The sequence below is a fragment of the Corvus hawaiiensis genome, chromosome 35, assembly GCF_020740725.1.
Source record: "Corvus hawaiiensis isolate bCorHaw1 chromosome 35, bCorHaw1.pri.cur, whole genome shotgun sequence".
NCBI lineage: Eukaryota > Metazoa > Chordata > Aves > Passeriformes > Corvidae > Corvus > Corvus hawaiiensis.
This window is the reverse complement of record NC_063247.1, coordinates 481,670-615,081: the sequence shown is the minus strand read 5'-3', so window position 1 is coordinate 615,081 and position 133,412 is coordinate 481,670. Positions and strand designations below refer to the sequence as shown.

General features: G+C 54.2%; 4 protein-coding genes, 4 long non-coding RNA genes and 1 pseudogene across 10 annotated transcripts; 5 read left to right on the top strand and 4 right to left on the bottom strand.

The window, feature by feature from the left end:
* The first annotated feature begins 1,120 nt into the window (after positions 1-1,120).
* Positions 1,121-7,106, top strand: LOC125319015 (zinc finger protein 239-like). Of its 3 annotated transcripts, none has more exons than XM_048289981.1 (3): positions 1,121-1,227; positions 5,357-5,440; positions 5,627-7,106. In XM_048289981.1, exons 2-3 carry the CDS (start codon positions 5,389-5,391, stop codon positions 6,463-6,465), a joined length of 891 nt encoding a protein of 296 aa, XP_048145938.1. In that variant the 5' UTR covers positions 1,121-1,227; positions 5,357-5,388; the 3' UTR covers positions 6,466-7,106. The 3 variants fall into 3 exon arrangements, with proteins under 3 accessions (XP_048145938.1, XP_048145937.1, XP_048145939.1); XM_048289980.1 differs by having other exon boundaries at positions 5,362-5,440; positions 5,627-7,105; XM_048289982.1 differs by lacking the exon at positions 1,121-1,227 and adding an exon at positions 4,471-4,504 and having other exon boundaries at positions 5,362-5,440.
* Positions 7,107-23,065: 15,959 nt separating this feature from the next.
* Positions 23,066-25,029, bottom strand: LOC125319014 (zinc finger protein 436-like). Its single transcript, XM_048289979.1, has one exon. It carries the CDS (start codon positions 24,982-24,984, stop codon positions 24,058-24,060), a length of 927 nt encoding a protein of 308 aa, XP_048145936.1. The 5' UTR covers positions 24,985-25,029; the 3' UTR covers positions 23,066-24,057.
* A 1,359-nt stretch (positions 25,030-26,388) lies between these two features.
* LOC125319033 lies at positions 26,389-44,437 on the top strand. Its single transcript, XR_007200571.1, has 3 exons — positions 26,389-26,429; positions 30,747-30,879; positions 44,419-44,437. It is a non-coding gene; the product is annotated as an uncharacterized LOC125319033 (long non-coding RNA).
* Positions 44,432-133,174, top strand: LOC125318999 (annotated as a pseudogene).
* LOC125319013 (olfactory receptor 14J1-like) lies at positions 49,764-50,696 on the bottom strand. The gene has a single exon (XM_048289978.1). The coding sequence runs from the start codon at positions 50,694-50,696 to the stop codon at positions 49,764-49,766; it is 933 nt and encodes a 310-aa protein (XP_048145935.1).
* On the bottom strand, positions 58,372-60,201 carry LOC125319077 (zinc finger protein 239-like). Its single transcript, XM_048290022.1, has 3 exons — positions 59,826-60,201; positions 59,397-59,475; positions 58,372-59,210 (listed from the first exon to the last, which is right to left on the bottom strand). The coding sequence occupies exons 2-3, from the start codon at positions 59,446-59,448 to the stop codon at positions 58,372-58,374; spliced, it is 891 nt and encodes a 296-aa protein (XP_048145979.1). The 5' UTR covers positions 59,449-59,475; positions 59,826-60,201.
* On the top strand, positions 84,218-85,347 carry LOC125319032. Its single transcript, XR_007200570.1, has 3 exons — positions 84,218-84,706; positions 85,056-85,134; positions 85,321-85,347. It is a non-coding gene; the product is annotated as an uncharacterized LOC125319032 (long non-coding RNA).
* Positions 91,554-92,475, bottom strand: LOC125319029. The gene is made up of 3 exons (XR_007200566.1): positions 92,258-92,475; positions 91,830-91,908; positions 91,554-91,643 (listed from the first exon to the last, which is right to left on the bottom strand). It is a non-coding gene; the product is annotated as an uncharacterized LOC125319029 (long non-coding RNA).
* Positions 104,601-105,454, top strand: LOC125319028. The gene is made up of 3 exons (XR_007200565.1): positions 104,601-104,676; positions 105,026-105,104; positions 105,291-105,454. It is a non-coding gene; the product is annotated as an uncharacterized LOC125319028 (long non-coding RNA).
* Positions 133,175-133,412: the final 238 nt, after the last annotated feature.

Sequence of the window (133,412 nt, the reverse complement as noted above, 5' to 3'; positions counted from 1 at the left end):
ACTCCCAGTATGGTCCCAGTTTAATCCCAGTTATTTCCAATCACTCCCAGTATGGGCCCAGTTGCCTCCACCATGGTTCCAGTTGCTTCCTAGATCAACCCAGTCAGTCCCAGTATGATGCCATTTGCTCCCAGCATGCTCCCAGTTGCTGCCAGTCACCCCCAGTATGGGGGATGATATGCATGCTGCGTTTCCCAGTCACTCTCAGATACTCCCAGTATTAGTCCAGTCACTCCCAATAGGATCCAAATATGACCCCAGTGTGCTCCCAGTCACTGCCAGTATGAACCAGTTTCCCCCCACAGATTCCAGTGGCTCTCTTTCACCCTCACTTTTGCTCCAGTCACTCCCAGTCTCTCCCAGTTCCCTCCAGCATATTCCCAGTCACTCCCAGTTCCTCCCAGTTGCTTCCAGCATGATCCCATTTGCTCACAACCACTCCCAGTCAGCCTCTGTGTAGTTGCACTCACTGCCAGTCTGATCCCAGTCACCTCCAGCATCATCCCAGTTCATCACAGCAGAAGCCCAGTTGCTTCCAATCACCCCCAGCATGCACCCAGTCACTCCCAGTTGCTCCTGGCATGATCCCAGTTGCTCCCAGTGTATCCCATTTCCCCCAACAAGGTCTCAATTGCCCCCCAAAGGCTCCTACTCACTCCCAGTATGATCCCAGTCTCCCTCAGTGTGATCACAGTCTCCCCCGGCATGGGCCCACCTGCTCCCATTATGATGTCAGTACGATCCCAGTACAAAGCAGTGACTGCCAGTGATGCCACTCCTGGGATCCCCCAGCCCTCTCTGCGTTCCCCCTCCCGGCTCTCCAGGCTCCGAGAGGAGCCCCAAGGGCTGCAAGTCCCCACCCAGGGTCCCCAGCAAGGCCCAGTTTGGATGTGCAGCCCCCAATGTTCCCAGTTTCCCTCTCCTTTCCCCGGGCCGGGTTGCCCCGCCCCCAGCGGGTGGGAGCAGCCGAGAGCCCCGCGCTGCCCATCCCGACCTGTCCCGGCTCCATCCCCGCTGCTCCCGCGGGCTGCGAGGGGCTCGGGAACGGGGGAGGGGGACGGGGAGGAGGAGGAGGCGGAGGTGGGATTGGGTAGAGGCGGGAGGAGGAGGAGGAGGAGGGAGGAAGAGGCGGAGCGGCAGCGGGAAGCTGGAGGAGAGGAGGAAGCGCTCGGCTCCAGCGCTCCCTGAACTCGCAGCCCCCCGGGACCATCGCCCCCCGTCCCGCAGGTGCCCGGGGAGGGGGAGCTCGCCCCAAATGTCCCGGGGGGTCCCTGGGTTTGGGGTTTTTTGGGGGGATGTTTGGAGCTTGCGGGACTCCAAAGCCGAGCCGCAGATGCCCTCGGGGGGACATCGTGGGGTCCCGGGAGGTGTTTTTGGGGGTGCCGGTGGCGGTGGCGGCAGAGCCCCGGCGGGGGCGGGGGGATGCGGGTCCCCCCGCGGTGGGGGTTGGGCTTCCCGGGCCGGGCCCTCCGAGCTCTGCCGGGGCCCCGTGGGGAGCGCGCGGGGGCGGGGGGACACCGGTTTTGGGGACCCCCGGGAGCCCCGGCTTCCGTAAGCGGGACCCCAGAGAGAGGAGACCCCCAGAAGCCCAAAGCGGGGAGCCCGAGAGGGGGGACCCCTGGGATTGGCGGGACCCCGGCGGGGGGGTCTGGGGGCTGCAGGGGCGGCACGGCCGGGAAAGGGGCTCAGGGGTCCCGGGGCCGGGAAATGCCTGCTCCCAGTATGAGCCCAGTCACTCCCAGTCATTCCCCATTATGATGCAATTTTTCCCCAGCATGGTCCCAGTTGCTCCCAGTTCTTCCCACTTTTGTCCAGTGTGTTCCCAGTTCTCCCAGCTGCCACTAGCGTAGTCCCAGTCACTGCCAGTATGATGCCAGTCTCTCCCAGCAGTGCCCCAGTCACTCACACTTGGCCCCAGTGTGGCCCCAGTGTGGTCCCAGTTCCCCCCAGCACATTCCCAGTTGCTCCCAGTGTGGTCCCAGTCACCACCCGCATGGTCTCAGACACTCCCAGTATATCCCAGTTGCCCTGAACATTCTTGTGGTCATTCCCAGGCACTCCCAGTTACCTCAGCATGGTTCAGCTGCTCCCAGTTTTATCCCAGTCACTGCCAGTACATCCCAGTTGTCACCAGCATGCATCCTATCATTCCCAGTTGCTCTCAGTCTGGTCTCAGTGTATCCCCAGTAGGCTCTCAGCATGGGCCTGGTAGCTCCCAGTAACCCCCACTGACACCCACTATAATCCCAGTATGATCCCAGTCACTTCCAGTATGATGCCAGTGACCCCCAGTGTGCTCCCAGTTGTTGCCTGTCAGTGCCAGGATGAGCCCAGTAGCCTCCAGTAGGATCCCTGTGACTCCCTGTCTCTCCCAGTATATCCCATTCACCCCCAGCATGCTCCCAGTCCTTCCCACTTCTTCCCAGTTGCTTTCAGCATGATTCCAGTTGCTCACAGCCATTCCCAGTCAATCCCAGGATGATTCCAGTCACGCTCAGTATGATCCCAGTCTCACCCAGCTGCTCCCACCATAATTCCAGTATGATCCCACTTGCCCCCACCATAGTTCCACTTGTTCCTGGTTCCTCCCAGTATGATCCCAGTTGCCCCTAGAATTGTCCCAGTCATGCCCAGCATAGATCCAATTGCTCCCAGGTGCCTCCAGCATGGTCCCAGTTGTCCCCAGCATGGTCCCAGCTGTTCCCAGTGTGGTTCCAGTAAGCCCCAGTGTGGTTACAGACACTCCCAGTATATCCTAGTTGGCCTCGGCATGCTTGTAGTCATTCCCAGTTACTCCCAGTTGCCCCAGTAAGGTTCTAGTTTCCTCAGAATGATCCCAGTCTTTCCCAGTTACTCCCAGTTGCGTCCAGCATGATCCCAGTTTCTGGCAGTTGCCCAAAGTGTTGTCCCAGTTGCTTCCAGTATGATTCCAGTTGCCCCAGTTGTGGTCTCAGTCCCCTCAGCATGGTTCCAGTACCTTCCAGTTGATCCCAGCTGCTCCCAATGTGTCCACATTTTCCTCCCAACATGGGCCCAGTAGCTCCCAGTAAGCCCCAGTCAGGATCTGTTCACACCAGCTGTAATCTCAGTGGCTCTCAGTGTGATCCCAGTAGGACCCATCATCACTGCCAGTCTTGTTCCAGTCACTCCCAGTATGATCCCAGTTACACCAAATGTGGTCCCAGCTGCTCCTTCTCAATGCCAGTAAGATGCCAGTCACTTCCCGCCACTTCCAGTATGATCCCAGTTGCACCAAGTCATCCCCAGCATGGTTACAGTCACCCCCAGTATGACACCAATCACTCCCAGATACTCCCAGTATTATTCCAGTCATGCCCAGTGACTCCCTGTCATTCCCAGTGTGGGCTCAGTCACTCCCAGTATGAGTCCAGTCACTCCCAGTCACTCCAAATATGATCCCATTTGCTCCCAGCATGGTCTCTGTTGCTCCCAGTCACCTCCAGTATGGTTCCAGTCACGGTCAGCACCTTTCCAGTTACTCCCAGTCTTATTCCAGTATGATCGCAATCACTCTCAGATACCCCCAGTACTATTCCAGTCACTGCCAGTATGATCCCAGCCAGTTCCAGTAGGATCCCAGTATGACTGCGGCATGGGCACAGGTGCTCCCATGATCCTCCAGTGTGGTTCCAGTTGAACCCAGTTGCCCCTAGTATAGTCCCAGTCACTCCCCATATGATCCCAGTGTCTCCCAGCATGGTCCCAGTCGTGCTCAATTGCCCCCAGTTCAGACCAAGTCACTCCCACTTGCTCCCAGTAGCCCCCAGCATGGTCCCATTTCTCCCCAGCATGGTCCTGGTTGTTCCCCGTGTGGTTCCAGTCAATCCCAGGATGGTTACAGACACTCCCAGTACATACCAGATGGCCTCAGCATGCTTGTAGTCATTCCCAGTCCCACCCAGTTGCCCCAGTAAGGTTCCAGTTACCCCAGTACAAAGCAGTGACTGCCAGCGATGCCACTCCTGGGATCCCCCAGCCCTCTCTGTGTTCCCCCCTCCCGGCTCTCCAGGCTCCGAGAGGAGCCCCAAGGGCTGCAAGTCCCCACCCAGGGTCCCCAGCAAGGCCCAGTTTGGATGTGCAGCCCCCAATGTTCCCAGTTTCCCTCTCCTTTCCCCGGGCCGGGTTGCCCCGCCCCCAGCGGGTGGGAGCAGCCGAGAGCCCCGCGCTGCCCATCCCGACCTGTCCCGGCTCCATCCCCGCTGCTCCCGCGGGCTGCGAGGGGCTCGGGAATGGGGGAAGGGGAGGAGGAGGAGGAGGAGGAAGAGGGAGAGGAGGGATGAAGAAGGAGCGAGAGAAGGGATGGAAGTAGGAGAAGGAGGTGGGATTAGGGAGGAGGAGGAGGAAGGATGGAAGAGGAGGAGCGGGAGGAGGAGGAAGATGAGGGACAAGGGAGGATGAAGAAAAGGAGAAGGAAGAACGAGGTCGAGCACTCCCTGAATTCACAGCCCCCCACCCGCAGGAGCCTCTCCCCCCCATCCCGCAGGTGCCCGGGGAGGGGGAGCTCGGCCCAGATATCCTGGGGGTTCCCTGGGTTGGGTTTTTTTGGGGGGGATGTTTGGAGAATGAAGAACTCCAAAGCTGAGTGGAAAACGCCCCTTGCAGGGACATTGGGGGGTCCTGGTGGTGGTGCCAGCAGAGCCCTGGCAGCGGGCAGGGGGATGTGGAGTCTCCCTCGCAGTGGGGGTTGGGTCTGCCCGGGTCAGGCACGGCCAACTCCAGCCCAGAGCCAGGGGGCTGCGGGACCCCCCAGGAGAGCCGAAGGGGGAACCTGGGGACCCCCAGAGTGGGGAGAGCAGAGAGAGGCAGTACCGGGACCAGGGGAGCCCCGGCAGTCTGGAGGAGCGAACCCCTGTGACCCCCAGGACCCCCAAAGTGGGGAGCCCGGGGGGGGGGGGGGGGGGGGGGGCGCCGCCATTCGCGGGACCCTCAACAGCCTGGAGAGGGGGAGGGGGGACTCCTTGGACCCCCTGCACCCCGGAGCAGAGAATAAGGGGAGAAGGATCCCTTGGACCCCATAACCCCCAGCATCCCTAAGTGGGAAGACCAAAGAGGGAGCTTTTTGGATTCCTGGACTCCCAGCAGCCTGGGGAGAGCGGAGAACAAAGTAAATGGGGGACCCCCAGTACAAGCGAGACCCCCAGAAGCTGGGACGGGGGGATCCCCCGAACACCAGAGTGGGGGGACTAGAGAGAGGGAACTCCTGTGAGGCTTTTTCAGGGCTGAATCTTGGTGTTTGGGAGGTTTTTCTGGACCCCAGATGCCCGGTGACTTGTAGAGAAGGACTTGGGCAGGGGGACATTCAAACTCAACGTGTCCATCACTTGTTTTTCCTCAAACCAGGATTTCCCATTCCTAAACCTTGGCCAGATGGAGGAGGAGGCTGTGAGGAAGAGGAAGATGCCCCGGGACCCCCAGGCAGGTGAGGAGGAAGTCCCTGCCCCTTTCCCCCTCTCTCCTGCTCCATCTCCCAGCCCAGCATCGTCCCCAGCTGCAGGACAAGCCCGCTGCCGACGCTGTCCTGCCGGGGACGGACTGGGGGGATCTCCTTCCCCTTCCCTCTGCCACGGAGGCAAATGCCATCCTCTCCTTGTCCTTCCTCCCCCAGACAAGGAGCTGAGGACAGAGCCCAGGGAGGACAAATCCCCGCAGCAGAACCTGGTGGAAGAGGCCATTTTGAGCGGCTCCACGGTGCAGGAATCCAACGGGGAGGAAAAGCCCCAGAGATCCCTTAGGAGGAGGGGCTGCAAACGCAGCCCAGGGAGCTCTGAGGAGGAAAGACCCACCCTGTGCCAGGATGTCGGCCGGAGATCCAGCCAGAGCTCAGACCTGGTGGTCCATGAGCAGCTTCAAACTGGGGAGAAGCCCCACAAGTGCGAGGAATGTGGGAAGAGCTTCAGCTGGAGATGTCACCTGATCCGCCACCAGATGATCCACACTGGGGAATGGCCCTACGAGTGTGGGGAATGTGGCAAGGGCTTCAGACACAGCTCCAACCTGATCCGCCACCAGATGATCCACACTGGGGAGAGGCCCTACGAGTGTGGGCAATGTGGGAAGAGCTTCATCAGGAGCTCCCACCTTATCCTCCACCAGATGATCCACACTGGGGAATGGCCCTATGAGTGCCTGGAGTGTGGGAAGGGTTTCGGACAGAGCTGTGAGCTGATCATCCACCAGAGAAGCCACACTGGGGAGAGGCCCTACGAGTGTTACGAGTGTGGGAAGAGGTTTCAGACCAGCTCCGAGCTCCTCAAGCACCAGCGGATTCACACGGATGAGAGGCCCTTCCGCTGCCCCAACTGTGGGAAGAGCTTCAATCGCAAATGCAACCTTATCAGGCACCAGCGTATCCACACCGGGGAGAGGCCCTACAAGTGTCTCGAGTGTGGGAAGAGCTTCATCCAGAGCTCAGCCTTGACCAGACACCAATGGAGCCACCGGTAATTGAAGCCCTGCAAGTGCCCCGACTGCGGAAGAGCTTCGTGCACTGCTCCAACTTCATCCCCCACTGAAGGACCCACATTCCCTGTATCCATGTTGGGAAGACACCTGGCTGGTTGTCTCCATATCCTTCTGGATCCCCATAGGCACCAGGAAAGATGATGTCTGGGAGGATTTGGGGGTTCTGAGGGGAGATGGAAGAGTTTTGTCCATCGCTTTGCACTCCAGAAGATGAGAAGTCTCGATCTGTCACCTCACAACCACCGAATTCCACTGAAAACTGTTCAGTTCCCACTCCAAATGGCTCAGTCACATTCCAAAAGTACTTGACCCTACAGCCCCCTCAAAATCCCCAGGAGGGGCTGGATGGGCATTCAGAGGGTCTGGACGGAGTGGGAGGTACGTTGTGGAGGGGTGGGCAGTGGGAGGGGGGCAGGGGTTTGGAATGAAGAGCTGAAGGCTGGGGATGATGAGGCCGGGGGGAATCTCCTTTCTGGGTATCCCCCACATCTGAGGGCATTTGGTTTATCCCCAGTTCCTGAGGGGTTTTTTGGGTACCCCCCGATCCTGAGGAGGGGATACAGGGAGACAAGGGATGACATGTGGCTCTGGCACTTGGAGTGGGCACCACAGGGAGGGACATGGGGAGCCCATTATGGGCAGATCCTGCTGCTTTCTGCCAATTTTGGGGGCTAGAAATGGCTTTTGGAGTTTTTCTGCTAATTCAGGAAGCTGAGGTGACACCCCCTCCTCATTTTCTGATGGTGAGGAGATGCCGTTTTGGAGAGCATCCTGCTGCTTTCCCCCAACCTGGGGCAGGGATATAAATGGCTTGTGGGCCCCGTGCCTCATTTTGGGGGTTGGGGTGACCCCACGGTTCCACCGGTGTCTGAGGGAGGGTTATAACTCTCAGTTTTGGTGGTTATAAGCAGCTTGTGGGGGTCCCACGTTTGAGGGAGGCCCCCAGCCCCCACCCCAAAGCAGCCTTTGGCCAGTAGGAGCGTGCGGCGGTGATGACTCAGCAGTTGCCATGGAGATGTGCAGGTGCCAGAGACCACAACACTTTTAAGCCAATCAGAAAATGCACAAAACAATTTTTACTCAGTCAGAGCTTTTCTCACTGATGACTCCTGAATTGGTTTGGCACAGCCTGGTTTTTGGTGGCGAGGGGGCCACAGAGGTGGCTCCTGTGAGATGCTGCTGGAAGCTTCCACCATGTCCAGCAGTGCCAATCCCCGATGGCTCTGAAGATGGACATGCTGCTGGTCAAAACTGGGCCAATGAGAGAGGCTGGTAATGCCTCTGGGATAACAGATTTAAGAAGAAAGTCAAAACAAAGTCACAGTTTTGTTGGTGGTTTTGTGCTGGTCAGAGAAGAGGAGGAGGTGAGAACGTGCAAGGGAAACAACATGGAGACACCAAGGTCAGTGGAGAAGATGGGGGAGGAGGTGCTCCAGGCGCCAGAGCCGAGATTCCTCTGCAGACCTTGGTGATGAGCATGGTGAAGCAGCCCCTGGGTATCCATGGGGGATGCAGAGATCCATCCACAGCCCATGGGGGTGGTGCCCATGCCAGTGCACATGGATGCCTGGAGGTGGCTGTGCTCCAGTGGGTGACCCAGTGAAGAGAGGGGGCCCTGCTCCCAGGCTGGAGCAGCCTGTCCTTGGAGGACTGAACCCCATGGAAGAGTGACCAACACCGCAGCAGTTTTGGGAGGAGCGTGTGCCCGTGGGAGGGGCTCACGCTGCAGCAGGTACAGTGTGGCTGTTGCTCATGAGAGTGGACCCACGCTGGAGAAGTTCACGGAGAGCTGTCTCCTGTGGGAGGGATTCCAGGGTGCAGCCGGGGAAGGACTCCTCTCCCTGAGGAGAGGAAGGAAACCTCAGGTGACAAACTGAGCAAACCCCCAACGCCCTTTCCCCTGCGCTGTCGGTGGGAAGGAGGGAGAGCTTGGGGAAAAAGGTGTTAATTTAAGGGCTCATTTTACTTCTCATTATCCTGCTCTGATTTTGTCAGTAATAAACTCACTTTGTACCTCTAAGCTGAGCCTGTTTTGCCCTTGGAGTGTTTTCTCCCAGCCCTTCATTACATTGTTCTCTCCCCTGCCCAGCTGTGGCAGGGGAGGGTCAGTGAGTGACTCTCATGGGTGCCTGGAGCAGGGCCAGTGCCCAACCATGACAGGCACTCATGGCCCTGCTGTGCCCAGAGCCCTGCATGGGACCTGGATTGACTCCAGGTTTATTCCAAACCCAGGAAAAGTGTTGTTTACCATGACAAAATCCGGCCTGGAAGCGTCCCACCGTGTGCTGTTCCCATTGCTGCAGGATCCCATTAAAACCCATCCCTGGGCTGGAAAACCCTTTCCAGGCATTAATTGTTCCCAGTATCCAAGTTGACCCTGGCCTGGCACAGCTGGAGGCCGTTCCCTCTCATCCCATCCCTCATTCCCTGGGAGCAGAGCCCAATCCCAGCTGGCTCCAACCTTTCCAGGTTCCAGCCAGGAACTCTCCCGTGGGCATTGGGGCTGAGCCGTCGCTGCTCCCAGGGCACATCCTGGGACTGAAGTGGGAAATGAGTCAATGTCTCGGAGAGAGGAGAAAGGAAATCTGGAGACTGTGCTCTTGTGATTCACAGATTTTATTGGAAAATGGAAAAATTCTTCAGGACTTTGAACTCTGTTACATTCATCCTATTGTGTATTCATGTTTTTATATCCCATACTGCAATATAAATATACAATTTGTGTAGCAATGGGGAACAAAGACAACAGACCCCCTTGTTTGTCCGTTTATTACCAAAAACCGCCCCGTCTTTATACCCTTAACCTCAACCGAACACAACCGAAACCAACCGAACACAGAAGGGCACCCATTGGCTGGCACAGCTGCCGTGCTGCGGGCCACGCGTCCTATCAGCCAATCAGCTTCCCGCTCATATGCTGTGCACACCTTCCTCCAGCCAATCACAGTCCCTCTGCCAACTGTCACTCAACCGACTCTCTCCTCACTCGCAGCTGCCTCTCACCCCTCACCCAACTTCCAACCGCCCAGCCCGCAGAGGGTCCTTTCCCACAGGGCCTTCTGCTGAGCATAAGCCTCAACCACTTTGACAAATGTAATGCCATGTTCCACATCTCCCCCTTCTTTTGTTTAAGTGAGGAAAACCTACTAAGAAAAACTTTAACAACTTCTAAAAGATTAAGATCAGTAACAACAATAATAACTGCAACAACTTTTCAAAAACTGTAACATATACCTGTAACATAGCAACCATTTACACATGGGATCAGGACGGTATTAAAATGCCGTAGGGTATCTTGCCATGTCCCGCAGCCATAGGGAGGATGGGAGAAGAGCCAGCAGGCAGGAATTGTGCAGCAAATTTAATTATTTTATAAACTCTTTTATAGACTTTTTTCTTCATAGTCTGATTGGACAAAGGATCAGCCACCCTTTGGGGGTGATTGGCTAAAATCCTAAAACATCCATTGTCAAAATATTTTTCTACTATACTATGAACAAGACTTTTCAAGGTTGCAGGTGTTTCACTTTTTACAGAACTCTGCTACTATCTTCTGTGAGAGAGAAAAGTCTCTCACAGACTTAGAAAATAGCAAGAAAATCCTTGCTAGCAGCATTTTTGTATCTACAATTCCCCCTTTTTGTTTTATAAGATAACAACTTTATATTAATCCTCAACAGAAATTTACATCAATTATTAATTCTAAATATGTCCTTAAGGCTTTAACTATTTGACTCCATAACAAGAAATTTAAGGTTCAGTCTCTGCTTGTGGAAGGACCATCCCACTCTCTTCTTGTGGAAGGACCATCCCAGTCTCTGCTTGTAGAAGGACCATCTGCCTGATGGTCAACATCTTGGTCATCATCAGAAGAGTCATTAGGCTGATGATCCACATTCTGGTCACCATTTGGATGGTTGGCATTCTGGTCATCATTTGGAGGTTGCCTGTTCTGCCTCTGGTGCCGTGGGTCAGGGCGAACACATGTTGAAGGTAGCCACCGTAGCCCAGTATCTGTGGAAACGCAAGCATACCCACGACCCCAAACGATAAGCTCATGAGGGCCTTCCCACTGGTTAGAGAGTAAATTCTGTACCCAGTCTATTGCCCGGGGCAGTTGTGTGTCGCCTGCAGACTGCAATGAGAGAAAATGATTCAGAATAACAGGGTTATTTGAATTTTGTGGTACTGTAAGGTGATTAATTGTATACAAAGCTTTTGCTAGTCGGCTCTGTGGGGTTTCTCCATGCATTCCCCCTTTTTGTTTTTCCAAAACACGCTTCAAAGTACCATGGGCGCGTTCGACAATGGTTTGGCCAGTAGGAGAATGTGGGATACCGAAGGTATGGTCTACGCCCCATAGGTGCAAGAACTGCCGCGTCTTCTCCGAGGCTTAGGCAGGACCATTATCGGTTTTCACAGAAGCTGGCACGCCCAGGACTGAGAAAGCCAATTTCCAATGGGCAATGACATCACGGCCCTTCTCTCCAGTGTGAGCAGTAGCCCACATAGCTGAGGAGAAAGTGTCAATAGACAAGTGCACATATTTAAGCCAACCAAATTCTGGGATGTGAGTTACATCCGTTTGCCAAATCTGCAAGGCTTTTAGCCCTCTGGGGTTTATCCCTGCTGGCAAAGGCGCAGCGAGTCCGTGACAGTCAGCACAAGCGCTGACAATGTTGCGTGCCTCGGTGTGCGTTAAATGAAACTGCTTCTGCAGGGTATGTGCACTTTGATGGAAGAAACCGTGCGATGGCTTGGCTTGTGAAATTTTGTCAGGCTGAGGCCCTACCCACGCAGGGTTGGCCAGCATGTCAGCCCTGGCATTGCCTTCTGTTAGAAACCCTGGTAAATCGGTGTGGCTTCAAATGTGCAGAATGTAACACGGATGCACTCAAGCCTGAATTGCAGACCACAAGGTTTGCAACAGTGAAAACAGAGCCACATTTTTCACCTCCTTCAGAAATGAACAATCTGAGCGTTGGGTTATATCTGCTATGTAAGAAGTCAGTAACCAAATTCAAAGGTTCCTGTGAGAATCATTGAAAAGCCATGGTAACAGCCCTTAATTCAACTAACTAAGCAGAGCCTGACTCATGGCCCTTCAGCACCTGCCATTCTGATCCGTCCTTCCAAGTAACGATGGCTTTCCCAGTTTTCCCAGAACCATCCATAAAAACAGTGGGTCCATGCACTGGCACTCGACTATTTCTCGGCCACAAGGAAAGTACAGTCGATTTTGCCAACTGCAGTAATTTATGGCTGGGCAGATGGTAAGCGATCTGCCCTGAAAAGTTTTGCAGTGCACTTTGCAAAGGAGCACTATGGATAAGGCTCCACTCAAAGTATTCCTTTGAGATCGGAATGACAATTACTGCAGGATCCGCAGCCATCAGTTGCAAACGCTGTTGACGACATTTGATTATCAGAAAAGTGACCAATTCAAACACTGTGGTCACAGTGCTTTTCAGCTGGTGAGGCAAAAAGATCTATTCTAGGATATGCAAAGGATCAGGCCATTGATAGCCATAGGATGGAGGTCTGGAATAGTAATGAAAACAGTGATAGCAATGGAGGGATCCACTCAATAAACCTGACGAGCGGAAACAGTCCATTGGACCTCCTGCAGCGCTTGTCGCGCTTCCTGAGTCAACTCCTGAGGTGAATTCAGATCAGGGTCCCCTTTTAATATACTAAAAAGCAGGGAAAGTTGCTTTGGGGTTAGACCTAAATAAGGTCGTAACCAATTGATGACACCCAGCAGTTTCTGAGCATCATTCAAGCTTTTAATCGAAGCTGAGAATTGCACCTCTTAGTGTTGGATAGTTTGGTCCAAAATTTTTACTCCTATATATTTCCAAGGAGGATGCTGTTGAACTTTCTCTGGAGCTACCTCTAACTCATAGGCATGCAGAGCAACGAGCACCTGAGGCTGTATTCTCAGCAGCTCATCCCAGGTGGACGCTGCCACCCAGATATCATCCATGTAATGGTAGCAGCATGCATCAGGAAACTGCTCACGGACTCCGGCTAAAGCTTGGGCGACATACCACTGACAGATAATTGGGCTGTTCCTCATCCCTTGAGGGAGGACCTTCCATTGGTATCTCTTAGCAGGTTCAGCATTGTTAACGGCAGGCACAGTAAAGGCAAATTTTGGTTTGTGTCTTTGTTTGAAAGACAGGTGTCTGCTAAGGAAGGCAGAAGCCTCCCGTGGAATGGCAGATGTAACCCCTTTCCCTCCGAGTTACTATAATTTTGAAATCAAGGGCTTTTAGGCAAAGATGTGGGAAAATAGGAATAACAGTTCTTTACTAATATTTATATATATAACCAGTCAAACAAAACAACAATAACTATGGCAGTAACAGCAAACACAAACCCAGTGCCAGCCTTCTCAGCTGTCAGGCCCTTTCCCCTCGGGTGCAGTTCCGCTCGCAGCCGGCAGGGGCGCTGGCGGCTCCCGGTGAGCAGGGCAGGTGCGATGGTTCCCCCGCGGCTGCAGGGGGCGCTCCGGAGCGAGCTCGGGAAACACGCGGCACCGGTGCCCTGGGATCCCGGGAAGGGATGGAACAAAGGCTTCACAAACCCCAGGCGGCTGGCCCCGGTGTCCGGCCGGACCCTTGGGAACAGCAGGCTGGAATGGCAGGGACGAGCACAGATCCCAGAGGACAGAAGAGATGTATCCAAACGGGGAACCCCTCGGAGGTCGGGCAGGCAGGCAGGGTGAGCACAGCTACAGCGTAGCGAAAGCTCGAAGCAGCAGCGGGGGCAGGGCGGCCACAGCCCGGCCTCCAGCAGGGCAGGGAAAACAGCTTTGGGGTCCCGGCGTTGTTTCCCGCAGAAAGAAAAACGGCCGAAGAAAGAGAACCAGCAGCTCCTTTCTCTGCAGCTTCTCTCTCCGAACGCCTAGAGCGAACTGACCCCACACCCAGGTGAAAACAAAGGAGTAGCCAGGCCCGCCCTACCCCCCTCTTTTGTCTTTCTTAAGTACAGCCATTTGTCCCCTAGCAACATGCATATGGGAAAAAATTCCTTTAACAGGAAAAAAACTAAGACTAAACTAAAACCCCAACAGTTTGTCATCAGGATGCAAAGGAATTGTGAAAAAGCAATCCTTTAAATCAATGATCAGGATGTCTCACCCCGTAGGAATCATGGTGGGAGAGAGCATGCCAGGCTGCAATGCCCCCATACCTTCCATTACTGCATTAACTTTTCGGAGGTCCTGCAACAATCTCCATTTCCTTGATTTCTTCTTAATCACGAAAACAGGAGTGTTCCAGGGGCTAGTAGAAGACACCATGTGCCCCTGTTGTAACTGTTCCTGAACCAGATGATGAAGGGCATCTAACTTCTCCATTGGTAGGGGCCGCTGCAGTTCAAAGACTGGTGTGTTAGTCAGCCACTGCAAAGGCAGTGTAGGATACTGTGCCCCCTTACACACAGTGACCCCTGCTAAAAATTTGTCCCAATCCGCATCCCCCAACTGCCAACACATCCCGTCCCCAAAGGTTAAGGGAAGTGGTAGCAACATAAGGCCTAATTGTAGCTGTGTGTCCCTCTGGGTCCCTCACCACCACAGGCCGTTCGCTCAAATAGCTCTGTGTGGTTCCTCCTACTCCTGCGATGGCCAATCCCACTGGGGGTAAAGGCCATGAGGGAGGCCATGCAGAGAAGGAGATGATAGTTACATCAGCACCCATATCAATCAAACCTCGAAGCTGAATCCGGGGCGGACGGATGTTCAGCAGGATCAGGGTACATGTCATCTGTGGCCTTTGGTCAGAGATGTCTGCAGTCCAGAAGGCCTGCGGAAATCCCGTAGATCCACTGCTGCTATGTTTGTGAATTGGTTGTTCTATCCTGGGGACACAAGACTTAAAAGGCACTAAGTTAGCAAGGCAGGTCTTTTCAGGAATAGTGACAGGGGGGTTTTGCGTGGAGACCATAGCATGAATCTGATCTTAAAAGTCAGCGTCAATAACTCCTGAGTGCACTAAGATTCCTTGATGGGCAACTTCAGGTTTTCCCACCAGCATTGCACTGGATCCCTGGGCTAGGGGTCCATATGCATCCAAGGGAACCTTATAAATACCACTAGAGTCTAAGAAGACTGCTGCTGAGGTGTGGACATCAAAACTGTCTGATCCCTGGCTGCTGTCTGTAGGGTAGCTGGGTAGGCCTGTGCCTGTATCTGTGCCACCCTCTGGGGGAGCGACTGCATCAGAGAGCAATTCCCCCTCCTTGCACCCCGGCGGAAGTTTCCCAACAAAGGCTGACCATCGGCATGAGTCAGAGATCTACAATAGTCCGAGCAATGCCCTGGCCAGCCACACCTCTTGCACTGGGGCATCGCTGTGTTCTCTTTTTGGCATGGCTTAGGCCGTTTCTGTTTTCACGTGTTTGGTTTGCTTTGGTTCACTACCAGAAGATGCGTGAACAGGCTGCAAAAGCGCAGCCAAAGCAGACCTTCTCTGGTTCCCAGATCCCACCTTAGAGCAGGCCTCGACCATGTCTGTGAGTTCAGGTTCTCCTGGTAAGGCATCTATGATTTTTCTGCACTCCTCGTTTGCGTTTTCTCTCACTAACTGCCTTAACAACATCTGCCTTTACCCATCATTGTCAACCTGCTTCTTGGGAGAAGCAGCAACTTTTTCTACAAAAGAGAGGAATTACTCTGACCTCCCTTGAACTATTTCAGTATATTGCTTTCTAGGAGCAGTCATCTCTATGGTTTTCAACACGGCCATCATGCCGACCTGTTGGGCTTTCTGCAGGACGCTAGAGGGAAAGGTACCCTGGAGATTGGGATCAGAGAAGGGACCAGTCCCCCTAAGAGCATCCGTCCCCACTGCACATCTAGGATTGTCAGCAGGGAGCTGCATATTCCCTAATGCAGCCTTGTCGGCCAGCTTTCTCCAGGTTTTCTCAGAAACTCCAAATTGTACAGGTTGAAATAGGATTTGACCTAAGTGTCTGATATCAAATGGAGCAAGCAAATCTGTATTTATCACCCTTATTATCTGCATAACCTCAGCAGAACCTAGCCCATGTTGTGTAACCTTGGATTGCAGACCCTGTGCAACCATCCAGGCAATCACCTCATGCTTATCATGCTGACCTGAATTTGGGAGAGCCTTATACACTAGGAAAGCTTGGATCTCCCCTTTCGGAGAGTCACTACCATCCTGAACTACTGGCACAGCCTCAGGATGCACTGTAACAGCTTCCTGATTACTCCCAGAATCCTCAAATCTGTTTGGCATTCCAAGTGTTTCCAATAACTTCCAGTCACCCTCCTCCAAAGCCCGCATCTTAAGTGACTCCCAGAAACGGTTGTAGTGGGTTGGACGCACTGTCACAGTGCAGTCCAGGAAGGTCCAAGGGCGAGACCAGAGCAGCCTTTTCTTTCACCGCCCGGCTACAGTGGCTTTACATCCCGGGACAAAACCTCCTCTGTCTTACTGCCTGACGAGGAATCATCGGGTAAAGGCAACTTTGAGGTGCCGTGAGCAAACAGAAGTGGGCAGAGGGGAATGAGCTGACCAGAAGAGAAACTGACAGCAGAGGCTGCAGTCGGCTGTGCCATGGCTAGAACTGCAGCTTCTTTTCAGGATGTGGTCTAGGCCATTTTCGACCGACCCGGCACTGGAGTTGCCACAGCCGTCTCCTGTGTGACAGCGATACCGAAGTTTGCAGGCACCTCGCTACATGGGGAACAATCATGGCGGACTTTTAGGAAAGTCGTGCGGATGTTGGCCATTACACAGCTTCAGAAGCCGATTCCTCTGAGCCCTCAGCACCACCAGAACCTCTATCCAATGCATCTGGCTACCCCAATATTAACCCATCCCCTAGGGAATTGCTTTACTCAATTAAAAAAATCCCTACGCATTTGGCCACCTCAGCGTGGAACTCCCAGGCCACGAGCAAGCATCGGACTCCCTTCCTGCCCAGAATGATGACATTGTAACCTAGGGCTGGCAGAAGTGTAGGGAAGCCGCAATGGAGGAGGGCGACCTGGCAGTCGTTACTGCCTGTCCGGTTATATATGCGCCAAAGCAACGCCCGGCCTACAGGGAACTAGACTATAAAGTAATCAAAGAACTGAGGACGCTAGTAAAGGAAAGCGGCGTATCCTCCTGTCACGTCCTTACTTACCTAGAGTCCATAAGTGCCACGTACATCTTTGTACCTAATGATTGCAAAAGCATAATGAGAATGATCTTGACAGTGACGCAGTTTGCAGGCTGGCTCACCGACTACCGTGAGCTGTGTACTACCCAGGCGGAAGTGCTGCGAGACAGAAATCCACCCATCGTTGCCGCACAGCTGACCGGAGAGGGTCCGTACGCAGTCCCTACAGCGCAGACAGGCTATCCGCGTGACGTATATGATATCATCACCCGCCTAGCCTGGCAAGCCCTGTGGCGACTCCTGGGGACAGGTATCGATGCCAACACGTCTTTTGCTAAGATCTTACAGGGCCCGGCGGAGTTATTTGTACAGTTCCTGGACAGAATGCAAGCCACGCTCTCCCGGAGAGCCGGTAACGATGAGGCCAGAGCTATTCTGTTGCAGCAGCTTGCTTTGTAAATGCAAATGAAGACTGCAGAAAAGCATTGCTCGCTGTTCGTAACCCGCACCCTTGTGACATAGAAGATATGGTTAGGACATGCCAAAATGTGGGTTCTGCCACTCATCATGCTAACGCTCCTGCCGCGGCTTTAGCTGCTCACTTCCGGGTTCCAGACACACGGGGGGGAGGTTGTTTTAACTGTGCTTCAACCGATCGTTTTAAAAGGGATTGCCCTCAACAAGGGGATGAGATAAAAATACCATCTAGAGATTGTCCCCAGTGTGGAAGAGGGAACATCGGGCTACCGATGGCCGTTCGCAGTACACTATCAAAGGGAAAGCTATACAACGGGGAAACTTCCGGTGGGGGGCAAGCCCGCGTGCCCTGCAGAATCAAAGAAGTGCAAGGCAAAATATTTGGCAAGCGAGCTCCTGCCTGCAACCGCAGGCAGTGCAGGGTTGGACCTGGCCTCCAGAGAGTCAATAACTCTCATGACATTTTCAGTGCACCAAGTTCCTACTGGAGTGTGGGGACCCCTTGGTAATATACATGCTTTGCTAATAGGGCATTCCTCTGCTACCAAACTGGGGCTTTTTGTGCTGCCTGGAGTTATTGATTTGGATTATGAGGGTGAAATACAAATTATGCTATGGACTCCTGTGCCACCCTGCTTTATACCTGCAGGTCAACACATTGTACATCTTATTCCTTTTCCCAACAAAACCCCTAGTGGTAAGGGTAAACGTGGCACAAGTAACTTTGGCAGCACAGGTTTTCTGGACAAGCTCCATTACAACAGTTCAGCCAACCTTGATGTGCAGTATAGATGGTAAAACATTTAAAGGGCTTGTTGATACTGGAGCTGATGTCTCCCTTATTAAAAGCAGTGAATGGTCTAATAATTGGCCCACAATCAGCCCACATCGAGCCTAATTGGGGTGGGAGGAATCAGCACCCTAGACAAAGTACTCACCTTTGGCTTGTCCTTGGCCCTGAAGGGCAAACTGCCCAGATTGCCCCATTCATTGCCACTATACCGTGTACATTATGGGGAAGAGATGTTCTGGGACAATTGGGAACCACCATACAAATAGACTCAACCTCATCGAAAAAGCCTTTTTCATAGGGGCCATTGATCAGCTGTTCCGAAATCAAATATTGGACATATGTAAACTCACATGGCGGACTGAGGACCCTGTATGGGTTGACCAATGGCCCTTACGGAAGGAATGGCTACAAAACTTAAAACAGCTCATAGAAGAACAATTGCCTTTAGGCCATATTTGTCCATCTTCTTGCCCTTGGAACACCCCCATGTTCTGTATACCTAAGAAAAATGGCAAATGGTGATTATTGCATGATTTATAGGCAGTAAATGCAGTCATTGAACCTATGGGTGCTCTGCAACCTGGGCTTCTGTCACCTACAATGATTCCCCTAAACTGACCCTTAGTAATTATAGACCTAAAAGACTGCTTTTTCACCATACCTTTACAACCTGATGATGCACCTTGGTTTGCCTTTTTTATGCCTACCTTGAACCATCCAGAACCAATGAAGAGATTTCTTTGGACAGTGTTGCCATGTGCAAGGCATGTGCACCAGCCCAACTAAATGCCAAAGGGTAGTCAATCTTGCCCTACAGCCTGTCCATCTTAAATTTCCTGCGTCAACCATATATCATTGTATGAATGACATTTTACAGCGCACGATCAATCCACCTTATATTCTATTCAGGTAGCCATCATGCAGGCAATTCAAGATGCAGGACTGATCGTGGCACCTGAAAAGGTGCAGCGGGAGTCCCCATGGCATTATCTGGGGTGGAGAATTACTCAACAGACCATCAGCCCTCAGCCTTTAAGGCTTTGTGTTAAAGACACCCTAACTTTAAATAAGTTACAGAAACTGCTAGGTTCTTTGAATTGGCTGTGTCCTGTTTTGGGTCTATCCACAGAGCTTTTACATCCTTCATTTGACTTACTCAGAGGAAATCCCCACCTGCATTTGCGTCGGCAGCTAACCCCAGAAGCTAAAACTGCCCTTGCACACTGTGCTCAAGCACTAGAAAACCAACAGAGTTGGACGTGGGATCCTGATAAACCTCTGTGCCTTGCCATAATTGCTAGCAAATTTCAACCTTTTGTTCTATTTCAATGGTTTGCAAATGATAAAGACCCTTTACATGTATTAGAATGGCTATTCTGTCCTCACACAGCGCTAAAGACTGTGTGGACTGTTAATGATATGTTCTCACATTTAATTATAAAAGGCAGAGAGCAACTACAAACTCTCAATGGCCAAGATCCTCATATAATCTACACACCTGCAAGTAAAGACAATCTGTCATGGTTGCTATCAGAAAACGCTAACTTTCAAATTGCGCTTGCACATTTTTCTGGACAGTTATCTATCCATTATCCCTCCCATCATTTATGAACTGAGATGGGTAACCTTCCCTTTTATGCAAAGCGTCGCTGCAGTGTGACCCCTGTGAACAGACCTTTTTACAGATGCATCCAGCAAAACCAACAAAGCGGCAGTGATCTGGCGTATGGGTGACTGTCCACTGGCATAAGAGGGTATTAACGTTAAAGGATGCTTCCATGCAAATTTCAGAATTGGCAGCTATTCGATATGCCTTTCAGTTATTCTCACAGGAGCCACTCAACATCATAACAGATTCCTCATATGTTGCCTGTGTGGTATTCCATCTTGAATCTTCCTATTTAAAGCATGTGAATAACCATCTTTTGTTTATAGAGTTGAGAACATTGTGGACTTTGATTAACAGCTGGCAGCATGACTTTTGTGTTACATGTTCGCTCCCATACAGGTTTACCCAGCCCTGCTGCAGAAGGTAACAACTATCCAGACATCACTGTGATGACAGGTGTGGTACCAAATACTTTTGCACAAGCTAAGCTATCCCATGACTTTTTCCCACCAGAATGCTCGCTCTCTTCACAAGCAATTTAAATTAACTTCCTCACAACCTCATGGTATCCTGTTGTCCTGCTCCTCCTGTCATGGTATTGTTCCTACTCTTTTAGCAGAAGGCACAAACCCCCAAGGTTTAACTGCTGACTCCATCTGGCAAACTGATGTCACCCATACCCAAGATTTCGGTCACTTAAAATATATTCATGTATACATTGACACCTATTCTTATTTTCTAATGGCAACTGCCCACACCGGAGAAAAGGCCCGCGATGCCATCCGGCATTGGCTTACCTGTTTTGCCACTCTGGGCCTTCTCAACACCATCAAAATGGACAATGGATCTGCCTACACCCCGGAGAGAGCTCATAGCTTCTTGCAGCAATGGGGTGTGTTGCACAATACGGGCATTCCCCACTCTCCCACAGAGGAAGCTGCTGTCAAACGTGCCCACAGAACCTTAAAAACACTGCTTGAAAAACAAAAGAAGGGGGAGTTAGGGTGCCCTCACCACAGACTAGCTAAAGCCCTGTATGTCCTCAATTTTTTAAATCGGGATGAGATGGGACCGACTGCATGCGAGAGACAGTATTCCTTCGACACAAAGGCTCATCTAAGGCCTCCCGTAATGGTGAAGGACTTGCTGACTGGACAAGGGAAAGGATCCCTGCACTTACTGACATGGGGAAGGAGTAATGCCTGAGTCTCCACAGGCACCATGTGCAGTGGGTTCCATCACAGTGTGTGTGACCTTTTTAATACCGTCCTGATCCCATGTGTAAATGGTTGCTATGTTACAGGTATATGTTACAGTTTTTGAAAAGTTGTTGCAGTTATTATTGTTGTTACTGATCTTAATCTTTTAGAAGTTGTTAAAGTTTTTCTTAGTAGGTTTTCCTCACTTAAACAAAAGAAGGGGGAGATGTGGAACATGGCATTACATTTGTCAAAGTGGTTGAGGCTTATGCTCAGCAGAAGGCCCTGTGGGAAAGGACCCTCTGCGGGCTGGGCGGTTGGAAGTTGGGTGAGGGGTGAGAGGCAGCTGCGAGTGAGGAGAGAGTCGGTTGAGTGACAGTTGGCAGAGGGACTGTGATTGGCTGGAGGAAGGTGTGCACAGCATATGAGCGGGAAGCTGATTGGCTGATAGGACGCGTGGCCCGCAGCACGGCAGCTGTGCCAGCCAATGGGTGCCCTTCTGTGTTCGGTTGGTTTCGGTTGTGTTCGGTTGAGGTTAAGGGTATAAAGACGGGGCGGTTTTTGGTAATAAACGGACAAACAAGGGGGTCTGTTGTCTTTGTTCCCCATTGCTACACAAATTGTATATTTATATTGCAGTATGGGATATAAAAACATGAATACACAATAGGATGAATGTAACAGAGTTCAAAGTCCTGAAGAATTTTTCCATTTTCCAATAAAATCTGTGAATCACAAGAGCACAGTCTCCAGATTTCCTTTCTCCTCTCTCCGAGACATTGACTCATTTCCCACTTCAGTCCCAGGATGTGCCCTGGGAGCAGCGACGGCTCAGCCCCAATGCCCACGGGAGAGTTCCTGGCTGGAACCTGGAAAGGTTGGAGCCAGCTGGGATTGGGCTCTGCTCCCAGGGAATGAGGGATGGGATGAGAGGGAACGGCCTCCAGCTGTGCCAGGCCAGGGTCAACTTGGATACTGGGAACAATTAATGCCTGGAAAGGGTTTTCCAGCCCAGGGATGGGTTTTAATGGGATCCTGCAGCAATGGGAACAGCACACGGTGGGACGCTTCCAGGCCGGATTTTGTCATGGTAAACAACACTTTTCCTGGGTTTGGAATAAACCTGGAGTCAATCGAGGCCCCACGCAGGTCTCTGGGTACAGCACGGCCATAAGTGCCTGTCATGGTTGGGCACTGGCCCTGCTCCAGGCACCCATGAGAGTCACTCACTGACCCTCCCCTGCCACAGCTGGGCAGGGGAGAGAACAATGTAATGAAGGGCTGGGAGAAAACACTCCAAGGGCAAAACAGGCTCAGCTTAGAGGTACAAAGTGAGTTTATTACTGACAAAATCAGAGCAGGATAATGAGAAGTAAAATGAGCCCTTAAATTAACACCTTTTTCCCCAAGCTCTCCCTCCTTCCCACCGACAGCGCAGGGGAAAGGGCGTTGGGGGTTTGCTCAGTTTGTCACCTGAGGTTTCCTTCCTCTCCTCAGGGAGAGGAGTCCTTCCCCGGCTGCACCCTGGAATCCCTCCCACAGGAGACAGCTCTCCGTGAACTTCTCCAGCGTGGGTCCACTCTCATGAGCAACAGCCACACTGTACCTGCTGCAGCGTGAGCCCCTCCCACGGGCACACGCTCCTCCCAAAACTGCTGCGGTGTTGGTCACTCTTCCATGGGGTTCAGTCCTCCAAGGACAGGCTGCTCCAGCCTGGGAGCAGGGCCCCCTCTCTTCACTGGGTCACCCACTGGAGCACAGCCACCTCCAGGCATCCATGTGCACTGGCATGGGCACCACCCCCATGGGCTGTGGATGGATCTCTGCATCCCCCATGGATACCCAGGGGCTGCTTCACCATGCTCATCACCAAGGTCTGCAGAGGAATCTCGGCTCTGGCGCCTGGAGCACCTCCTCCCCCATCTTCTCCACTGACCTTGGTGTCTCCATGTTGTTTCCCTTGCACGTTCTCACCTCCTCCTCTTCTCTGACCAGCACAAAACCACCAACAAAACTGTGACTTTGTTTTGACTTTCTTCTTAAATCTGTTATCCCAGAGGCATTACCAGCCTCTCTCATTGGCCCAGTTTTGACCAGCAGCATGTCCATCTTCAGAGCCATCGGGGATTGGCACTGCTGGACATGGTGGAAGCTTCCAGCAGCATCTCACAGGAGCCACCTCTGTGGCCCCCTCGCCACCAAAAACCAGGCTGTGCCAAACCAATTCAGGAGTCATCAGTGAGAAAAGCTCTGACTGAGTAAAAATTGTTTTGTGCATTTTCTGATTGGCTTAAAAGTGTTGTGGTCTCTGGCACCTGCACATCTCCATGGCAACTGCTGAGTCATCACCGCCACACGCTCCTACTGGCCAAAGGCTGCTTTGGGGTGGGGGCTGGGGGCCTCCCTCAAACGTGGGACCCCCACAAGCTGCTTATAACCACCAAAACTGAGAGTTATAACCCTCCCTCAGACACCGGTGGAACCGTGGGGTCACCCCAACCCCCAAAATGAGGCACGGGGCCCACAAGCCATTTATATCCCTGCCCCAGGTTGGGGGAAAGCAGCAGGATGCTCTCCAAAACGGCATCTCCTCACCATCAGAAAATGAGGAGGGGGTGTCACCTCAGCTTCCTGAATTAGCAGAAAAACTCCAAAAGCCATTTCTAGCCCCCAAAATTGGCAGAAAGCATCAGGATCTTCCCCAAAATGGGCTCCCCATGTCCCTCCCTGTGGTGCCCACTCCAAGTGCCAGAGCCACGTGTCATCCCTTGTCTCCCTGTATCCCCTCCTCAGGATCGGGGGGTACCCAAAAAACCCCTCAGGAACTGGGGATAAACCAAATGCCCTCAGATGTGGGGGATACCCAGAAAGGAGATTCCCCCGGCCTCATCATCCCCAGCCTTCAGCTCTTCATTCCAAACCCCTGCCCCCCTCCCATTGCCCACCCCTCCACAACGTACCTCCCACTCCGTCCAGACCCTCTGAATGCCCATCCAGCCCCTCCTGGGGATTTTGAGGGGGCTGTAGGGTCAAGTACTTTTGGAATGTGACTGAGCCATTTGGAGTGGGAACTGAACATTTTCCACTGAGATTCAGTGGTTGTGAGGTGACAGATTGAGACCTCTCATCTTCTGGAGTGCAAAGTGATGGAGAAAACTCTTCCATCTCCCCTCAGAACCCCCAAATCCTCCCAGACATCGTCTTCCCTGGTGCCTATGGGGATCCAGAAGGATATGGAGACAACCAGCCAGGTATCTTCCCAACAAGGACACAGGGAATGTGGGTCCTTCAGTGGGGGATGAAGTTGGAGCAGTGCACGAAGCTCTTCCGCAGTCGGGGCACTTGCAGGGCTTCACTTACCGGTGCCTCTGTTGGTGTCTGGTCAAGGCTGAGCTCTGGGTGAAGCTCTTCCCACACTCAGAACATTCGTAGGGCCTCTCCCCGGTGTGGATGCGCCGGTGGGTGATGAGGTGGGAGTTGTGCTTGAAGCCCTTCCCACAGTCAGGGCAGCGGAAGGGCCTCTCATCCGTGTGGATACGCTGGTGCAGGAGGAGACTGGAGCTGGTCTGAAACCTCTTCTCACACTCGGGACACTCGTAGGGCCTCTCCCCAGTGTGGATGCGCCGGTGGGTGATGAGGGTGGAGTTAGAATTGAAGCCATTCCCGCAGTCAGGGCAGCGGAAGGGCCTCTCCTCTGTGTGAATCCTCTGGTGCTTGAGGAGCCTGTGGCTTGTCTGAAACCTCTTCCCACACTTGGGACACTCGTAGGGCGTCCCCCCAGTGTGGATCCTCTGGTGGAGGATCAGCTCAGAGCTCTGTCTGAAGTTCTGCCCACATTTCCCACACTGGTAGAGACTCTTCCCAGTGTGGATCTTCTGGTGGCGGATCAGGGTTGAGCTCCGGCTGAAGCTCTTCCCACACTCCCCACACTCATAGGGCCGTTCCCCAGTGTGGATCATCTGATGGCGGAGAAGTTCAGAGCTCTGGCTGAAGCCCTTCCCACACTCCCCACATTCGTAGGGCCATTCCCCAGTGTGGATCATCTGGTGGCAAATCAGGTGGGAGCTGCGGCTGAAGCTCTTCCCACATTCCAAGCACTTGTAGCGTTTCTCCCCAGTTTGAAGCTGCTCATGGACCACCAGGTTTGAGCTCTGGCTGGATCTCCGGCCACCTTCCCGGCACAGGGTGGGTCTTTCCTCCTCAGAGCTCCCTGGGCTGCATTTGCAGCCCTTCCTCCTGTGGGATCTCCAGGGCTTTTCCTCCCTGTTGGATTCCTTCGCCATGGAGCTGCTCAAAATGGCCTCTTCCACCAGGTTCTGCCGTGGGGATTTGTCCTCCCTGGGCTCTGTCCTCAGCTCCTTGTCTGGGGGAGGAAGGACAAGGAGAGGATGGCATTTGCCTCCGTGCCACAGGGAAGGGGAAGGAGATCCCCCCAGTCCGTCTCCGGCAGGACAGCATCGGCAGCGGGGTTGTCCTGCAGCCGGGGGCGATGCTGGGCTGGGAGATGGAGCAGGAGAGAGGGGGAAAGGGGCAGGGACTTCCTCCTCACCTGCCTGGGTGTCCTGGGGCATCTTCCTCTTCCTCACAGCCTCCTCCTCCATTTGGCAAAGGTTTGGGAATGGGAAATCCTGGTTTGGGGAAAAACAAGGGAGAAGCACGTTGAGTTTGAATGTCCCCCTGCCCAAGTCCTTCTCTACAAGTCACCGGGCATCTGGGGTCCAGAAAAACCTCCCAAACACCAAGACTCAGCCCTGAAAAAGCCTCACAGGAATTCCACCTCTCCCTAGTCCCCCCACTCTGATGTTGGATTCCCCCCGTCCCAGCTGCTGGGGATCACGCTCGTATTGGGGTCCCCCATCTACTTGGTCCCCGCCCTCCCCAGGCTGCTGGGAGTCCAGGAATCCAAAAAGCTCCACCTTGGTCTCCCCACTTAGGGATGCTGGGGGTTATGGGGTCCAAGGGGTCCTTCTCCCCTTATTCTCTGCTTCAGGGTGCAGGGGGTCCAAGGAGTCCCCCCTCCCCCTCTCCAGGCTGTTGAGGGTCCCGCGAATGGCGGCGCTCCCCCCTCTCTGGGCTCCCCACTTTGGGGTCCTGGGGGTCACAGGGGTTCGCTCCTCCAGACTGCCGGGGCTCCCCTGGTCCCAGTACTGCCCCTCTCTGCTCTCCCATCTCTGGGGGTCCCCAGGTTCCCCCTCTGGCTCTCCCAGGAGGTCCCGCAGCCCCCTGGCTCTGGGCTGGAGTTGGCCATGCCTGACCCAGGCAGACCCAACCCCCACTGCGGGAGGGACCCCACATCCCCCTGCCCGCTGCCAGAGCTCTGCTGGCACCACCACCGGGACTCTCCAAAAACACCTCCTGGGGACCCCCCCCAATGTCCTTGCAAGGGGCGTTTTCTGCTCAGCTTTAGAGTTCTTCATTCTCCAAACATCCCCCCCCAAAAAACCCAACCCAGGGACCCCCAGGATATCTGGGCCGAGCTCCCTCTCCCCGGGCACCTGCAGAATGGGGGGGGGATGCTCCCATGGGTGGGGGGCTGCGAATTCAGGGAGCGCTCAACCTTGTTCTCCATTCTCCTTTTCATGATCTTCCCTTGTCCCTCCTCTTTGTCCTCCTCCCACTCCTCCTCTCCCATCCCTCCTCCTCCCGCCCCAGGATCAGCCACACCCTGGGTCCCCCGTTCCCGAGCCCCTCGCAGCCCGCGGGAGCAGCGGGGATGGAGCCGGGACAGGTCGGGATGGGCAGCGCGGGGCTCTCGGCTGCTCCCACCCGCTGGGGGCGGGGGAACCCGGCCCGGGGAAAAGAGAGGGAAACTGGGAACATTGGGGGCCGCACATCCAAACTGGGCCTTACTGGGGACCCTGGGTGGGGACTTGCAGCCCTTGGGGCTCCTCTCGGAGCCTGGAGAGCCGGGAGGGGGAACGCAGAGAGGGCTGGGGGATCCCAGGAGTGGCATCACTGGCAGTCACTGCTTTGCACTCGGGTAACTGGAACCTTACTGGGGCAACTGGGTGGGACTGGGAATGACTACTACAAGCATGATGAGGCCAACTGGTATGTACTGGGAGTATCTGTAACCATACTGGGATTGACTGGAAGCACACTGGGAACAACCAGGACCATGATGAGGAGAAATGGACCATGCTGGGGGCAACTGGGAGCAAGTTGGAGTAACTGGGTCTGAACTGGGGGCAACTGGGCACGACTGGGACCATGCTGGGAGACACTGGGATCATATGGGGAGTGACTGGGACTATACTAGGGGCAACTGGGTTCAACTGGAACCACACTGGAAGATCATGGGAGCAGCTGTGCCCATGCCATGGTCATACTGGGATCCTACTGGAGCTGGCTGGGATCATACTGGCAGTGAATGGAATAGTACTGGGGGTATCTGAGAGTGACTGCAATCATACTGGAATCAGACTGGGAGTAACTGGAAAGGTGCTGGCTGTGACTGGAACCATACTGGAGGTGACTGGGAGCAACAGAGACCATGCTGGGAGCAAATGGGATCATATTTGGAGTGACTGGGAGTGACTGGATTCATACTGGGAGTGACTGAGCCCACAGTGGCAGTGACAGGGAGTCACTCTGGGCATGACTGGAATAATACTGGGAGTATCTGGGAGTGACTGGTGTCATACTGGGGGTGACTGTAACCATGCTGGAGGGGGACTGGGTGCAACTGGGATCATACTGGGAGGGACTGGAATCAGACTGGAAGTGATGATGGGTCCTACTGGGATCATGCTTGGAGCCACTGGAATTACAGCAAGTGTGAATGGATCCTGACTGGGGCTTACTGGGAGCTACTGGGCCCATGTTGGGAGGAAAATGTGGACACATTGGGAGCAGCTGGGATCAGCTGGAAGGTACTGGAACCATGCTGAGGGGACTGAGACACAACTGGGACAACTGGATTCATACTGGGAGCAACTGAGACAACACTTTGGGCAACTGCCAGAAACTGGGATCATGCTGGACGCAACTGGGAGTAACTGGGAAAGACTGGGATCATTCTGAGGAAACTAGAACCTTACTGGGGCAACTGGGAGTAACTGGGAATGACTACAAGCATGCTGAGGCCAACTGGGATATACTGGGAGTGTCTGTAACCACACTGGGGCTTACTGGAACCACACTGGGAACAGCTGGGACCACACTGGAGCCAACTGGGTGTGACTGGGACTATTCTAGGGGAAACTGGGAACAACTGGAACTATGGTGGGGGCAAGTGGGATCATCCTAGAATCATGGTGGGAGCAGCTGGGTGAGACTGGAATCATACTGAGGGTGACTGGAATCATCCTGGGATTGACTGGGAATGGCTGTGAGCAACTGGAATCATGCTGAAAGCAACTGGGAAGAAGTGGGAAGGACTGGGAGCATGCTGGGGGTGAATGGGATATACTGGGAAAGACAGGGAGTCACGGGGATCATACTGGAGGCTACTGGGCTCATGCTGGCACAGACAGGGAGCAACTGGGATCACACTGGGGGCCACTGGCATCATACTGGAAGTGACTGGGATCATACAGGGATTATAATGGGTGTCAATGGACCCTGACTGGGCATTACTGGGAGCTACCAGGCCCATGCTGAGAGCCTACTGGGGATACATTGGGATCAGACTGGGAGCAACTGAGAATGATAGGATGCATGCTGGTGACAACTGGGATATACTGGCAGTGACTGGGAAAACTGGGAGCAGCTGAACCATGCTGAGGTAACTGGGAGTGCCTGGGAATGACCACAAGAATGTTCAGGGCAACTGGGATATACTGGGATGGTCTGAGACCATGCGGGTGGTGACTGGGACCACACTGGGAGCAACTGGGAATGTGCTGGGGGGAACTGGGGCCACACTGGGGCCAAGTGTGAGTGACTGGGGCACTGCTGGGAGAGACTGGCATCATACTGGCAGTGACTGGGACTACGCTAGGGGCAGCTGGGAGAACTGGGAACACACTGGACAAAAGTGGGAGGAACTGGGAGCAACTGGGACCATGCTGGGGGCAAATTGCATCATAATGGGAAATGACTGGGAGTGACTGGGTTCATACTGGGAGCAAGAGATCCTACAGGGAGTGAGGGGAAGTGACCAGGATCATACCGGGACTGACTGCGCTCATACTGGGACTGATGAGGAAACTGGAACCACTCGGAGGGGGAACTGGGCTCATACTGGGAGCAGGCATTTCCCGGCCCCGGGACCCCTGAGCCCCTTTCCCGGCCGTGCCGCCCCTGCAGCCCCCAGACCCCCCCGCCGGGGTCCCGCCAATCCCAGGGGTCCCCCCTCTCGGGCTCCCCGCTTTGGGCTTCTGGGGCTCTCCTCTCTCTGGGGTCCCGCTTACGGAAGCCGGGGCTCCCGGGGGTCCCCAAAACCGGTGTCCCCCCGCCCCCGCGCGCTCCCCACGGGGCCCCGGCAGAGCTCGGAGGGCCCGGCCCGGGAAGCCCAACCCCCACCGCGGGGGGACCCGCATCCCCCCGCCCCCGCCGGGGCTCTGCCGCCACCGCCACCGGCACCCCCAAAAACACCTCCCGGGACCCCACGATGTCCCCCCGAGGGCATCTGCGGCTCGGCTTTGGAGTCCCGCAAGCTCCAAACATCCCCCCAAAAAACCCCAAACCCAGGGACCCCCCGGGACATTTGGGGCGAGCTCCCCCTCCCCGGGCACCTGCGGGACGGGGGGCGATGGTCCCGGGGGGCTGCGAGTTCAGGGAGCGCTGGAGCCGAGCGCTTCCTCCTCTCCTCCAGCTTCCCGCTGCCGCTCCGCCTCTTCCTCCTCCTCCTCCTCCTCCTCCCGCCTCTCCCCAATCCCACCTCCGCCTCCTCCTCCTCCCCGTCCCCCTCCCCCGTTCCCGAGCCCCTCGCAGCCCGCGGGAGCAGCGGGGATGGAGCCGGGACAGGTCGGGATGGGCAGCGCGGGGCTCTCGGCTGCTCCCACCCGCTGGGGGCGGGGCAACCCGGCCCGGGGAAAGGAGAGGGAAACTGGGAACATTGGGGGCTGCACATCCAAACTGGGCCTTGCTGGGGACCCTGGGTGGGGACTTGCAGCCCTTGGGGCTCCTCTCGGAGCCTGGAGAGCCGGGAGGGGGAACGCAGAGAGGGCTGGGGGATCCCAGGAGTGGCATCACTGGCAGTCACTGCTTTGTACTGGGATCGTACTGGCAGTGACTGGGCTGTACTGGGATCGTACTGACATCATACTGGGAGTAGCTGGGCCCATGACTGGGGAGACTGCGATCCCACTGAGGGAGACTGGGATCATGCTGGGATCATACTGGGAGTGAGTAGGAGCCTTTGGGGGGCAATTGAGACCTTGTTGGGGGCAAATGGGATACACTGGGAGTGACTGGGATCATGCTGAGGGTGACTAGGAGCAGCTGGGAGCAACTGGGATCATGCTAGGAGCAACTGGGAGTGACTGGGTGCATGCTGGGGGTGACTGGAAGCAACTGGGCTTCTACTGTGATGAACTGGGATGATGCTGGAGGTGACTGGGATCAGACTGGCAGTGAGTGCAACTACACAGAGGCTGACTGGGAGTGGTTGTGAGCAAATGGGATCATGCTGGAAGCAACTGGGAGGAACTGGGAGTGACTGGGAATATGCTGGAGGGAACTGGGAGAGACTGGGAGTGACTGGAGCAAAAGTGAGGGTGAAAGAGAGCAACTGGAACCTGTAGGTGGCAACTGGTTCACACTGGCAGTGACTGGGAGCACACTGGGGTCATATTTGGATCCTATTGGGAGTGACTGGACTAATACTGGGAGTATCTGAGAGTGACTGGGAAACACACCATGCATATCATCCCCCATACTGGGGGTGACTGGGAGCAACTGGGAGCATGCTGGGAGCAAATGGCATCATACTGGGACTGACTGGGTTGATCTAGGAAGCAACTGGAACCATGGTGGAGGCAACTGGGCCCATACTGGGAGTGATTGGAAATAACTGGGATTAAACTGGGACCATACTGGGAGTGCTGGCATGTGACTAGGATCATACTGGAGGTTGCTGGGTTCATTTTGGTGTTGAAAGGGAGCAACTGGGGTCACACTTTTGGCTACTGGGAGCAACTGAGAGCAACTGGGATCATGCTGCAAGCAAACTGGAGTAACTGGGAAGGACTGGACGCATGCTGGAGGCACCTGGGATATACTGGGTGTGACTGGTATGATACCGGGATAACAAACCTTACTGGGACCACTGGGAGCGTCTGGGAATGACTACGGACATGCTGAGGGCAACTGGGATATACTGGGAGTGTGTGTAACCATACTGGGGGTGGCTGGGGACACACTGGGAGCGACTGGGATTAACTGGGATTTACAGAGCCTTCCCTGGGACAGCTGGAAGTGATCCCCCCGTTCCCCCGCCCTCCCTCGGGCACTGCCGCATCTCCCAACCTGCACCGCCGGGATCTGCCCGGAGCAGCGCGATGGCTCCAGCGCTGGGGCTGGGGGCTCCTGGGGCGGTGAGGGGGGAGTGGGACCTCGGCACCCCCTGGGACCCCCCCTGAACCGCCGTTCCCCATTCCCGGCATCGGGACCCCCCCTTCTCCCCTTATCCTGCACAGGGACCCCCCTGAATTCCCTATTGCCGGACATCAGGACCTCCCTGCTCCCCTTTTCCCGGCCATCCCATGTGTCCCAGCCTCCAGACTTCCTGTGTTCTGGATCCTGGGATGCCCTGGAACGCCTCGGTCCCCCATTCCTGCCTTTCGCAGCTCCCAACCCCACCTTTCTGTAAAACCAGAGACCCCCTGAACTCCCGTTCCTGGACATGCTGGGTGTCCCCACCCTGTCACCCCCCTTTTCTGGGAAACTCTGGACTCCCCTTTCCTGGGCACAGGGATCCCCTGGAACTCCCTTCTACCTCTCCCAGTCCCTGCACTCCCCTTTCCTTGACCCTGAGACTCCCCTGGACCCCCATTCCTGAGAACCAGGATGTCCTTTTACCCCTTTCCCTGGCACTGAGGCCCCCCTGCACCCCCTTATCTGGCACCAATGCAGCCTTTTCCCGGCCACCCTGCCTCTCCCAGCCCCCAGACCCACCATTTTCCCTGACCCTGGGACCCCTGGGCCCCCATTCCTGTATTTCCCAGCCCCCAGACCCTCCTTCCCTCACACTGAGGGCCCCTGGCACCCCCTTTCCTGGGCACAGAATTCCCTGGACACCCCATCCCACCTCTCCCAGTCCCTGCACCCCCTTTCCTTGACTCTGAGCCCCTGAACCTCCTTCCCAGCTCTCCCAGCTCTTCAAGTCCCTCCTCTCCTTGACCTGTGGCCCCTCCTGGATCCCCAAACTGCCACCCCTAACGCAGTACTTGGGCTCGAGGCACGAGCTCTGGCGTGCCCCAGGTCAGAGAGAGTCCAGCTGCGTTACTTCTGTGCATCGCAGAAGTGACTTTGGCATCAGGAAAAGAGCTACTGGCTGGGCTAGCTAGCTGGCTTCTTTGCAGAGGGAACACGGCAGGAGCCGATGGGATCAGCTCACGTTAGCTCGGAGACAAAGGAAGAGAGAGGCTGTTCTGGTCTGGCTTCTAACAGGTTTATTGTTAGAAGTCTCGCAACCCAAACAAGCTCGGAGGGATGGAATCCAGTGGGAAGTGATGGGAATGATGGGATTGATGGGATTGATGGGATGGGACCCTGAGGCTTGTCCTCAGTTTTATAGGGAATTTGAAAACCCTGGTGTTATAAACGGAGCCTGGACTTTTTTGGGTGGAGTAAAAGTCTGCTCGTTTATTAAAAAGAAAAGCCAGGAATGAGGACTTGAGATAAGCCTGAGTCCCACTCGACAACCCAGAAAAAAAACAACAGTGCGACGCACAGGGCATTCCTTTGGACTCAGGTTCCTGAGGAAGACCCTGCGGGGGCTGAGCCCCGGGGCTGTTTCATAGTCTCTCTGATGTTATGATTGGTGGAGCTCAGATCCTCCTTCTGATGGCTCGTTGCTAGGGTCCTCATTGGTGTTCAGCTCCGTCAGTCTCTGAGGTGTCGAGTGATTGGTTTGCCCCCTAACCAATGATTCCTCAAGATGTTTACATCATAAATTATTAAGTCATCTTAAGAACATTCCAGAACGTTCCCTTCTTTTCTATAAACCCACCACTCTTCCCCCATTGGTGTCACCATCTAGCGATCACATAGCAGCATTACACCCGTACAGTCGCAATAATAATCAACTTATAAACTGTATGTAACAAGTAATTATTAACTTCTTTTTAACCAAAAAAACCTTTTAACCAGTTATTACACCGGTGAAAGGGGAAAACAACCAATGAGTTACAAGCCAGGAGAAGGATACAATTCAACAAGAACCACTGGGGGAAACCAAGAGGCAGGAGTTATAACAGAGAACCAGTGAACAACCGAGTAACCGAGAATTTTCCCAAACCGGGGGAGGTGGCTTGTACCCAGGCACCGCCCGGGGGGGTGCAGCTTAGGCTTCTGAGCCGCCCCTTGACCCACCCTCTGAGTCTGCCTCTTCGGGGAACTTGATCCAGGGGAGGGGCTGGGATTGATTGGCATCACGCTGCCCCAGCCCCGCAGTGGGCTGGGTCACACCAACATCTCCCCCTTCTTTATTTCCTTGAAATGAGGGGGAAGACTTAAGGGATTTCAAAACCAAACACTTAACAATGGGAATGGCTAATAAAATTAACAACTCCATAAAGAAACCCCATACAATGTCCTTGATGATGGAAGGAATCCAGCTGCTGGAGCTCAGGAGGAGATGCAGCAGCAGGTGGGGCAGCAGCAGGTAGGAGATCATCACATAGTCACGGGTGGTAACTTTAGGAACAGTGTAACACAAATAAAATTAATATAAATACAATTAACTTAAATAACAAGAATGGCTCCCTTGAACTCCCCCTCTTTCAAAACAAAACTGAGGGGTCATTTTGGGAAGGGAGACACATTTTAAGGAGACTGGGAGGTGGAGGGTTTGTTTTCCAGGCCTGGAGGAAGAGTCTTTTTTCCAGGTGGCTTGGTTTTTCTTCTTTTCCAGGCTGTGGCAGCTTCTTTCCTTTGCTTGGCATCTGCAGGTGGTCTCAAAAAGGGTTTGATCCACTTCCCAGGGATCCATTTTAGACCCTCTGGGGTGGAAACGCACCCGTAGCCTCTACCCCGGTGACTAGGGGGTACGGGCCACGTATTTGTAAAGTATCAGGGTCTGAGGACCTCAGGTCTCTCAGTCAGTTTATGTTTGGCAGAGTTGGTGAAGTGTCTCATTATGGGAGGATCAGGTTCCTCATAGGAACAGTTTAAAAAGTTCAAAGTGAACAATGCTTTGGACAGTCTTATGATGGGGGCAGTGATCTCATTGCCACCTTTCTGTTGTTCAAGCAGTCTTTTTAGTGTTTGATGCTTTCTTTCTACGATGGCTTGGCCTGTGGGTGAGTGAGGGATGCCAGTGATGTGATCCACACCCCACTCACTCGTGAATGTTTTTAACTCTGCAGAGGTGTATGCAGGGCCATTGTCAGTTTTTACTTTATTTGGTGTCCCCAACACAGCGAAGGCCTGGACTAGGTGGTTAATGACATCTTTGGCCCTCTCTCCATGGTGGGCTGAGGCAAAGGTTGCACCAGAAAAGGTATCCACAGAAACATGAATATATTTCTGGCAGCCAAACTGGGGGAAGTGGGTGACATCTGTTTGCCGTACCTCACAACTGCCGAGGCCTCAGGGGTTAACCACTTGACCTAATGATGGAAGCTAATGTTTTTGGCAGTTGGGGCATGTCGCCACAATAGTTTTTGCTTGGTCTCTAGTGAGGTGGAACATTCTAATGAGAGCTGGAGCATTCTGATGGAACATTGCATGGCTCAGCTGGGCTTGCTGGAATCTGTTAGGCAGATTCTCTAACTCGATGGGCATCGCTAGGGCATCTGCTCTCCTGTTCCCTTCTGCAATAAATCCTGGCAGGTCAGTGTGTGATCTCACATGCATGACATAGAATGGTTGCTTTCAGTGGGAGATCAGTTGAATCAGTTTCGAAAGCAAGTTATGAATTTTTGGGTTTGCAACCTCCTTTAGTAAGGCTCTTTCTGCCTTGGAAATTACACCTGCAACATAGGCTGAATAAGTTCTCAAATTAAATGGTTCACTGAACCGTTCAAATGCTCTGACCACAGCTGCAAGTTCTGCAACTTGTGGGGATCCTTCCACTACCTGCACATCAGATTCCCACTTCTGAGTGCGAGAATCCCTCCATGTGATGACAGACTTGCGGGAACCTCTGGAGCCATCTGAAAAGATGGTCAGGGCATTTAATGGTTTTCTGCTTTGAATTTCTTTTGGAATCAGTTTGAAGACTGAAGTAAATAGTCTGTGTTTTGGATGGTGTATAGAAATTTGGCCTGTGTAGCTGTCTAGGGCCTATTGGAGGTGCTCATTGTTTTGAAGGAGGTTATCAAGTGAATCAGTTGCCAATGGTAGGTAGATGCATGTAAAGTCAGACCCTGCAAGGGTGCGGAGGCAGGATCTAGCTTTCATCACCAACTGAGCCATGAGCTCTTGTGGTGTTGTGATACTTTTGATGGCTGGTGTGAGAGGAAAACACACTCGATGATTAACAGGGGATCGCTCTGCACCTCGTCCCACTGAAATATCAGCCCGTGAAGGTATGGCATTTCCCCTAATACAATAAATTGAAAAGACAGACCTGGGGCACAGCGGTGTGCCTGCCGGGACAACAGCGCTTCCTGTACCTTACAGATGGACTGTCTCGCCTCCTCTGTTAGATGCCTAAGTGATGTGAGGTCATCTTTCCCTCACAGGAGGTTGAACAGAGGAGCGAGATCTTCTGTTGTCAGCCCTAGGAGTGGCCTCACTCAATTAATGAACCCACAGAGCTGGTGGAGTTCCTGCAAGGTCTTAGGGCTATCATTAATTTTGACTTGTTGGGGAACCACAGTCTGCTCATGGATTTTCAGTCCAAGGTATTTAAATGGAGAGGTTTTCTGGACCTTTTTGGCCTGGATCTCAAATCCATTTGCCTCTAAGGCCTCGATTACCTTCTACAATGTGCAGTCTAAATAGGATTGGTTAGGAGCACACACCAAAATATCGTCCATATAGTGGAGTAAGAGTATTGCCTTTGCCGCTAACTTTCTGATGGGGGACAGAATGCGAGCTACATACCACTGGCAGATGGTGGGTGAGTTTTTCATGCCTTGCGGCAGAACTTGCCACTGTTAGCGCTGCATGGGAGCCTTTTGGTTGATGGAAGGTACCAAGAAGGCAAACCGGGGAGCATCATCTGGGTGGAGAGGGATCTGGAAGAAGCAGTCTTTAATATCAATGACTGCTACCTTCCACTGCCTGGGGAGCGTGGAGGGTGAAGGCATTCTGCGCTGCAGGGGTCCCATGTCCTCAATGACTGCATTTATTTTCCGCAAGTCCTGTAGGAGGCACCACTTGTCTTTCCCCGGCTTTTTGATTACAAATACCAGGGAATTCCAAGAGCTGTTAGAGAGTTCCAGATTACCCTTTCTCAATTGCTCCTCCATGAGTGCGGTGAGCGCCTCTAATTTGTCATTTTTCAAAGGCCACTGATCCATCCAGACGTGCTCATCAGAGATCCAAATTAATTTCTGGAGGGAGCGCTCTGCCTTTACTAAAAATTTTGGGCTTGAGATGGAATTTCGACTTGAGCCCCCCCCCAATGGGACATGAGATCCCTGCCCCACAATGTAAATCCAGACTCAATTACAAAAAGACAGACTGATGCTATCTGTCCCTCTGGACCCTCAATTTGGATAACTGCCTTGTTTCTCTGGGCAGATATAGATCCCCCCACACCCGTCACGATACCTTCTGCCAGCTGCAGCTCCCAGTGTGACAGCCAGTTGTGGGAAGAAATGACTGTCACGTCTGCTCCTGTGTCCATCATTCCTGCCAGGCTGATGTCCGAGCCTTGGCAAGACAGTTTGCAATTAAGCATGGATTTGTCATTCCCAACTATCTCAGCCCAGAAGACAGAGGGGTTGTAGTCCTGTGGTGGACTACTGGGCATGAGAATAGATTGGGCCATAACCTGGTTAGCAGGAAGAAAAAAGGGATGTCAACACTGGATGTTGACAGTGAACAACCCTTGTGGCCCCACTTGAACAATTTCTGGTGTAACACAAATGTCAGCTGGTGAATGTACAACATCTTTTAACACAAACAATATACAGTCTTTCAGATTCTTGCAACTCATGATGATTCTCTGGGGTGTCACTGAGTCCATTTGAGTTGCAGTGGTCGTGGTAACCATTTTTCTGGTGTCAGTTTCTTGATTAATTCCCCTGCATGGCCCTGCCAATCCACGTGGTCCTGTCAGTTTTTTGGCTGCATCCCTTTGGCGGCAGGCGATGACATTTGCCCTGGGGAGACAGCTTGGGAACACTGATTAACTGGAGCCGGAGCTCCAATTAGTTTCAGGCCAAGTGCCCTGGTTTGCCACACCTGTGGCCGACCAAATTAGCATTTCTTTTGTCCTGAGATGCTGTTGCATCAGCAGTGGCTGCAGGTACTATGAAGTTTTTCCCTGATTTTAAGTTTGGCTGGTGGATTGGCACCAATGACATGCAAGCATGAATCATTTGACTTAAGGTCGGTGGAGGTTCAAATGGAAGACCCAAAATCACTCTTTTACAAGCATCATTGGCATTAGTTTTTGCAATTTGCATTATAATATGCTCTCTTGTTTTTGGATCTTCCACTTGTCTTTCCACTACGAGCCTCAGTTTATCCACAAAATCAATAAATGTCTCATTTTGCAGTTGCCGAATCTCAGTGTAATTCAATTGAGGTGCTAATTTAGGAGGCATCATTAAGAACGCTTGCTGAGCTGCTTGCTTTACAGCATTCAGGACCGGCTCTGGTGTATTTTGAGCCTGGTTCTGGGGCTTGGACAATAACCCCTCACCAGTAAGGTGATCCATAGAAACCCCTGCGTTGTTTGGATCCTGCAGTAAAACAGGGAGGACCCCTCCCAGTTGCTTTCTCCAACCTTCTTCCCACATTTGAAACTCGGATGGGGAAAGCAAGCAGGAGAAGATGCTTTTGAGGTCATGCGGCACAATCACTATACTGGTGAGAGTTATCTTCAGGAGGTTCTTAAAATACTGACTCTCCCTCCCAAATTCTTTCTGGGCTTTGCAAAGCTCTTTGAGCCCTGCAGGATCAAAAGGTTTTCATGTGGGATTATTGCCAGTTCGATCATATGTTACAGGAGCAGCAAAGGGGTAGGAGAGGGCTGAGGGGACTCCCAGACCCGATTTGAAGATGACGTCGGTTCCAGTTTCTATCCCGTGGGAACTGGAAGAGGGGGTGTGGGAACCAGGAAGTCCTCCAGAGTGGGTGGGGCTGGAGGACCAGGAGGCGTGGTCACAGGATGGGCGGGGATTCCCAATGCAGGGGGCGGTACCCAAAGTGTGGGAGGAACCCGATGATGTCACATCTGGGGGCGGGGATAGGAAAGGGTTGGGGTCAGGAGGGCAACTGGGACTGTGGGAAGAAGAAGGGGAGGGAGGGGTGGACTGTGCCATGCGGTCAGTACCATTGTTCAGACACGTGGAGTGGGGGTGAGGGACAATGGCAAACAGCATTTAAAACAGTTTTCTGGGCTTACAACTGGGGAAGAGGGCAAGGGATACGGGGTTTGGGAAGAGGTTGAGGCAGCCTGGCCAGGGCTATCTCGACAGGGTGGCTGAAAAGACTGAGAGGGGTCAGAGAGATGGTAGCAACTCTGTGCCTCTGGGCATATCACCCTATTTGGTTTTTCCAACAAAGGGGAAGTGGGATGAGGAGCAGGAGGGGAGGAAGGAGGGATACGGGAAGAACTGTGAGGGGATTTGAGCTTTTCTTTTACTTTCTGATCCATTTTATGCAAGTCCCGAAGGACTAGAACTAAAGGAAAAAATTTTTCTCCAGAGGAGTCCCCTTTTCGCTTTAAATCAGTAATCTTATCATCCCACAGCCTGCCAGAAGGCAGGAGATTTTAAATTTGTGGGAGACACTTGAGGAAGGTAAAAGAAAAGCCAGCGAACAAATTGTTTTAACAGACCATTTGAAAATTTAAAGCCACTAACTTGAAGGAATTTTGCAACTTGGAGAAAAACCTCTCTTTGGGGCTGAGAGAGTTTTGATCCCATCTCTCTTGCAGAACTTCTTCCACCCACCACCCGCAAAATGAAAAAAGAAACAAAGTATCAGGGACCGGGGATACTCACACAAGTTTCAGAAATCAGTTAAAAGGCATCCGGTCCCAAACTAAAAGCACAGGTGGGGTTCTCCGAGACATGGCTGCTCTCCAAAGTCAGTTCAGTGCAGAATCAGTGGGAGTTAGCAGCCTTCTCTCAGGGCACCGCTCCTAAAACAGAGCGGACTGCACCGAGAGACGTCGGCAAGTCCAAAGTCGCTTCTTCTTGCTGTCCACCGACAGCCACGACGTCACAGGGATCCATTCGCGTGAGCCCCTCGCTTGTTGCGCCAGCCTAATGCAGTACTTGGGCTCGAGGCACGAGCTCTGGCGTGCCCCAGGTCAGAGAGAGTCCAACTGCGTTACTTCTGTGCATCGCAGAAGTGACTTTGGCATCAGGAAAAGGTCCTGCTGGCTGGGCTAGCTAGCTGGCTTCTTTGCAGAGGGAACACGGCAGGAGCCGATGGGATCAGCTCACGTTAGCCCGGAGACAAAGGAAGAGAGAGGCTGTTCTGGTCTGGCTTCTAACAGGTTTATTGTTAGAAGTTTCGCAACCTGAACAAGCTCGGAGGGATGGAATCCAATGGGAAGTGATGGGAATGATGGGAATGATGGGATGGGACCCTGAGGCTTGTCCTCAGTTTTATAGGGAATTTGAAAACCCTGGTGAAAGGGGAAAACGACCAATGAGTTACAAGCCAGGAGGAGGATACAATTCAACAAGAACCACTGCGGGGGGGGAACCAAGAGGCGGGAGTTATAACAAAGAACCAGTGAACAACTGAGTAACCGAGAATTTTCCCGAACTGGGGGAGGTGGCTTGTACCTGGGCACCGCCCAGGGGGGTGCAGCTTAGGCTTCTGAGCCACCCCTTGACCCACCCTCTGAGTCTGCCTCTTTGGGAAACTCGATCCAGGGGATGGGCTGGGATTGATTGGCATCACGCTGCCCCAGCCCCGCAGTGGGCTGGGTCACACCAACACACCCCCCGATATCTCTGTGTCCCCCCAGTTCTCCACTCCCTGCAGTAGAAGTGGTGCTGTCAGAGCCCGGCCTGGGGTCCCTCAATCTCTGATCACGGGGACATGGACGGGACCCCCTCCAAGTGCTGCCACAGTGAGCAGGGCCGGATGGAGCCACAGGCATGGGGATGGGAGTGGGAGCCGAGCCGAGATATTGGGATAGCCAGACCCAGGATACTGGGATAGCCAGACTCAGGATACTGAGATAGCCAGACCCAGGATATTGGGATAGCCAGACCCGGGATATTGGGATAGCCAGACCCGGGATACTGGGATAGCCAGACTCAGGATACTGAGATAGCCAGACCCAGGATATTGGGATAGCCAGACCCGGGATATTGGGATAGCCAGACTCAGGATACTGGGATAGCCAGACCCAGGATACCAGGATAGCCAGACCCGAGATACTGGGATGGCCAGACCTGCGATATTGGTATAGCCAGACCCGGGATACTGGGATAGCCAGACTCGGGATATTGGGATAGCCAGACCCAGGATACTGGGATAGCCAGATGCAGGATACTGGGATAGCCAGACCTGGGATACTGGGATAGCGAGACCCGGCTCAAGGAGAGGAACTGGCACGTGGCTGACAGTGGCCTGGAGACAGGGCCGGTACAACCAGAGCGGGGGGAGTGGGGGGAGCTGGGGGCTGGGCTGGGAGCTGGGGGCTGGGCTGGGATCTGTGGGAATGGGGTGGATCTCTAGGGGTGGGATCTGTGGGAGTGGGATGGGATCTGTGTGCTTGGCATAGGAATCCAGGGAGCTGCAAGGGGCTCCGTGGGGCTGGGACACGACTCCACTCGTTCCCAGGTCTCCCCACAGTGCAGGTGGTTTCCAGCTGTGACCTCCTGTCCAACGGAGCGTCCATGGATCCTGGGAATCCAAAGGGATCCTGGCAGAGCAGATGAAGCATTACCTGGGACACACCTGTGTGGAAGAGCTCCCAAAACACATTGGATGTGGTTGGGAGGCTCTGGATCACAAAGGCGGGTGTGGGGGGGAATTTCTATGGGAATGTGGGATTCAGGAAGGGTAGACCTGGGAATGCAGGAATTCCCATGGAATTTCCATGGATGGATCTCACTCTCATCCCAGTCAGGTGAGATTTCCATGGACGGATCTCCCCCCCAGCCCACTGCCATGGGAATTCCATGGGGAAATGACTGGAATTTATGTCCAATCAAATCCCTGCTGCAATTCAATGGGACATAAATCCCAATCCTTTCCCCAGGCCGGGTCTGTGGTGCCCCTGGCAGCGCCAGGGGAGTGCCCTCTCCCTGCCCCGAGCCGAGCTCAGGCCTTTCCTTCGGTGTTCTCTGCCCTGCCCGGGGCAGGAGGGCACTGACAGAGCAGCTTTGGTGGCACCAGGCACCGGCCGGGCTCCGGCCACTGCAGGTGGCTCCGCGGGAATGTCTGGCACCAAAGCTTAAAGTGAACAACAGCTCCTGGAGGGGATTCTCCCCCCTCTGACTGTCCTGGGAGCCCAAGGGCAACGCCCCAGGCACAACAGCCCAAAGTGCTGGAGCACAGTGTCCCTGGGCCAGGCCGTGTTCCCGGGCTGTCCCATGTCGCTCGGCCATTCCATGTTCTCTCAGCTGTTCCGTGTCCCTCGGCTCCATGGGGCCAGGGGTGGCAGCGGGGCCAGGGGTGGCAGCAGGGCCCGGGGCAGCCCTTGGGGAGAACAACCCTGAGCCCTGGCTGGGCCAGTTCCCCCCCTAGGGGGCCCAGGTCACTTCCAGCATGGGCCCTGTGGCTCCCAGTCACCTCAGTATGGTTCCAGCTCATTCCCCATTATGATCGCAGTGTCGTGGTTTGAAAGACAGGGGTCTGCCAAGGAAGGCAGGAGTCTCCCTTGAAATGGAATAAAAAAAATTTGCAACCCACTTCCCTCCAAATTATCCTAATTTTTGAAAATTAAGGGGTTTTCAGGCAAAGATATGAGGAACAGGAATAGCAGTTCTTTACTATTATATATCTATATGTGTATAACAAGGCAAACAAACAGCAATAACTATGGCAGTAACAGCAAACACAAACCCAGTGCCAGCCTTCTCGGCTGTCAGGCCCTTTCCCCTCGGGTGCAGTTCCGCTCGCAGCCGGCAGGGGCGCTGGCGGCTCCCGGTGAGCAGGGCAGGTGCGATGGTTCCCCCGCGGCTGCAGGGGGCGCTCCGGAGCGAGCTCGGGAAACACGCGGCACCGGTGCCCTGGGATCCCGGGAAGGGATGGAACAAAGGCTTCACAAACCCCTGGGCAGCCGATCCCAGTGTCCAGCCAGACCCTCAGGAAGAGCAGGCTGGAATGGCAGGGACAAGCACAAATCCTGGGTGGCAGATGAGATGTATCCAAACTCGGGAGCTGTGGTGGAACCCCCCGGAGGTCTGGGCAAGCAGGGCGAGCGGAGCAACAGAGTAGTGAAGGCTCGAAGCAGCAGCGGGGGCAGGGCGGCTGAAGCCCACCTCCCAGCAGGGCAGGGAAAGGCGGGCTTGGGAATCCTGGGGTTTCTCTGGTAGAAGGAAGGAAGGCAGCCGGAAAAGCAGAAGTCTTCAGTGCTGACGAATTCCCTCCAGCCTCCCTCTCCAAATGCTGGGAACCAGCTACCCAAAAGCCCAAGCGAAAAAGAGTGGCCAGATGGCCCCCTCCTGCTGTGGCCAGGTCTTTTGTTTTTCTCAAGAACCCAGCAATTTGTCACCCGGCAACATTTATGGTGAAAATTCCTCAAGGGAAAAAAAAAGAAGGGGAACTCCCAAACCCCAAAAACCATCCACTCAGAGCAGAGCACTTTGTGAAAGCCCTGCTGAATGACAGCAGGAGGAGGTTTGTGAGAAAGGCAGGAAATGGTATTTTGATAGGAAATCAAAATTCCAAATTATTTCTTTCTGTCACATTCATTTTCAGTCAGTTCTGGTCTGGTTTCCAGAGTGCCACCTTCTCAGCTGACTGTATTTGTGTCCTCCTTCCTCTTCTGCCTTTCTTTGCCTGCTCTGTTTGTCTCTCAGTGTCTCTCTGGACCCAGGACAGCTCCCACCAAAGGCTCTCCTCTGATTTTGTTCCCAATCCACCAGCTAAAACAACCATGGGTGAGGTGATGAAGGCTGGCAGTGAAATGTCACTGTAAGATCTTGCTGCACTTGGCTTCTGGCTCCTTCCTGAGAGCTTTGCCTTCAAGGGCAGGAACATCTTCTTCTTGCTGGGAACTGGAATTCCAGATCCCCGGAGGGTGTGCCGTGGATCCCAGAGGGGCATTGCCGAGGCTCGCAGGGTGCTGGTCCTGCCGTGCCTCCCACGGGAGCTGTGCAGGGCCAGGGGACAAGGTCCAGCAGCTGGGTGGGCTCCCAGAGCAGACAGCAAAGGCTGCTTTGCTGGACATTTCCCAGCACATTCCCAGCTGGAAGCAGAGGGAGGAAGGAAAGGGAAGCGAGTCCCTGCCAGAAGCCCAGAAGGATTGGGGTGGGAAGGGACCCTGCCCGTGGGTTACTGGGCTGAAAGCCAAGTGGAGCAAGACCTTACAATGCCATCTGCCTGCCAGCCTGTGCTGCTGACAGGAGCAGGGTGCCACTTTAGCCCTCTGTGGGTGGGACCAAACTGTGCATTCCACTCCCCTTATCTCATGTCTGATGAGCTGTTCATGATGGGTCGTTTGCAGGAGCTGCCCAGTGCACCCCTGACCCCTCAGGCTATGAGGAGCTGGGTGTTAAATGAGATAAGGAAGGAGAGGCAAACCCTGGGAGGCAGGGCAGTGTTTCTTTTTCTGCACACCAATGACTCAGCTGTGATAACTCCCTCCGGGGTAGCAGCAGCACAGTCCCACCCAGCCTGAGGGCTCACCTCTGCTGATGGGCCATCATGGACTGAATGGCCCCAGCACAATGGGCAGCTGCAAGGACTGAGACCATCAAGGCTCCCAAAATATCCCATGACTCACAGGATGACATCATTCCATTGTGAAACTGCCCGCCCTGGGGGAGAGGCTGAGCATTCCCACCTGAACCTGAGCATATAAAATCTGGGTTTGGGGCCTTCTGGCAACACTCAAGAGATCCAGGGCAGGAGCAGGACTCCAAGAGGACTGTGACCACTGCTGTTGACAAGACTGCTCCCATCACTTGGACAGGACTGTGTCCACCACTCTGCCCAACAGGTTTTGTTTTCTTTCCTTTTGCTTTGCATGCAGCGGGACCAGGTGGTGCTCTGCACAGGAACTAACCAGCACCGTTCTGCTCTTGTCCCAGGGTGCCTGGTTATACTCAGCCTTTGTGGGTTACAGCTGTATCGTGGTATTTCTTGTCATGTCTTTGGTGAATTGTAACTCCCACCTTAATCTCTCTTGGGGCAGATCAGTGGGGTTCATTTCTCATGCCAGTTAAAACCAGCACGGTGTTTGAGAGGATTTTACAGTCATGATACAGCCGGTGACTTCTAGAGAAGGACTTGGGCAGGAGGAACCCCTAAGCCAACAAACTCACACCTTGTTTTTCCCTCCACACCAGGATTTCCCACTCCCAAACCTTTGTCCAGATGGAGGAGGACGCTGTGAGGAAGAGGAAGATGCCCCGGAACACCCAGGCAGGTGAGGTGGAAGTCCCTGCCCGTTTCCCCCTCTGTCCTGCTCCATCTCCCAGCCCAGCATCGCCCCCGGCTGCAAGACAACCCCGCTGCTGACGCCATCCTGCCAGGGATGGACTGGGGGGATCTCCTTCCCCTTCCCTGTGGCACGCAGGCAAATGCCATCCTCTCCTTGTCCTTCCTCCCCCAGACAAGGAGCTGAGGACAGAGCCCAGGGAGGACAAATCCCTGCGGCAGAACCTGGTGGAAGAGGCCGTTTTGAGCAGCTCCACAGTGTAGGAAAAGCCCCAGAGATCCCACAGGAGGAGGGGCTGCAAACGCAGCCCAGGGAGCTGTGAGGAGGAAAGACCCACCCTGTGCCGGGATGGCGGCCGGAGATCCAGCCAGAGCTCAAACCTGGTGGTCGACGAGCAGCGTCATGCTAGGGAGAAACGCTTCAAGTGCTTGGAATGTGGGAAGAGCTTCAGCCAGAGCACCAACCTGATCCACCACCGGATGATCCACACCGGGGAACGGCCCTATGTGTGTGGGGAATGTGGGAAGAGCTTCAGCACGAGTTCCAACCTGATCCGCCACCGCCAGGTCCACACCGGGGAATGGCCCTATGTGTGTGGGGAATGTGGGAAGAGCTTCAGCACGAGTTCCAACCTGATCCGCCACCGCCAGGTCCACACCGGGGAACGGCCCTATGTGTGTGGGGAATGCGGGAAGAGCTTCAGCCAGAGCTCCCACCTGATTCGCCACCAGATGATCCATGCTAGGAAACGTCCCTACAAGTGTGGGAATGTGGGAAGAGGTTTCAGACCAGCTCCAGTCTCCTCCTGCACCAGCAGATTCACACAGATGAGAGGCCCTTCCGCTGCCCCGACTGCGGGAAGTGCTTCAGGTACAACTCCGACCTCACCAACCACAAACAAATCCACACTGGGGAGAGGCCCTACGAGTGTCCTGAGTGTGGGAAGAGCTTCAGCCAGAGATATAACCTTATCTGCCACCAGAGAATCCACACCGGGGAGAGGCCCTACGAGTGTCCTGAGTGTGGGAAGAGCTTCAGCCAGAGATATAACCTTATCTGCCACCAGAGAATCCACACTGGGGAGAGGCCCTATGAGTGTCCCGAGTGCAGGAAGAGCTTCTCGAGGAGCTCTCACTTGACCAGACACCAACAGAGCCACCTGTAAGGGAAGCCCTGCAAGTGCCCCGAGTGCGGGAAGAGCTTCATGCACTGCTCCAACTTAATCTCACAGCACAGGATCCATGTGGGGTGATGCACAGTGACCCCCGTTGGGCAGAGACCTGGTGACCCCTGTTCCAGATGATCCCCATGGTTGGGGGGAATGTTTGAGAGATTTATTTCACTTCTCATTCTCGTGCTCTGATTTCATTGCTAATAAATGCAATCCCTGTCCCCAGACTGGGTCTGTGTTTCCATGCTGGTGATCGGGGCAGGAGCTCTCCTGGTCCTTATCTCAGCTCCTGGGCCTTTCCTCAGCCAATCAAAGAAGTCACTAAACAATTTTTAGCCACTCTGAGCTTTTCTCGCTGATGACTGCCCAGGTGCCAGGCAGATCTGCCACACCCAGAGCTCCCCACCTGGGGCCCTCCCCTCACCCCCAGTGCCCCCCGGGAGCAGAATTAAGGGAGAGGGGAGGTTTCAGCACGTGCCCAGAGCTGGGGATGGGGCAGCTGGGGCCATACTGGTGGCACTGGTGGTGCTGGGAGCCCCCCTGGCCACAGGCATGGAGCTCTCAGGTGAGCCGAGGGGGTGGGAAGAGGAGTCCAGGTGTCTCGGTTTTGAAAGACAGGTGTCTGCTAAGGAAGGCAGAGGCCCCCCTTGAAGTGGCAGATATAACCCCTTTTCCCTCCAAGTTATTATATTTTGAAATCAAGGGCCTTTAGGCAAAGATGTGGGAAATAGGAATAACAGTTCTTTACTATATATATATATATATATATGTATATAACCAGTCAAACAAAACAACAACAACTCTGGCAGTAACAGCAATCACAAACCCAGTGCCAGCCTTCTCGGCTGTCGGGCCCTTTCCCCTCGGGTGCAGTTCCGCTCGCAGCCGGCAGGGGCGCTGGCGGCTCCCGGTGAGCAGGGCAGGTGCGATGGTTCCCCCGCGGCTGCAGGGGGCGCTCCGGAGCGAGCTCGGGAAACACGCGGCACCGGTGCCCTGGGATCCCGGGAAGGGATGGAACAAAGGCTTCACAAACCCCTGGGCAGTTGATCCCGGGCTCTCAGGAACAGCAGGCTGGAATGGCAGGGACGAACGCAAATCCCGGGTGGCAGACGAGATGTATCCAGATGGGAAAAAAAAAACCACGGAGGCCCAGGCAGGCAGGGCGAGCAGGGCTACAGCGTAGCGAAAGCTCGAAGCAGCAGCGGAGCAGGGCAGCCACAGCTCAGTCTCCAGCAGGGCAGGGAAAACGGCTTTTGGGGTCCCGGCGTTGCTTCCAGCAGGAAGAAAGAACGGCCAAAAAGAAAGAAGCAGCAGCTCCTTTCTCTGCAGCTTCTCTCTCCGGACGCTCAGAGCGAACTGCCCCCACACCCAGGTGTAGACAAAAGAGTAGCCAGGCCCGCCCCACTCCCTTTTTTGTCTTTCTTAAGTACAGCTATTTGTCCCCTAGCAACATGCATATGGGAGAAAATTCCTTTAACAGGAAAACCTAAGACTAAACTAAAACCCCAACACCAGGTATTGTGGGAAAGTTGGGGAGAGGAGGGAAAATGGGTGTGTGGGACCCATAAAATGAGTTGGAGGGGGAGTGGGACCCCCTAAAGCAAGAATGGGAAGGGGGCTGAGGACTGGGGAATGATGGGAGAGGCATGGTAAAGCTTAGAAATTGGGGATTGGGAAGGGTAGGATCTCAAAACTGAGCAGGGGGGAACCAGGGATTGGGAGGATTGTGTGAAAAGGGCTAGGAAATAGGCAAAAGGGGGTACTGGGACCCCCAAATTGATGGGGGCAGGGGCTGGCAGCTGGGGATTGATGGGAAAGGAGGAGAGAAAACGGAAAAAGGTTGGAAATGAGGGTGGGACTTTGGGAAGAATGTCCCGTGGTGGCTGTGGAGCAAGGGGCTGTGGAGTGGGAATCCAGGGTGGCTCCCTGAGCTCTTGGCTTGCTGTAGGGTGCTGGGGGCTGCTGGGGGAGCACCCCCTGACCTGCTTACACAGGGCTCTTCCAGCACATGGTAAAGTCCGAGTGTCGCTTCATTAATGGTACCAAACAGGTGAGGTTGGTGGTGAGGTTCAGCTACAGCCTGGAGCAGCTCCTGCACTTGGACAGCAAGGTGGGGCACTGCGTGGGGGACACACTGTATGGGGAGAAACAGGCCCGCTACTGGAACACTGTCCTGGGGTGATGTTATGAGGCTGCTTTATTCCTTAACCCTCCGCTCAATGCCCAAGGACGCTGTGTCTTTAGGATGGACCCAGGGGTGGGGCCGGATCCACAGGACCTGGGTGCGGGTCGGTTCAATAGCTAGAGCCCAACGGCTCAGGTGCTCCAGGGTCTCAGCAGGGCCTGGGATGGAGTGCGCCGGGAGCGTTGTGTGGCTCCTTACGTTTTTTGGTGTTCCAGCTAGCTGGAAAATGGTTCTGTTGGTTTTTCTTGTTCTTTTTCCCTTCCCTCCCCCTTGCCTCACTGCCTCCCTTCCCTTCCCTCCGGTCCAGGGAGCCTGCGAGTTGGTCCCGGTGGGCCCGCGGGGTGGCCCCAGCTGGTCCGAGCCTGTGTGTCTGTTGCTTCTCCAGGAATTTGTTGTATTTCGGGGTTTTTCCCCCCTGTTCTACCCTGTTTGTTTGATGTTAATAAGAGCCTTGGTTCCATGAGATTCCCTTGACCCCAATGGTTTCCTGGGTTCCAAGAGGCCCCACTGTGTCACAATGGCCCCTTGCTTCCACGAGCCATGCCACCGTCCCAGTTGCACCTGGCTTCCATGAGGCCCTGCTGTGTTCACAATTGAAACTTGGTTCCATGAGATTTCACTGCATCACAATGTTCTCCTTAGTTTCAGGAGAGGCTGATGTGTTGACAATTGACCCTAGGTTCCTTGAGATTCCATTGCATCACAGAGTTCTCCTTGGTTCCATGAGGCCCTCCTCTGTCACTAGGGAGCCTTTGTTCCATGTTTTTCTATTGTGCGTCAATGGCTTATAGTGCTCTGTGAGGCCACAACATCAAACAGTGGACATTTGCTTCCATCAGTTTCCACGGTGTTCCAATGGTCTCCTGGTTTCCATGCAGCCCCTCTTTGGAACAACTGAGACTTGGTTCCCGGAGGTTCTATTGTGTCACAATGGTCTCCTGGATTCATTGAGGCCCCGCTGTCTTTACAATGGACACTTGGCTCCCCAAGATTCCATGGCGTCACTGTGCTCTCCTGTGATTCATTAGGCTGTGCTGTGTCACAATGGACACTTGCTTCCTCGAAGGCTGGAGATGTCCCAGTGGCACTGGCTGTCCCTCAGGCCACGCTTTGTCCCAATGGCGCCTTGGTTCCATGAGAACCCTTTGCCCCACACTGGTCTCCTGGGTGCCACGGGGCCTTTCTGTCTCACAGTGGACCCTTGATTGCACCAGCCTTGGCAATGTCCCAGTGGTGCCTGGGTTCCATGAGACCCTGCCGTGTCACAATTGACCATGAGACTCCATTGTGACACTGTGCTCTCCTAGGTCCCATGAGGCCTTCCTGTGCCACAATGGCGCCTTCTTTCTACTAGGCCTGGCAATGTTTTTGTGGCCCTGGTGTTCCATGAGGCCCCTCTCTAGAACAATTGGCCCTTGGATCCATGAGATTCCATTGCATCACAAAGATGTTCTGGGTTCCATGAGGCCCCGCTGTGTCACAATGGACACTGGGTTCCATGGGCTGGGAAGAGCAGAGGTGGGAAGAGGCTGGGCCATTGTCCCTGGCTGTGCTGCTGTGCTGGGAGTCTCTTCCCTCCAGCTGTGCCCACAGGCACTGCCCCTGCAGAGCCAGAGAAGGGCTGAGGAACAAACCTTGGACACACAAGTCAGGGCAGACCCTCATTTTTATTCAAATGCACAGGGAAGAAGCCTCCTGAAAGTCTTTGTGTTTCCAAAGAAAGGCAGATGTTCATGTAGAAATGCTAAGAGCAGTACTACAGGATTTTATAAAAAATAGCATAACAGTAGAAAAAGAAGAAAAGAAGGCACCAATGATAAAATGGACAAATAGGAAAAGAAAAGCTGAGATTGTAAAGAGTTACATTCTGAAGGTTCTGGAGCAGAAAAGAGAGAGTTTATTCCTTCTGAAAAGATACAGTCATCATTTTCCTCAGGGCATCCTTGAGCTCCTGGTTCCTCAGGCTGTAGATGAGGGGCTTCAGGGCTGGAGGCACCACCGAGAACAGAACTGACACCACCACATCCAGGGATGGGGACGAGGTGGAGGCTGGCTTTAGGTGAGCAAATGTGCCCGTGCTGATAAACAGAGAGAGCACGGCCAGGTGAGGGAGGCACGTGGAAAAGGCTTTGTGCCGGCCCTGCTCAGAGGGGATCCTCAGCACGGCCCTGGAGATCTGCACATAGGAGAAAAGCATGAACACAAAACAACCCAAAAAAGGAAAAGTACTAAAAGCAAGAAGCCCAAATTCCCTCAGGTATGTGTCTGAGCAGGAGAGCCTGAGGATGTGTGGGATTTCACAGAAGAACTGGCCCAGGGCATTGCCCTGGCACAGGGGCAGGGAAAATGTATTGGCCGTGTGCAGCAGAGCAGTGAGAAAGGCACTGGCCCAGGCAGCTGCTGCCATGTGGGCACAAGCTCTGCTGCCCAGGAGGGTCCCGTAGTGCAAGGCTTTGCAGATGGACACACAGCGGTCGTAGCACATGATGGTGAGGAGGAAATCCTCTGTTCCAAGAAAGAAGACAATCAGAAACACCTGAGCAGCACATGCTGTGTAGGAGATGTGCCTGGTGCCCCAGAGGGAATTGTGCATGGCCTTGGGGACAGTGGTGCAGCTGGAGCCCAGGTCGGTGAGGGCCAGGCTGAGCAGGAAGAAGAACATGGGGCTGTGCAGGTGCTGGCCGCAGGCTCCGGCGCTGATGATGAGGCCGTTGCCCAGGAGGGCAGCCAGGGAGATGCCCAGGAAGAGGCAGAAGTGCAGGAGCTGCAGCTGCCGCGTGTCTGCCAATGGCAGCAGGAGGAAGGGGCTGATGGAGCTGCTGTTGGACATTGCTGTGTCTGGCCATGGGCACCTGTTCATGGAGAAAGGCCAGTGACAAGTCAGGACAGGCTGCTTGGAGCCAAACCTGTGCCATTCCCTGCACACTGTCCCGCTGGGACTGCCCCACCCTTGTTCCTGCTCTGAGAAAACCTTCACCCAGTTCCCTGCCTGAGCTCCCCTTGTGCTGTCTGAGTGTGCCAGGAGCAGCCAGGCCTGAGCGTGGGGGCTCTCGAGGAGCCATCCCTGCCCCGCTGCCCTGGGTTTGTGGCCGTGTGGCAGAGGGACAAGGCTGGAGAGTCAGAATTTGTCAGTGCAATCCCTCCTAGAAAGGCTTGGTAGCAGTTTTACTCTCCGTTCCACAGGACAGGGATGGCAGGAGTGAGTTTTTGGAAATGTTTTCCTACCCACACATCATTCCTGATTCTCTGGGGTCAGAAATCCCCAGCATTTCTGCTGCACTCCACGTTTGCCACTGAGAGAGGTGAGAGGCAAAGGATTCCCTGTGGCTCAGGGCAAGCTGAGGGGCTGCATGGGCTTGTCCCCAACTGCCCTGGGCTTGCCCCTTTGGCTGCAGGCAGAGCACATTCACACTCCCGGCTCACCCTGGGATAAACCAGAGCTTGCCCAGAGCAGAGGCATCCCTGAATGTCTCACCCTCTCTAAAGGTCTCTGAGCAAGGGCTCAGCACCCCCCTTCTGCCAGGGACACTCATGCTGCCCTTGGCAACCCAGCAGCATTTCCTCAGCTGTGGCATCTCTGCACTTCCCCGGGGGACATTCAGGGGACTCGGAGAGGCTCTGGCACAGATTTGCACCCAAGAGGGCATCTCAGAGCTTGGAAGGACACCGTGAGGGGAGCTCTGGGTGTACCCACGATGGTATCTCAGGGAGGGAGGCTCAGCTCATTTCCTTTCATCAGTCCTTTCCCATGGACTGCTTTGCCCACAGCCCCACAGCAGCACAGACACAGCACAAGGACTGGAATGATCCTCTCGGGGCTTGGTGCTGAGGCCCTGAACATCAGTCCCTGACAGGGACTGGTAGAAACCTCTCAAGAATTCTGAGTCAGATTCAAACTCCAAAGATCCTTACACCGTTAATGGGTCCCAGTGAGGGACACGACTGAGAAAGTGTCCCCAGGCTGCAGTCAGAGCAGAGAACTGGAGGCAGGAATGACAGGTGGGGACAAAGAGAAGCCAGGTGTTGGTGCCCTGGGGCACAGCAGCGTCTGGGCCACCAAGGGCTGGGAGGAGACACCTTGTCCTGAGGCACCGCACCGGGGCTTCCTGGCACAGCCCCAGCACGGCTGGGCACTGTCAGCCCCTTGTCCTGCCCTCAGCATCCCCCCCACATCCCAGTGGCCTCGGGGATCTGCTGGAAGGAGTCCCTGGGGAGCCTTGGTCAGGAATGGCCCTGGGGGCTCCTGAATGCTCCCAGGGATTGCAGGTTTTCCAAAGGACTTTGGCTTTGGCTTTTGCCTGGGAGTGTCTGAGAGCCTTGTGCAATCCTGGCCTCCAATTATCTGCTTTAATTAGTCCCTGGAGAGCCTTTGTCAGTAACAACACTCAGTGGGGCTCATTACAGCTTCAAGGTACTTCTGTTTTTTAAGTACTTGGTGTTCCCCTTTTGTTACCAACACTATGAGAGGTTTGTGCAATCAAGGCCTCCAATTATCTGCTTTAACGAGTCCCTTGAGAGCTTTGTTTTGACACTCAGTGGGGCTCATTAATACTCTGAGATACTGAAGGATTTTAAGGTGCTTTGGATTTTCCTTCCCACACTGAGTCTCTGAGAGGTTTTTGTGCAATCCTGGCCTCCAATTCTCTCCTCCAAGGTGTCCATGAAGAGCCTGTATTGGTCATGGACCTCAGCGGGACCCATTAATGCCTCAAGACACTTTGGGTGTTTTCTCTCCCTTTGACTCCTGGGAAGGTTTGTGCAATCTCCTTTAAGGCCCTGAGGTTCCAGGGCTCAGCATCAAATGCACCACGGGGCTCATTAGGATCAAGCAAGTCCTGACAAACCACGGCTCAGCCTTGATTTCCCTCTGCTCGAATGCAGTTCATTAGGAAAGTTTCCTACTGCAGTTGTGGAGAAATATTTCAAAGAGTTTCAAATAAAGACATATTCTTATTTTAAGGGGTGTATTTCATTGCTGTTCTCTTTAGAGAAGAGGTGATTGCAGCATTCTGTGACTGATACTGATGCAGGGTCTCTCCTCAGGAGGTCTGGCCTGGTCACAGAAGCTGTGCCTTGAGGTCTGGCCCAGTGTGGACAACGCTGCTCCACATCCCCAGCCCCATCCTGTCTCTCCTCACTCACCTGGCACCTGCTTTGCTTGGAGAACTGGCTGCACTCAGCCAAGCAGGGGTTTCTTTCATTTTTTTTAAAGAATCTAAAATTCCTAAGTTTCCCCACTGAAAACAGGCACCCTCCTCAAAGTGTGCCAAGCCCAAGGTGCCACCAAGACCACTCCAGGCGTGCCCTGGGCCAGCTGTGCGGGTGGATTATCATCCCAAGCTGCACTGGGCCATTGCAAGGGACTGTGGTCATGGACACTGACCGATGCTGTGGCCATGGACACTGACCCCCACCGCAGGGGTTGGATGCCATGGCAACCCTCAGCAGTTCCAGCTCCCTTGGAAACCCCCCCAGGACCCATTGCTGCAGTCAGGCTCCGCAGCCACTTGCCCGCAGAGCTGTGGCTGCCCTCGGCTGCCATGGCAGCCCTCAGGACAGAGTGGTGCCGGGCTGGTGCCAGCTACAATTGCAGTGACACTCGCTGATGCCCTCAGGTGCCACGGCAGCGGCCACAGGGACCCGTTCCTCACTTTGGTGCCACGGACACCAACGCTTGGCCCCGCTGCCATGGGCATTGGCACGGTCACCTGCACTCAGGGCCCGTGGCTGGGCACTGCTGCCATGGACATGGGCACGGAGCCCTGTGGCACAGTCGGCTGCCGTGGCCACCAGCCCAAGGTCCTGTGGCCAGGGCTGGGGGCATGGAAAGGAACCCGTGGAGCCATGGTGATGGTGGATGGCTGTAGCAGGGGGGTGTCCCAGGAGCAGGGGAATCCAGCCAGAGTCATGACACGAACACTGGTACGATTTGAGCATCATGCTCCAGTTTATTGTTTACTTACACCAAGTTATACTTTGCAAAGATTCACGCCCTATTCCCACAAGACAGCCTCTAAGCAGCGGGGGAGCTGACCACTGTATACCCCTTCCCAAGGCTGTTCAAGGCTGCCAGCTAGTAGGTGCCTTGCAAGCCTGTTTTCAGCCTGAGGCCCCGTCAGGGGTACTTGTGCAACAGCCCTGGGATGCCCAAGCCCTCCTGGGGTATCCTATATTCCACAAGGAATCCCTCTACACAACCCCCATTTTCTTTTTGGGCAACCCAGGTCTGGTCGATGATTTTTCGCAGCCTCACTTTAAGGCAAAAAATATACACCCAAGTATTATTAAACCTAAAATAACTACAAATAGCAATTGTCAGCCTTCTACTACCAAGGTACGCAGCTATCCGGTGATACCCAGACCCTTAAGCCAATCTCCAATAGGGTCGTCTGTCTCCTGAAGGATGTGTAGGCCCCTCTGGAGGTCAGAGGGGTGCTTGTGAATTGGGACAGAATGGTCAGAAAGATTCATACAGCACATACCCTGGAACTCTTCGCAGCCGTGGCCATGAGCTAGTAGTAGAAAATCAATGGCTGCTCGATTTTGTAATACTGTATGTCTAACACTAGTAACATCTACGCTTAACTCATCAAGCATCTGTGAAGTTATGTTTAACTTATCCCTCTCCCAGCATGCAAGTTGATGCAAAATAGCATGAGCCTTGGCTGCTGAAGCACCAGGTAAAAACATAGATGCTCGCCAAATGAACTGCCTTCACTCGATCTAAATGGGTGGACAGCTGATTGAAAATGTCCGCCAATGCTCTTGTCTCAAGACAGTCAAAAAACAATTTCTCACTCTACCTCTGTGTTTGGTGCTATACCCAAAAATATATGCAACTCTCCTTCTTAGTTTGGCCTTTGGAGAGGGTTCTCCAACACCCACCACAAGTCACTAGCAACCACCCAGGGCAGCTGTTCCGTTCGCCCAGGGTCTCGCTACTTCTCCTGCTACGGAGAGTGGTGGATCTGGCGAGTCCTCAGCTCCCTCACTCTGCCACGTCTGCAGCCTCTCTCAAGGCTTTTTGGGACGGAGGTCCCAGAGTTCCAGCTGTTGAAGTAGTGGCATCACTTTCCTCAGGAGCTGATGCTGACTGCGCCTTCTCGCTTCGGGGTCCTGTAGCACGGCACCACTTGCTGGGCACCCCTCTGGTCAGTGCTGCGGCGATGACTTGTCCCTGTTGTCGCAGGACATTCTGCAGTGTGGCAGTAAAGGCAGTTGTTTGAGATGAATGTTCTGAGCGGGCAGCACGTACAAGCATCTCGTCTACACCTGCTCCTTGGGGCAGCGTGGCAAGAATTGTCTTAGTTTGTCTATTAGCATTTTCAAAGGCAAGTGTTTGGAACATTTGCTCTTGGAGCTCTTCAGAGAGCTCAGTTGCATCCTTTAAGGCTGCTGACAAATGGTCAATGAACTGACCATATGGCTCTGAGAGCCCCTGTCGGACTCCTGCATACGGGGGAGACTTCTTCTTTTCAGGTACTGACAACAAGGCTTTATGGGCAAGAGTCTGTGACAACTGATGAATGACTACGGGCATGGTCAGCTGTGTCACCGTGGCTCCATAAGCCCCGCTCCCAGTTAGCATGTCAGCTTGGAGTGCATACAGTGGGTCTTGTGTGTCACTTTGATGTTTGCTAGCTTCTTCTTGTGCTAGCTGTTTCCACGTTCGCTTGCAGAGCAGGAACTGAGAAGGGGTTAATAACAACTGTGCGATGCTGATGCAATCATTAGGACACAGGACATCTGCTGTAAAGATAAACTACAGAATGCTTCGTGTAGCTTCAGACCGTGAGCCATGCGTGGTGACCATTTGCTTGGCTTGCTGCAAGATCTTCCAGTCATGGGGTTCCCACTTTGCAGTGTCCCCTTGTATGTGTACAGGGCAAGCGAGGGCATTCACTGCTTGCCAATCACCCTCAATGATTGCATCACGGATAACTCCATTCCATCTCCGTCGCAATGGGTCAGTCCTCCCTGTTGGGGCTGATGGAAACGACGGCTGCACCTCCTCTGGCGGGAAGGGAGGGGCTGTAAGCACTGTGCCTGATTCTCCCGACGGGAACGTAGGAGCTCTGGGTGCTAACTTGACCGGTGGGGCCACGGGACGCCATGGTGCTGATGGTGTAACATCACAAGCTTTGGACTCTAGCGCATCTTGCCGTGTAGATAAGTCAGCAAGCTTTTTGATTACTTCTTGCATCATTTCTTGGTGCTTCTCCCCCTCTTGGGGCTGACCCCCGGCAGCCCTGGCTGGCTCTGGCTCTGCAGGCGACGAAACCGCAGAAGCTGCTTCACTGCCGGATGTTGCTCCGCTGTCTCGCAGAGGGGGGTTGCGCTCTGCTGCTTTTGGCCAGGAGTTAGGACCACACGACTGCTCTGCCGCTTTCGGCCGGACACCAGGACCGCCTGTTCCTCTTTGGCCCGCCTGTGCCCCGCCCCCTGAGTCGGGCGGCTCTGTTTCCGCGTTCGCAGCCATTTCTCTCTCAGCCGTCGGAGGGATACCATCCTGCCCTGCTGAGTCCAGCAACTCCCGCAGTGAGTGGACGGGTGCTGCTGTGCCTTTAATCGGTCTTCTCGCGGCCAGCCCGAAGAACTGTGCTACCCTGGACTCTGCTCTGGTCTCTGGCCACTGCTCCGTAAGACCCCCGTCTGTTTCTTTCCCGGAGCTGCTACTCTCTAAAGCCGCTATGCCAGCCGCAGCCACTGTCCTCTCTGTTTTCATCTCTGCGAGAGTGCCAGTTACTGCCCTCCAGGTTAAGCCGAGAGCTTTAGCTTCTTTAGCTTCCTTTCCTCCCTCAATCATGGACAGCCACAATTTATATCCAACTTCCCCCCACACTTCGGTTGAGAACAAAAGCAAAGTGTAACTCAATAATCCATGTTCCCAGGCCCACGTAATGAGGGCATTCAGATCTTGGTCTTTTATGATTTCGCCTCTCATAGAGAGAATATTAGCTAGGAGTCGAGGTCCTGCTTCATAGTCCATAGCTTCTGTGCTGCGGGTATTCGCTCGACCGCGCAAAAATACGGTCTCCGGCCACTCGGCTTTGAGGTTTAGCCCCCGGCTTTACTCAGCTTTGGGACTTATCCTCCGGCTTTCTATTCTGCTTTGAGATCGGGCCCCTGGATTTACTCGGCTTTGGGGCCACCCGCTCTGGTTCCCCTGGCTCCGCCGCACCGATACGATGAAATTCGGAGTCTTACCGCATTGAAGCAAACCTGCCTGAAGCAAAACTCACTCGGGTCCCTGCCGCTCGGGCGCCATGTGTAGCGGGGGGCGGTCCCGGGAGCAGGAGAATCCAGCAAGAGTCATGACACGAACACCGATCCGATTTGAGCATTGTGCTCCTCTTTTATTGTCCGGTTACACCAAGTTATACTTTCTCCAAAGTTCACGCCCCTTTCCCATGAGAAAGCCTCGAAGCAGCGGGGGAGCTGACCACTGTATACCCCTTCCCAAGGCTGTTCAAGGCTGCCAGCGAGCAGGTGCCTTGCAAGCCTGTTTTCAGCCGGAGGCCCCGTCAGGGGTACTTCTGCAACCGCCCTGGGGTGCCCAAGCCCTCCTGGGGTATCCTATATTCCACAAGGAATCCCTCTACATTCTCCCTTCCTTTCCCATCAATCCCCAGCTGCCAGCCCCTGCCCCCATCAGTTTGGGGGTCCCAGTCCCCCCTTTTGACCCTTTCCCAACCCTTTTCACACAATCCTCCCAATCCCCGGCCCCCTCCTACTCAGTTTTCAGATCCCACCCTTCCCAATCCCCAATTTCTAAGCTTTCCCACACCTCTCCCATTATCCCCCAGTTCTCATCCCCCTTCCCATTCTTGCTTTAGGGGGTCCCACTCCCCCTCCAACTCATTTTATGGGTCCCACACACCCATATTCTATCCTCTCCCCAACTTTCCCACCATACCCGGACTCCTCTTCCCACCCCATCAGCTCACCTGAGAGCTCCATGCCTGTGGCCAGGGGGGCTCCCAGCACCACCAGTGCCACCACTATGGCCCCAGCTGCCCCATCCCCAGCACTGGGCTGGTGCTGAAACCTCCCCTCTCCCTTAATTCTGCTCCCAGGGGGCACTGGGGGTGAGGGGGGCCCCAGGTGGGGAGCTCTGGGTGTGGCAGATCCACCTGGCACCTGGGCAGTCATCAGCGAGAAAAGCTCAAGAGTGGCTAAAAATTGTTTAGTGACTTCTTTGATTGGCTGAGGAAAGGCCCAGGAGCTGAGATAAGGACCAGGAGAGCTCCTGCCCCGATCACCAGCACGGAAACACAGACCCAGTCTGGGGACAGGGATTGCATTTATTAGCAATGAAATCAGAGTACGAGAATGAGAAGTGAAATAAATCTCTCAAACATTCCCCGCAACCATGGGGATCATCTGGAACAGGGGTCACCAGGTCTCTGCCCAACGGGGGTCACTGTGCATCACCCCACATGGATCCTCTGCTGCGAGATGAAGTTGGAGCTCTTCCTGCACTCAGGGCACCCGCAGGGCTTCCCTTACTGGTGGCTCTCTTGGTGTCTGGTCAAGGGAGAGCTCCTGGAGAAGCTCTTCCCGCACTCGGGACACTTGTAGGGCCTCTCCCCGGTGTGGATCTTCGGGCGGCAGATAAGGTGATTGCTCTGGCTGAAGCTCTTCCCACACTCAGGACACTCGTAGGGCCTCTCCCCGGTGTGGATGCGTTTGTGCCTGGTGAGGTCGGAGTTGTACCTGAAGCCCTTCCCGCAGTCGGGGCAGCGGAAGGGCCTCTCATCTGTGTGAATCCGCTGGTGCAGGAGGAGACTGGAGCTGGTCTGAAACCTCTTCCCACACTCCCCACACTCATAGGGCCGTTTCCTAGTGTGGATCATCTGGTGGCGAATCAGGTAGGCGCTCGTACTGAAGCTCTTCCCACATTCCCCACACACATAGAGCCTCTCCCCTGTGTGGACCTGGCGGTGGCGGATCAGGTTGGAGCTTGTGCTGAAGCTCTTCCCACATTCCCCACACACATAGGGCCGTTCCCCGGTGTGGATCATCCGGTGGTAGATCAGGTTGGTGCTCTGGCTGAAGCTCTTCCCACATTCCAAGCACTTGAAGCGTTTCTCTAGAGCATGACACTGCTCGTGGACCACCAGGTTTGAGCTCTGGCTGGATCTCCGGCCGCCATCCCGGCACAGGGTGGGTCTTTCCTCCTCACAGCTCCCTGGGCTGCGTTTGCAGCCCCTCCTCCTGTGGGATCTCCGGTGGTTTTCCTCCCAGCTGGATTCCTGCGATGTGGAGCTACTCAAAACGGCCTCTTCCACCAGGTTCTGCCGCGGGGATTTGTCCTCCCTGGGCTCTGTCCTCAGCTCCTTGTCTGGGGGAGGAAGGATAAGGAGAGGATGGGATTTGCCTGTGTGCCACAGGGAAGGGGAAGGAGATCCCCCCAGTCCGTGCCCGGCAGGACAGCGTCGGCAGCGGGGTTGTCCTGCAGCCGGGGGCGATGCTGGGCTGGGAGATGGAGCAGGAGAGAGGGGGAAACGGGCAGGGACTTCCTCCTCACCTGCCTGGGTGTCCTGGGGCATCTTCCTCTTCCTCACAGCCTCCTCCTCCATCTGGCCAAGGTTTGGGAGTGGGAAATCCTGGTGTGGAGGGAAAAAACAAGGTGTGAGTGTGTTGGCTTAGGGGTTCCTCCTGCCCAAGTCCTTCTCTAGAAGTCACCGGCTGTATCATGACTGTAAAATCCTCTCAAACACCGTGCTGGTTTTACCTGGCATGAGAAATGAACCCCACTGATCTGCCCCAAGAGAGATTAAGGTGGGAGTTACAATTCACCAAAGAGATGACAAGAAATACCATGATACAGCTGTAACCCACCAAGGCTGAGTATAACCAGGCACCCTGGGACAAGAGCAGAACGGTGGTGGTTAGTTCCTGTGCTGAGCACCACCTGGTCCCGCTGCATGCAAAGCAAAAGGAAAGAAAACAAAACCTGTTGGTCAGAGTGGTGGACACAGTCCTGTCCAAGTGATGGGAGCAGTCTTGTCAACAGCGGTGGTCACAGTCCTCTTGGAGTCCTGCTCCTGCCCTGGATCTGTTAAGTGTTGCCAGAAGGCCCCAAACTCAGATTTTATATGCTCAGGTTCAGGTGGGAATGCTCAGCCCCTCCCCCAGGGCGGGCAGTTTCACAATGGAACGATGTCATCCTGGGAGTCATGGGATATTTTGGGAGCCTTGATGGTCTCAGTCCTTGCAGCTGCCCATTGTGCTGGGGCCATTCAGTCCATGATGGCCCATCAGCAGAGGTGAGCCCTCAGGCTGGGTGGGACTGTGCTGCTGCTACCCCGGAGGGAGTTATCACAGCTGAGTCATTGGTGTGCAGAAAAAGAAACACTGCCCTGCCTCCCAGGGTTTGCCTCTCCTTCCTTATCTCATGTAACACCCAGCTCCTCATAGCCTGAGGGGTCGGGGGTGCACTGGGCAGCTCCTGCAAACGACCCATCATGAACAGCTCATCAGACATGAGATAAGGGGAGTGGAATGCACCGTTTGGTCCCACCCACAGAGGGCTAAAGTGGCCCCCTGCTCCTGTCAGCAGCACAGGCTGGCAGGCAGATGGCATTGTAAGGTCTTGCTCCACTTGGCTTTCAGCCCAGTAACCCACGGGCAGGGTCCCTTCCCACCCCAGTCCTTCTGGGCTTCTGGCAGGGACTTGCTTCCCTTTCCTTCCTCCCTCTGCTTCCAGCTGGGAATGTGCTGGGAAATGTCCAGCAAAGCAGCCTTTGCTGTCTGCTCTGGGAGCCCACCCAGCTGCTGGACCTTGTCCCCTGGCCCTGCACAGCTCCCGTGGGAGGCACGGCAGGACCAGCACCCTGCGAGCCTCGGCAATGCCCCTCTGGGATCCACGGCACACCCTCCAGGGATCTGGAATTCCAGTTCCCAGCAAGAAGAAGATGTTCCTGCCCTTGAAGGCAAAGCTCTCAGGAAGGAGCCAGAAGCCAAGTGCAGCAAGATCTTACAGTGACATTTCACTGCCAGCCTTCATCACCTCACCCATGGTTGTTTTAGCTGGTGGATTGGGAACAAAATCAGAGGAGGGCCTTTGGTGGGAGCTGTCCTGGGTCCAGAGAGACACTGAGAGACAAACAGAGCAGGCAAAGAAAGGCAGAAGAGGAAGGAGGACACAAATACAGCCAGCTGAGAAGGTGGCACTCTGGAAACCAGACCAGAACTGACTGAAAATGAATGTGACAGAAAGAAATAATTTGGAATTTTGATTTCCTATCAAAATACCATTTCCTGCCTTTCTCACAAACCTCCTCCTGCTGTCATTCTGCAGGGCTTTCATAAAGTGCTCTGCTCTGAGTGGATGTTCCAGGCTGCAGACACAAGGAAACCCGGAATGGGCTTCTTCCTGCTCCTGGGGAGTTTGACATCCTCACCTGAGGAGATGAGGAGGCAGCAGAAGAAAAGGGCAGCTGGGGTTCACCCTTCCACAGGAATAAGAGGGGGAAAGTCTCTCGTCCTCTCTGTCGCTGTTCCCACAGGGATGTGAAGGCTGATCCCAGACCCCCAAGGGTCACATTCAGGGCTGCCTTCCCACAATGCTCGTGTGGAATGGAGGGGCAGCGTGGCAGCACCTGGATCTTGGACCACCCAGCTGCCCCCCCATGTTTGGAGGTGCCTGAGGAGGGCTGGGATGGTGCCAGGGACATCCTGCAGTGACACCTCAGCTGTCCTGCTCTGTGTGTGCTCAGTCCCAAACCTCACCCTGATCCTGATCTCAATCTCACTCCACGTTTAGACAAACTCACCGTCCCGTGCTTAATCTCATCCCATTCCCAGAATCATCTAGTCCCAGACTCAATCCCAACCCCAGCCCTAAAGCAAATCCCACGTTTAGCCTTAACCCCAATCCCAGCTCTAATCCAAATCTCAGCCCTAACTCCAACCCCAGCCCCAATCCCAGCCCCTTCCTAAACCCTCAGCCCCAAACCAAATCCCACGTTTAGCCCGAGCTGCAATCCCGGCTGCAATTCCAGCCCCTGCCCCAGCCTCCAGCGTTTTCCCAAATCCCACGTTCAGCCCAAACTCCAAACCCAGCCCCAGTTCCAACTCTAACCCCAACCCCAGTGCCAAATTTAGCCCTAACTCCAGCCTCAACACCAGCCCCGGCCCACACTCCAGTCCCACATTTAGCTCTAAATCCAAACCCAGCCCCAGCGGCAGCCCACATCCCATACCATTATTAGAGCTAATCCCAATCCCAGTCCCAGTTCCAGCCCCAATCCCAGTCTCAGCCCTCACTCCAATCCCACCTGTCGTGGGTTAGCAAAGCATAGTCTCGGAAGTGATGTTCTTGCAAAGGGGTGCTTACAGCTCCTCTGTGACCTGACAGAACCTATCAGCTGGCCAGTTTGAGTATGGACAATTCTTTAAACCACTTAAAATTGTGACCGCCTTTGTGATCCACATGTAAGAATAGACAAAACCCGGGCAGAGCTCTCTCTCGTTTCTGGCACTGGGACAGCTGGCTGCAGGCCCCATGCAGGGCCCGGCAGGCCAGGCTGGGCCACGGCCATGCTGGAGCCGATGGGCCCTGTTCCACCTGCGGAACACCCCCCCCCCACAAACACGCACACAGCCCTGCTATGTGCAGACATGCTCCCCCTCTCCAGTGTGGCCAAGATTCAGCTGAAGCTGCCCTGCTGCCTGGCAAAAGATCATGTGAGCAACAGCGATAAGCGACATTCCAGCTGCAAGGCCGCCTGGGTGACATTAACCCTTTTAGTGCTGTGAAGGGCTGAAAACCTGAGGGAAAAGAAAGACGAGATGCTTAAAGCTGAAATTCTGTTGGAAAGCTATGATGTATCAGAGTACCCGTTGTAATTTCATGAAGGCATGGGGGGTGGAGCATTCAACTTGTGCTTGAGAGCAAAAGCACCTGCGCTGAGATAGGCAGATGCTGCAGCAGCTGTAATTTCATGAGAAGTTTGAATAGGGAGAGATGGAAGCGATGAGGACTTTTGCTCCAAATGGAAAAGGAGAAGACCTCAGTTCCTAGAGATGCTCCCAGAGATAGTCCTAGAGATGAAGATGAGGAAGACCCTTTGCTCCCAGGGAAGGAGAAGGGCCTGTGTTCTTAGAGATGGAATGCTCCCAGAGATGGGTGAAGAGAACTTTTATTCCTGGATGGCTCAACCTTAAAATTGCACCCCAGTAGCTCAAGATTGGACCCTCAAAAGCAGTTGTGGGAAAAGCTGCAGGTTGTGGGAGGGGACTCTCAATGATGAGAGCAGAGAACCAACCCGGGCGGCTGTCTCGTTGTGATAATGTTTTCATAGCATGGGCAAGAGAGACTCCTCTTCCTAAATGGACTGAACAAGGTTATTATGGAAGTGGTAAACAGACTGAACATCTCAAGGGTTGTCTTTTTACATTGTCAGTGGGAGAAGGGAGAAAGGTGGCGGTGGGGGAGGAGAAGTATTCTGAAGGTGTGGTATGATTTTTTTTCTTCTTTTAGGTCTGTTCATAAACTTGTTTATATTCTTTCAAGTTTGGTGCCTGCTTTGCATTTCTCCTAATTCTTATCTCACAGAAGGTAAACAGTAATGAGTATTTTGGACCAAACCACTACACACCTTTAGCCCTGACCCCAGTCCCAGCTCTAAGCTCACCCTCAGCCCTGCCCCCAGCCCCCTCTCAGCCTAATCCAGCCCAAATTCTGGTTTCAGTGCAACCCCTCCCCCACCCCATTCCTGGCCCCGCCCCTACCTGAAGCCACGCCCACCCCATCCCTCTCAGAACCTGCGCCCTCTCGGCCAACCACGTTCCTTTCTCATCTTCTTTGCTCCGCCCCTCATTATTTGTTCCTCGGCATCCATTGGCTGCTGCCACAGGGGGCGGGGCTCCCATGCCCATATAAAGGGGCGATCGGGGCCCGTTGTTTAGTGCGGGATCCGGTGCTGCTGGGGCGCAGAGGAGTGGGGAGAGAGGAGCGGAGCGTGATGAGTGGTGTGGAGTGGACAGAGTGCAGGGATGAGAGCCGAGTGGAGCAGCCGAGCGGAGCGGGGAAAGCTGACCGGAGGAGAGAGAGGGGAGAGGAGCGGAGTGAGCAGAGCAGAGGGGCGAGAGCCAAGCCGAGTGGGCAGAGTGCAGTGGAGTGGGCAGAGTGCAGGGGTGAGAGCCGAGTGGAGAAGACAGAGCCGAGTGGAGCTCCGCGCCCGTGGCCCCGAAACGCGGGAACCCCGCGACCAGCTCAGGCTGGAGGGTGTGTGGGTGGTTGGGGGGAGGTGGGAGCGGCGCCCGCCCCCTTGGGCCCGATCGCAGCACAATGTGGAGGGGGAGCCCCAGCCCAGCTCCCTCGTGCCCCAAGCCGCCGCTGCGCCCCGTGTCGCCGTCACTGGTAACGGGTGCATGGGCCGGACATCAGTGGCCGCAGCGAGCAGAGCGAGAGGGACGGAGAGCTCCCTCCCTGAGGGCACGGAGACAGAGAGCCCCACGCACCTCCACATACGGGTGGAGGATAAAGGACAACCCCAGCTCTCCCCAAAGGGGAGAAGGACAGAGACCCCCTGGCCCACCCATAGTGGAAGTGGATGGACACCACTGCGGTTCCCCTCATGGTTCCCCCAAGGGTGAGGAAGATGTAGACCCCCTTGGGCCCCCTAAAGGGGAAGATGACAGAGACCTGCCCGTGGCCTTTCCCCTGGGCAAGGATGGAGACCACCCCTGGCCCCCCCTAAGGTAAAGAGGATGGAGACCCCCGCCCCAGGGTCCCCCCTAAAGAGGAAGAGGAGGGAGGCCTCCCTGGGGCAAGAAGAACAGGGACCACTAGGGTCGCCCCAAAGGTAAGGCGGAGGCAGAATCCCCCAGGGCGACGAGAGCACACCTTTCCCCCGCAAAGGTGAGGAGAATGGAGTCCAGCCACTGTCCCCCCAAAGGAAAGGAGGATGAGGATGCTTTCGCCCTCCCAAGTGGGAGGAGGACAGAGATAACCCTGGCCCCACATTTGGGATAGGAGCACAGCAATCCCCCCCAATCCATCCCGTGGGAGAGGAGGATGCGCGGCCCGGGATTGTCTCTGTCCCTCTCCTACCTGGGGAGTCCTGGCGGGGTCTCCAAGCCGTTCTTGTCTGGGAATGATTGGGGGGTGGGGATGGTCTCTGTCCCTCTCACCCCACTCGGTGCCCGGTGAGGGTCTCTGTCCATCTCCCCTTGGGATTCTCGGGAGGTGCTTGTGGGGCTTTGGGGGTGTCTCTGTCGTTCTCACCCCAATGGTGCTTGGGCAGGGTCACCCCAGGGGTGAGAGGGACAGAGACCCCCCCGGCCTCCCCAGGTATGAGAAGGTTGGAGAGCCCCTGAGCACACTCAGCAGTGAGAGGGACACAGAGCTCCTGCTCCCCAGTCCCATAAAAGCATTCCCTGGGACGAGAGGGATGGAGATGCCCGAGCATCCCCAAGGGTGAAAGGGACAGGGACACTGCCTCGGGAATGCCCTGGAGTGAGAGAGACAGGGACAACTCCTTGGGAATGCCCTGGGGTGAGAGAGACAGAGACCCCTGGAGCATCCCCTGAGCACCGGACAAAATAAACTTGGCAGAAATCAAACTTAACTCTACACAAAATGCTTGGAGGAATGTTTGCTCTTCCCACAAGTCACTTGTGATGAAAACGCAAACAAACCCCAAGCATGAATGAACCAACAGCACAAGCAGTTATGGTGGCAATTCAAAGGTCCAGCGGTTCCCACACAGCTGCAGCTCAGCTGCTGGCAGGTTCCTGTAAAAGAAAAGTGAAACTTCAGCCCAATACAGATGATTTAAAGGAAGGATAAACTCTGTGTAGCTGTCACAGAGGTGACAGGGATAGAGAAAAATGATTCACATATTTGGCAAAGGTCCCCAGCCTGTGAAAGAGAAAAAGGGGGGAGAGCAAGGGACGGACAGAGACCTCCCCTGGGGAGGGGTGAGTGTGACACTGTCCCCTGTGTGTGTGGCCTTCCTGGGGTGGGGGTTTCACACCGGAGCCAGTCTGGGTAAGGGGGGTGGTGTTCACTCCCCCTGGGCAGGGGTTACCCCACACCCCCAAACTCTCCTCCAGCCCCCTTGGTTGGGGGATGGGGGTGCAAACCTGACCACAGCAAATGGGTCTGGGGGCTGGGGCCTCCCCCAGCCAGGGCTGAATTTCAGGACAGCCCTGGCCTTGGCTTTCTGGTGGATTCATTCTCCTCCCTCAGCCTTGTTTCCTTCTCCCTAGACCTGAGATCCCTGGGTAAGAGTCCCCTTTCCCTGATCTCAAGGTCCCTTAGCTCAAGGTGCAGCCCAAAGTTCCCCTCAGGAGGCACATTCAGGGACGGAGGGGCTTGGGTGGTCACAGCTCCTTTATACAGTTCTGCCATAATGGGCAAAAAGCCCTTCCTGACAAAGTTTCAGCCGTGAACCACAACATTTCAGTCTCTCCGCAGCCCCCAGAGCATCCCCCGTGTTGCCAGATGGAAAATCCTCTGTGCCGGGTGGGCTGCCACAAGGCTCATTCCTCAAACCTGTCTTGGGGCTGAGTCAGGGATTGTCATAGGTTAGCAAGCATAGTCCCGGAAGGGATGTCCTTGCTAAGGGGTGCTTACAGTTTCCTCTGGGACCTGATAGAACCTATCAGCTGGCCAGTTTGAATATGGACAATTCTTTAAGCCACTTAAAGTTGTGACCGCCTCTATGATCCACACTTAAGAACAGACAAACTCCCCCCTAAGCTCTCTCTCATTTCTGGCTCTGGGGCAGGTGGCTGCGGGGCCCGAGCGGGGCCCAGTGGGCCAGGCCCAGGCCCTGCTTAGGCCAGGCCAGGCCGGGCCACGGCTCCAGGATGACCCCCCCCAGCAGGGCTGTGGGCAGCCAGAGCGGCTTGGAACCACCCCCCTCCACTGCGGCCAAGATTTCAGCAGAGCGGCACCACTGTCCGGCACAGGTCAGGTGACCAACAGCAATAAGCCACATTCCAGCTGCAAGGCCGAGGTGAGATTTTTTATTGCTATGAAGAGCTGAAAACCTGAGGGAAGAGAGAGAGGAGCTGTTTAAAGCTGAAATTCTGTTGTGAAGCTCTGATATATCAGAGTATCCCGTCGTAATTTCAGAAAGATATGGGGGGTGGAGTGCTGAACTTGTAAGCGAAAGCACCTGCGCTGAGATAGGCAGATGCTGATGCAGCTGTAATTTCATGAGAAGTTTGGACAGGGAGAGATGGACCAGATGACTTTTGCTCCAAATGGGAAAGGAGAAAACCTCAGTCCCTAGAGATGCTCCCAGAGATAGTCTTAACGATGAAGATGAGGAAGACCCTTTGCTCCCAGGGAGGGAGAAGGGCCTCTGTTTTTTATTTCTGAACGGCTCAACCTTAAAATTGTACCCCAAAAAACTTCAAGAGTGGACCCTTGAAAGCAGTTGTGGGAAAAGCTGCAAGTCGGGGGAAGGGACTCACATGCAGGAAGAGAGACTCCTCTTCCTAAATGGACTGAACAATATTTGCAAGTGGGCGGCTGTCTCGTTGTGATACTGTTTTCATGGCACAAGCAAGAAGAGACTTCTCTTTCTAAATGGCCTGACCAAGGTTATTATGGAAGTGGTAAACAGACTGAACATCTTAAGGGTTGTCTTTTTACATTGTCAGTGGGAGAAGGGAGGAAGGTGGGCAGAGGAGGAGAGTTCTAAAGGTATGGTATAATTTTTTTTTTTTTCGCCTCTTTTAGGTCTGTTCATAAACTTCTTTATATTCTTTCAAGTTTGGTGCCTGCTTTGCATTTCTCCTAATTCTTATCTCTCAGCAGATAAACAGTAATGAGTATTTTGGACCAAACCACTACATTAGGGCAATGGGCAAAAAGCCCTTCCTGACAACGTTTCAGCCGTGAACCACAACATTTCAGTCTCTCAGCAGCCCCCAGAGCATCCCCCGTGTTGCCAGATGGAAAATCCTCTGTGCCGGGTGGGCTGCCACAAGGCTCATTCCTCAAACCTGTCTTGGGGCTGAGTCAGGGATGCAGTATCCCATGATGGTTTGTGCTTAGCGGGTGGGAAACTACTGTTCCCGTGGTGGTGTTTGTTCTGTTCTGCTCTCTCTGTATTTTATAGTAAGGAGCTGTTCGTCCTTTTCCTGCATTTTTGCTTGGGTGCCCTGTAATTTTAGAATTGGATCCAAGGGGATCATCGGGGCACTGCTGAGCCCCATGGAAGCAAGGGGCCGGTGTGCTTCTGAGTGGCCCCATGGATCCAAGGAGACCATTGTGCTCCTGCAGGTCCCCATGGAGTCGCAGAGTCCATTGTGACACTGCTGGGCCCCGTGGAGCCAAGGACACCTTTGTGACACTGCTGGGCCCCGTGGAGCCAAGGACACCTTTGTGACACTGAGGGGCCCCGTGGAGCCAAGGACACCTTTGTGACACTGCTGGGCCCCGTGGAACCAAGGACACCTTTGTGACACTGAGGGGCTCCATGGAACCAAGGACACCTTTGTGACACTGAGGGGCCCCGTGGAACCAAGGACACCTTTGTGACACTGAGGGGCCCCGTGGAACCAAGGGAACATGGAACAGCTCTGGCTGGCTTGGCCTCCTGGTGGCCTCCTGACAGCTCCAGCTGATCTTGGAATGTTGAAAGTCACTTCTCATCTGCCCCTGGAGCTCTGGGGCTCTGTGCTTTCCTTCCTATGGAACAGATCCGTCCTTCTCCTCCAGGGGCCATGGCCAAAACTGAGATTCCTCTTCCAAATTTCTGTGTATCCAAGGACTGTTCCCAGATGAAACATGCCAGGACAATCAGATCTGCCTGCCTTGGCCTCCCAGGGACCCCCTCTCCTCTGCCTTCGTGACACTGAAGTCTGTTTGGCGTCAGGCTGTTGCCCCTGTGCCCACTGCCCCCCAAAAGAACAGGCTGCCCTGTGGGGGAACAAACGCGGCTTCTCCTGGGGAAAGCCTCAGCGAGGGCTCAGTTTGCCGTTGGTCATTGCGGTGACTGCAGGAAAAGGACACCCCACCATGGGGCATTTCTTGGTCAGCTCCAGACATAAAGAGTGGGAAACTGTCTGAGACTCGGGTTGTGACCTCGAAGCCGCCACTGTGGTTTGCAGGGATCTGCAGGGTGGCACGGCCCTGGCTGTGCCCGGGAGCGCTCACTTTGGAGGTGGTGTCGGATCTGATGGGGACAAGGGGTACCCTGTGGGGCTGGGGGTGGCCTTGAGAGTCTTCATGGCACTGAGGGGGAGCTCCATTGATGGGGGTTGGTGTCCTGGGCTGAGGGATTATAGGGGGTTGGGAGAGCGGTACCTGGCTAGGGGAATGCGTGGGGGGGTCAGCAGTGACCTCTCGGCCCAGTGTGTCCTCCAGAGCCACCGTTTCCACCCTGTCTCTTTGCCCATCCAAACTGTTCCTGTGCTTGCCTACATTTTTGGGAGTCTGTCTCCATGGCCATCATTTATCACCTGGGGACAGCTCCTCCTTTGGGACAGGAGGTGGGTGCCCCCCGGTGTCATCCCTCCCCCCTTCCCCAGCCATCACCCCAAAGGTGCTCAGGGCCTCTGGGGAATGGGCAAAGATTCATTGGGGACAGGGGCAGGAAGACCATGGGGGTGTCCCCAAACTAGGCACTGTGCGGGTCCCAGACGGGGACAGGACTCAGTGGGTGGGAGGAGCGGGGCTGGGCTGGGCTGTGCCCAGGCTGGGGGGATGTGTCCGAGGTTCCCCGAGCCCTGTGGTGTGGGGGTGCATTGGGGGCCCCTCCGTGGCCTGTGGGGGTGCAGGAACCCCCCACCCATTGGTGCTGTTGCTGCAGGTTCTGGGTGTCTCTGCTGTGCCGTGTGTCACAACAACTCCTCCAGCTGTCATTTCGTGTCACCGAGGGGCTGGATGCCACTTGCACGGCCCTGGGGACAAGAGGAGAAGACTGGGGACTGTCACTTCCGATGGAAGGAGAGAGAGTTCCACATTTTGACTGAGCCCCACGAGGGCCAGTACAAGGTGAGACCCCAAGCAGTGGAAGCTCAGCTCCCCATGGCAGGCACAGCCGTGCTCCCAGGGGCATCAGTCACCCCACTGTCCCCGATGTCCCTGCCATCCCCATGTCCCTGCAGATCACCGTGAACCAACAGAAAGCGCCGTGCACAGTGGACGTTGGAAACATCCTATCCTTGGGCAGGGCTCTCAGGGTGTCAGGAGATGTCACCCTGGAGCTCTTGGAATGGAACCCACACGACTGGTGCTGGTATGGGTGGGGACCTGCAGGGGCTGGGGACCTCCAGCGGGACAGGGACTTCTAGGGATGGTTGTGGACCCCAGGAGGTTGAGGAGGTCCATGGACTGGAGATCCCCAGGGGCTCAGAGGACACACAGAGGTGGGGAACGGGGTGAGCGATGTCCCTGTGCCACGGCGGCCCTGTCCCCAGCTCCATGTGCCTCTGCTCCCCCTCACACATGGCTGCAGGTGTCAGGGACCCCTGGACAGGGTGGGAGGTGTGTCAGAGTGGGGGGTACCTTGGAATAGCCCACGTGGGTTGTGGGGTGGGGGGCACAGGAGGGTCTGTGGGCAGGCGGGTACCTGGGTGCACGGGCCCCTGGGATCACTCTGGCCGTCCCACAATGCCCGTGGTGCCCTGCCCCCACCTGAGCCTGTGGGGGCACCTGTGGGGGACAGGGGTGACTCAGAATGTCTCACAGCGGGGCCTGCTGGAACACAGGAGACCATAGTGAGGTTAGGTAGCCCCATTGATCCAAGGGGCCAGTGTGACACAGAGGAGCCTCATGGAACCCAAGGGACCAGAGAAAGGTTATGGAACCTCATGGAACCATGGCTCCACTATGACACGAGAGGGCCTAATGGAGCTCAGGAGACCACAGTGAGGTTATGGAACCTCATGGAAAAAGGCCTTAAAATGACACAGCGTGGCCTCACAGAACCCAGGATACCATAACCACTGTATAGAACCTCACGGAACCAAGGCTGCGGTAGGACACAGCGGCTCCTCGTGGAACCCAATAGTCCATAGTGAGGTTTTAGAAACCCATGGAACCAAGGCTCTTTAGGGACAAACCAGGGCCTCACAGAACGCACGAGACCATTCTGAGGCTGTGGAATCCCATGGAACCAAGCCTCCAATATGTTTCAGCAGGGCATAACACAGCTCAGGAGACCACAGTGAGGTATTGGAACCTCATGGAACCAAGGCTCGGATTTGACACAGCGAGGCCTCATGGAATAAAAGAGACCACAGTGGAGTTCTGGAACCCAGTGGAAGCAGGGCTCTACTGTGACTCAACAGAGCTTCATGGAACCAAAGAGACCACAGCTGTGGAATATGGGATTACATTTGTTGAAGTGGTTGAGGCTTATGCTCAGCAGAAGGCCCTGTGGGAAAGGACCCTCTGCAGGCTGGGCGGTTGGAAGTTGGGTGAGGGGTGAGAGGCAGCTGCGAGTGAGGAGAGAGTCGGTTGAGTGACAGTTGGCAGAGGGACTGTGATTGGCTGGAGGAAGGTGTGCACAGCATATGAGCGGGAAGCTGATTGGCTGATAGGACGCGTGGCCCGCAGCACGGCAGCTGTGCCAGCCAATGGGTGCCCTTCTGTTGTTAAGTTCTGTTATGGTTCTTCAGTTTGGTTTCAGTTGAGATGAAGGGTATAAAGAGGGGGTGATTTTTGGAAGTAAAGGGATCTTCTTGGGACATACAAGGGGGTCTGTTGTCTTTGTTCCCCATTGCTGCAAATGGCTGGCCTGAATCGGGACCAATAGAAGCGGTGAAGGGTGTGCATCGCTCCGGTAGCAATTTCCACTGTGTTAGGAATTGGTTGACCGGGAAGAGTTCAGGGAAGGAACTCCAGGAATCCAAGTGCGCGCACCTCACCTACCAGGTGAGTAACCAGTGGAAGCAATATGGGAGGTGGAATATCCCTGGAACAAAGAAGGAGATTGGACCTGTATGGCGGCTCCTACATCGGCAAACTACTGATATTGCTGATGTGAAATTAAGCACCCTGCTGGACTGGGTGTCCAATCACGTTAGAGATTTTCCCTTCAGTGGGCCCCTTCAATCAGAGGCCTGGCAAGCGGGAGGGCAGAGACTTTTTGAGATCGCCAGGGACAGCGATGCTGAAGCTTGCAGGCACCTCGCTTCTTGGGAAACGACCATGGCGGACTTTAAGTGAAGTTGCACCGATGTTGGCCATTACGCGGCCTCAGAAGCTGATTCCCCTGAGCCCTCAGCGCCACCAGGACTTGTATCCAATGAATCTGGCTACCCCGAGATTAACCCATCCCCTAGGGAATTGCTTTACTCGATAAAAAAATCCCTACACAGTTGGCCTCCTCAGCGCAGAACTCCCAGACCGTGAGCAAGCGTCGGACTCCCTTCCTGCCCAGAATGATGACGTTGTAACCCAGCAGTGGTGGAAGTGTGGGGAAGCCGTAATGGAGGAGGGTGACCTGGCAGTCATTACTGCCTGTCCGGTTATATATGCGCCAAAGCAACGCCCGGCCTACAGGGAACTAGACTATAAAGTAATCAAAGAACTGAGGACGCTAGTAAAGGAAAGCGGCGTATCCTCCTGTCACGTCCTAACTTACCTAGAGTCCATAAGTGCCACGTACATCTTTGTACCTAATGATTGCAAAAGCATAATGAGAATGATCTTGACAGTGACGCAGTTTGCAGGCTGGCTCACCGACTACCGTGAGCTGTGTACTACCCAGGCGGAAGTGCTGCGAGACAGAAATCCACCCATCGTTGCCGCACAGCTGACCGGAGAGGGTCCGTACGCAGTCCCTACAGCGCAGACAGGCTATCCGTGTGACATATATGATATCATCACCCGCCTAGCCCGGCAAGCCCTGCGGCGACTCTCGGGGATGGGTATTGATGCTAACGTGTCTTTTGCTAAGATCTTACAGGGCCCGGCGGAGTTATTTGTACAGTTCCTGGACAGAATGCAAGCCACGCTCTCCCGGAGAGCCGGTAACGATGAGGCCAGAGCTATTCTGTTGCAGCAGCTTGCTTTGTAAAAGCAAATGAAGACTGCAGAAAAGCATTGCTCGCTGTTCATAACCCGCACACTTGCGACGTAGCAGATATGCTTAGAGCATGCCAAAAGATGGGTTCTTCCACTCATGGAACCAAGGCTCTGATGTGACACCGCGGGGCCTATGTGAACACAGGAGTCCATTGTGACTCTATGGAATCTCATGGACCAAGGCGCCAACGTGCCACAGCGGAGCCTCATGGAACCAGGAGACCACAGCCACCAAATGGAACCGCATGCAATTAAGCATCCAGTGTGACAGAGCGAGGCCTAATGCAGCTCAAGACTGAGTCCATAGTGAGGTTATGGAACCTCATGGAACCAAGGCATAAAGTTGTCAGGGGACTGAAATGGTTCATGCCTTAAACATTGTTATGAAGGAGTTTTGCCCATTCTAGCAAAAACTGTATCGAGAAGCTACAGCCACAGAAGCCCACCTCTCCTTGAAGATGCCTGACTGGCACTTTGGACTGGGAGTTCAGTCACAGAGCTTAGATAAAGGGGACACTATTGTGCAATCATCTCAGGTTCTAGGCAGAAGTAATCAAGGCTGAGGGAAAAGAACGCATCCACAAGAAAACCAAACAGCACCAAATTATGCCTGGCTGGGTTTGGGGGGGAGGAGACCACAGTCCACAGAGGCCAGGTTTACACAGACTCCCCTGCCACTGAGGGGGGACGAGGAGGTTTCAGGTCTGTGGTGCTACCTCTGGTCACTGGCACTGAACACCCATCCTCCCTTACACAAACTGGCCCAGCTGTGAAACCTCCAACACTGGAAAGGCCATATCCACGGGACATTCACATGAGAGGCAGCTGAGGGGCTGTCATAATCCATCAAAGACCTCCCAAAGTGCTCCCAAAATTATTCCTGAGGCCTTGCTCCACAGGACTGCATGTGATGCCAAGTGATGCCCCAGACCCAGAGTCTGCTGCAAGAGACAGTGTCCAAGTGCCCTCTCCCAGGCGCCTTCTTTCTACTAGGCCTGGCAATGTTTTTGTGGCCCTGGTGTTCCATGAGGCCCCTCTCTAGAACAATTGGCCCTTGGATCCATGAGATTCCATTGCGTCATAAAGATGTTCTGGGTTCCATGAGGCCCCGCTGTGTCACAATGGACACTGGGTTCCATGGGCTGGGAAGAGCAGAGGTGGGAAGAGGCAGGGCCATTGTCCCTGGCTGTGCTGCTGTGCTGGGAGTCTCTTCCCTCCAGCTGTGCCCACAGGCACTGCCCCTGCAGAGCCAGAGAAGGGCTGAGGAACAAACCTTGGACACACAAGTCAGGGCAGACCCTCATTTTTATTCAAATGCACAGGGAAGAAGCCTCCTGAAAGTCTTTGTGTTTCCAAAGAAAGGCAGATGTTCATGTAGAAATGCTAAGAGCAGTACTACAGGATTTTATAAAAGACAGTATAACACTAGAAAAAGAAGAAAAGAAGGCACCAATGATAAAATGGACAAATAGGAAAAGAAAAGCTGAAATTGTAAAGAGTTACATTCTGAAGGTTCTGGAGCAGAAAAGAGAGAGTTTATTCCTTCTGAAAAGATACAGTCATCATTTTCCTCAGGGCATCCTTGAGCTCCTGGTTCCTCAGGCTGTAGATGAGGGGCTTCAGGGCTGGAGGCACCACCAAGAACAGAACTGACACCACCACATCCAGGGATGGGGACGAGGTGGAGGGGGGCTTTAGGTGAGCAAATGTGCCCGTGCTGATAAACAGAGAGAGCACGGCCAGGTGAGGGAGGCATGTGGAAAAGGCTTTGTGCCGGCCCTGCTCAGAGGGGATCCTCAGCACGGCCCTGGAGATCTGCACATAGGAGAAAAGCATGAACACAAAACAACCCAAAAAAGGAAAAGTACTAAAAGCAAGAAGCCCAAATTCCCTCAGGTATGTGTCTGAGCAGGAGAGCCTGAGGATGTGTGGGATTTCACAGAAGAACTGGCCCAGGGCATTGCCCTGGCACAGGGGCAGGGAAAATGTATTGGCCGTGTGCAGCAGAGCAGTGAGAAAGGCACTGGCCCAGGCAGCTGCTGCCATGTGGGCACAAGCTCTGCTGCCCAGGAGGGTCCCGTAGTGCAGGGCTTTGCAGATGGACACGTAGCGCTCGTAGCACATGATGGTGAGGAGGAAATCCTCTGTTCCAAGGAAGAAGACAATCAGAAACACCTGAGCAGCACATGCTGTGTAGGAGATGTGCCTGGTGCCCCAGAGGGAATTGTGCATGGCCTTGGGGACAGTGGTGCAGCTGGAGCCCAGGTCGGTGAGGGCCAGGCTGAGCAGGAAGAAGAACATGGGGCTGTGCAGGTGCTGGCCGCAGGCTCCGGCGCTGATGATGAGGCTGTTGCCCAGGAGGGCAGCCAGGGAGATGCCCAGGAAGAGGCAGAAGTGCAGGAGCTGCAGCTGCCGCGTGTCTGCCAATGGCAGCAGGAGGAAGGGGCTGATGGAGCTGCTGTTGGACATTGCTGTGTCTGGCCATGGGCACCTGTTCATGGAGAAAGGACAGTGACAAGTCGGGACAGGCTGCTTGGAGCCAAACCTGTGCCATTCCCTGCACACTGTCCCGCTGGGACTGCCCCACCCTTGTTCCTGCTCTGGGAAAACCTTCACCCAGTTCCCTGCCTGAGCTCCCCTTGTGCTGTCTGAGTGTGCCAGGAGCAGCCAGGCCTGAGTGTGGGGGCTCTCGAGGAGCCATCCCTGCCCCGCTGCCCTGGGTTTGTGGCCGTGTGGCAGAGGGACAAGGCTGGAGAGTCAGGATTTGTCAGTGCAATCCCTCCTAGAAAGGCTTGGTAGCAGTTTTACTCTCAGTTCCACAGAACAGGGATGGCAGGAGTGAGTTTTTGGAAATGTTTTCCTACCCACACATCATTCCTGATTCTCTGGGGTCAGAAATCCCCAGCATTTCTGCTGCACTCCACATTTGCCACTGAGAGAGGTGAGAGGCAAAGGATTCCCTGTGGCTCAGGGCAAGCTGAGGGGCTGCATGGGCTTGTCCCCAACTGCCCTGGGCTTGCCCCTTTGGCTGCAGGCAGAGCACAATCACACTCCCGGCTCACCCTGGGATAAACCAGAGCCTGCCCAGAGCAGAGGCATCCCTGAATGTCTCACCCTCTCTAAAGGTCTCTGAGCAAGGGCTCAGCACCCCCTTCTGCCAGGGACACTCACGCTGCCCTTGGCAAACCCAGCAGCATTTCCTCAGCTGTGGCATCTCTGCACTTCCCCGGGGGACATTCAGGGGACTCGGAGAGGCTCTGGCACAGATTTGCACCCAGGAGGGCAGCTCAGAGCTTGGAAGGACACCGTGAGGGGAGCTCTGGGTGTACCCACGATGGTATCTCAGGGAGGGAGGCTCAGCTCATTCCCCTTTCCCATGGACTGCTTTGCCCACAGCCCCACAGGGCACAGGGAAGCTTGGACACCCCATTCCCATGGACAGCCCTGTCTGTCAGGAATCCCAAGGGCAGAGCCTGGCTCAGCTGCTGCAGATCCCAGAGCCCCCCTGAGAGCACCAGATAGCAGTGACAATATCAGAGGAGTAATAATAATAACAATAACAAGGACAATAGCAGAGACTCAGAATGTTCTGTCATTCTGCGATTACAACTCCTGTTCTGCTTCTCTCATCCCACAACCTTCCCATCCTGCTCCAAGTAGGAAATCCAAACAGGCTCAGGAACGCTCCTGATCTTGACAGCAATCGCTGGCTTTCCTTCTTTTGGGAAGTGCCTCCGGAGCTGTGCCCAGGCTGGTTGGAGCTGGGAGCAGCCCTGCCCCAGGCAGCAGCTCTCAGCAGCAGCACCTGCCCTGCTCAGGGTGGCTCCTTCCCCCCACAGCTCCTCCCCCAGCGCTGGCAGCAGCTCCCTGGGCCGGCTGAGAGCTGCCCCTGGCAGGCAGCAGAGTCCCTGCCCCAGCACAGCGCCCTGGGCTGCAGGACCCTGCTCTGCAGGACAGCCCTGGGCACCCCTGGCTGCAGCCCCGGCCAAGACGTCACTGCTGTCCCCTCACACACATTCCCCTGGCCAGGTACAGCTCTCCCAACCCTCTATGGCCCCTGTCATAGGTTAGCAAGCATAGTCCCAGAAGGGATGTCCTTGCTAAGGGGTGCTTACAGTTTCCTCTGGGACCTGATAGAACCTATCAGCTAGCCAGTTTGAATATGGACAATTCTTTAAGCCACTTAAAGTTGTGACCGCCTCTGTGATCCACACTAAAGAATAGACAAACTCCCCCCCAAGCTCTCTCTTGATTCCAGTGCTGGGGCAGGTGGCTGCAGGCCCCGTTGTGGGGGCCAGCGGGCCCGGCCCGATCCTGCTCGGGTCAGGCCGGGCCGGGCCACGGCCATCCTGGAGTCGATGGACCTGTTCCAGCCGTGGAACCCCCCCCCTACTGCCTTGCCGTGGGCAGCCAGAGCGGCTTGGCTCTCCCCCCTCTCCACTGCGATAAGAAAAATTCAACATTCCAGCTGCAAAGCTGCAAGGCCAAGGTGAGATTAACCCTTTTTATTGCTGTGAAGAGCTGAAAACCTGAGGGAAGAGAGAGAGGAGATGCTTAAAGCTGAAATTCTGTTGTGAAGCTATGATATATCAGAGTATCCCGTTGTAATTCCATGAAGATATGGGGGGTGGAGTGTTCAGCTCGTAAGCAAAAGCACCTGCGCTGAGATAGGCAGATGCTGACGCCGCTGTAATTTCATGAGAAGTTTGGACAGGGAGAGATGGAAGCGATGAGGGCTTTTGCTCCAAATGGGAAAGGAGAAGACCTCAGTCCCTAGAGATGAACCTGATGAGGACTTTTGCTCCAAATGGGAAAGGAGAAAACCTCAGTCCCTAGAGATGCTCCCAGAGATAGTCCTAACAATGAAGATGAGGAAGACCCTTTGCTCCCAGGGAAGGAGAAGGGCCTCTGTTTTTTGTTTCTGAACGGCTCAACCTTAAAATTGTACCCCAAAAAACTTCAAGAGTGGACCCTCGAACGTGGGAAAACCAATTGCTATCTGTGTGTGAACAAGCTGCAAGTCGGGGGAAGGGACTCACATGCAGGCAGAGAGACTCCTCTTCCTAAATGGACTGAACAATATTTGCAAGTGGGTGGCTGTCTTGTTGTGATACTGTTTTCATAGCACTAGCAAGAAGGGACTTCTCTTTCTAAATGGACTGAACAAGGTTATTATGGCAGTGGTAAACAGACTGAACATCTTAAGGGTTGTCTTTTTACATTGTCAGTGGGAGAAGGGAGGAAGGTGGGCAGAGGAGGAGAGTTCTGAAGGTATGGTATAATTTTTTTTTTCCTTCTTTTAGGTCTGTTAATAAACTTGTTTATATTCTTTCAAGTTTGGTGCCTGCTTTGCATTTCTCCTAATTCTTATCTCTCAGCAGATAAACAGTAATGAGTATTTTGGACCAAACCACTACACTAAATTGGTGTTTCCGCCCGGGAGCAAACCTAACCCGCTACAGCCCCTCAGCCCAGGACACCAACCCCCATCAATGGAGCTCCCCCTCAGTGCCATGGAGACTCTCAAGGCCACCCCCAGCCCCACAGGGTACCCCTTGTCCCCATCAGATCCGACACCACCTCCAAAGTGAGCGCTCCCGGGCACAGCCAGGGCCGTGCCGCCCTGCAGCTCCCTGCAAACCACACTGGTGGCTTCGAGGTCACAACCCGAGTCTCAGACAGTTTCCCACTCTTTATGTCTGGAGCTGACCAAGAAATGCCCCATGGTGGGGTGCCCCTTTCCTGCAGTCACCGCAATGACCAACGGCAAACTGAGCCCTCGCTGAGGCTTTCCCCAGGAGAAGCCGCGTTTGTTCCCCCACAGGGCAGCCTGTTCTTTTGGGGGGCAGTGGGCACAGGGGCAACAGCCTGACGCCAAACAGACTTCAGTGTCACGAAGGCAGAGGAGAGGGGGTCCCTGGGAGGCCAAGGCAGGCAGATCTGATTGTCCTGGCACGTTTCATCTGGGAACAGTCCTTGGATACACAGAAATTTGGAAGAGGAATCTCAGTTTTGGCCATGGCCCCTGGAGGAGAAGGACGGATCTGTTCCATAGGAAGGAAAGCACAGAGCCCCAGAGCTCCAGGGGCAGATGAGAAGTGACTCTCAACATTCCAAGATCAGCTGGAGCTGTCAGGAGGCCACCAGGAGGCCAAGCCAGCCAGAGCTGTTCCATGTTCCCGTGGTTCCATGGAGCCCCTCAGTGTCACAAAGGTGTCCTTGGCTCCACGGGGCCCAGCAGTGTCACAATGGACTCTGCGACTCCATGAGGACCTGCAGGAGCACCATGGTCTCCTTGGATCCACGGGGCCACTCAGAAGCACACCGGCCCCTTGGTTCCATGGGGCCCAGCAGTGCCCCGATGATCCCCTTGGATCCAATTCTAAAATTACAGGGCACCCAAGCAAAAAAGCAGGAAAAGGATGAACAGCTCTTTACTATAAAGTACAGAGAGAGCAGAACAGAACAAACACCACCACGGGAACAGAAGTTTCCCACCCGCTAAGCACAAACCATCATGGGATACTGCATCCCTGACTCAGCCCCAAGACAGGTTTGAGGAATGAGCCTTGTGGCAGCCCACCCGGCACAGAGGATTTTCCATCTGGCAACACGGGGGATGCTCTGGGGGCTGCGGAGAGACTGAAATGTTGTGGTTCACGGCCAAAACATTGTCAGGAAGGGCTTTTTGCCCATTATGGCAGAACTGTATAAAGGAGCTGTGACCACCCAAGCCCCTCCGTCCCTGAATGTGCCTCCTGAGGGGAACTTTGGGCTGCACCTTGAGCTAAGGGACCTTGAGATCAGGGAAAGGGGACTCTTACCCAGGGATCTCAGGTCTAGGGAGAAGGAAACAAGGCTGAGGGAGGAGAATGAATCCACCAGAAAGCCAAGGCCAGGGCTGTCCTGAAAATCAGCCCTGGCTGGGGGAGGCCCCAGCCCCCAGACCCATTTGCTGAGGCCAGGTTTGCACCTCCATCCCCCAGCCGAGGGGGCTGGAGGAGAGTTTGGGGGTGTGGGGTAACCCCTGCCCAGGGGGAGTGAACACCACCCCCCTTACCCAGACTGGCTCCGGTGTGAAACCCCCACCCCAGGAAGGCCACACACACAGGGGACAGTGTCACACTCGCCCCTCCCCAGGGGAGGTCTCTGTCCCTGTCACTCCCTTGCTCTCCCCCCTTTTTCTCTTTCACAGGCTGGGGACCTTTGCCAAATATGTGAATCATTTTTCTCTATCCCTGTCACCTCTGTGACAGCTACACAGAGTTTATCCTTCCTTTAAATCATCTGTATTGGGCTGAACTTTCACTTTTCTTTTACAGGAACCTGCCAGCAGCTGAGCTGCAGCTGTGTGGGAACCGCTGGACCTTTGAATTGCCACCATAACTGCTTGTGCTGTTGGTTCATTCATGCTTGGGGTTTGTTTGCGTTTTCATCACAAGTGACTTGTGGGAAGAGCAAACATTGCTCCAAGCATTTTAGGTAGAGTTAAGTTTGATTTTTGCCAAGTTTATTTTGTCCGGTGCTCAGGGGATGCTCCAGGGGTCTCTGTCCCTCTCACTCCAGGACATTCCCGAGGGGTTGTCCCTGTCTCTCTCACTCCAGGGCATTCCCGAGGCAGTGTCCCTGTCCCTTTCACCCTTGGGGATGCTCGGGCCTCTCCATCCCTCTCGCCCCAGGGAATGCTTGTGCGGGGCTGGAGACCAGGAGCTCTGTGTCCCTCTCACTGCTGTGTGTGCTCAGGGGCTCTCCAACCTTCTCATACCTGGGGAGGCCAGGGGGGTCTCTGTCCCTCTCACCCCTGGGGTGACCCTGCCCAAGCACCATTGGGGTGAGAACGACAGAGACACCCCCAAAGCCCCACAAGCACCTCCCGAGAATCCCAAGGGGAGATGGACAGAGACCCTCACCGGGCACCGAGTGGGGTGAGAGGGACAGAGACCATCCCCACCCCCTGATCGTTCCCAGACAAGAACGGCTTGGAGACCCCCCCAGGACTCCCCAGGTAGGAGAGGGACAGAGACAATCCCGGGCCGTGTGTCCTCCTCTCCCACGGGATGGATCGGGGGGATTGCTGTGCTCCTATCCCAAATGTGGGGCAAGCGTTGTCTCTGTCCTCCTCCCATTTGGGGGGCCAAGGTATCCCCATCCTCCTTTCCTTTGGGAGGACAGTGGCTGGACTCCATTCTCCTCACCTTTGCAGGGGACAGGGGTGCTCTCTGTCCTCGTCGCCCTGGGGGATTCTGCCTCCTCCTTACCTCTGGGGCAACCCTAGTGGTCCCTGTTCTTCTTGCCCCAGGGAGGCCTCCCTCCTCTTCCTCTTTAGGGAGGAGTCTGGGGGTGGTCTCCATCCTCTTTACCTTTGGGGGGGCAGGGGGTGGTCTCCATCCTTCTTGCCCAGGGGAAAGGCCACGGGCAGGTCTCTGTCATCTTCCCCTTTAGGGGGCCCAAGGGGGTCTACATCTTCCTCACCCTTGGGGGAACCATGAGGGGAACTGCAGTGGTGTCCATCCACTTCCACTATGGGTGGGCCGGGGGGTCTCTGTCCTTCTCCCCTTTGGGGAGAGCTGGGGGTGTCCTTTGTCCTCCACCCGTATGTGAGGGGGCGTGGGGCTCTCTGTCTCTGTGCCCTCGGGGAGGGAGCTCTCCGTCCCTCTCGCTCTGCTTGCCGCGGCCGCTGGTGTCCGGCCCACGCACCCGTTACCGGTGACGGCGACACGGGGCGCAGCGGCGGCTTGGGGCACGAGGGAGCAGGGCTGGGGCTCCCCCTCCACATCGTGCTAAAATCGGGCCCACGGGGGCGGGCGCCACTCCCACCTCCCCCCAACCACCCACACACCCTCCAGCCTGAGCTGGTCGCGGGGTTCCCGCGTTTCGGGGCCACGGGCGCGGAGCTCCACTCGGCTCTGTCTTCTCCACTCGGCTCTCACTCCTGCACTCTTCCCACTCCACTCCGCTCACCCCGCTCCACTCCTCTCTCCCCACTCCTCTGCGCCGCAGCAGCACCGGATCCCGCACTAAACAATGGCCATGATCGCCCCTTTATATGGGCATAGGAGCTCCGCCCCCCGTGGCAGCAGCCAATGGATGCCGAGGAACAAATAATGAGGGGCGGAGCAAAGAAGATGAGAAAGAAACGTGGTTGGCCGCGAGGGCGCAGGTTCTGAGAGGGATGGGGTGGGCGTGGCTTCAGGTAGGGGCGGGGCCAGGAATGGGGTGGGGGAGGGGTTGCACTGAAACCAGAATTTGGGCTGGATTAGGCTGAGAGGGGGCTGGGGGCAGGGCTGAGGGTGGGCTTAGAGCTGGGACTGGGGTCAGGGCTAAAGGTGTGTAGTGGTTTGGTCCAAAATACTCATTACTGTTTACCTTCTGTGAGATAAGAATTAGGAGAAATGCAAAGCAGGCACCAAACTTGAAAGAATATAAACAAGTTTATGAACAGACCTAAAAGAAGAAAAAAGTCATACCACACCTTCAGAATACTTCTCCTCCCCCCCCACCCCCACCTTCCTCCCTTCTCCCACTGACAATGTAAAAAGACGACCCTTGAGATGTTCAGTCTGTTTACCACTTCCATAATAACCTTGTTCAGTCCATTTAGGAAGTGGAGTCTCTCTTGCCCATGCTATGAAAACATTATCACAACGAGACAGCCGCCCGGGTTGGTTCTCTGCTCGCATCATGTGAGAGTCCCCTCCCACAACCTGCAGCTTTTCCCAGAACCGCTTTTGAGGCTCCAATCTTGAGCTACTGAGGTGCAATTTTAAGGTTGAGCCGTCCAGAAACAGAAGTTCTCTTCACCCATCTCTGGGAGCATTCCATCTCTAAGAACACAGGCCCTTCTCCTTCCCTGGGAGCAAAGGGTCTTCCTCATCTTCATCTCTAGGACTATTTCTGGGAGCATCTCTAGGAACTGAGGTCTTCTCCTTTTCCATTTGGAGCAAAAGTCCTCATCGCTTCCATCTCTCCCTATTCAAACTTCTCATGAAATTACAGCTGCTTCAGGGACGGTGAGTTTGTCTAAACGTGGTGTGAGATTGAGATCAGGATCAGGGTGAGGTTTGGGACTGAGCACACGCAGAGCAGGACAGCTGAGGTGTCACTGCAGGATGTCCCTGGCACCATCCCAGCCCTCCTCAGGCACCTCCAAACATGGGGGGCAGCTGGGTGGTCCAAGATCCAGGTGCTGCCACGCTGCCCCTCCATTCCACGCGAGCATTGTGGGAAGGCAGCCCTGAATGTGACCCTTGGGGGTCTGGGATCAGCCTTCACATCCCTGTGGGAGCAGCGACAGAGAGGACGAGAGACTTTCCCCCTCTTATTCCTGTGGAAGGGTGAAGCCCAGCTGCCCTTTTCTTCTGGCGCCTCCTCATCTCCTCAGGTGAGGATGTCAAACTCCCCAGGAGCAGGAAGAAGCCCATTCCGGGTTTCCTTGTGTCTGCAGCCTGGAACATCCACTCAGAGCAGAGCACTTTATGAAAGCCCTGCAGAATGACAGCAGGAGGAGGTTTGTGAGAAAGGCAGGAAATGGTATTTTGATAGGAAATCAAAATTCCAAATTATTTCTTTCTGTCACGTTTATTTTCAGTCAGTTCTGGTCTGGTTTCCAGAGTGCCACCTTCTCAGCTGACTGTATTTGTGTCCTCCTTCCTCTTCTGCCTTTCTTTGCCTGCTCTGTTTGTCTCTCAGTGTCTCTCTGGACCCAGGGCAGCTCCCACCAAAGGCCCTCCTCTGATTTTGTTCCCAATCCACCAGCTAAAACAACCATGGGTGAGGTGATGAAGGCTGGCAGTGAAATGTCACTGTAAGATCTTGCTGCACTTGGCTTCTGGCTCCTTCCTGAGAGCTTTGCCTTCAAGGGCAGGAACATCTTCTTCTTGCTGGGAACTGGAATTCCAGATCCCTGGAGGGTGTGCCGTGGATCCCAGAGGGGCATTGCCGAGGCTCGCAGGGTGCTGGTCCTGCCGTGCCTCCCACGGGAGCCGTGCAGGGCCAGGGGACAAGGTCCAGCAGCTGGGTGGGCTCCCAGAGCAGACAGCAAAGGCTGCTTTGCTGGACATTTCCCAGCACATTCCCAGCTGGAAGCAGAGGGAGGAAGGAAAGGGAAGCGAGTCCCTGCCAGAAGCCCAGAAGGATTGGGGTGGGAAGGGACCCTGCCCGTGGGTTACTGGGCTGAAAGCCAAGTGGAGCAAGACCTTACAATGCCATCTGCCTGCCAGCCTGTGCTGATGACAGGAGCAGGGGGCCACTTTAGCCCTCTGTGGGTGGGACCAAACTGTGCATTCCACTCCCCTTATCTCATGTCTGATGAGCTGTTCATGATGGGTCGTTTGCAGGAGCTGCCCAGTGCACCCCCGACCCCTCAGGCTATGAGGAGCTGGCTGTTAAATGAGATAAGGAAGGAGAGGCAAACCCTGGGAGGCAGGGCAGTGTTTCTTTTTCTGCACACCAATGACTCAGCTGTGATAACTCCCTCCGGGGTAGCAGCAGCACAGTCCCACCCAGCCTGAGGGCTCACCTCTGCTGATGGGCCATCATGGACTGAATGGCCCCAGCACAATGGGCAGCTGCAAGGACTGAGACCATCAAGGCTCCCAAAATATCCCATGACTCCCAGGATGACATCGTTCCATTGTGAAACTGCCCGCCCTGGGGGAGGGGCTGAGCGTTCCCACCTGAACCTGAGCATATAAAATCTGAGTTTGGGGCCTTCTGGCAACACTTAACAGATCCAGGGCAGGAGCAGAACTCCAACAGGACTGTGACCACTGCTGTTGACAAGACTGCTCCCATCACTTGGACAGGACTGTGTCCACCACTCTGACCAACAGGTTTTGTTTTCTTTCCTTTTGCTTTGCATGCAGCGGGACCAGGTGGTGCTCAGCACAGGAACTAACCACCACCGTTCTGCTCTTGTCCCAGGGTGCCTGGTTATACTCAGCCTTTGTGGGTTACAGCTGTATCATGGTATTTCTTGTCATCTCTTTGGTGAATTGTAACTCCCACCTTAATCTCTCTTGAGGCAGATCAGTGGGGTTCATTTCTCATGCCAGGTAAAACCAGCACGGTGTTTGAGAGGATTTTACAGTCATGATACGCCCGGTGACTTCTAGAGAAGGACTTGGGCAGGAGGAACCCCTAAACCATCACACTCACACCTTGTTTTTCCCTCCACACCAGGATTTCCCACTCCCAAACCTTGGCCAGATGGAGGAGGAGGCTGTGAGGAAGAGGAAGATGCCCCGGAACACCCAGGCAGGTGAGGAGGAAGTCCCTGCCCGTTTCCCCCTCTCTCCTGCTCCATCTCCCAGCCCAGCATCGCCCCCAGCTGCAGGACAAGCCCGCTGCCGATGCCGTCCTGCCGGGGACGGACTGGGGGGATCTCCTTCCCCTTCCCTGTGGCACGCAGGCAAATGCCATCCTCTCCTTGTCCTTCCTCGCCCAGACAAGGAGCTGAGGACAGAGCCCAGGGAGGACAAATCCCCGTGGCAGAACCTGGTGGAAGAGGCCGTTTTGAGCAGCTCCACATCACAGGAATCCAGCTGGGAGGAATACCACCGAAGATCCCACAGGAGGAGGGGCTGCAAACGCAGCCCAGGCAGCTGTGAGGAGGAAAGACCCACCCTGTGCTGGGATGGTGGCCGGAGATCCAGCCAGAGCTCAAACATGGTGGTCCACGAGCAGTGTCATGCTAGGGAGAAACACTTCAAGTGCTTGGAATGTGGGAAGAGCTTCAGCCAGAGCACCACCCTGATCCACCACCGGATGATCCACACCGGGGAACGGCCCTATGTGTGTGGGGAATGTGGGAAGAGCTTCAGCACAAGCTCCAACCTGATCCGCCACCGCCAGGTCCACACAGGGGAGAGGCTCTATGTGTGTGGGGAATGTGGGAAGAGCTTCAGTACGAGCGCCTACCTGATTCGCCACCACATGATCCACACTAGGAAACGGCCCTATGAGTGTGGGGAGTGTGGAAAGAGGTTTCAGACCAGCTTCAGTCTCCTCCTGCACCAGCGGATTCACACAGATTAGAGGCCCTTCCGCTGCCCCGACTGCGGGAAGGGCTTCAGGTACAACTCCGACCTCACCAGGCACAAACGCATCCACACTGGGGAGAGGCCCTGCGAGTGCCCTGAGTGCAGGAAGAGCTCCAACTTCATCTCGCAGCAGAGGATCCATGTGGGGTGATGCACAGTGACCCCCGTTGGGCAGAGACCTGGTGACCCCTGTTCCAGATGATCCCCATGGTTGCGGGGAATGTTTGAGAGATTTATTTCACTTCTCATTCTCGTGCTCTGATTTCATTGCTAATAAATGCAATCCCTGTCCCCAGACTGGGTCTGTGTTTCTGTGCTGGTGATCGGGGCAGGAGCTCTCGTGGTCCTTAGCTCAGCTCCTGGGCCTTTCCTCAGCCAATCAAAGAAGTCACTAAACAATTTTTAGCCACTCTGAGCTTTTCTCGCTGATGACTGCCCAGGTGCCAGGTGGATCTGACGCACCCAGAGCTCCCCACCTGGGCCCCTCCTCAACCCCAGTGCCCCCCGGGAGCAGAATTAAGGGAGAGGGGAGGTTTCAGCATCTGCCCAGAGCTGGGGATGGGGCAGCTGGGGCCATACTGGTGGCACTGGTGGTGCTGGGAGCCCCCCTGGCCACAGGCATGGAGCTCTCAGGTGAGCCGAGGGGGTGGGAAGAGGAGTCCGGGCATGGTGGGAAAGGTGGGGAGAGGAGGGAAAATGGGTGGGTGGGACCCATAAAATGAGTTGGAGGGGGAGTGGGACCCCCTAAAGCAAGAATGGGAAAGGGGCTGAGGACTGGGGGATGATGGGAGAGGAATGGGAAGGGTGGGATCCCAAAACTGAGCGGGGGGGGCTGGGGATTGGGAGGATTGTGTGAAAAGGGTTGGGAAAGGGTCAAAAGTGGGGACTGGAACCCCTAAACTGATGGGGGCAGGGTCTGGCAAATGGGGATTGATGGGAAAGGAGGGGAGAAATTGGAAAAAGGGTGGAAATGAGGGTGGGACTGTGGGAAGGAAGGTCCCATGGTGGCTGTGGAGCAAGGGGCTGTGGAGTGGGGATCCAGGGTGGCCCCCTGAGCTCTTGGCTTGCTGTAGGGTGCTGGGGGCTGCTGGGGGAGCACCCCCTGACCTGTGTCCTGCTTACACAGGGCTCTTCCAGCACATGGTAAAGTCCGAGTGTCGCTTCATTAATGGTACCAAACAGGCGAGGTTGGTGGTGAGGTTCAGCTACAGCCTGGAGCAGCTCCTGCACTTGGACAGCAAGGTGGGGCACTGCGTGGGGGACACACGGTATGGGGAGAAACAGGCCCGCTACTGGAACACTGTCCTGGGGTGATGTTATGAGGCTGCTTTATTCCTTAACCCTCCGCTCAATGCCCAAGGACGCTGTGTCTTTAGGATGGACCCAGGGGTGGGGCTGGATCCACGGGACCCGGGTGCGGGTCGGTTCAACAGCTAGAGCCCAACGGCTCGGGGGCTCCGGGGTCTCGGCAGGGCCTGGGAGGGAGTGCGCCGGGAGCGTTGTGTGGCTCCTTGGGATTTTGGTGTTCTGGCTAGCTGGAAAAAGGTTCTGTTGGTTTTTCTTGTTCTTTTTCTCTTCCCTCCCCTTGCCTCACTGCCTCCCTTCCCTATGATCCAGGGAGCCTGTGAGTTGACCCTGGTGGGCCCGCGGGGTGGCCCTGGCTGGTCCGAGCCCATGTGTCTTTTGCTTCTCCAGGAATTTGTTGTACTTCGGGGTTTTTTTTTCCCCCTGTTCTACCCTGCTTTGTTTGGTGTTAATAAACAGTTTGGGGTTTATTTCCCACTTCCAGTTCTTGTGACCCACTTGTCTTACTGGTGGAGGAAAAGGGGAGGCCCTTTTCCCTTTGGATGAGACATTCATTCCAGAGTGTTTCCTCCTGAGGTCTTGTCTCCAAAACCAAGACATAAATTTGGCGCCCAACTTAAGGGGCACGTGGAAGCGGAAAAAAAAATTAAAATCATTTTGGTTTGAATCACTTTTGTATTGAGGTACAGCAGTAAGACTGTCCAGAGACTGAGAGCTTCAGGGCCCCTTGACATCCCTTGGTCGATACTTAGATCACATGACAGGGACCCCAAATGCCTCGCTTCAGTGCCATCCAGAATTGTACCATCGCCTTCAGCGTTCCAGATTCGGACCATCCAACTTCATATAGTTTCATCAGGCCGCTGGGTGTAATCCTTCCTCAGGGTACGAGGGCCCTCTATGGACAGGACTCGGTAATGATTTCAGGTTCCACTTCCTCTGCTGGCTGTGAAGGTCCTGGCTGCTCATCATCATCCACCGGGCAAATGGATTTGGCTTTGTGTTTTTTTCTCTGGACAGGGGCAATTGTTGGTTTAGGCTCCCCATCTGCTTTAGCTGCAGCTGGAGTGATTGGGGCGTCTGCTGGCTTATTCTCCTGCCCCTCTGGCTGTATCTTCTGCCCTACAGAATCCAGCAGTGTGCGGTAAGCGTTAGCCAGGACCCAGCACATGACAATGAGCTTTTCCTTTTCATCAGTGTTGTTATTGCAGTTTTCCTTCAGCTACTTCCCCACCTCAGCTGGATTCTGAATTCGTTCAGGGGGGAAGTTCCAGGCTACTGGGTCAGAAAAGTGCTTCAGGGTCAGGCCTATGTCCTCTCATACCCCACAGCACTTAGGATTTTCTGCAACGGGGGCAGGTGTCTGGGCAACTTCTCTGGAGATCTCAGCCCTTTTTTTAGACAAGCTGGAGACCACATAGAGAAACCCTGTTAGATAACATAACAAGGAGGTGGCATCTTTGACATCCAGGGGAAACTGGACACTTTCAAAAGGTGATGTGCCAGATCTGAAGGGGAAGAAGGAGATGAAGGGCTGGGAGTTATCATCCCCTGCTTTTCCCCTAACAAACTGGGTGTGTAATTGCTAATACATTCCAAAAGGAAACTACCAAGGCCAGAATGGGAAAACAACATGACATACACCTTCTCCATGGCTTCCATTACTTCAGCCAAACTTCGATGAATCACTACCACCAGGCATATTAAAATGGCAGTGCTGATTCTTCATCCTGACTTATAAAAGTGTAAGCCAGGGACCCGACTGCCCATAGCTGTGGACGTGTACTTATGGCTAGCTTCCACAGAAAAATTATTAAATCAAGCAGCATGGTCTTACTGCTGTACCTCAATACAAAAGTGATTCAAACCAAAATGGTTTTGATTATTTTTTCCACTTCCACGTGCCCCTTAAGTTGGGCGCCAAATTTATGTCTTGGTTTTGGAGACGACTTCAGGAGGAAACACTCTGGAATGAGTGTCTCCTCCAAAGGGAAAAGGCTCTCCCCTTTCCTCCACCAGTAAGACAAGTGAGTCACAAGAACTGGAAGTGGGAAATAAACCTCAAACTGTTTATTAGAAAAAAACAAAGCAGGGTAGAACAGGGGAAAAAAACCCCGAAGTACAACAAATTCCTGGAGAAGCAAAAGACACATGGGCTCAGACCAGCCAGGGCCACCCCGCGGGCCCACCAGGGCCAACTCACAGGCTCCCTGGATCGTAGGGAAGGGAGGCAGTGAGGCAAGGGGAGGGAAGAGAAAAAGAACAAGAAAAACCAACAGAACCATTTTCCAGCTAGCCAGAACACCAAAAACCCAAGGAGCCACACAGCGCTCCCGGCGCACTCCCTCCCAGGCCCTGCTGAGACCCCGGAGCCCCCGAGCCGTTGGGCTCTAGCTGTTGAACCGACCCGCACCCGGGCCCCGTGGATCCAGCCCCACCCCTGGGTCCATCCTAAAGACACAGCGTCCTTGGGCATTGAGCGGAGGGTTAAGGAATAAAGCAGCCTCATAACATCACCCCAGGACAGTGTTCCAGTTAGCGGGCCTGTTTCTCCCCATACCGTGTGTCCCCCACGCAGTGCCCCACCTTGCTGTCCAAGTGCAGGAGCTGCTCCAGGCTGTAGCTGAACCTCACCACCAACCTTGCCTGTTTGGTACCATTAATGAAGCGACACTCGGACTTTACCATGTGCTGGAAGAGCCCTGTGTAAGCAGGACACAGGTCAGGGGGTGCTCCCCCAGCAGCCCCCAGCACCCTACAGCAGGCCAAGAGCTCAGGGGGCCACCCTGGATCCCCACTCCACAGCCCCTTGCTCCACAGCCACCATGGGACTTTCCTTCCCACAGTCCCACCCTCATTTCCACCCTTTTTCCATTTTCTCCCCTCCTTTCCCATCAATCTCCATTTGCCAGACCCTGCCCCCATCAGTTTAGGGGTCCCAGTCCCCCCTTTTGCCCCTTTCCCAACCCTTTCCACACAATCCTCCCAATCCCCAGCCCCCCCCGCTCAGTTTTGGGATCCCACCCTTCCCATTCCTCTCCCATCATCCCCCAGTCCTCAGCCCCTTTCCCATTCTTGCTTTAGGGAGTCCCACTCCCCCTCCAACTCATTTTATGGGTCCCACCCACCCATTTTCCCTCCTCTCCCCACCTTTCCCACCATGCCCGGACTCCTCTTCCCACCCCCTCGGCTCACCTGAGAGCTCCATGCCTGTGGCCAGGGGGGCTCCCAGCACCACCAGTGCCACCAGTATGGCCCCAGCTGCCCCATCCCCAGCTCTGGGCAGATGCTGAAACCTCCCCTCTCCCTTAATTCTGCTCCCGGGGGGCACTGGGGGTGAGGAGGGGCCCAGGTGGGGAGCTCTGGGTGCGTCAGATCCACCTGGCACCTGGGCAGTCATCAGCGAGAAAAGCTCAGAGTGGCTAAAAATTGTTTAGTGACTTCTTTGATTGGCTGAGGAAAGGCCCAGGAGCTGAGCTAAGGACCAGGAGAGCTCCTGCCCCGATCACCAGCACAGAAACACAGACCCAGTCTGGGGACAGGGATTGCATTTATTAGCAATGAAATCAGAGCACGAGAATGAGAAGTGAAATAAATCTCTCAAACATTCCCCGCAACCATGGGGATCATCTGGAACAGGGGTCACCAGGTCTCTGCCCAACGGGGGTCACTGTGCATCACCCCACATGGATCCTCTGCTGCGAGATGAAGTTGGAGCTCTTCCTGCACTCAGGGCACTCGCAGGGCCTCTCTCCAGTGTGGATGCGTTTGTGCCTGGTGAGGTCGGAGTTGTACCTGAAGCCCTTCCCGCAGTCGGGGCAGCGGAAGGACCTCTAATCTGTGTGAATCCGCTGGTGCAGGAGGAGACTGAAGCTGGTCTGAAACCTCTTCCCACACTCCTCACACTCGTAGGGCCGTTTCCTAGTGTGGATCATGTGGTGGCGAATCAGGTAGGCGCTCGTACTGAAGCTCTTCCCACATTCCCCACACACATAGAGCCTCTCCCCTGTGTGGACCTGGCGGTGGCGGATCAGGTTGGAGCTTGTGCTGAAGCTCTTCCCACATTCCCCACACACATAGGGCCGTTCCCCGGTGTGGATCATCCGGTGGTAGATCAGGTTGGTGCTCTGGCTGAAGCTCTGCCCACATTCCAAGCACTTGAAGCGTTTCTCCCTAGCATGACACTGCTCGTGGGCCACCAGGTTTGAGCTCTGGCTGGATCTCCGGCCGCCATCCCGGCACAGGGTGGGTCTTTCCTCCTCACAGCTGCCTGGGCTGCGTTTGCAGCCCCTCCTCCTGTGGGATCTCCGGTGGTTTTCCTCCCAGCTGGATTCCTGTGATGTGGAGCTGCTCAAAACGGCCTCTTCCACCAGGTTCTGCCACGGGGATTTGTCCTCCCTGGGCTCTGTCCTCAGCTCCTTGTCTGGGGGAGGAAGGACAAGGAGAGGATGGCATTTGCCTGCGTGCCACAGAGAAGGGGAAGGAGATCCCCCCAGTCCGTCCCCAGCAGGATGGCGTCAGCAGCGGGGTTGTCCTGCAGCTGGGGGTGATGCTGGGCTGGGAGATGGAGCAGGACAGAGAGGGAAACGGGCAGGGACTTCCTCCTGACCTGCCTGGGTGTCCCGGGGCATCTTCCTCTTCCTCACAGCGTCCTCCTCCATCTGGCCAAGGTTTGGGAGTGGGAAATCCTGGTGTGGAGGGAAAAACAAGGCGTGAGTGTGATGGTTTAGGGGTTCCTCTTGCCCAAGTCCTTCTCTAGAAGTCACCGGCTGTATCATGACTGTAAAATCCTCTCAAACACCGTGCTGGTTTTACCTGGCATGAGAAATGAACCCCACTGATCTGCCCCAAGAGAGATTAAGGTGGGAGTTACAATTCACCAAAGAGATGACAAGAAATACCATGATACAGCTGTAACCCACAAAGGCTGAGTATAACCAGGCACCCTGGGACAAGAGCAGAACAGTGGTGGTTAGTTCCTGTGCTGAGCACCACCTGGTCCCGCTGCATGCAAAGCAAAAGGAAAGAAAACAAAACCTGTTGGTCAGAGTGGTGGACACAGTCCTGTCCAAGTGATGGGAGCAGTCTTGTCAACAGCAGTGGTCACAGTCCTCTTGGAGTTCTGCTCCTGCCCTGGATCTGTTAAGTGTTGCCAGAAGGCCCCAAACTCAGATTTTATATGCTCAGGTTCAGGTGGGAATGCTCAGCCCCTCCCCCAGGGCGGGCAGTTTCACAATGGAACGATGTCATCCTGGGAGTCATGGGATATTTTGGGAACCTTGATTGTCTCAGTCCTTGCAGCTGCCCATTGTGCTGGGGCCATTCAGTCCATGATGGCCCATCAGCAGAGGTGAGCCCTCAGGCTGGGTGGGACTGTGCTGCTGCTACCCCGGAGGGAGTTATCACAGCTGAGTCATTGGTGTGCAGAAAAAGAAACACTGCCCTGCCTCCCAGGGTTTGCCTCTCCTTCCTTATCTCATTTAACAGCCAGCTCCTCATAGCCTGAGGGGTCAGGGGTGCACTGGGCAGCTCCTGCAAACGACCCATCATGAACAGCTCATCAGAAATGAGATAAGGGGAGTGGAATGCACAGTTTGGTCCCACCCACAGAGGGCTAAAGTGGCCCCCTGCTCCTGTCAGCAGCACAGGCTGGCAGGCAGATGGCATTGTAAGGTCTTGCTCCACTTGGCTTTCAGCCCAGTAACCCACGGGCAGGGTCCCTTCCCACCCCAGTCCTTCTGGGCTTCTGGCAGGGACTCGCTTCCCTTTCCTTCCTCCCTCTGCTTCCAGCTGGGAATGTGCATGGAAATGTCCAGCAAAGCAGCCTTTGCTGTCTGCTCTGGGAGCCCACCCAGCTGCTGGACCTTGTCCCCTGGCCCTGCACAGCTCCCGTGGGAGGCTCGGCAGGACCAGCACCCTGCGAGCCTCGGGAATGCCCCTCTGGGATCCACGGCACACCCTCCAGGGATCTGGAATTCCAGTTCCCAGCAAGGAGAAGATGTTCCTGCCCTTGAAGGCAAAGCTCTCAGGAAGGATTCAAAAGCCAAGTGCAGCAAGATCTTACAGTGACATTTCACTGCCAGCCTTCATCACCTCACCCATGGTTGTTTTAGCTGGTGGATTGGGAACAAAATCAGAGGAGGGCCTTTGGTGGGAGCTGCCCTGGGTCCAGAGAGACACTGAGAGACAAACAGAGCAGGCAAAGAAAGGCAGAAGAGGAAGGAGGACACAAATACAGCCAGCTGAGAAGGTGGCACTCTGGAAACCAGACCAGAACTGACTGAAAATAAACGTGACAGAAAGAAATCATTTGGAATTTTGATTTCCTATCAAAATACCATTTCCTGCCTTTCTCGCAAACCTCCTCCTGCTGTCATTCTGCAGGGCTTTCACAAAGTGCTCTGCTCTGAGTGGATGTTCCAGGCTGCAGACACAAGGAAACCCGGAATGGGCTTCTTCCTGCTCCTGGGGAGTTTGACATCCTCACCTGAGGAGATGAGGAGGCGCCAGAAGAAAAGGGCAGCTGGGGTTCACCCTTCCACAGGAATAAGAGGAGGAAAGTCTCTCGTCCTCTCTGTCGCTGCTCTCACAGGGATGTGAAGGCTGATCCCAGACCCCCAAGGGTCACATTCAGGGCTGCCTTCCCGCAATGCTCGCGTGGAATGGAGGGGCAGCGTGGCAGCACCTGGATCTTGGACCACCCAGCTGCCCCCCATGTTTGGAGGTGCCGGAGGAGGGCTGGGACGGTGCCAGGGACATCCTGCAGTGACACCTCAGCTGTCCTGCTCTGCGTGTGCTCAGTCCCAAACCTCACCCTGATCCTGATCTCAATCTCACTCCACGTTTAGACAAACTCACCGTCCCCGTGTTTAATCTCATCCCAGTCCCAGACTCGTCTAGCCCCAGACCCAATCCCAACCCCAGCCCTAAAGCCAATCCTACATTTAGCCTTGACTCCAATCCCAGCTGTAATCCAAATCTCAGCCCTAACTCACACCCCAGCCCCAATCCCAGCCCCTTCCTAAACCCTTAGCCCCAAACCAAATCCCACATTTAGTCCGAGCTGCAGTCCTGGCTGCAATTCCAGCCCCTGCCCCAGCCTCCACCGTTATCCCAAATCCCACGTTCAGCCCTAACTCCAAACCCAGCCCCAATTCCAAATCTAACCCAAATGCCAACCTCAGTGCCAAATTTAGCCCTAACTCCAGCCTCAACACCAGCCCCGGCCCAAACTCCAGTCCCACATTTAGCTCTGTGACCGCCTCTGAGATCCACACGTAAGAATAGACAAAGCCCGGGAAGAGCCCTCTCTCCTTTCCGGAGCTGGGACCGCAGGATGCTGCGGGCCCCTGCTGGGCCAGGCCAGGCTGGGCCACGGCCATGCTGGAGCCGATGGGCCCTGGTCCACCCGCGGAACCCCCCCAGGGCCCTGCTATGTGCAGACACGCTCCCCCTCTCCAGTGTGGCCAAGATTCAGCTGAAGCTGCCCTGCTGCCCGGCAAAAGATCATGTGAGCAACAGCGGTAAGCGACATTCCAGCTGCAAGGCCTGGGTGCCATTAACCCTTTTAGTGCTGTGAAGAGCTGAAAACCTGAGGGAAGAGAAAGAGGAGAGGCTTAAAGCTGAAATTCTGTTGGAAAGCTATGATGTATCAGAGTACCCGTTGTAATTTCATGAAGGCATGGGGGGTGGAGTGTTCAACTTGTGCTTGAGAACAAAAGCACCTGCGCTGAGATAGGCAGATGCTGAAGCAGCTGTAATTTCATGAGAAGTTTGAATAGGGAGAGATGGAAGCGATGAGGACTTTTGCTCCAAATGGAAAAGGAGAAGACCTCAGTTTCTGGAGATGCTCCCAGAGATAGTCCTAGAGATGAAGATGAGGAAGACCCTTTGCTCCCAGGGAAGGAGAAGGGCCTGTGTTCTTAGAGATGAAATGCTCCCAGAGATGGGTGAAGAGAACTTCTGTTTCTGGACGGCTCAACCTTAAAATTGCACCTCAGTAGCTCAAGATTGGACCCTCAAAAGCGGTTCTGGGAAAAGCTGCAGGTCGTGGGAGGGGACTCTCAATGATGAGAGCAGAGAACCAACCCGGGCGGCTGTCTCGTTGTGATAATGTTTTCATAGCATGGGCAAGAGAGACTCCTCTTCCTAAATGGACTGAACAAGGTTATTATGGAAGTGGTAAACAGACTGAACATCTCAAGGGTCGTCTTTTTACATTGTCAGTGGGAGAAGGGAGGAAGGTGGGGGTGGGGGGGGAGGAGAAGTATTCTGAAGGTGTGGTATGACTTTTTTCTTCTTTTAGGTCTGTTCATAAACTTGTTTATATTCTTTCAAGTTTGGTGCCTGCTTTGCATTTCTCCTAATTCTTATCTCACAGAAGGTAAACAGTAATGAGTATTTTGGACCAAACCACTACACACCTTTAGCCCTGACCCCAGTCCCAGCTCTAAGCTCACCCTCAGCCCCACCCCCAGCCCCCTCTCAACCCTAATCCAGCCCGAATTCTGGTTTCAGTGCAACCCCTCCCCCACCCCATTCCTGGCCCCGCCCCTGCCTGAAGCCACGCCCACCCCATCCCTCTCAGAACCTGCGCCCTCTCGGCCAACCACGTTCCTTTCTCATCTTCTTTGCTCCGCCCCTCATTATTTGTTCCTCGGCATCCATTGGCTGCTGCCACGGGGGATGGGGCTCCCATGCCCATATAAAGGGGCGATCGGGGGCCGTTGTTTAGTGCGGGATCCAGTGCTGCTGCGGCGCAGAGGAGTGGGGAGAGAGGAGTCGAGCAGTGGGAGAGGAGCGTGGTGAGCGGAGTGGAGTGGGAAGAGTGCAGGCGTAAGAGCCGAGTGGAGAAGACAGAGCCGAGTGGAGCTCCGCGCCCTTGGCCCCGAAACGCGGGAACCCCGCGACCAGCTCAGGCTGGAGGGTGTGTGGGTGGTTGGGGGGAGGTGGGAGCGGCGCCCGCCCCCGTGGGCCCGATTGCAGCACAGTGTGGAGGGGAATCCCCAGCCCGGCTCCCTCGTGCCCCAAGCCGCCGCTGCACCCCGTGTCGCCGTCACCGGTAACAGGTGCGTGGGCCGGACATCAGCGGCCGCAGCGAGCAGAGCGAGAGGGACACAGAGCTCCCTCCCCGAGGGCACGGAGACAGAGAGCCCCACGCCCCCTCACATACGGGTGGAGGACAAAGGACACCCCCAGCTCTCCCCAAAGGGGAGAAGGACAGAGACCCCCTGGCCCACCCATAGTGGAAGTGGATGGACACCACTGCGGTTCCCCTCATGGTTCCCCCAAGGGTGAGGAAGATGTAGACCCCCTTGGGCCCCGTAAAGGGGAAGATGACAGAGACCTGCCCGTGGCCTTTCCCCTGGGCAAGAAGGATGGAGACCACCCCTGCCCCCCCAAAGGTAAAGAGGATGGAGACCACCCCCAGACTCCCGCCTGAAGAGGAAGAGGAGGGAGGCCTCCCTGGGGCAAGAAGAACAGGGACCACTAGGGTTGCCCCAAAGGTAAGGAGGAGGCAGAATCCCCCAGGGCGACGAGGACAGAGAGCACCCCTGTCCCCTGCAAAGGTGAGGAGAATGGAGTCCAGCTACTGTCCTCCCAAAGGAAAGGAGGATGGGGATACCTTGGCCCCCCAAATGGGAGGAGGACAGAGACAACGCTTGCCCCACATTTGCGATAGGAGCACAGCAATCCCCCCGATCCATCCCGTGGGAGAGGAGGACACACGGCCCGGGATTGTCTCTGTCCCTCTCCTACCTGGGGAGTCCTGGGGGGGTCTCCAAGCCGTTCTTGTCTGGGAACGATTGGGGGGTGGGGATGGTCTCTGTCCCTCTCACCCCACTCGGTGCCCGGTGAGGGTCTCTGTCCATCTCCCCTTGGGATTCTCGGGAGGTGCTTGTGGGGCTTTGGGGGTGTCTCTGTCGCTCTCACCCCAATGGTGCTTGGGCAGGGTAACCCCAGGGGTGAGAGGGAAAGAGACCCCCCCGGCCTCCCCAGGTATGAGAAGGTTGGAGAGCCCCTGAGCACACGCAGCAGTGAGAGGGACACAGAGCTCCTGGTCTCCAGCCCCGCACAAGCATTCCCTGGGGCGAGAGGGATGGAGATGCCCGAGCATCCCCAAGGGTGAAAGGGACAGGGACACCCCTCAGGAATGTCCTGGGATGAGAGGGACAGGGACACACCCTTGGGAATGCCCTGGCGTTAGAGGGACAGGGACAACCCCTTGGGAATCCGAAAGGGTGAGAGGGACAGGGACACCCCCTCAGGAGTGCCCTGGGGTGAAAGGGACAGGGACAACCCCTTGGGAATGCCCTGGGGTGAGAGGGACTGGGACAACCCCACCAAGCCCCTCCCCAGCATCCCCCAGGGCGAGAGGCACACAGACCCCTTGAGCATCCCCTGGGCACCGGACAAAATAAACTTGGCAAAAATCAAACTTAACTCTACCTAAAATGCTTTGAGCAATGTTTGCTCTTCCCTCAAGTCACTTGTGATGAAAACACAAACAAACCCCAAGCATGAATGAACCGACAGCACAAGCAGTTATGGTGGCAATTCAAAGGTCCAGCGGTTCCCACACAGCTGCAGCTCAGCTGCTGGCAGGTTCCTGTAAAAGAAAAGTGAAAGTTCAGCCCAATACAGATGATTTAAAGGAAGGATAAACTCTGTGTAGCTGTCACAGAGGTGACAGGGATGAAGAGAAAAATGATTCTCACATTTGGCAAAGGCCCCCAGGCTGTGAAAGAGAAAAGGGGGGAGAGCAAGGGACAGAGACCTCCCCTGGGGAGGGGTGAGTGTGACACTGTCCCCTGTGTGTGTGGCCTTCCTGGGGTGGGGGTTTCACACCGGAGCCAGTCTGGGTAAGGGGGGTGGTGTTCACTCCCCCTGGGCAGGGGTTACCCCACACCCCCAAACTCTCCTCCTACCCCCTTGGTTGGGGGATGGAGGTGCAAACCTGGCCTCAGCAAATGGGTCTGGGGGCTGGGGCCTCCCCCAGCCCGACCCCAGCCAGGGCTGATTTTCAGGACAGCCCTGGCCTTGGCTTTCTGGTGGATTCATTCTCCTCCCTCAGCCTTGTTTCCTTCTCCCTAGACCTGAGATCCCTGGGTAAGAGTCCCCTTTCCCTGATCTCAAGGTCCCTTAGCTCAAGGTGCAGCCCAAAGTTCCCCTCAGGAGGCACATTCAGGGACAGAGGGGCTTGGGTGGTCACAGCTCCTTTATACAGTTCTGCCATAATGGGCAAAAAGCCCTTCCTAACAATGTTTCGGCCGTGAACCACAACATTTCAGTCTCTCGGCAGCCCCCAGAGCATCCCCCGTGTTGCCAGATGGAAAATCCTCTGTGCCGGGTGGGCTGCCACAAGGCTCATTCCTCAAACCTGTCTTGGGGCTGAGTCAGGGTTTGTCATAGGTTAGCAAGCATAGTCGCAGAAGGGATGTCCTTGCTAAGGGGTGCTTACAGTTTCCTCTGAGACCTGATAGAACCTATCAGCTGGCCAGTTTGAATATGGACAATTCTTTAAGCCACTTAAAGTTGTGACCGCCTCTGTGATCCACACTTAAGAACAGACAAACTCCCCCCCTAAGCTCTCTCTCATTTCTGGCTCTGGGGCAGGTGGCTGCGGGGCCTGAGCGGGGCCCAGTGGGCCAGGCCCAGGCCCTGCTTGGGCCAGGCCAGGCCGGGCCACGGCTCCAGGATGACCCCCCCCAGCAGGGCTGTGGGCCGCCAGAGCGGCTTGGAACCACCCCCCTCCACTGCGGCCAAGATTTCAGCAGAGCGGCACCACTGTCCGGCAGAGGTCAGGTGACCAACAGCAATAAGCCACATTCCAGCTGCAAGGCCGAGGTGAGAGTAACACTTTTATTGCTGTGAAGAGCTGAAAACCTGAGGGAAGAGAGAGAGGAGATGTTTAAAGCTGAAATTCTGTTGTGAAGCTCTGATATATCAGAGTATCCCATCGTAATTTCAGAAAGATATGGGGGGTGGAGTGCTGAACTTGTAAGCGAAAGCACCTGCGCTGAGATAGGCAGATGCTGATGCAGCTGTAATTTCATGAGAAGTTTGGACAGGGAGAGATGGACCAGATGACTTTTGCTCCAAATGGGAAAGAAGAAAACCTCAGTCCCTAGAGATGCTCCCAGAGATAGTCTTAACGATGAAGATGAGGAAGACCCTTTGCTCCCAGGGAGGGAGAAGGGCCTCTGTTTTTTGTTTCTGAACGGCTCAACCTTAAAATTGTACCCCAAAAAACTTCAAGAGTGGACCCTTGAAAGCAGTTGTGGGAAAAGCTGCAAGTCGGGGAAAGGGACTCACATGCAGGAAGAGAGACTCCTCTTCCTAAATGGACTGAACAATATTTGCAAGTGGGCGGCTGTCTCGTTGTGATACTGTTTTCATGGCACAAGCAAGAAGAGACTTCTCTTTCTAAATGGCCTGACCAAGGTTATTATGGAAGTGGTAAACAGACTGAACATCTTAAGGGTTGTCTTTTTACATTGTCAGTGGGAGAAGGGAGGAAGGTGGGCAGAGAAGGAGAGTTCTAAAGGTATGGTATAATTTATTTTTTTTCACCTCTTTTAGGTCTGTTCATAAACTTCTTTATATTTTTTCAAGTTTGGTGCCTGCTTTGCATTTCTCCTAATTCTTATCTCTCAGCAGATAAACAGTAATGAGTATTTTGGACCAAACCACTACATTATGGCAATGGGCAAAAAGCCCTTCCTGACAAAGTTTCAGCCGTGAACCACAACATCTCAGTCTCTCAGCAGCCCCCAGAGCATCCCCCGTGTTGTCAGATGGAAAATGCTCTGTGCTGGGTGGGCTGCCACAAGGCTCATTCCTCAAACCTGTCTTGGGGCTGAGTCAGGGATGCAGTATCCCATGATGGTTTGTGCTTCGCGGGTGGGAAACTACTGTTCCTGTGGTGGTGTTTGTTCTGTTCTGCTCTCTCTGTATTTTATAGTAAAGAGCTGTTTGTCCTTTTCCTGCATTTTTGCTTGGGTGCCCTGTAATTTTAGAATTGGATCCAAGGGGATCATCGGGGCACTGCTGGGCCCCATGGAAGCAAGGGGCCGGTGTGCTTCTGAGTGGCCCCATGGATCCAAGGAGACCATTGTGCTCCTGCAGGTCCTCATGGAGTCGCAGAGTCCATTGTGACACTGCTGGGCCCCGTGGAGCCAAGGACACTTTTGTGACACTGAGGGGCCCCATGGAGCCAAGGACACCTTTGTGACACTGAGGGGCTCTGTGGAACCAAGGACACCTTTGTGACACTGAGGGGCTCCATGGAACCAAGGGAACATGGAACAGCTCTGGCTGGCTTGGCCTCCTGGTGGCCACCTGACAGCTCCAGCTGATCTTGGAATGTTGAAAGTCACTTCTCATCTGCCCCTGGAGCTCTGGGGCTCTGTGCTTTCCTTCCTATGGAACAGATCCGTCCTTCTCCTCCAGGGGCCATGGCCAAAACTGAGATTCCTCTTCCAAATTTCTGTGTATCCAAGGACTGTTCCCAGATGAAACGTGCCAGGACAATCAGATCTGCCTGCCTTGGCCTCCCAGGGACCCCCTCTCCTCTGCCTTCGTGACACTGAAGTCTGTTTGGCATCAGGCTGTTCCGCACGCAATCCCGCTTCCTTCGGGGCTGCTGTTGCCCCTGTGCCCACTGCCCCCCAAAAGAACAGGCTGCCCTGCGGGGGAACAAACGTGGCTTCTCCTGGGGAAAGCCTCAGCGAGGGCTCAGTTTGCCGTTGGTCATTGCGGTGACTGCAGGAAAGGGGCACCCCACCATGGGGCATTTCTTGGTCAGCTCCAGACATAAAGAGTGGGAAACTGTCTGAGACTCGGGTTGTGGCCTCGAATCCGCCACTGTGGTTTGCAGGGATCTGCAGGGTGGCACGGCCCTGGCTGTGCCCGGGAGCGCTCACTTTGGAGGTGGTGTCGGATCTGATGGGGACAAGGGGTACCCTGTGGGGCTGGGGGTGGCCTTGAGAGTCTCCATGGCACTGAGGGGGAGCTCCATTGATGGGGGTTGGTGTCCTGGGCTGAGGGGCTGTAGCGGGTTAGGTTTGCTCCCGGGCGGAAACACCAATTTACTGTAGTGGTTTGGTCCAAAATACTCATTACTGTTTATCTACTGAGAGATAAGAATTAGGAGAAATGCAAAGCAGGCCCCAAACTTGAAAGAATATAAACAAGTTTATGAACAGACCTAAAAGAAGAAAAAAGTCATACCACACCTTCAGAATACTTCTCCTCCCCCCCCCCCACCACCTTTCTCCCTTCTCCCACTGACAATGTAAAAAGACGACCCTTGAGATGTTCAGTCTGTTTACCACTTCCATAATAACCTTGTTCAGTCCATTTAGGAAGAGGAGTCTCTCTTGCCCATGCTATGAAAACATTATCACAATGAGACAGCCGCCCGGGTTGGTTCTCTGCTCGCATCATGTGAGAGTCCCCTCCCACAACCTGCAGCTTTTCCCACAACTGCTTTTGAGGGTCCAATCTTGAGCTACTGGGGTGCAATTTTAAGGTTGAGGCATCCAGAAACAGAAGTTCTCTTCACCCATCTCTGGGAGCATTTCATCTCTAAGAACACAGGCCCTTCTCCTTCCCTGGGAGCAAAGGGTCTTCCTCATCTTCATCTCTAGGACTATCTCTGGGAGCATCTCCAGAAACTGAGGTCTTCTCCTTTTCCATTTGGAGCAAAAGTCCTCATCGCTTCCATCTCTCCCTATTCAATCACAGCTGCTTCAGCATCTGCCTATCTCAGCGCAGGTGCTTTTGCTCTCAAGCACAAGTTGAACGCTCCACCCCCCATGCCTTCATGAAATTACAACGGGTGCTCTGATACATCATAGCTTTCCAACAGAATTTCAGCTTTAAGCATCTCCTCTTCCCTCAGGTTTTCAGCTCTTTACAGCACTAAAAGGGTTAATGTCACCCAGGCCTTGCAGCTGGAATGTCACTTATCGCTGTTGCTCACATGATCTTTTGCCAGACAGCAGGGCAGCTTCAGCTGAATCTTGGCCACACTGGAGAGGGGGAGCGCGTCTGCACATAGCAGGGCCCTTGGGGGGTTCCGCGGGTGGACCAGGGCCCATCGGCTCCAGCATGGCCGTGGCCCAGCCTGGCCTGGCCCAGCAGGGGCCCGCAGCATCCTGCGGTCCCAGCTCCGGAAAGGAGAGAGGGCTCTTCCCGGGCTTTGTCTATTCTTACGTGTGGATCTCAGAGGCGGTCACAGAGCTAAATGTGGGACTGGAGTGTGGACTGGGGCTGGTGTTGAGGCTGGTGTTGGGGCTGTTTGGCACTGGGGTTGGGGTTTGGGTTACATTTGGAATTGGGGCTGGGTTTGGAGTTAGGGCTGAGCATGGGATTTGGGATAATGCTGGACGCTGGGGCAGGGGCTGGAATTGCAGCCGGGATTGCAGCTCGGGCTAAATGTGGGATTTGGTTTGGGGCTGAGGGTTTAGGAAGGGGCTGGGATTGGGGCTGGGGTTGGAGTTAGGGCTGAGATTTGGATTACAGCTGGGATTGGGGTCAAGGCTAAATGTAGGATTGGCTTTAGGTCTGGGGATGGGATTGGGTCTGGGGCTAGACGAGTCTGGGACTGGGATGAGATTAAACACGGGACGGTGAGTTTGTCTAAACGTGGTGTGAGACTGAGATCAGGATCAGGGTGAGGTTTGGGACTGAGCACACGCAGAGCAGGACAGCTGAGGTGTCACTGCAGGATGTCCCTGGCACCATCCCAGCCCTCCTCAGGCACCTCCAAACATGGGGGGCAGCTGGGTGGTCCAAGATCCAGGTGCTGCCACGCTGCCCCTCCATTCCACGCGAGCATTGTGGGAAGGCAGCCCTGAATGTGACCCTTGGGGGTCTGGGATCAGCCTTCACATCCCTGTGGGAGCAGCGACAGAGAGGACGGGAGACTTTCCCCCTCTTATTCCTGTGGAAGGGTGAAGCCCAGCTGCCCTTTTCTTCTGGCGCCTCCTCATCTCCTCAGGTGAGGATGTCAAACTCCCCAGGAGCAGGAAGAAGCCCATTCCGGGTTTCCTTGTGTCTGCAGCCTGGAACATCCACTCAGAGCAGAGCACTTTATGAAAGCCCTGCTGAATGACAGCAGGAGGAGGTTTGTGAGAAAGGCAGGAAATGGTATTTTGATAGGAAATCAAAATTCCAAATTATTTCTTTCTGTAACATTCATTTTCAGTCAGTTCTGGTCTGGTTTCCAGAGTGCCACCTTCTCAGCTGACTGTATTTGTGTCCTCCTTCCTCTTCTGCCTTTCTTTGCGTGCTCTGTTTGTCTCTCAGTGTCTCTCTGGACCCAGGGCAGCTCCCACCAAAGGCCCTCCTCTGATTTTGTTCCCAATCCACCAGCTAAAACAACCATGGGTGAGGTGATGAAGGCTGGCAGTGAAATGTCACTGTAAGATCTTGCAGTACTTGGCTTCTGGCTCCTTCCTGAGAGCTTTGCCTTCAAGGGCAGGAACATCTTCTCCTTGCTGGGAACTGGAATTCCAGATCCCTGGAGGGTGTGCCGTGGATCCCAGAGGGGCATTCCCGAGGCTCACAGGGTGCTGGTCCTGCCGTGCCTCCCATGGGAGCTGTGCAGGGCCAGGGGACAAGGTCCAGCAGCTGGGTGGGCTCCCAGAGCAGACAGCAAAGGCTGCTTTGCTGGACATTTCCATGCACATTCCCAGCTGGAAGCAGATGGAGGAAGGAAAGGGAAGCGAGTCCCTGCCAGAAGCCCGGAAGGACTGGGGTGGGAAGGGACCCTGCCCGTGGGTTACTGGGCTGAAAGCCAAGTGGAGCAAGACCTTACAATGCCATCTGCCTGCCAGCCTGTGCTGCTGACAGGAGCAGGGGGCCACTTTAGCCCTCTGTGGGTGGGACCAAACTGTGCATTCCACTCCCCTTATCTCATTTCTGATGAGCTGTTCATGATGGGTCGTTTGCAGGAGCTGCCCAGTGCACCCCTGACCCCTCAGGCTATGAGGAGCTGGCTGTTAAATGAGATAAGGAAGGAGAGGCAAACCCTGGGAGGCAGGGCAGTGTTTCTTTTTCTGCACACCAATGACTCAGCTGTGACAACTCCCTCCGGGGTAGCAGCAGCACAGTCCCACCCAGCCTGAGGGCTCACCTCTGCTGATGGGCCATCATGGACTGAATGGCCCCAGCACAATGGGCAGCTGCAAGGACTGAGACCATCAAGGCTCCCAAAATATCCCATGACTCCCAGGATGACATCGTTCCATTGTGAAACTGCCCGCCCTGGGGGAGGGGCTGAGCGTTCCCACCTGAACCTGAGCATATAAAATCTGAGTTTGGGGCCTTCTGGCAACAGTTAACAGATCCAGGGCAGGAGCAGGACTCCAACAGGACTGTGACCACTGCTGTTGACAAGACTGCTCCCATCACTTGGACAGGACTGTGTCCACCACTCCGACCAACAGGTTTTGTTTTCTTTCTTTTTGCTTTGCATGCAGCGGGACCAGGTGGTGTTCAGCACAGGAACTAACCACCACTGTTCTGCTCTTGTCCCAGGGTGCCTGGTTATACTCAGCCTTTGTGGGTTACAGTTGTATCATGGTATTTCTTGTCATCTCTTTGGTGAATTGTAACTCCCACCTTAATCTCTCTTGGGGCAGATCAGTGGGGTTCATTTCTCATGCCAGGTAAAACCAGCACGGTGTTTGAGAGGATTTCACAGTCATGATATGCCCGGTGACTTCTAGAGAAGAACTTGGGCAGGAGGAACCCCTAAACCATCACACTCACACCTTGTTTTTCCCTCCACACCAGGATTTCCTACTCCCAAACCTTGGCCAGATGGAGGAGGACGCTGTGAGGAAGAGGAAGATGCCCCGGAACACCCAGGCAGGTGAGGAGGAAGTCCCTGCCCGTTTCCCCCTCTCTCCCGCTCTATCTCCCAGCCCAGCATCGCCCCCGGCTGCAGGACAAGCCCGCTGCCGACGCCGTCCTGCTGGGGACGGACTGGGGGGATCTCCTTCCCCTTCCCTGTGACACGCAGGCAAATGCCATCCTCTCCTTGTCCTTCCTCCCCCAGACAAGGAGCTGAGGACAGAGCCCAGGGAGGACAAATCCCCGCGGCAGAACCTGGTGGAAGAGGCCATTTTGAGTAGCTCCACATCGCAGGAATCCAGCTGGGAGGAAAACCACCGGAGATCCCACAGGAGGAGGGGCTGCAAACACAGCCCAGGGAGCTGTGAGGAGGAAAGACCCACCCTGTGCCGGGATGGCGGCCGGAGATCCAGCCAGAGCTCAAACCTGGTGGTCCACGAGCAGCATCACGCTAGGGAGAAACGCTACTAGTGCTTGGAATGTGGGAAGAGCTTCAGCCGGAGCACCAACCTGATCCACCACCGGATGATCCACACCGGGGAACGGCCCTATGTGTGTGGGGAATGTGGGAAGAGCTTCAGCCGCCGCTCCGACCTGATTTGCCACCAGATGATCCACACAGGGGAACGGCCCTACGAGTGTGGGGAGTGTGGGAAGAGGTTTCAGACCAGCTCCAGTCTCCTCCAGCACCAGCGGATTCACACAGATGAGAGGCCCTTCCGCTGCCCCGACTGCGGGAAGTGCTTCAGGTACAACTTTGACCTCACCAGGCACAAACGCATCCACACTGGGGAGAGGCCCTATGAGTGTCCCGAGTGCGGGAAGAGCTTCTCCTGGAGCTCTCACTTGACCACACACCAACAGTGCCACCAGTAAGGGAAGCCCTGCAAGTGCCCTGAGTGCAGGAAGAGCTCCAACTTCATCTTGCAGCAGAGGATCCATGTGGGGTGATGCACAGTGACCCCCGTTGGGCAGAGACCTGGTGACCCCTGTTCCAGATGATCCCCATGGTTGGGGGGAATGTTTGAGAGATTTATTTCACTTCTCATTCTCGTGCTCTGATTTCATTGCTAATAAATGCAATCCCTGTCCTCAGACTGGGTCTGTTTTTCCGTGCTGGTGATTGGGGCAGGAGCTCTCCTGGTCCTTATCTCAGCTCCTGGGCCTTTCCTCAGCCAATCAAAGAAGTCACTAAACAATTTTTAGCCACTCTGAGCTTTTCTCGCTGATGACTGCCCAGGTGCCAGGCAGATCTGCCGCACCCAGAGCTCCCCACCTGGGCCCCCCTCACCCCCAGTGCCCCCTGGGAGCAGAATTAAGGGAGAGGGGAGGTTTCAGCACCTGCCAAGTGCTGGGGATGGGGCAGCTGGGGCCATGCTGGTGGCACTGGTGGTGCTGGGAGCCCCCCTGGCCACAGGCATGGAGCTCTCAGGTGAGCCGAGGGGGTGGAAGAGGACTCGGGTATGGTGGGGAAGGTGGGGAGAGGAGGGAAAATGGGTGTGTGGGACCCATAAAATGAGTTGGAGGGGGAGTGGGACTCCCTAAAGCAAGAATGGGAAAGGGGCTGAGGACTGGGGGATGATGGGAGAGGTGTGGGAAAGCTTAGAAATTAGGGAATGGGAAGGGTGGGATTTGAAAACTGAGCAGGAGGGGGCTGGGGATTGGGAGGATTGTGTGAAAAGGGTTGGGAAAGGGTCAAAAGTGGGGACTGGGACCCCCAAACTGATGGGGGCAGGGGCTGGCAGCTGGGGATTGATGGGAAAGGAGGGGAGTAAATGGAAAGGGTGGAAACGAGGGTGGGACTGCGGGAAGGAAGGTCCCATGGCGGCCGTGGAGCAAGGGCTTATGGAGTGGGGATCCAGGGTGGCTCCCTGAGCTCTTGGCTTGCTGTAGCGTGCTGGGGGCTGCTGGGGGAGCACCCCCTTATTACCGCAGGCCTAGTTCCTATGGTATATCACCGTGTCCCGCATCTATAGGGAGGAGGAGGAGGAGAAGATCCAGCAGGCAGGAATTGTGCAGCAAGATTGATTTATTTAATTATTTTACAAACTCTTTTATAGACTTTTTTCTTCATAGTCTAATTGGACAAAGGACCAGCCACCCCTTGGGGGTGATTGGCCAAAATCCTAAAATATCCATTATCAAAATATTTTCTACTATACCATAAACAAGACTTTCCAAGGTTGCAGGTGGCTTGGTTGTTTACATTCCCTGCTACCTCTTCTGTGAGAGAGAAAAGTCTCTCACGGACTTAGAAAAATAACAAGAAGATCCTCACTAACAGCATTTTTGTGCCTACAATTCCCCCTTTTTGTTTTATAAGATAACAACTCTACTATTAATCCTAAATAGAAATCTACATCAGTTATTAATTCTAAAAATGTCCTTAAGGCTTTAACTATCTGACTCCATAACAAGAAATTCAAAATTCAGTCTCAGCTTGTGGAAGGACCATCCCAGTCTCTGCTTGTAGAAGGACCATCTGCCTGATGGTTGACATCCTGGTCATCATCAGAAGAGTCATTAGGTTGATGATCTACATTCTGGTCACCATTTGGATGGTTGGCGTTCTGGTCATCATTTGGAGGTTGCCTGTTCTGCCTCTGCTGCCGTAGGTCAGGGCGAACGCATTTTGAAGGTAGCCACCATACTCCAATATCTGTGGAAACGCAAGCATACCCATGACCCCAAACGATAAGCTCATGTGGGCCTTCCCACTGGTTAGTGAGTAAATTCCGTACCCAGACTATTGCCCGGGGCAGTTGTGTGTCGCCTGCAGACTGCAATGAGAGAAAATGATTCAGAATAACAGGGTTATTTGAATTTTGTGGTACTGTAAGGTGATTAATTGTATACAAAGCTTTTGCTAGTCGGCTCTGTGGGGTTTCTCCATGCATTCCCCTTTTCTGTTTGTCCGAAACACGCTTCAAGGTACCATGAGCGCGTTCGACAATGGCTTGGCCAGTAGGAGAATGTGGGATACCAAAGGTATGGTCTACACCCCATAGGTGTAAAAACTGCCGCGTCTTCTCCGAGGCATAGGCAGGACCATTATCGGTTTTCACAGAAGCTGGCACGCCCAGGACTGAGAAAGCCAATTTCCAATGGGCAATGACATCACGGCCCTTCTCTCCAGTGTGAGCAGTAGCCCACATAGCCGAGGAGAAAGTGTCAATAGACACGTGCACATATTTCAGCCGACCAAATTCTGGGATGTGAGTTACATCCGTTTGCCAAATCTGCAAGGCTTTTAGCCCTCTGGGGTTTACCCCTGCTGGCAAAGGCGCAGCGAGTCCGTGACAGTCAGCACAAGCGCTGACAATGTCGCGCGCCTCGGTTGGCGTTAAATGGAACTGCTTCTGCAGGGTATGTGCACTTTGATGGAAGAAACCATGCGATGCCTTGGCTTGTGCAATTTTGTCAGGCTGAGGCCCTACCCACGCAGGGTTGGCCAGCATGTCAGCCCTGGCATTGCCTTCTGTTAGAAACCCTGGTAAATTGGTGTGGCTTCGAATGTGCAGAATGTAATACGGATGCACTCGAGCCTGAATCGCAGACCACAAGGTTTGCAACAGTGAAAACAGAGCCGCATTGTTCACCTCCTTCAGAAGTGAACAATCTAAGCGTTGAGTTATATCTGCTACATAAGCAGAGTCAGTAACCAAATTCAAAGGTTCCTGTGAGAATCGCTGAAAAGCCATGGTAACAGCCCTTAATTCAACTAACTGAGCAGAGCCTGACTCGTGTTCCTTCAGCACCTGCCATTCCGATCCCTCCTTCCAGGTAACAATGGCTTTCCCAGTTTTCCCTGAACCATCCGTAAAGACGGTGGGTCCTTGCACCGGCACTCGGCTATTTCTCGGCCGCAAGGAACGTACGGTCGATTTTGCCAGCTGCAGTAATTTATGGCTGGGCAGATGGTAAGTGATCTGCCCTGAAAAGTTTTGCAGCGCGCTTTGCAAAGGAGCACTATGGATGAGGCTCCACTCAAAGTATTCCTTTGAGATCGGAATGACAATTACTGCAGGATCCGCAGCCATCAGTTGCAAACACCGTTGACGGCATTTGATTATCAGAGAAGCGACCAATTCAAACACTGTGGTCACCGTCCTTTTTGGCTGGTGAGGCAAAAAGACCCATTCTAGGATATGCAAAAGATCAGGCCATTGTGCATTCCACTGGCCAATGATACCTGTAGGATGGAGGTCTGGAATAGTAATGTAAACAGTGATAGCAATGGAGGGATCCACTCGATAAACCTGACGAGCGGAAACAGCCCGTTGGACCTCCCGCAGCGCTTGCCGCGCTTCCGGAGTCAACTCCCGAGGTGAATTCAGACCAGGGTCCCCTTTTAATATATTAAAAAGAGGGGAAAGCTGCTCTGCAGTTAGACCTAAATAAGGTCATAACCAATTGATGACACCCAACAGCTTTTGAGCATCATTCAAGGTTTTAATCGAATCCAGGAATTGCACCTCTTGGCGTTGGATAATTTGGTCCAAAATTTTCACTCCTAAATATTTCCAAGGAGGATGCTGTTGAACTTTCTCCGGAGCTACCTCTAATCCATAGGCATGCAGAGCAACGAGCACCTGAGGCTGTATTCTCAGCAGCTCGTCCCGAGTGGATGCTGCCACCAGGATATCATCCATGTAGTGGTAGCAGCATGCATCAGGAAACTGCTTGCGAACTCCGGCTAAAGCTTGGGCGACATACCACTGACAGATAATTGGGCTGTTCCTCATCCCTTGAGGGAGGACCTTCAATTGGTATCTCTTAGCAGGTTCAGCATTGTTAATGGCAGGCACAGTAAAGGCAAATTTTGGTTTGTCATCAGGATGCAAAGGAATTGTGAAAAAACAATCCTTTAAATCAATGATCAGGATGTCCCACCCCGTAGGAATCATGGTGGGAGAGGGCATGCCAGGCTGCAATGCCCCCATACCTTCCATTACTGCATTAACTTTCCGGAGGTCCTGCAATAACCTCCATTTCCCTGATTTCTTCTTAATTACGAAAACAGGAGTGTTCCAGGGGCTAGTAGAAGGTTCAAGGTGCCCCTGTTGCAACTGTTCCTGAACCAGCTGATGAAGGGCGTCTAACTTCTCTTTTGGTAGGGGCCACTGCGGCTCAAAGACTGGTGTGTCAGTCAACCACCGCAAAGGCAGTGTAGAATGCTGTGCGCCCTTACACACAGTGACCCCTGCTAAAAATTTGTCCCAATCCGTACACCCCAAGCTGCCAACACATCCCGCCCCCAAAGGTTAAGGGAAGTGGTAGCAACATAAGGCCTGATTGTAGCTGTGTGCCCCTCTGAGTCCTTCACCACCACAGGCCGTTCGCTTAGATAGCTCTGTGTGGATCCTCCTAATCCTGCGATGGCCGATCCCACCGGGGCTAAAGGCCATGAGGGAGGCCACGCAGAGAAGGAGATGATAGTTACATCAGCACCCGTATCAATCAAACCTCGAAGCTGAATCCGGGGCAGACGGGCGTTCGGCAGGATCAGGGTACATGTCATCTGTGGCCTTTGGTCAGAGATGTCTGCAGCCCAGAAGGCCTGCGGAAGTCCCGTAGATCCACTGCCGTTATCTTCGTGAGTTTGTTGCTCTATCCTGGGGACACAAGACTTAAAAGGCACCAATTTAGCAAGGCAGGTCTTTTCAGGAATAGTTACAGGGGGTTTTTGCGTGGAGACCATAGCGCAAATCTGACCTTTAAAGTCAGCATCAATAACTCCTGAGTGCACTAAGATTCCCTGATGGGCAACATCAGGTTTTCCCACCAGCATTGCACTGGATCCCTGGGCTAAGGGTCCATATGCATCCAAGGGAACCTTGTAAATACCGCTGGAGTCTAAGACGACTGCAGCTGTGGTGTGGACGTCAAACCCGTCTGATCCGTGGGTACCGTCTGATCCCTGGGTGCCGTCTGATCCTTGGGTGCCGTCTCTAGGGTGGCTGGGTAGGCCTGTGCCTGTACCTGTGCCACTCTCTGGGGGAGCGACTGCATCGGAGAGCAATTCCCCCTCCTTGCACCCCGGCGGAAGTTTCCCGACAAAGGCTGACCATTGGCATGAGTCCGGGATCTACAGTAACCCGTGCAATGCCCTGGCCTGCCACACCTCTTGCACTGGGGGATCGGTGTGTTCTCTTTTTGGCTAGGCTTAGGCCGCTTCCGTTTCTTCACCTGTTTTGGTTGCTTTGGTTCACGACCAGAAGATGCGTGAACAGCCTGCAGGAACGCAGCCAAAGCAGACCTTCTCTGGTTCCCAGATCCCACCTTAGCGCAGGCTTCGACCATGTCTGTTACCTCAGGATCCCCTGGTAAGGCATCTATGATTTTTCTGCACTCCTCGTTTGCGTTATCTCTCACTAACTGCCTTAACAACAACTGTCTTAACCCGTCATCTTCAACCTGCTTCTCGAGAGAAGCAGCAACTTTCTCTACAAAAGAAAGGAATGACTCTGATTTTCCTCGAACTATTTCAGTATATCGCTTTCTGGGTGCTGACAACTCTATGGTTTTCAACAGGGCAGCCATGCCGAGCTGTTGAGCTTGCTGCAGGATGCTAGAGGGCAAGTTACCCTGTAGACTGGGATCAGAGAAGGGACCAGTCCCCATCAAAGCATCCACTCCTGCTGTCTGTCTAGGATCAGCAGCAGGGAGCTGCAAATTTGCTAATGCAGTCTTGTTGGCCAGTTTTCTCCAGGTTGTTTCAAAAACTGTAAATTGTACAGGTTGAAATAGAATTTGACCTAAGTGTCTGATATCAAATGGAGAAAGCAAATCTGTATTTATCACCCTTATTATTTGCATAACCTCAGCAGAACCTAGCCCATATTGTGCCACCTTGGATTGGAGGTCCTGGGCAACTTTCCAAGCAATTACCTCATGCTTGTCATGCTCTCCTGAATCTGGGAGAGCCTTATACACTGGGAAAGCTCGGATCTCTTTTGGGGAACCAGTACCATCCTGAACGTCGGGCACAGCCTGCGGATGGAGTGTAACAGCTCCCCGGTTACCCCCAGAATCCTCAGATCTATTTGGCATTCCAAGGATTTCTAATAACCTCCAGTCACCCTCCCCCAATGCTTGCATCTTAAGAGACTCTAGGAAGCGATTATGATGCGTCGGACGCACTGTTACCGTGCAGTCCGGAAAGGTCCAGGGGCGAGACTGGCGCAGCCTTTTTCTTCGCCGCGCGGCTACAGCCGCCTGACGACCCGGGGCCAGAACCTCATCTGCCTCACTGCCTGACGAGGAATCATCAGGCAAAGGCAACTTTGGGGTGCTGGGAGGGAACAGAAATGTACGGGGAGGTGAGGCACTTTGGCTAAGTTCGCCAGAGCCAGAACAGACAGCACAGACTGCAGCTGGCTGCGCGGCAGTTTGTACAGCAGTCTCTTTACGGGAGGCCGTCTCGGCCAGATCCAACCGAGCCGGTACTGAAGCTGCAGCCGACTCTGGAGCTACGACTGTGCCCGGCGCCGCGGTTGGCGCCGTGGTCGTCTCCCGCACAGCAGCCACGTTCGGCGCTGCCGCCGCTTCCGCTGCTGTTTCGCGCTCCCCGGGCGCGCTCGGCGCCGCCGTCTCTGGCCGGCGCTCTGCGGACGCGCCCGGCGCCGCTGCCGGTCCGTTCTCTGCGGGCGCTCCCGGCGCCGCCGCTTCTGCCCGCCGCTCCACAGCTGCTGCCGCCTCCGGGTTTTCCCGTGGCAGCGCTGCTCCCGGTTTCGCCGCCGGCCGCGCCGTTTCTCGGCTCGGAGCTGCGGCTCCCGCTTCTGGCGGGGGGGCCGCGGGTGGCACGGGTGGCACGGCCGGCACTGGCGCCGCTTGCGGCGCGGGCTCGGGCATTCGCCGCTCTAACAGGCTGAGCAAGTCCTCCATCCTTCGGGATAGGTTTCGCAGCTCTGCCAGAAAGGGCAAATGCTGCATAAAAGGGTCCATGGTTCGGTTCTGCGACTGCGCAGAACAGTCCAGCGCCAGGGAGGGCAGCGGGCCATAGCCAGGCAGTCCCGGGGCGGGCACGCCCGGCGCTACGCCCGCTAAGTTAGATCCAGGTGCATACGGAACCGAACTAGGATGCTCTCTGGGCGTCCAGTTGGCTAAGCCGCTGATCTGCGGCCCTGGATAAGCTGTGGCTGCCGTCCAGCTGAACGGCAAGGCAGGCTGTGCGCCCTGCCTCTGCCCTGACCCCCCCGCCTCTGCCGGCGCGGGGTCCCTGGGGGCTGCGGAGTCCTGAGACTGTGCAGGGTGAGCCGGTGCAGGCTCTGCCTGTGGAGCCGGGGGGGTTATTCCAAATCCACCATCACTTGCCCCAGAAGCCCAGTCAGCGGGGCCCCCCTCGGACATTCCTCCGTCACTCATCACCGAGACAGGCGAGCCAGCCCTGCTATCACAGTCAAGGGCTGTCAGCAGAAAAAATAATGAACGCCAGGTTTTGTATAATTCTAACGCTGCCGGCTCCCCAGTCGGGAGCTCGTGTCAGACAGCAGAGCCGAGTTCCGGCCATAAGGCAAAGTCCAGGGCAGTATCTCTGTCCATGGAAATCCCTTTTAAAGTAGCCCAGTCTAATAATTCCCGAACTGAGTTTTCAGGAATGGAGGTTTGCAATATGCTAAACACACCTTTCCAGACCAGTACGACAGCGTCATTCTGTGAGCCGCTGTTCGCCATTTCTCAGTTCCGTCGGACCTCCCGGTCCCGGGGGGAAAAAGGAACAGCGCACCTCTACAGGAATTCGGCTTGGCTCGCAGCAGCAGGACACGTCAGAGAGTGCAAATCACGTCGGGCAGCACCAAATATTACCGCAGGCCTAGTTCCTACGGTATATCACCGTGTCCCGCATCTATAGGGAGGAGGAGGAGGAGAAGATCCAGCAGGCAGGAATTGTGCAGCAAGATTGATTTATTTAATTATTTTACAAACTCTTTTACAGACTTTTTTCTTCATAGTCTAATTGGACAAAGGACCAGCCACCCCTTGGGGGTGATTGGCCAAAATTCTAAAATATCCATTATCAAAATATTTTCTACTATACCATAAACAAGACTTTCCAAGGTTGCAGGTGGCTTGGTTGTTTACATTCCCTGCTACCTCTTCTGTGAGAGAGAAAAGTCTCTCACGGACTTAGAAAAATAACAAGAAGATCCTCACTAACAGCATTTTTGTACCTACACCCCCTGACCTGTGTCCTGCTTACACAGGGCTCTTCCAGCACATGGTAAAGTCCGAGTGTCGCTTCATTAATGGTACCAAACAGGCAAGGTTGGTGGTGAGGTTCAGCTACAGCCTGGAGCAGCTCCTGCACTTGGACAGCAAGGTGGGGCACTGCGTGGGGGACACACTGTATGGGGAGAAACAGGCCCGCTACTGGAACACTGTCCTGGGGTGATGTTATGAGGCTGCTTTATTCCTTAACCCTCCGCTCAATGCCCAAGGACGCTGTGTCTTTAGGATGGACCCAGGGGTGGGGCTGGATCCACGGGGCCCGGGTGCGGGTCGGTTCAACAGCTAGAGCCCAATGGCTCGGGGGCTCCGGGGTCTCGGCAGGGCCTGGGAGGGAGTGCGCCGGGAGCGCTGTGTGGCTCCTTGGGTTTTTGGTGTTCTGGCTAGCTGGAAAATGGTTCTGTTGGTTTTTCTTGTTTTTTTTCCCTTCCCTCCCCTTGCCTCACTGCCTCCCTTCCCTACGATCCAGGGAGCCTGCGAGTTGGCACTGGTGGGCCCGCGGGGTGGCCCTGGCTGGTCCGAGCCCATGTGTCTTTTGCTTCTCCAGGAATTTGTTGTACTTCGGGGGTTTTTTTTCCCCCTGTTCTACCCTGCTTTGTTTGGTGTTAATAAACAGTTTGGGGTTTATTTCCCACTTCCAGTTCTTGTGACCCACTTGTCTTACTGGTGGAGGAAAATGGGAGGCCCTTTTCCCTTTGGAGGAGACACTCATTCCAGAGTGTTTCCTGCTGAGGTCTCGTCTCCAAAACCAAGACATAAATTTGGCGCCCAACTTAAGGGGCACGTGGAAGTGGAAAAAATAATCAAAACCATTTTGGTTTGAATCACTTTTGTATTGAGGTACAGCAGTAAGACCATGCTGCTTGATTTAATAATTTTTCTGTGGAAGCTAGCCATAAGTACACGTCCACAGCTATGGGCAGTCGGGTCCCTGGCTTACACTTTTATAAGTCAGGATGAAGAATCAGCACTGCCATTTTAATATGCCTGGTGGTAGTGATTCATCGAAGTTTGGCTGAAGTAATGGAAGCCATGGAGAAGGTGTATGTCATGTTGTTTTCCCATTCTGGCCTTGGTAGTTTCCTTTTGGAATGTATTAGCAATTACACACCCAGTTTGTTAGGGGAAAAGCAGGGGATGATAACTCCCAGCCCTTCATCTCCTTCTTCCCCTTCAGATCTGGCACGTCACCTTTTGAAAGTGTCCAGTTTCCCCTGGATGTCAAAGATGCCACCTCCTTGTTATGTTATCTAGCAGGGTTTCTCTATGTGGTCTCCAGCTTGTCTAAAAAAAGGGCTGAGATCTCCAGAGGAGTTGCCCAGACACCTGCCCCAGTTGCAGAAAATCCAAAGTGCTGTGGGGTATGGGAGGACATAGGCCTGACCCTGAAGCACTTTTCTGACCCAGTAGCCTGGAACTTCCCCCCTGAACGAATTCAGAATCCAGCTGAGGTGGGGAAGTAGCTGAAGGAAAACTGCAATAACAACACTGATGAAAAGGAAAAGCTCATTGTCACGTGCTGGGTCCTGGCTAACGCTTACCGCACACTGCTGGATTCTGTAGGGCAGAAGATACAGCCAGAGGGGCAGGAGAATAAGCCAGCAGACGCCCCAATCACTCCAGCTGCAGCTAAAGCAGATGGGGAGCCTAAACCAACAATTGCCCCTGTCCAGAGAAAGAAACACAAAGCCAAATCCATTTGCCCGGTGGATGATGATGAGCAGCCAGGACCTTCACAGCCAGCAGAGGAAGTGGAACCTGAAATCATTACCGAGTCCTGTCCATAGAGGGCCCTCGTACCCTGAGGAAGGATTACACCCAGCGGCCTGATGAAACTATATGAAGTTGGATGGTCCGAATCTGGAACGCTGAAGGCGATGGTACAATTCTGGATGGCACTGAAGCGAGGCATTTGGGGTCCCTGTCATGTGATCTAAGTATCGACCAAGGGATGACAAGGGGCCCTGAAGCTCTCAGGCTCTGGACAGTCTTACTGCTGTACCTCAATACAAAAGTGATTCAAACCAAAATGATTTTAATTTTTTTTCCGCTTCCACGTGCCCCTTAAGTTGGGCGCCAAATTTATGTCTTGGTTTTGGAGACAAGACCTCAGGAGGAAACACTCTGGAATGAATGTCTCATCCAAAGGGAAAAGGGCCTCCCCTTTTCTTCCACCAGTAAGACAAGTGGGTCACAAGAACTGGAAGTGGGAAATAAACCCCAAACTGTTTATTAACACCAAACAAAGCAGGGTAGAACAGGGGGAAAAAAAACCCCCGAAGTACAACAAATTCCTGGAGAAGCAAAAGACACATGGGCTCGGACCAGCCAGGGCCACCCCGCGGGCCCACCAGTGCCAACTCGCAGGCTCCCTGGATCGTAGGGAAGGGAAGGGAGGCAGTGAGGCAAGGGGAGGGAAGAGAAAAAGAACAAGAAAAACCAACAGAACCATTTTCCAGCTAGCCAGAACACCAAAAACCCAAGGAGCCACACAGCGCTCCCGGCGCACTCCCTCCCAGGCCCTGCCGAGACCCCGGAGCCCCCGAGCCGTTGGGCTATAGCTGTTGAACCGACCGGCACCCGGGCCCCGTGGATCCAGCCCCACCCCTGGGTCCATCCTAAAGACACAGCGTCCTTGGGCATTGAGCGGAGGGTTAAGGAATAAAGCAGCCTCATAACATCACCCCAGGACAGTGTTCCAGTAGCGGGCCTGTTTCTCCCCATACCGTGTGTCCCCCACGCAGTGCCCCACCTTGCTGTCCAAGTGCAGGAGCTGCTCCAGGCTGTAGCTGAACCTCACCACCAACCTTGCCTGTTTGGTACCATTAATGAAGCGACACTCGGACTTTACCATGTGCTGGAAGAGCCCTGTGTAAGCAGGACACAGGTCAGGGGGTGCTCCCCCAGCAGCCCCCAGCACGCTACAGCAAGCCAAGAGCTCAGGGAGCTACCCTGGATCCCCACTCCATAAGCCCTTGCTCCACGGCCGCCATGGGACCTTCCTTCCCGCAGTCCCACCCTCATTTCCACCCTTTTTCCATTGACTCCCCTCCTTTCCCATCAATCCCCAGCTGCCAGCCCCTGCCCCCATCAGTTTGGGGGTCCCAGTCCCCACTTTTGACCCTTTCCCAACCCTTTTCACACAATCCTCCCAATCCCCAGCCCCCTCCTGCTCAGTTTTCAGATCCCACCCTTCCCATTCCCTAATTTCTAAGCTTTCCCACACCTCTCCCATCATCCCCCAGTCCTCAGCCCCTTTCCCATTCTTGCTTTAGGGGGTCCCACTCCCCCTCCAACTCATTTTATGGGTCCCACACACCCATTTTCCCTCCTCTCCCCACCTTCCCCACCATACCCGAGTCCTCTTCCACCCCCTCGGCTCACCTGAGAGCTCTATGCCTGTGGCCAGGGGGGCTCCCAGCACCACCAGTGCCACCAGTATGGCCCCAGATGCCCCATCCCCAGCACTTGGCAGGTGCTGAAACCTCCCCTCTCCCTTAATTCTGCTCCCAGGGGGCACTGGGGGTGAGGGGGGCCCCAGGTGGGGAGCTCTGGGTGCGGTAGATCCGCCTGGCACCTGGGCAGTCATCAGCGAGAAAAGCTCAGAGTGGCTAAAAATTGTTTAGTGACTTCTTTGATTGGCTGAGGAAAGGCCCAGGAGCTGAGATAAGGACCAGGAGAGCTCCTGCCCCGATCACCAGCACAGAAACACAGACCCAGTCTGGGGACAGGGATTGCATTTATTAGCAATGAAATCAGAGCACGAGAATGAGAAGTGAAATAAATCTCTCAAACATTCCCCGCAACCATGGGGATCATCTGGAACAGGGGTCACCAGGTCTCTGCCCAATGGGGGTCACTGTGCATCACCCCACATGGATCCTCTGCTGCGAGATGCAGTTGGAGCTCTTCCTGCACTCAGGGCACTCGCAGGGCTTCCCTTACTGGTGGCACTCTTGGTGTCTGGTCAAGTGAGAGCTCCTGGAGAAGCTCTTCCCACACTCAGGACACTCGTAGGGCCTCTCCCCGGTGTGGATGCGTTTGTGCCTGGTGAGGTTGGAGTTGTACCTGAAGCCCTTCCCGCAGTCGGGGCAGCGGAAGGGCCTCTCATCTGTGTGAATCCGCTGGTGCAGGAGGAGACTGGAGCTGGTCTGAAACCTCTTCCCACACTCCCCACACTCGTAGGGCCGTTCCCCTGTGTGGATCATCTGGTGGCAAATCAGGTGGGAGCGGCGGCTGAAGCTCTTCCCACATTCCCCACACACATAGGGCCGTTCCCTGGTGTGGACCTGGCGGTCGCGGATCAGGTTGGAGCTTGTGCTGAAGCTCTTCCCACATTCCCCACACACATAGGGCCGTTCCCTGGTGTGGACCTGGCGGTGGCGGATCAGGTTGGAGCTTGTGCTGAAGCTCTTCCCACATTCCCCACACACATAGGGCCGTTCCCCAGTGTGGATCAACCGGTGGTGGATCAGGGTGGTGCTCTTGCTGAAGCTCTTCCCACATTCCAAGCACTTGAAGCGTTTCTCCCTAGCATGACACTGCTCATGGACCACCAGGTTTGAGCTCTGGCTGGATCTCCGGCCGCCATCCCGGCACAGGGTGGGTCTTTCCTCCTCACAGCTCCCTGGGCTGCGTTTGCAGCCCCTCCTCCTGTGGGATCTCCGGTGGTTTTCCTCCCAGCTGGATTCCTGCGCCATGGAGCTGCTCAAAACGGCCTCTTCCACCAGGTTCTGCCGCGGGGATTTGTCCTCCCTGGGCTCTGTCCTCAGCTCCTTGTCTGGGGGAGGAAGGACAAGGAGAGGATGGGATTTGCCTGCGTGCCACGGGGAAGGGGAAGGAGATCCCCCCAGTCCGTCCCCGGCAGGATGGCATCGGCAGCGGGGTTGTCCTGCAGCCGAGGGCGATGCTGGGCTGGGAGATGGAGCAGGAGAGAGGGGGAAACGGGCAGGGACTTCCTCCTCACCTGCCTGGGTGTTCCGGGGCATCTTCCTCTTCCTCACAGCCTCCTCCTCCATCTGGCCAAGGTTTGGGAGTAGGAAATCCTGGTGTGGAGGGAAAAACAAAGTGTGAGTGTGTTGGCTTATGGGTTCCTCCTGCCCAAGTCTTTCTCTAGAAGTCACCGGCTGTATCATGACTGTAAAATCCTCTCAAACACCGTGCTGGTTTTACCTGGCATGAGAAATGAACCCCACTGATCTGCCTCAAGAGAGATTAAGGTGGGAGTTACAATTCACCAAAGAGATGACAAGAAATACCATGATACAGCTGTAACCCACAAAGGCTGAGTATAACCAGGCACCCTGGGACAAGAGCAGAACGGTGCTGGTTAGTTCCTGTGCTGAGCACCACCTGGTCCCGCTGCATGCAAAGCAAAAGGAAAGAAAACAAAACCTGTTGGGCAGAGTGGTGGACACAGTCCTGTTCAAGTGATGGGAGCAGTCTTGTCAACAGCAGTGGTCACAGTCCTGTTGGAGTCCTGCTCCTGCCCTGGATCTGTTGAGTGTTGCCAGAAGGCCCCAAACCCAGATTTTATATGCTCAGGTTCAGGTGGGAATGCTCAGCCCCTCCTCCAGGGCGGGCAGTTTCACAATGGAACGATGTCATCCTGGGAGTCATGGGATATTTTGGGAGCCTTGATGGTCTCAGTCCTTGCAGCTGCCCATTGTGCTGGGGCCATTCAGTCCATGATGGCCCATCAGCAGAGGTGAGCCCTCAGGCTGGGTGGGACTGTGCTGCTGCTACCCCGGAGGGAGTTATCACAGCTGAGTCATTGGTGTGCAGAAAAAGAAACACTGCCCTGCCTCCCAGGGTTTGCCTCTCCTTCCTTATCTCATTTAACAGCCAGCTCCTCATAGCCTGAGGGGTCAGGGGTGCACTGGGCAGCTCCTGCAAACGACCCATCATGAACAGCTCATCAGAAATGAGATAAGGGGAGTGGAATGCACAGTTTGGTCCCACCCACAGAGGGCTAAAGTGGCCCCCTGCTCCTGTCAGCAGCACAGGCTGGCAGGCAGATGGCATTGTAAGGTCTTGCTCCACTTGGCTTTCAGCCCAGTAACCCACGGGCAGGGTCCCTTCCCACCCCAGTCCTGCCGGGCTTCTGGCAGGGACTCGCTTCCCTTTCCTTCCTCCCTCTGCTTCCAGCTGGGAATGTGCTGGGAAATGTCCAGCAAAGCAGCCTTTGCTGTCTGCTCTGGGAGCCCACCCAGCTGCTGGACCTTGTCCCCTGGCCCTGCACGGCTCCCGTGGGAGGCACGGCAGGACCAGCACCCTGCGAGCCTCGGGAATGCCCCTCTGGGATCCACGGCACACCCTCCAGGGATCTGGAATTCCAGTTCCCAGCAAGGGGAAGATGTTCCTGCCCTTGAAGGCAAAGCTCTCAGGAAGGAGCCAGAAGCCAAGTGCAGCAAGATTTTGCCGTGACATTTCACTGCCAGCCTTCATCACCTCACCCATGGTTGTTTTAGCTGGTGGATTGGGAACAAAATCAGAGGAGGGCCTTTGGTGGGAGCTGCCCTGGGTCCAGAGAGACACTGAGAGACAAACAGAGCAGGCAAAGAAAGGCAGAAGAGGAAGGAGGACACAAATACAGCCAGCTGAGAAGGTGGCACTCTGGAAACCAGACCAGAACTGACTGAAAATAAACGTGACAGAAAGAAATCATTTGGAATTTTGATTTCCTATCAAAATACCATTTCCTGCCTTTCTCACAAACCTCCTCCTGCTGTCATTCTGCAGGGCTTTCATAAAGTGCTCTGCTCTGAGTGGATGTTCCAGGCTGCAGACACAAGGAAACCCGGAATGGGCTTCTTCCTGCTCCTGGGGAGTTTGACATCCTCACCTGAGGAGATGAGGAGGTGCCAGAAGAAAAGGGCAGCTGGGCTTCACCCTTCCACAGGAATAAGAGGGGGAAAGTCTCTCGTCCTCTCTGTCACTGCTCCCACAGGGATGTGAAGGCTGATCCCAGACCCCCAAGGGTCACATTCAGGGCTGCCTTCCCGCAATGCTCGCGTGGAATGGAGGGGCAGCGTGGCAGCACCTGGATCTTGGACCACCCAGCTGCCCCCCATGTTTGGAGGTGCCTGAGGAGGGCTGGGACGGTGCCAGGGACATCCTGCAGTGACACCTCAGCTGTCCCGCTCTGCGTGTGCTCAGTCCCAAACCTCACCCTGATCCTGATCTCAGTCTCACTCCACGTTTAGACAAACTCACCGTCCCGTGTTTAATCTCATCCCAGTCCCAGACTCGTCTAGCCCCAGACCCAATCCCAACCCCAGCCCTAAAGCCAATCCTACATTTAGCCTTAACCCCAATCCCAGCTGTAATCCAAATCTCAACCCTAACTCCAACCCCAGCCCCAATCCCAGCCCCTTCCTAAACCCTCAGCCCCAAACCAAATCCCACGTTTAGCCCGAGCTGCAATCCCGGCTGCAATTCCAGCCCCTGCCCCAGCCTCCAGCCTTATCCCAAGTCCCACGTTCAGCTCTAATTCCAAACCCAGCCCCAATTCCAACTCTACCCCCAACCCCAGTGCCAAATTTAGCCCTAACTCCAGCCTCAACACCAGCCCCAGCCCACACTCCAGTCCCACATTTAGCTCTAAATCCAAACCCAGCCCCAGCGGCAGCCCACATCCCATACCATTATTAGAGCTAATCCCAATCCCAGTCCCAGTTCCAGCCCCAATCCCAGCCCCAGCCCTCACCCCAATCCCACCTGTCGTGGGTGTCTCGGTTTTGAAAGACAGGTGTCTGCTAAGGAAGGCAGAAGCCCCCCCTTGAAGTGGCAGATATAACCCCTTTTCCCTCTAAGTTATTATATTTTGAAATCAAGGGCCTTTAGGCGAAGATGTGGGAAATAGGAATAACAGTTCTTTACTATATATATATATATATATATATATATATATATATATATATATATGTATATAACCAGTCAAACAAAACAACAACAACTCTGGCAGTAACAGCAATCACAAACCCAGTGCCAGCCTTCTCGGCTGTCGGGCCCTTTCCCCTCGGGTGCAGTTCCGCTCGCAGCCGGCAGGGGCGCTGGCGGCTCCCGGTGAGCAGGGCAGGTGCGATGGTTCCCCCGCGGCTGCAGGGGGCGCTCCGGAGCGAGCTCGGGAAACACGCGGCACCGGTGCCCTGGGATCCCGGGAAGGGATGGAACAAAGGCTTCACAAACCCCTGGGCAGCCGATCCCGGACTCTCAGGAACAGCAGGCTGGAACGGCAGGCTGGAACGGCAGGCTAGAACGGCAGGCTGGAGCGGCGGGGACGAACGCAAATCCCGGGTGGCAGGCGAGATGTATCCAGATGGGAGAACCCCACGGAAGCCCAGGCAGGCAGGGCGAGCAGGGCTACAGCGTAGCGAAAGCTCGAAGCAGCAGCGGGGCAGGGCAGCCACAGCCCGGTCTCCAGCAGGGCAGGGAAAGCGGCTTTTGGGGTCCCGGCATTGTTTCCAGCAGGAAGAAAGAACGGCCAAAAGAAAGAAACAGCAGCTCCTTTCTCTGCAGCTTTTCTCTCCGGACGCTCAGAGCGAACTGCCCCCACACCCAGGTGCAGACAAAGGAGTAGCCAGGCCCGCCCCACCCCCCTTTTTGTCTTTCTAAAGTACAGCTATTTGTCCCCTAGCAACATGCATATGGGAAAAAATTCCTTTAACAGGAAAAAAACTAAGACTAAACTGAAACCCCAACATTATCCACCCCGAATTTTTTCCCATACTAACATGTTACATGAAACTTAACTTTTTTTAACCATGTAAATCTATGCATCACCCAGATTATATACAAATATACATGCTGATACTGATACAAGTACAGAGCCATGGGTAGTTCACCCTAAAACAAGGTCCCCTTGAGGTAAGCATCGGGTCTCTCCATCCTTTTGCATCACCCACCAGGTGCAACCTGGTCCCTGAGCAAAAACGACCCCACGGATGGGTTTGTCTTTGCTCAAGGCAGACTTTACCCAAACAGTTTTTCCAAGCATACCTCTCATGTGCACCACTGGAACCTTATCCCCGTCTGTTGTTTGTAGGGGTTCGGATTGGGCAGGGCCTGCTCGGCTGGTGGAGCCTCGGGTGTTAACTAACCAGGTGGCTCTTGCTAAATGCACCTCCCAGTTTTTGAAAGTCCCCCCACCCAGTGCCTTCAAGGTGGTTTTAAGCAGTCCATTACACCGCTCAACCTTCCCAGCTGCTGGTGTGTTGCTGCCTGTTCTGATCTTCCCCTCCCCCCTCCCAAAGACATGTGCTCTGAGCTCCTTTGTTCCAAGCGCGGGCAAAGCCAAATGTAACTCAGACTCTTCAGCAGTGTCTGATTGGCCGCTCACCCCGGGTCCGCCCCCAGTCCTCCCCTTTCCCCTTCTCCGAATAAAAGATGGTCGAGGGGAGGCAAACGCCCTCTCTCAGCTCAGCTACTTTCCTGTGAACATCTCTGGTCGTCTGTCTCATTTTGAAAGCTTCTAACTGCAGGGAATTGAGCGAGCAGGGAGCTATATTTCTCCCTCTTTTGCTTCTGCTGATGGTATTTGCTCTGCAGCTGATTCAGGTACCGATTCTAGAGCTACTAAAGTGCTAGATCGCCCTTGCTACCTCTCAAGGCTGCTCGAGGCTTTCTAAGGCATTGAAATACAAGCGCTAGCCGGTATAAAGCTGAAAAGATACCTTCCACATTTGGCGCCCAACGTGCTATCTCTGAACTCCGGTTCTGAGAGACTTTCAGGGTGTCCCGGCAGCTGCGTGTCTGCTGGAGTTAGCTCTGCACGTCCTGCTGTGCCAGCTCTGTGTGGCGAGGTGTTACTTTTTGTGTGACATCGAGCCCAGAGCCTCAGCCTGTACCCTCCCCCACGCCACGTGGCGAGGGAACGGCTGGAAAGCAGAAGACCCTTCTCGCGTTTTTTTTTCCTTCGGACCTGCTTTCCTGTGATAAATCCAGAATTCTGGTGAGTATTTCCCTGCTGGTTTAGGGGCTCCTGTCTTAAGCTGGTGCCAATGTAAACTTTCTCTTTTTTTTTTTCCTCCTTTTTGGCGAGTAAGGGGTTGAGGTTTGCTGTGCATTCATAATGGGATCTGAAGTTTCTGCACACCATAGAGAAATATACCACCAAGTTCAAAGTTACCTTTCTTTAACTGGGCATAAATACCCTAAAAATCTACTTCAATCTTTTGTACAATGGCTTTTTCAGTACTTTCCTAATCTGACCTCCGAAGACATAAGATCTGCTGAATTTTGGGATAAGGTGGGGAGAAAACTCTCCTCTCTGAGGCGTGCAGGAGATGAAACAGTTTCAAAATTCTTTCCTCTCCTGTTACTAAGTTATACTTTGCCAGAGAAAAAGGCAGTACATGAAAAGCCACTGCAAAACCCCCCTGTTAATTCCCTTATACCCTCTTCCAACCCCTGTGTCCCAGACCCCTCTTCCCCTACGCTGGAAAACACAGCTAGAGCAGACTGCTTCTCAGCACAGGAGGGCTATCGTCCTCCTGGCTCACCCGTGTTTCTTCAGCACCCTGCCTTGGATGGGAATCCGGAGCCCATCCCAGGACCTTCCCAACCCCTCTTCTCCACTGCCTTTTCCCCAGTTTCTAGCCCTCATGTTTCAAGCGCGTGTAAAAACCCCTTCTCCCCTGATCTCTTTGTTCCCAGGGACAGCCATTGCCATGTGCTGGCAGCCCGGGAAAAAACCCCTCCCCCCAACCCCTTTTCTCCGAGTTTGTTTGTCTCCAGTAATGGCGGACACAATGTTCCTTCCTCTCCAAACTACACCTCCCACAATCCCTTTCTCCCCATTCCACAAATCCCTTCTTGTCCCCATCCCCTCCCACTCCTGCGTTACAACCTGACCCCACCCCCGACCCCATCCCCACAGTGTCGTGTTTCACCCCTCCCTCTGTTCCCGCCCATGGCTCAAGTGCCGCCCCTGCCTCCCACAACCCCGCCCCCGACCCCTCCCCTCCTCCGGCCGTGTCCCCGCCTCCACTCCCCGCCCCTGCCCCTCCACTCCCCACCCCTGCCCCTCCACTCCCCGCCCCTGCTTCCCATTGTCCCGCCCCAGGTTCCCACAGTCCTGTGACCGCCCCTCTGAATCCGGGAACCCATGGCTACCAGGAAGTAACTCCAACTGCTTCTACTACACTCTCTTGTACTAGCAATGGAGCAAACCCTGACTGGAAACCCCTTTCTTATTCTGATATTAAGGATTTGTGCAAGGCAATTAAGGCGTTTGGAATGCATAGTAATTATTTTAAGAGCCTTTTAAGTGCTACTTTTGCAACTCACTTACTTGTACCTCATGATTTACTTACATTAATGCAAACTCTTCTCACACCTGGTGATTTTATGGTGTGGAAAAAGCAATGGAAAATAATTTTATCTGATTTATTAAAAATTTTATGGCAAACTCCAGATAATTACCTGGATTTTGAAAACAATTATATCACATTAGACCTTTTATCTGGTGACAATAATATGGCAAATCCTCAAAAACAAGCAATGCTTATCCCTCATCCAGTTCTTACTGAAATCACACGTGCTGCTGAAAAGGCCTTAACATTATTACCATCTCAAACTCCTAATTCTCATTATACCACCATCAAGCAATCGCCAAATGAAAATATTATTCACTTTTATAACCGTTTGTACGAAGCTGTCTCTTCCCAGGTCCCTAATCCTGACCTCCAACAAGCGCTCCTACTCGAACTTCTCCAAGTTAATACGAATGATGCTTGCAAACAAGTCATTCTCACTCTCCCGCTGTATCCTCCTCCTACTGTTGAATCCATCCTCGAAGTCTGTACGAAGAAGGTGCAGCTGAACACAGCTGCTCCCTTTTTGAAAAAAGTGGGGATGGTTGGGGAGGTTGTGGAGAATGTTACAGGTACAGGAGAAACTCAATCGCGCGGTAACTTTGTATGCTATCGTTGTCAGAAAAAGGGACATGTAGCTCGCAATTGCAGAGCAATTATAACTGCTGATAAAAACTCTCCAAAGACTGTTTCCCCAGGTCAACAGCAGGGAAACTCGCGACTCAACGCGTCCTAACAGCTCCGCGTTCAGACATAAATAGGGCTGCAGACAAAGCAACTTGGACTTCTGGACTCAGGTTTAAGGTAACCTGTGATAAAGCACACCATTTCAACAACAACAAACAGACTGTAATACCCATTTCATTCCAGAATGTGGACCACATGCCAGAATTTACATACCTTTTTGTTATTGGGGACACTCGGGAAACACCTGCTGGGATAGAGGTTACACCCACACTCATGAAAGTGGATCAGAACGGGTGTTCTAACCTAATGGTACAATGTATATATCCACCGTACTTTATGCCTAAAGGTCAAGTCATTGCACAGGCCTTTCCACTGCCCTATAAATACCTGCCCACAGATGGTCATATCCCAGCCATCTGTTGGACTGAGGTTTTGGGAAACAACAAACCTGTAATAGAATGTAAGCTCCGTTACAAATCACATAAAATCAGTATAATGGGAATGATAGACACAGGTGCTGATGTGTCTGTCATTCCATTTGATAAGTGGCCTACGCAATGGGAATTGCAATCTCAGGGCATCATACAAGGGATTGGAGGTACCCAAATTGCAAAGCAGTCCAAACACACCATCCAAATTGAAGGTCCTGAAGGACAAATAGCGACACTTCGTCCGTATGTCCTAGACACCAAATTCACCCTGTGGGGAAGGGATGCCATGTCTCAGTGGGGAACAAAAATTGATATCACGCCTAGACATCAAAATTTTCCCTTGCAGGCCACTGAAGCAGAGTGCCATCCACAGAAATTAACTTGGAAAACAGATGAACCCGTGTGGGTTAACCAGTGGTCGTTAAAAAAAGAAAACTTAGAGGCACTCAAAACATTAGTAGCTGAACAATTGGCTAAAGGAAATATAGTTCCAGCTAACAGCCCATGGAACACACCCGTGTTTGTAATACAAAAACCGGGAAAGAACAAATATAGGCTACTCCAAGATCTTAGAGAAGTTAATAAGGTTATTGAAGACATGGGACCCCTTCAACCAGGTATGCCATCACCTTCAATGCTCCCACAACATTGGCATTTAGCTGTTCTTGACATTAAAGATTGCTTCTTTCATATTCCACTCCACCCTGCAGATGCCCCCCGATTTGCATTTTCTGTACCATCTCTTCATCGTGAAACTCCCATGGAACGTTATCATTGGCTTGTGCTTCCCCAAGGTATGAAAAATTCCCCAACTCTCTGCCAAGAGTATATTGCTAAAATTCTATCTCCCATCCGTGCCAAAGCAGAGAAAGCCATCATCCTGCATTACATGGATGATGTGCTGGTGTGTGCTCCCAATAATCAGTATCTCGAGCAGACACTTAACATGGTGGTTGAGGCCCTAGAGGCCAAGGGCTTTGAATTACAACCTGAAAAAATGCAGAGAACAAGCCCTTGGAAATACCTCGGACTCAAAATCACAGAAACCTCTATCCCCCCAATACCTGTCACCATTAATAATAACCCAAAAACACTAGAGGAAGTGCAACAGATCTGTGGGACACTGAAGTATTTAAGGTCCTGGTTAGGACTCACCACAGAGGATGTAGCTCCTCTTGCAAACCTAGTAAAAGGGGAAGGCGGTCCAGCATCCCCTAGATCCCTGACAGAAGAGGCAAGGCAGTCTCTCAAAAAGATACAAGAGCTCATTTCCACCAGACAAGCGCACAGGTATCAGCCCTCCCTACCCTTTAAGCTTGTCATTCTAGGGAAGGTACCACGCTTTCATGGCCTCATATTTCAGTGGGACAAAGAGCAGAAGGAACCCCTCATCATAATTGAATGGGTATTCCTTCCACTCCAACTTCCTAAAACCATCACACAGCCACAAGAACTAATGGCAAAAATTATCATGAAGGGTAGAGCAAGGCTCCGCACCCTGGCAGGATGTGACTTTGCATGCATCTATTTACCTGTAACAACTGACGCATTAGATCACCTACTGCAAAATAATATAAATTTACAGTTTGCATTAGATAGTTACTCAGGCCAAATCTCAAATCATTACCCAAAACATGACATGTTTAATCTGCCATTCTCTTTCATCCCTCGAGAGATTCAAAGTAGAAAACCCCTCGATGCGATTACCGTTTTTACTGATGCCTCAGGAAAACGTAAAAAGTCCGTGGTCACATGGAAAAATCCAAAGACACAAAAGTGGGAATCTGACATCGAGGTAATCCAGGGATCACCACAAGTAGCTGAATTAGCAGCTGTTGTTAGAGCATTTGAGAGGTTCAAAGAACCCTTTAATTTGGTCACAGACTCAGCATATGTAGCTGGAGTAACTGTTAGAGCTGAGCATGCTCTCCTAAAAGAAATCTCAAACAAGAAAATTTATGATTTACTCTCAAAATTAATTTATCTGGTTTCCCACAGAGAGCATCCCTATTTTGTCATGCATGTGAAATCACATACAAACCTGCCAGGATTTATTGCAGAGGGTAATCGTAGAGCTGATGCTCTGGCTATGCCAGCAGACATAGTTCTATCAGCCGACTTACCAAAGCTCCCCCAAGTTTTTGAACAAGCAAAATTGAGCCATGCCATGTACCATCAAAATATTCCTGCTCTTATCCGCATGTTCCATCTGTCGCGGACACAGGCAAAAGCAATAGTGGCAACATGTCCCAACTGCCAGAAGCTACAGCTTCCATCACTGGGCATGGGGGTCAATCCCAGAGGCATTAATAGCGGTGAAGTGTGGCAAATGGACGTCACACATTTCCCCGAATTTGGGAGATTAAAATACGTTCATGTTTCTATTGATACCTTCTCTGGTGCTATGTATGCCTCTGCACATGCAGGTGAAAAGGCTAAGGATGTTGAAAAACATCTCGTCCAGGCTTTTGCTGTGCTCGGTATACCTGAGGAGATAAAAACTGATAATGGACCTGCCTACACCTCCCAGGAGTTTAAAAACTTTCGTCAGCAGTGGGGATTTCGACATGTTACAGGTATTCCTCACTCCCCAACTGGACAAGGCATTGTTGAACGTGCCCATCAAACCCTCAAGCGAATGCTGCTACAACAGTCAGGGACCACCAAACTCAACTCACCTGTCCTCAGACTCAGCAAAGCACTGTTTACCATAAACTTCCTGAATGGCACCTTTGAGGATCCAAACCCTCCCATCTATCGTCATTTCCAGAACACCAGGAGACAGAAACTGAAGGAAAATCCAGAAGTCCTGATCCGGGACCCAGAGACTCAAAAAATCCAAGGACCATACAAACTTGTAACTTGGGGACGTGGGTATGCCAGTGTATCTACCCCTCAAGGACTGAGATGGATCCCAGGGAAGTGGGTAAAACCTTATGTCACTTCCTCAAAAGTTAAGGAGGTTAAAACTGCCTCCTGGAAGAGACGCCGTAAAAAGAATCCTAATTTTGCACCTTCATGTAAACCCCCTACTGCAGATCTTCATGTTAATCCCTTAAGTTAAGTTGCACTGTTTTGCACTCAGGTTTTTGCACTGTATTTTGTAAATCTTCATCCTGATACTCCATACCATAGATGTCCTGACTAAACCCCTGAGTTTTGACTGGGGAACTAGTTTAAAGGCATCCTAGGTACTGTCGAGTTGTAGGGACGATAGATTACAATTATATTTTGCACTGTTGTTTTGTTACTGTTCTATGCACTTTTAAGTTACTAAGAGTTACAACCCAGCTTTAAAGAAAAAAAAATAGGGAATTGTTGCTGCCTGTTCTGAGCTTCCCCTCCCCCCTCCCAAAGACATGTGCTCTGAGCTCCTTTGTTCCAAGCGCGGGCAAAGCCAAATGTAACTCAGACTCTTCAGCAGTGTCTGATTGGCCGCTCGCCCCGGGTCCGCCCCCAGTCCTCCCCCTTTCCCCTTCTCCGAATAAAAGATGGTCGAGGGGAGGCAAACGCTCTCTCTCAGCTCAGCTACTTTCCTGTAAACATCTCTGGTTGTCTGTCTCATTTGAAAGCTTCTAACTGCAGGGAATTGAGCGAGCAGGGAGCTATATTTCTCCCTCTTTGCTTCTGCTGATGGTATTTGCTCTGCAGCTGATTCAGGTACCGATTCTAGAGCTACTAAAGTGCTAGATCGCCCTTGCTACCTCTCAAGGCTGCTCGAGGCTTTCTAAGGCATTGAAATACAAGCGCTAGCCGGTATAAAAGCTGAAAAGATACCTTCCACATCTCTGGACCCAGGGCAGCTCCCACCAAAGGCCCTCCTCTGATTTTGTTCCCAATCCACCAGCTAAAACAACCATGGGTGAGGTGATGAAGGCTGGCAGTGAAATGTCACTGTAAGATCTTGCAGCACTTGGCTTCTGGCTCCTTCCTGAGAGCTTTGCCTTCAAGGGCAGGAACATCTTCCCCTTGCTGGGAACTGGAATTCCAGATCCCTGGAGGGTGTGCCGTGGATCCCAGAGGGGCATTCCCGAGGCTCGCAGGGTGCTGGTCCTGCCGTGCCTTCCACGGGAGCTGTGCAGGGCCAGGGGACAAGGTCCAGCAGCTGGGTGGGCTCCCAGAGCAGACAGCAAAGGCTGCTTTGCTGGACATTTCCCAGCACATTCCCAGCTGGAAGCAGAGGGAGGAAGGAAAGGGAAGCAAGTCCCTGCCAGAAGCCCGGCAGGACTGGGGTGGGAAGGGACCCTGCCCGTGGGTTACTGGGCTGAAAGCCAAGTGGAGCAAGACCTTACAATGCCATCTGCCTGCCAGCCTGTGCTGCTGACAGGAGCAGGGTGCCACTTTAGCCCTCTGTGGGTGGGACCAAACTGTGCATTCCACTCCCCTTATCTCATGTCTGATGAGCTGTTCATGATGGGTCGTTTGCAGGAGCTGCCCAGTGCACCCCCGACCCCTCAGGCTATGAGGAGCTGGCTGTTAAATGAGATAAGGAAGGAGAGGCAAACCCTGGGAGGCAGGGCAGTGTTTCTTTTTCTGCACACCAATGACTCAGCTGTGATAACTCCCTCCGGGGTAGCAGCAGCACAGTCCCACCCAGCCTGAGGGCTCACCTCTGCTGATGGGCCATCATGGACTGAATGGCCCCAGCACAATGGGCAGCTGCAAGGACTGAGACCATCAAGGCTCCCAAAATATCCCATGACTCCCAGGATGACATCATTCCATTGTGAAACTGCCCGCCCTGGGGGAGGGGCTGAGCATTCCCACCTGAACCTGAGCATATAAAATCTGGGTTTGGGGCCTTCTGGCAACACTTAACAGATCCAGGGCAGGAGCAGGACTCCAAGAGGACTGTGACCACTGCTGTTGACAAGACTGCTCCCATCACTTGGACAGGACTGTGTCCACCACTCCGACCAACAGGTTTTGTTTTCTTTCCTTTTGCTTTGCATGCAGTGGGACCAGGTGGTGCTCAGCACAGGAACTAACCAGCACCGTTCTGCTCTTGTCCCAGGGTGCCTGGTTATACTCAGCCTTTGTGGGTTACAGCTGTATCATGGTATTTCTTGTCATCTCTTTGGTGAATTGTAACTCCCACCTTAATCTCTCTTGGGGCAGATCAGTGGGGTTCATTTCTCATGCCAGGTAGAACCAGCACGGTGTTTGAGAGGATTTTACAGTCATGATACGCCCGGTGACTTCTAGAGAAGGACTTGGGCAGGAGGAACCCCTAAGCCAACACACTCACACCTTGTTTTTCCCTCCAAACCAGGATTTCCCACTCCCAAACCTTGGCCAGATGGAGGAGGACGCTGTGAGGAAGAGGAAGATGCCCCGGAACACCCAGGCAGGTGAGGAGGAAGTCCCTGCCCGTTTCCCCCTCTCTCCTGCTCCATCTCCCAGCCCAGCATCGCCCCCGGCTGCAGGACAACCCCGCTGCCGACGCCGTCCTGCCGGGGACGGACTGGGGGTATCTCCTTCCCCTTCCCTGTGGCACGGAGGCAAATGCCATCCTCTCCTTGTCCTTCCTCCCCCAGACAAGGAGCTGAGGACAGAGCCCAGGGAGGACAAATCCCCGCGGCAGAACCTGGTGGAAGAGGCCGTTTTCAGTAGCTCCACATCACAGGAATCCAGCTGGGAGGAAAACCACCGGAGATCCCACAGGAGGAGGGGCTGCAAACGCAGCCCAGGGAGCTGTGAGGAGGAAAGACCCACCCTGTGCCGGGATGGCGGCCGGAGATCCAGCCAGAGCTCAAACCTGGTGGTCCATGAGCAGTGTCATGCTAGGGAGAAACGCTTCAAGTGCTTGGAATGTGGGAAGAGCTTCAGCCAGAGCACCAACCTGATCTACCACCGGATGATCCACACCGGGGAACGGCCCTATGTGTGTGGGGAATGTGGGAAGAGCTTCAGCACAAGCTCCAACCTGATCCGCCACCGCCAGGTCCACACACAGGGGAACGGCCCATGTGTGTGGGGAGTGTGGGAAGAGCTTCAGCCACCGCTTCCACCTGATTCGCCACCAGATGATCCACACAGAGGAACGGCCCTACGAGTGTGGGGAGTGTGGGAAGAGGTTTCAGACCAGCTCCAGTCTCCTCCAGCACCAGCGGATTCACACAGATGAGAGGCCCTTCTGCTGCCCCGACTGCGGGGAGGGCTTCAGGTACAACTTTGACCTCACCAGGCACAAACGCATCCACACCGGGGAGAGGCCCTACGAGTGTCCCGAGTGCGGGAAGAGCTTCTCCAGGAGCTCTCACTTGACCACACACCAACAGTGCCACCAGTAAGGGAAGCCCTGCGAGTGCCCTGAGTGCAGGAAGAGCTCCAACTTCATCTCGCAGCAGAGGATCCATGTGGGGTGATGCACAGTGACCCCCGTTGGGCAGAGACCTGGTGACCCCTGTTCCAGATGATCCCCATGGTTGCGGGGGATGTTTGAGAGATTTATTTCACTTCTCATTCTCGTGCTCTGATTTCATTGCTAATAAATGCAATCCCTGTCCCCAGACTGGGTCTGTGTTTCTGTGCTGGTGATCGGGGCAGGAGCTCTCCTGGTCCTTATCTCAGCTCCTGGGCCTTTCCTCAGCCAATCAAAGAAGTCACTAAACAATTTTTAGCCACTCTGAGCTTTTCTCGCTGATGACTGCCCAGGTGCCAGGT

Bases quoted from the DNA above. Each gene is read 5' to 3' on its own strand.
- LOC125319015 (XM_048289981.1), top strand. From the start codon at position 5,389: ATGGAGGAGGAGGCTGTGAGGAAGAGGAAGATGCCCCGGGACCCCCAG. The intron at 5,441-5,626 runs GTGAGGAGGAAG...TTCCTCCCCCAG, and splicing joins GCCCCGGGACCCCCAGGCAG to ACAAGGAGCTGAGGACAGAG.
- LOC125319014 (XM_048289979.1), bottom strand. From the start codon at position 24,984: ATGGCGAAGGAATCCAACAGGGAGGAAAAGCCCTGGAGATCCCACAGG.
- LOC125319013 (XM_048289978.1), bottom strand. From the start codon at position 50,696: ATGTCCAACAGCAGCTCCATCAGCCCCTTCCTCCTGCTGCCATTGGCA.
- LOC125319077 (XM_048290022.1), bottom strand. From the start codon at position 59,448: ATGGAGGAGGAGGCTGTGAGGAAGAGGAAGATGCCCCAGGACACCCAG. The intron at 59,211-59,396 runs GTGAGGAGGAAG...TTCCTCCCCCAG, and splicing joins GCCCCAGGACACCCAGGCAG to ACAAGGAGCTGAGGACAGAG.